At 41.2% G+C, this 144,179-nt stretch overlaps 2 protein-coding genes across 3 annotated transcripts; one reads left to right on the top strand and one right to left on the bottom strand.

The window, feature by feature from the left end:
• The first annotated feature begins 23,934 nt into the window (after nucleotides 1-23,934).
• chrm2a (cholinergic receptor, muscarinic 2a) lies at nucleotides 23,935-97,222 on the top strand. 2 transcript variants are annotated; one of them, XM_069164951.1, is made up of 3 exons: nucleotides 23,935-24,042; nucleotides 52,934-53,084; nucleotides 88,881-97,222. In XM_069164951.1, the coding sequence occupies exon 3, from the start codon at nucleotides 88,922-88,924 to the stop codon at nucleotides 90,413-90,415; it is 1,494 nt and encodes a 497-aa protein (XP_069021052.1). In that variant the 5' UTR covers nucleotides 23,935-24,042; nucleotides 52,934-53,084; nucleotides 88,881-88,921; the 3' UTR covers nucleotides 90,416-97,222. The 2 variants fall into 2 exon arrangements, with proteins under 2 accessions (XP_069021052.1, XP_069021053.1); XM_069164952.1 differs by lacking the exon at nucleotides 23,935-24,042 and adding an exon at nucleotides 25,406-25,760.
• Nucleotides 97,223-97,296: 74 nt separating this feature from the next.
• ptn (pleiotrophin) lies at nucleotides 97,297-138,549 on the bottom strand. Its single transcript, XM_069164953.1, has 5 exons — nucleotides 138,425-138,549; nucleotides 110,805-110,899; nucleotides 109,417-109,590; nucleotides 106,156-106,317; nucleotides 97,297-98,149 (listed from the first exon to the last, which is right to left on the bottom strand). Exons 2-5 carry the CDS (start codon nucleotides 110,896-110,898, stop codon nucleotides 98,094-98,096), a joined length of 486 nt encoding a protein of 161 aa, XP_069021054.1. The 5' UTR covers nucleotide 110,899; nucleotides 138,425-138,549; the 3' UTR covers nucleotides 97,297-98,093.
• Between the last annotated feature and the right edge of the window lie 5,630 nt (nucleotides 138,550-144,179).

The following is a 144,179-nucleotide window of genomic DNA, read 5'->3' as shown; positions in this document are numbered from 1 at the left end:
CTTCCTCCCATCATCCAAAAACATGCACCTCAGGTCAGGTTACCTGGCGCCGCGCTAGTGGCAGCCTATTGCAGCAGCTCCCCCCTGCTGTAGCAAAGAAATTTCCCCTCGGGGATTAATAAAGTGAAATAAAAAATTTTAAAAAAATATGAGACTTCTTTTTCAGCTGGACTTCTCCCTGTTTTAAAGCACAACATAGTACCTATTTCACCCAGCTCACATTTGCACTGTGCTCCAGTATCGGCCACACTGAGGCATTACCTGTATAATTTGATCTTTGAGCCTGTAAGCCCTATTGAGCGGACATAGGTAAGTAAGTAACCGTGGGGGCAAGACCTCACAGATCAATGGAAGCTGCTTCTGATTCTTGTGGCTTCATAATTTGCCAACCAAGTGATCAAGAGAAGTGATCCAAAAAATTATCCCATTTTCAAGTCCAGCTGAGCGAAATTCAATATCGATTCTCTGCACAGGGCGGTCCGGTATATGGACCCGTGTACATGGGAGTCCTTACATTCCTGACATGTCCACTTCACGGTGACATCATCCTTTTAACTGGAGCTCTACAAGATTCTGCTTGTACTGTATGTATTGATGTAGAAAGGAACGTTATAGATTGGCCCTTCGCCTCAACTCAGTTTATTTGAACAATAAATCTATGAATATATTTTTTATCTCTCTGTCTCACACCTTCATATACAATTATGAGCAACACATTAATGGCCCCTTGTAGAAACTGCACAGGGGCCGCAGTTTCTCGGCACTCTCTAACACACTAATCAACGAAATCTCTGAGCAAGTTCCTTCATTGCTTTCTAGTTTCGTCTTATGAATATCAGTTTACTGAGACACCTTTACTCTGGACACTGCAGCTACACACAGAGTTGTTAAAAGTAAGTTCATACACAGACTTAAATAGACACCCAAAGTGATGGCTACATTTTAGCTGACAGGACACATTAATCATCTGGAACTGGGCAGAGTGGGTGAAATGGAAAGCAACGAAAGTAGAAAGATGCTGAATAAAAACTGAGCATGGACAGATTATGAGAGACTGATCCTTTGACCAGACATGTTGAAGCCCCCAAGCAATCCTACATATGAGGAAGACACCCACACGCATGTCCCTTACATGTGTGATCATCATGTTTCTCTTTTTGAATCTGGAGTCTCTTTGTGGTCTTTTTGCATCTTTTTGAGTTTGTTTTGCAACTCTCTTGACATTTTTCTTGTTTTCATGGTCATTTTGGACTTTTTGCGTTCCTGTGGGGGTGTTTCACTTCTTCATTGACATTTTCTGTCTCTTTGTGGTCATTTTGCATTTCTTTGCTGTTATATCTTAATATTTATTTGAAACCAGGATGTTGACAATTGTTCAGACTTATTATCGTATTTAAATAACTACATATTGAAATGTCTCAAAACCTGAATTCATTTTTGAGTTTTTGCCCCGATAACAACTGAACTTTGTAACAGAAGATGTACAGAGATTGAATTTTGATTACCAGCATAATATCTGAGATGTCCTGAGTTGTTGGCACATAAAGAAGAAAGCAGTCAAGTGTAATCACTTAAACATGTAGTTCATTCAGAACAACAAATTCGTTTTCAGTATCACCTTTTACAGGACACAAATCCATAATTTTATTGTGTCTTGTGCTCTTTTGTTTTCATTTTTCTTGAATAATAGGACAATATTTTCAAGTACTGAGCAGAAAGTACACACCATTAATCATCAACTCAAACCTCCAGCCTTAATCACTGCTTCTGCTATTTGCCCGTGATTGGTTGTGATAACAGCTGTTGCAACGGGACAGTATGCATGAGTGGATTCCCATCAGCCCTCTCTGTACATCCACGCTGCTGGAGAGGAACAACAACCCTTCTCCCCCCAATTTGTTTGTTTTGTTGAGAAAACATATACTCAAGTTTGACTGACAGTTACCGTTTCTAAAATAATCTACAGTACAATGAAGCTTTTAGTGCTAAACCGGCTACAATAAAGTGATGTAAAATATAGCCAAACTTATGTTAAACGTGAAGGCGAGCAACTTGTATAGCGTTTAATTTAATAACAGATACTCATTTAGTCTTTTATGAAAATTCATTTGGATGAGTTGAGGCGGTGTTCCACTGCAGGCCTCCAAGGAAAAAGCTGGTGGGTGGAAGTTTGAATCATAAACATTGACTAGGTTCAATCCACGCACCCCCCTGCCCCGCTCTCCACTCCCTGAGCTGTGTGAGAATAAATGTGAGTTGAAGCACTTAAATCAACTCCTCTACTTTATTCTCCGCTGCAGAAGCCAGTGAGGTTCAACTGTTGGGGATTCAATCATTGCTGCTTGATATGCACATGTGCTTTCCCTCCATTTTTCTTCTTATTCTTTTATTGTCCTTCACGCTTGGTGGCTGCAGCACAATGAGGCCATCATGGTAAATGTTGAAATGCATTAATGCGATATTATACAGCGTTATGACAGACGCTGACCCGCAGGGAAACTTCAGCCTGATATGAATATTGCCCATTGCGGGATGTCTGCGAGTAATTGAATCATGCCTTACATTGTGTACTCTGCTTTTCTATTGTGCCGTGTGAAAATTTGTTTAATGGTTTGGAACAGTGTTAATGCATTCAGAGTGCCAGGCAGGACATGGCGGGTGACCCATGTGATGTGATGTTGAAAGAGGTGGGGGTTTAAAAAAATGTGATGGTCCCAGGCTAATTTGCGAGCGTGCCCATACAGTATACATTAAAAATATAACAGCAGCTAGAAATATGTATCTCATATTGTCATTTATGACATAATAGCCACACGCAGTACATGCAGTGGTGGAGGAAATATACCGATTCTTCAGTTCAGTAAAAAGCAATAATACAACAGTTTAAAAACACTGCATTGCAAGTAGAAGCCCTGCATGAATAATCCGACTCAAATAACTATTAGCAGCAAAATGTGATTTGAGAATTAAAGTATAAGAACTGGTTTGGTCCCTCTGAACAATATATAGTTGTATATGACATCATTAGATTCCTAATAATAAACCATCAGTGTGTCAGCGGGCATGCTTTTGTTGTAGCTGCTCGTTTGAACTACTTTATTCCAGTTTTACATACAGGGACAGCAGATAAATCTGAGGAGAGGAAAGAAGAAAAAACAAAGTTCTGATCCATAAATCTGTTTTCCGTTTTTTTGACTTTTCCTCCCATCTTTGATTTTTGGTGAGATATTGGATTATTTGAACATCTATTTAAAATTGAAACCATGTGAGAAGTTTAGAGGGTTTATTAACAGTTTGGTGGAGCTGTTAACAACTCAGACATCTGAAATGTGATCTCGACAACTCAATGTTTTTTTGTATGACATCAGAAGCCAAACAAGGCTGGAAACCACTGATCTAATCTTTAATAAATGTGGTTTAATGTTTGTTATTTTATCCATTGTGGAAAATATTGATTTGAAAAGGAACTGAAAGCTGTCAGATAAATATAGTCGAGTAGAAAGTACAATATTTCCCTCTGAAATGTGGTGGACGGGAAGAATAAAGTAGCATCAAGTGGAAATACTCAAGTAAAGTAAAGTACCTGAGTAAATGTACTTAGTTACCTTCCACCACTGCATAAATGATTCATATAGACTCGATACACTTGGACGTGATCTTGAATCACAACTGACAAGTGAGAATATCTCTGGAATTCTCATTTGGAGATTCAAACATGGTTTCAACCATGTGACTTACAGGAAAACAAAACCATTTAAAAAATCACATTGTTTGGATTAGGAAAAAAACATGGTTATGGCTTTGAAAAAAAACAAAAAAAACAAAAACGTTATCACCCCCTGGATTGAAACCTCATCTTCCCACATGGAGATCTGAGATTAATGCTACCAATCCGCCTCTCCTGGTTCCTAACACTGCAAACATATCCTTTGTACTTGGTCTCAAGACCCCTGTTGCTGCACCATCGTCACATGATCCCTCGACACGTGACATTTACGTACGTGTAACTTTTCACACCTTCAAAATGTATAATAGACACAGTGGTCAACGACATCAAAAACGTGTAACTCTTACGCCTACACAGCTCCAAGCGTAGCTGTCTCATGTTTAGCTTTAGTGGACGGGCGTGTCAATTTCATGCTTTGCCATGACACTGGGTTGAGCTCACACAGAAGCTGGTTTAGTATTTAAAGTATATGTTATCCAAAAACTTTGGACCTGAGCTGTCTGTTCAGTCCATGAACACATATGAGGCTTGGTTTCTGTGATGTGTTCTGCTTTGATATTTCATTCTTTATTCAACAATAAAGAAACTACCTTAAATTAGATTAATGAAGCACAACCACAACTACTTGATCGGGTAATGCTAAACAAATAGATGCAAGTGAATAACAAAATAACTGTTTGTTCAGCAGCTACTGGAAACCCTTTTTTCTTCCATAACTTCAAATTGTACAACAGAATTTTTAATTTTCCTGCCAGTCTACAAGCCATTCATTACAAGAATGACATATTTTATGAGAATGGACTTGGGTGGTTGCCGTGATTTTTGCATAAGAAACTAATCTCCAGAACTGATGCTTTAGAAGTCTGGAAAGTAAGGACCAAAGGATTTTTAATCAGGCAGAAAACATGCTGCCGTTTAGCTTTTATACAACCCAGCAGAGCAGTGGATGTAAAAACTCAGAATCTTGCTCGTAATTACTCCCCACATTCTTATCACCACAAACTACAAGAGAGAATAAGGGAGGAGAAGAACAGAGGCAGAAAGCTCAATTCTCATCCCCATCAGTCACTAGCCCTACAATCAAGTGTGGCTCCAACAACCTGGGACCGATCATTCAGAAATATTGACAGACTGTGGATTTGTAACTTGTTAAGCATCGAGTGCTAAAAATGTACCGCTGTCACTTGCTGCATTGACTGTGATCGTGTAGACCCACCGGAGGTGAACAAATCATGCAATGTTTTTATTTACATCTGCAATCCTTCAAATCCTTTTTGGCAGAGTTGCCAAAAACTGTACTCTCGTAAGACTACTAGAAATATGTCAAAGGGAAACATAGGGCGTGCCAACATATTACACTGTCCTTAAACCTTGATATAATTCTGGTACAGATCGGACCAAAACATTCTCATCTTACCAAACATAGGGCTACAATATTCACATCATTTACCTGTCAGATAAATATAGTAAAGCACAGCAAGTCTTGAAACTGTAGAGCACAAGAGTGTGATTTTAACCCAATAAGAACATAAGGCCAACAGTCTGTATTTTTTTTTTGCAGATAATGTCGAACATTAAAGCCCTCTGTCAGGCTGATTCTGTGATAATGGACCAAATGGCAACCTATTGTGACATCACCTGTTGGTTTGTGATCTGCAATTTTGAACCCCCCAGTCTGGCAAGGTGGCTGTCGTCATCTTGGGTTTTTGAATCCAGAAATTACCATATTTGGACACAATAGGGAGGAGCAAGGGTTGGATCTGACTGAAAAGGAGCTATACAGACTGTGTGTGTGTGTATGTTGGATGTAATTAACATGAACACAACAGGCACGTTTGCTGCTCTGTCAGTTCACTGTCAACACAGTTCTCTGATGTCCTGACCTCAGATCAGCGATCACAACCGCAGCTCGCTGCACTCTGGTCTGTTAAGATTCGCTGGCAGCGCTGTTTGAACGCCAAACTCCAACAGTGGAAAAAGAAAACAACGAGGGCACGAACACTCTGCTCGTCTAATGCTCCCACTGAACAGAGGCGTGAGGGGGCATGGCTGTATCAGGATAAGACTGTGAGAAGAACAACCTCTTCATATAATGTGCATGAATGTGCTTTTTCAATAAATAAAAGTTGTGCAATGATTGCCTAGACTACTGTAACTCCCTCCTGGCAGGTCTACCTGTTAGTGCCATTCGTCCTCCGCAGCTCGACTGGTCTTTAACCTCCCTAAATTCACTCCCGCTACTCCTCTCCTCTGCTCCCTTCACTGGTTACCAGTAGCTGCCCACATCCATTTCAAAACATTGGTACTTGCGTACCGCGCTGCGAACAGATCAGGTCCAGTCTACATCCAGGACATGGTCCAACCTTACACCCCAGCCCGCTCCCTCCTCTCTGCTTCTACCAATCGGCTTGTCGCTCCCTCACTGCGAGCTAAACACTCTACAAAATCACGACTGTTTGCTGTCCTGGCTCCTAAATGGTGGAATGAGCTCCCCAACGACACCAGGACAGCGGAAACTCTGTACATCTTCCGCCGCAAACTAAAAACACACTGCTTCAGACTTTACCTTGAATAGTAGCACTTAAAATGGCACTTACTGATAGCACTTTGAAGTTTGGCTATCTTGAAGAAAATTGTACTTTCTTGATTGTTGTTGTTATGAATTTGTGCCCTCATGGTTGAAATGTACTTATTGTAAGTCGCTTTGGATAAAAGTGTCAGCTAAATGAAATGTAATTTAATGTAATGTAATGATTGTACTCAAACTTCCTGGTCCGTCATTGTGTCTCTTTTTTCGTGAGTTTCTCTGCAAATGATTTTGGAGCTTGCAGCTAAATTTTGCCCACAATTGCTTGGAGTTGAAATGTTTACCTTCCTTACTGTCCTTATTTCCCTCCCATCACAGATCAGTCTCACATGACCTGCTATCCCATAATACTTTGAGAGGTGATTCACCTGCATCCCAAAGAAGATGGCCAAAGGCGAAACCTTGCATCATGCTGGTGTGTGTTCAGCGGCTTGTCTCCCCCAACGTGACCTAAAGCTGTTTCAAGGTATGTTTGCTGGAGTTGAGATGCTTGTAATCACTATCCGCAGCGGTTTGGTTTTCACGCTTGTTGCTTTTCTGCTGATCTGGAGTATGATTGTTTATCATCAGGTCAGGGATTCCCAGCCAACTTTTAAGTCGGATGGTCTTTGAAAGTGAAAATAAAGCTGTGAAATTCAAGGCCGTTTGCTTCAGCTTTTTCAATAACAGCATACAAGCATTTACATGCTTTTATAGTACCAATGACCAGGTCAAAGCGCTTTACTTTTGTCAGTCACCAATGATGCCATCATGTCAACATCATCCCATTTTTGTTTCTCATCGAGCACAGACTGTGCATCAAATCAAAACCGGTCTTCAAACAAAAATGTCCCTGCATGACACAAACCACCTGCATTGCTCCCATTAGTGTTTAAGCCACTGAAGGTAAAGTTGTATTCTACTTCGTTTAAGATCATAAATCAGTTGTAGGAGCAGAAATTGCTCTGACGGGTGTATTTTATGTTTAAATGAGACTACAGTACATTTTTTTAATTGCTGTGTAGGTTTCTGCTCTGGGAAGCAAGGTGTGTCTAAGTATAGAGACGCATGATTGCAGATGGGACCACAGCACTGCCAAAGGCTCTGCTGAGAAAATAATAACAATCTCTGTGGATCAGAAATTATTTTTTTTTTTCCTTTCTTACTTGTTAAATGAGACCTGAGAGGTATGATGAGTGGGTGTGCAGAAGAAAGTGAAAATTCCACACACTGAAACTTATTAGATAAGAGAATTAACTTCAAACTGACTGCTTCTCTTTGGTTGTTCTGGCTTGGAAGGAAAAAAAATAACAGAAGAAAAAAGCACCAAAGAAAGAAAGAAAGCATGAAAAGTAGACAAATGGTTTTTGGAAGCTTGTTGCTGGAAATTAGTAGTTATTGAATTAATATGGAACAAGATGAGTTTTCACACTCAACCACCTTCACTGGTTGGACAAAAGGTGTTAAATGATCCGCCTTTGCAATTTATTTGCAGGAATTTAGACGGTTTTGATAATAGCACATGTTTTCAGAACTACAACATGGGAGATAAAACGCAAATAAAACGCAATGACCAGCAATGCTTATTGTGTCTGCAGAGACATTCATCAGGCGTATTGGTTATTGAACAACAGAAGGGTTTTCCTTTTTAAGGCGATCGATTTGGAGCAGGACATATCCACAACTGCAGGCTAAAATAAGGCAGTTTATTTAGCAGGTTGCATGAATCAAATCAAAATAATAAATTAACCCACTGTGTGAAATAACATGAAGCTCAGTAAACAGCCTGGAGGATCTGTGCATTAACATGCCGTTTTATAAGCACAAACACTAAATAAATCAGTGAATGTTTTATAATTGTCTTAAATTAAAGGGGAGCAGTTGCATATTTCACTTAATAATACATCCTCATTTCCTCTCACAAAAGAGGCTATTTTTGAAATTGGCGGTTAAGTTGGCATTCGATCAAGTGTTGAGAGACTGACCGGCTCATTTAAAATTGGATGATCTACAGTAAACAAACATGGGCACACACACACACACTACACACATATCGAGAGCGACACAGCATGCAAACACACCCAGCATGCAAACAGACACAACAATGACCCCGTTACCCTTTTTTGGACTCGGTTACAATGCTGTGTGCCAGGACGCAAGGTCAAAAATACAAACAAGTTATAGTTGAAAACAGTTCCACAGCACCGGGGAGCAAAGAAAAGCCTCATATGATGATGATGATTGAAAGTATATTTATTATTAAACCAAATAATTTGAATCGAATGGGCCTTATTCTTCCTGTTTTACCACTCTGACAGCAAATGAGTTTTGAGCTCCTTGACTCCAAAACACACACACACACACACGGGCTGGGGAACCTTAATAAAGTTTCCTGTCAGGAGTTCCTTAAACTTGTATACATTCTCATATTTGATCTGTAGTTTATAGTTAAACTAGATGAAGTTCTGTGATGCTTCACTTGGTGCAGATGGTTTGCAAATATGAGCCAAATCATTGAGAATAAATCTGTCAGATTCATTATAAAAATGGGTGTGGGTGTTTGGAGTCATAAGAGACATGAAAATTAGTAAATTGTTTTATTATTCGTTTGGGATAAAGCTGCACTAATCATTAAAAAAAAAAAAAAAAATCAACATATGGGGTTGCTTATTTCAGTTTCACTGGCAGGAAAATTCAAAAATTATGTTTTATAATTTGAGGTTATGGAAGGAAAAAGGGTTTCCAGTAGCTGCTGAACAAACAGTTATTTTGTTATTCACTTGCATCTATTTGTTTAGCATTACCCGATCAAGTAGTTGTGCTTCATTAATCTAACTTCAGGTAGTTTCTTTATTGCTGAATAAAGAATGAAACATCAACGCAGAGCACATCACAGAAACCAAGCCTCAAATGTGTTCATGTACTGAACAGAGACTCAAACCCACAACACTGGAAGTCAGAGGTCCAAACAAAAAGGCAAACTTTTCTCACAGTAAATTAGATACCGCTTTAAAAAGCCAGACAAGCAAACAAAAACACAGCGAATGGGCTGAAAAATACACAAAGATGAACAGCCAGGTAGAGAAAGTAAATGCTGCAAGACTTTGGGCACCAAGAACAAAAGACAACAGAACCATCTGGCAAACAAGTAGTGGTGGCAAACTGGAGGCATAGATATACACTCTGAGGGGTTAATTAGCTGACGGGAACAAGTGGATTGATTGAAGAAATTTTGCAGCAAAAAGAGAAAAAATAAGTTGAATAGTGAGACAAAGACTGAATAAGTGCACCTTGCGAACGGTGCACATGCTTTAATGAATAATGCAGACCAACATGAGAGAAGACGTGTGTCCCAGGGATAATATTGACCAGTTCACGGGAGCGTCTCAGCACACTTTCAGAAACGTCCACTCCTTTGTGGTGCCAATAAAACTGTGACTTGATCGACCTGCGTTATCTGTCTCGGGTATTGACCGGCTTGACTATTCTCTGTGAGCAGTTTGCGGAGTAGGCACAAAGTCGGTGTGTCTTATTATCTCCCTCTCTGGTCCCAGAGCAAACAAAACTCTTGTATAAGTTTATAGCCGTTTTAAACATTGATATATGGGAGGCCTCTACTGTCCACTTTAAGAGTCACTACACATGCTCATTAAGAGCCAATGCTCACGGTTTTATGATAGAAAAGGCTGCTACTGTTTCCTGGGTTTTACTGCACTATAACTCAATATAAACCACCTTGATTATTGGTTAGCATGAAGAGAAGAGGAGGGAGAAAGCTGCAAACAAGAAGAGAGAAAAGCGAGATGAAAAAGGGCAGAAAAATAAAGTAAAAAGAAGAGATGATGGAAAGCAGAACAAGAGTGTGTGCTGGAAATGTGTCAAGAGACAACAGGCGCTACCAATTAGCTCGCTACGAGAGTTATGACTTCCTCTTGAGCTCTCACACTGGCCTCAACCTTTTGGCCGCTCATCTATAACTTAGAAACCATTAAGTGCCTCTCGCCAAAGTAAGCCTCTCATTATAATTGCTTTAAATATTTATAACTCTTAACAATCAACAGGAACTTTCTCAAAACAGTGAGTTGGACGTGCAGCTGCCTTTTTTTTTTTGTCTTTCAACAACACCGCTCTCCGCAGACATCTCGTCCCCAAAAGTGGGTTAGTAATCTTTAAATCTTAATCCACTCAATGTCAGCCGCTGTGGGCCTGAAAGGGAGATGTTAAACTGTTTCACAGAAAGCAGCAGATGTGGTCAGCTCTAATTCCTTTCCCTTATTAAGCAACCTTAAAAGGACTTTTCCACAGAGGACATTCAGACAAAGTGTAAATAATAACATTTATAATTTCTGAATTTCATTTAGCTGAATCTGTTTTGGGGGTTCATTTATTGTGCATGCTGCCTTACTGCCACACTATCACTTCTTACCTTGTTTAGTCACGCTAGTTCACGACGCATCAGGGACGTACATCTTCCAGTTTGACCGTCAGCTAGGTGGTGCACCAATTTGGTCCAGATAGAAATACAACAACTACTTCATGAATTGCCATGTTTGGTCATGAGCGGATGAGCTCCATTATTATTATTATTATTATTATTAATTTTTTCTTTTTTTTTTTCAGGGTGATTTTCCTCTCACGCCAACGTGAGTTTTTAAGTGAAACATGTGGACGGATATTGAAGACCCCTGGAGACTTGGATGATCCTCTGACCTCTCATCTCATCATCAGATCAAAACCTTCACTGATGCAGCTAAACCACAACAAAACACATCAACCAAACAGGGAACAGAAATGTCTCAACCATAACTTGTGCCAGAGAAATAATCCCAGTGCTTTTGGTCATCTTCTGACGTTTCTCATTAGCGCCACCAGCAGGTTAACATTTCCACCTCAGAAGGAAATGTCTCAATAAATGTTGGATTGATTTCCATGAAATCTGAACCAGCTGCTGCAGCTCCACTGGATGATCCCCTGAACTTTTCATCTGGCACCATCATCAGGTCAGTTCTTCAATCAGTCCAATACTCGGGTTTATCTAACAGTTTGGTGTTCTATTCAATGACAATTATACACAAAGAGAATCTTTACAGACAAAAGCTTTGGTATAATTATGGCAATATTGCCTGCAAGGAAGAGTACATATTAATTACTTTTTTTCTTTAGGATCTTTTATTCATAACAGCTTGACTGTATGACGTCTATTTTTTTTAAGCTGATTAACTCCCTTAAGAGCTTTGCGAAGGCAGCAGGTATGTTTTCCATCTGCGGTGATTAATTTATTGAGGTGCATTGCCAGAGTGTGATTACTCACACCAGATCCACTGTTTATACCTGATTTGGTCTTCAGCAACCAGCACCAGGCTGTAATAGACCTACACAAAAGCATTTAATAATTTCTTGGTTTTCTTCCTTATTGATCAATGCTAATTGTCAAAGTTTTTTGAGATGATGACTTCCTGAGGACCTCTTCATATGACAGAGAGGCACTCACTACTCTTGTTGTCATTATTTTCTTTCAGATACAAGTAACAGTGAAGCATATTAATTTAAATTGCAATAAAGATTCATTATTGAAGATGTGGTTTAGTCCTGCAGGTTTAGTTGGTAGATTTTAACGTGTTTGGATTCAAGACATCATCTTGCTCATTTTAAACATGCTTAAAGAAATTAGACCACAATTTAAGGTACTTATTGAAATTATAATTAACAAATTAAATGCCTACACTCCTCGTGGAAATTGGGTAAAGTCTTTAATATTTTGTATAAATATGAATTTACATATTCAAATCATTACTTCTTCAGAGTTACAGCAGTTTTAGCAGCTTCCAGTCATTAACAGAGCCATCCAACTGCTACATCCATCCTGTTTGCCAAAGTTTTTTCTTTTTTTTTCTTCTTCCCAGTTACAGTCAGTGTTTTGGCTGTTTGCCAGTCAGCACTCCACTCTGCTGCCTCTCCTCTTCCTTTCCAAGGAAATTCTGTTGAGCTGTAAAAAGAGCTTCGATGGACTCCCACAGCGCACCTTCCACATCTCGGAGAGATTGTAATGATGGGCACAACTGTTTTTGTTTTCCCCCCACACACCCAAGGCTAACTAATTCACAGGCATACAAAAATAAGTTCCACTCTCTGTGGCCTAATGATGAATTAGAAATCATCCACATGAATAAAACCCTTTTGTGGGAGGAATTAAACAATTTACTAAATCACCCCGTTTCTCAATTTAAAATTAAAAAAAAAAAATATATTGAAGTACTGTTTGTTTAAGGCATTGCACACACAGTCACTACCCCAGTGTTGTCTCCTACTGTAAAGGATCTGTATTGACTTCTGCAATACAAGATACTCTTCCTCCTGATCCTGTGTGACTTTGAGCTCTCCTCATTACCAATACTACAGTGTAAACACAGTTAGTAATCCAGGATGGAGAAGATTGGACTGCTGACCCTCTCCGACTGTTAAATCCTTCTGGCAGTAATAATCAAATCCAATAGAATTAATATCTACCCATAAATATAGAAAACAGAGCTTGACCACCTCCCTGAATCCTAATTAATTGCACTGCATAATTTCCCTTTAGATTTGGTCGCGATACTTAATGTTACCGCTCAGATTTACAGTGTAATTAGTGCAAAATAAAAGGCACCCTCATCTCTCATTCTTCCTCTGGTGGTTTCTTATTACACTCATCACAGCGAGTGTTTTCCACTCGACGCCATGCAGGCACCAGTACTTCTCAGCAGCCATTCTTCACTCACGCTGCCTCTGTCCATACTGCTAAACTTCACTGTGGCCATAAAACCCATCGGTGTTCTGGACGCTTTAAGCTCCGCATGATGAGGACAGGAATTTGCAAGTACGAATGTAATGCCAGGGCTAATATTACCGCAGGGATCTGGAGGTTTTTCAATTCACTTCACTGGCGCAACTATGATGACAATATTAGCAGTAGATATTTGTTTTCAGCACTGATTCCTTTGTCAATTGTCTGTGATGAATCATAAAATGACAACATGAAGAAAAAGGCTCATCACTTTTCCCTGACCTCGGCAGTGTGTATGATTTTAAAAAGGATTAAAAGGATTTTTTTTATTTGTCTTCACATTTTGGTGACTTATGTATGAAAGAGCAGTAACATACGGTACAACTCAGAGCAAAAATCAAAGACCATTGTACATGCATATTTTTTTACTGCTTTATGTCAAATTTCATAATATGATATAAAATAAGCTATGTGCATATTTAGTAGGTATTTTCAGACATTTCTAGAGACATTGTGAGAAAATTATAATTAATTACTGAAAGACATTTGAATTAATAACATGAAACAACAAGCTGATTTGTTTTCACTTTTTTCTAGCTATAAAGGCACCTTCCAAAACAATGCTGGCAAAATGCCTGTTTGTCCAACCCAGCAATCAAAACATCAAAAGATATCCTTTATACAAGAGAAAAGTTGCAAATCTTTATAAAATAGATTTTAGAAGCTGAAACTAGTTCAAACAGAGTTATCCATCGTCTTATTTTTGACAGTAAATTTGATGACAATAAATTCAGTGCCTCCTAACCTCGAGGTCAGAAACCCCCAGGAAGCTCCAACATAAAATAAGGAACAAAAGTAAAGAAAATTGTTAGACAAAAGGTATGTTTCTTTGAAGCAGAAAACGTTTTTAGTTGGACTTAGGAAGCCATGTCCACATCAAGGCAAAACCTGGAGCCTCGTTTATCAAACTGTGCAGAAAACGCTCTAAATTGGTGAGATCACACTGGAAAATGTATCACAAGAAGGTGTGTGCCAACAGAAACAATTAATCCTCAACATCCTATATGTGCAGATGCATGAACAGTGTCATTTACATAAGCACACACCCAGAATAAACCATATAGGGTAACCTATTTCCCTTTTAAAATCCTCTGGTGGCACACTTCTTGCCGCCAACAAGGAACAAGGAAATAAGGTAGAGGAAAAAAACTGTACTGAGAACGAAGTGCAGGTTCTGATTAAAGAAGTAGAGCTAAATAAAACAGTTTTATTTGGCACATACATATTCATGCCTTCTCACTCACAAGATAATATTGATAAATCACATTTTATGCATGGAAAACCATTCCAGCACAGTTTGCACACAGAACCGTGTTCAAACGGATTAATGGGATAAATGGTAAATGAGAGTGTTACCACTGTGTCCATACTACTAATCTTGAAACAGCAAATATGACGACTGACATATAATGAAAAAGGAAAGTTAATTATAATAATGCCAGGCTTCAATTGTTTTCTCGACAGTACAATATCTACTGTGTCAACATAATATCCACACGCAAGCAAACGGAATCACATTTCTACTTTTTTATGGTACAGATGGTGGCCTTTGGTAAATCTCCTAAAATTCTAAAAGTCACTTAAAGGATGAGTTTACTTTCTCATCTAAACCAAACAATCTTTTCTCAACCGTATACAAAGTGATTTGGATGCCTAAACCACAGCTCAAGGATAAGTCGGGTGGAGAATTCCTCTCAGTGACATCAAAGTGCTACACTTTGTACAGCTACTAACCAATGAGACCAACTTCCTGTTCCTCTCTTTACACTGAAAACAACAGATGATGCCAGGGAACATCCAGGCAGAGTTACATTCCCTTAAAAAAATAATCTAAATGTGAAAATGTGACATATTAACCTTATTTCTTGTGGTCTGAATGGCAGAAAAAAAATACATTCAGAAACCCTTGGATGTATTGTTTTCTTGGCTAATTATTTCACCATTGCACATCATTTGCCAACACATCTGGATGATTTGCATGAGTTAATCTCTGCCGGCTGCTTTCTTCAAAAAACAGACTGATCATCACAGATCCACCGTTACCACAGAGTTCATGGTCAGTTTTGAAATAAATACATGCCTCCCTTTTTCCACTGAGTTTCTCCTCTGTTCACCAGCAATAATTTCCAATTTCCTTTGCACTGTCTTGCTCCACTTGGCATAATCAATTTCAATTTCTTATTATTTAGAGACAAAGGGAGCCACGCTTGGCTGAGAATCTTTGATCTAGCACCAGTTTACTCCACAGTCCTTCATAATTTGTACCACTAAAGCAGACCACATTCTCATCGTCCTCCAACCGCCCTCACTCCCCACTTCATTCTGTAAACATCAGTGGATGGAGCTCAGCTCATCGTGGGTCAGGTTTGATTACAAGAATGAGAAGACTTCTGCCAAGTAAAATCTCCTTTTTGTGCAAACGGCCACATACACTGGCCATTTCACAGTATACTGTGCATTGTGCGGGCCCAATTTCCAGCTTGTTGTTGTCCACACAATATAATCGTCCAGTGTTTGGATGCAAATGAAGAATAAATAAATCCCATATATAAGCATTTGCATTTTTATGACTCATCTTGCTGTCATTTCGCGCGAAATCACTCTGAAATGCTTATGACCAACTGAACTTAGATAGTTCAGATTCATTTTTTTTTTTCAGAAAAGGAGAACATTTATTTTATTAAGTTATTAATTCAGTGACAGAAACTTCCAGCTGCTGCTTGCACACATTGACACCAAATTCTTATGGATAAAGTTTTGGAGATATTTTCCATTCTGATGGATTTTTAGAGTTTGTCACACAGCGTTTGTTTTTGCTCTAATCATCTCTAACTGATAATTAGACAAGGGTCTTACATCACACTGCTTTTTCTGCAAATTACACTTCACTGGGGGTAGCTGTTGTAATTTCCCGTTGTCTCCATATGAAATAGCACAGCCTTATCTAAGCAAAGACAATTTAAAAGTTAAAGAGAGAGGAGGGGAACGGGAAGAACAAAGCTCAAGAAAGAAGAAACAGAGATTTAACTTTTAAATATTCCCTGTTGGCTCACAAAGGAAGAGTTTCCATTATTGGCACAACACTTGCCAGAATCAGAGATTTAAAACAAGTAATCTGAGTTTGTGTCTCTCAGAACAGAGTAGCAAAAGGCCAAATTGCCTCTACGCGGTTCATTTTTATATCAAAGAAACTGTCTCGGTGAGTCATTGCAGCCTGAGCTTTTGCTGTAGGTGAGGTATTTAGAGACCATAATGACCTCTGCTCAAAACAAAAAGCGGCGCTAAATTCCCCTTCAATACATTCACAGGTGGAAGCACCATTAAAAACGACTTGAGTATCTTCAACAGGACAGGACCTGGAGAGGAGCCAAAACAAAAGCCTGTGTAGCCTAGACAAGTGCTGTTTTCTCCTCTTCCCTTTATTGTAATAGCAAGGTGAAGGCTGGACAAACTCCAAGTGAAGGTTGACCGACCACAGCTCAGTCATATGATGCAGTCCTTTTGAGCTCACAAAGGTTACAAATAAAAGCAACGTATTCTTTGAGGATCAATGCCCACAACCGTTGCTAAAATTATTTTTCCCGCCAAAACATGCTTCCAGTGGCGGTAATTTGTCTTTTCAAGGATGTATACCAAGTTGTAGCACTAATTCCAGCATTAAAATGCGAATTCACACATTTTTAGGGCCCGAGCACCGATGGTGCGAACCCCTATTGTTCCTGAAGGAATTCTTCTTTTTCTTACACGTTCTTATTCTTACGAAAAGTGATTTGCCTTTTTGGAGGCTTTATCATATTCAAAAACTCATGAAAGTGGATACACATATGTCTCCCGGCGAAAGATTTCGTATTCGAGTGGAATCGCGAGTGGGCGTGGCCAAATGGCTCAAGAGCGCCCCCTAAAGAGATGCCCCGGTGGCCACATTTACCTAAATTCACGAAATCCAGCAGACACGTGTATCACACCTAGTTTTATTTATCTCTCTGCTTCTACCCCACGACGCTCGACAACACCATAGAAGTACTTTAACAGGAAAACATGATATCTCAGTGTTTTCCAAAACAACGCAACAATTTAAAAAGTTTTCCACTGTTAGGTCTGGCACGTGTTCAGAAAAAGAAATGATCTGGATATGGAAATATTGTGGTTTGGATTATGGTAAAGGAACAATTTTAGTCATGGTTTAAAAAACATGACATGAAGAGGCTGTTCTTCTCACAGTCTTATCCTGATACAGCCATGACCCCTCATGCCTCTGTTCAGTGGGAGCATTAGACGAGCAGCGTGTTCGTGGCCTCGCTGTTTTCTTTTTTCCCCGGTTGGAGTTTGGCGTTCAAACAGCGCTGCCAGCGAATCTTAACAGACCACAGTGCAGCGAGCTGCAGTTGTGATCGCTGATCTGAGGTCAGGACATCAGAGAACTGTGTTGACAGTGAACTGACAGAGCAGCAAACGTGCCTGTTGTGTTCATGTTAATTACACTAAATAGACACACACACACACACACTGTGTAATGCTTCAAAACTACTACTCTTGCTTTCTGTACATGATAGTGTGCATCATTCATGTAGCCTGATGAAGAGGGACTGACATGTAAAAATATCAACAATACATCTTCAGAGAGACAATGTAATATGAGCAGTTTTCATTTTTAACTACTTTCTGAAGACTTGTTGGAAAAACTTGTGTGGAATACGTGTCAGAGGTGGAACATTCAAAACCTAAACCACCGAATTCACATATGGGCGAGCACTCACATTTGACTTTTTATTACATCATTAGCAACAGTCCAGTACACACGCAGACATTTCAAGCCTTTTACTTCGTGTGTCTTTTACTTTGACAGGTAAAGCCCTTGAGGGTTTCAAGAGAATAAAGTTTTTATGAAACTTAGGCAATGAGTAGAGCTCCCTTCTACTGTTTGTTTTACGAGTCAAACCAAAAGCATCTGTTTGGCTTGTCACCATAACAGTAAATTGGTGGAAATTGACCTTTTTAATATCGAATACCTAAATGTTGCTAGACCAGTGTTAATTCATCCTTTCAGCTTCGGAGGGTTCTGTGGTGCAACATGCAGTAAAAATGACCAGCAAAAACACTGAGATTTGAGCTCATTTACTGGCGGCGAGTTTGGTTCTCGAGGCGTGACACAGAGATCCAAATGCTGCTGGTCTGCACAATTTTGACACTTCTTTTTTGCACATCTGCACTCCGCTAAAGCATTCATCACCATCCCAATTATCCCACTTATCTAAATAACAAAACAAAAATGTTTCAGGCAAATGCACATTGCCCATCTGAAGCTTGAGCACAATAAGAGGTTGTGGGGTTTATTCTTGAGTGTCACCATTAATGACATATTCATGTATGCTACACCCCTTGCAGAGGTTTTGATGCTTTGTCCACCAATCCACTAATGCCATCACTTCACTTAATTACCCTCAATTAAGACACTATAAAAGAATTGCAAAGAATTGCTAATGAACTAATTTTGGAGACGTGGAAACATTCAAAAGGAGATCCTGGATTGAGGGCAATTAACCCCAGGCATTTTAGATAAGCCACTTTACTCCCTTAGCCCCTCTCTTTATACACAGAGAAAATATGAGCTCAAAGTGAAAATTCATCTGCAAATATGAGACAACTAAATCAATATTTGGAGATTAATATCTGCTCCCCTGCCCATGAACCATGACCTTGTCGATTCCGAATGATCATGCTACGTGTTGTTACATGAGACCAGCTCTGTATTCTCTTAATGTGACACAGGCTGCTGTGGGTTACGTTTGGGGTGAAGGTTGAACTGGAGAATATTGGATCCTGAATCAAACAAACAATTCTCAGACAGACTGCTCAGTTCAATTCACAGCAGAGGTATCATAAGGGCAATCCAACAAAAAAAAAGTCACAGATCATACCAAAATGTCCAAAAATCTGGATTCTGGATGTGTCCCGGGTGGTGGATAACACGTGAAGTGGTAGATTTGCAATGGTACTGCCACATACAAAGACTTGTTGCTCAGCCAAAAAACATAGCAGAGAGCAGCAGGCGGGTCACCAGACTCCTGCGAAACAAACTTCAAAACGTTGATGAATTCAGAAAAGTCTCTTCACTTGTGTCGTGCCAAACTGTAAACAGACTGCAAGGAATATTAGCATACAGCGAGAAATTACAGAAACTGAGTTGAAACATTTACCTTTTGAAAATAAACCCCGGTCTCATGAAAAACGAGGACATAGTCTCTCCATGCTGGTTCAGGAGAGCAATTAATCAGCCCGCACATCAAATTGTTGTGACAGCGGTTTGGCCTGTGTTGCAGGTAAATCGCATTCCCCGTCCTCTCTATTGATTTGTGTATTATATTTCTTCTTCTATACTGCCTCCTTTTCTTTCCTGCTTCTCTCTTTGGTTCTGGTGGTCCCGAGAGGATTTTGTAACCAGCTTGTCAATGACTTGCCAAACCTGATTTAGACAAAATGGTGCTACTCCAGCTCATTTATCTGATATCAACAACGCATCCTATATTTTGCGTCACTCCTCCCTCATCACCTGATGTAACATAATTGTTCCCTTAGGCTCTTTGTATGCCAGAACAGTGACGTGCAGGAGATGCTATAGTGAGGTGAGGTCAGGTCTAGCAGACGTCACAAGATGCAGAATATTCTAGTGAGTGAGGAAGATCACCTTCAGGTTTCAGTTTGGACACATGAATTTGTCTTTCATTTGAAATTAAGTTGTGTTACCTTAAGCAAATTATGCAGTATTACTTTTCCCTAAAGATTATTGGGTTAAACTGTGGGGTGGAAATTTTAATATATATTTTAAAATGCAATTCTACAAATGTAAAATTTGAGGCTGTTTAAAATCTAAATTTCAAGTTAAAATTTGTCAAACTTTCCAGGATGAACTTTCTCCTTCTTGTCACTTATATTTAGTGAGTGATCAAAGGATCAACCTCCCTAGCCTACATCTGCTCAGTCTTCCCCAGCTTGGAGAGTTTCAACAGACTTTGCAAAGGGATCTCTGTTCGAGAGTTGCCCAAAGACATCAGGAGGATTACTTCACCCTTCTGTTTTAATAAAGTGGCACTTCAGCTTTTTCAACGGCAAGTCAAAAGTCTCTTGGCAGCTGCTCACATTAATAGATGGCCCAATGATAAATAAACATTCTCAAGCACTCCCACTGATTGACAGTAGAGAGTTTAAGTAAACTTGAAGTGGTTAAACACTTAAAAACGGCATTAACATCACCGTTCTCCAAGTAAAACTCTCATTAAGGTTGGAAAAGAAACCACTGTGTCACAGTGATACGCATCAATGGAAACACCTTTCTGGGAAAGTCTGGGATCTGTTGCACATTTATTTCCATCACTTGGAGGCTATTTACTGATTTACCATTTTATGTTATTTTGTTTAATTTAAAATTCACCTGATTGATATGGCCATTCAAGATACAGCATTAATTACTTATATAATATGCATACAACTTGGTAAATTTACACTACAGGAAGTATTTTACTTTTTACCACAGTAACATTTACTTGCCCACAATAAGTTGTGCCTTTTAAAAATGAAATAATGCTTGACAAACAAACTAAATCAAAAATGTTCACATCAAAGTTACATTTTCAGTCATGTCTGGCCTCTTTTAGATGTATTTAGAATAATTAAATGAGATGTACCATTGCATTCAACCAAAAATCTTTTTTTTAAAGAAAAAAAAAAAAGCTTTTTAAGATTTCAACAGAACACATCTATATTATTGAAATGGTCCTAAATAAAAAGTGTGTTTTGATATCTCTGAACAATCAAGTTGTAAATCTGTTTCCTAGGAAAAAGCACAATTGTCATTCCTTCTCAATACAGTGGAGACCATTGAGGGCTTTTAAATAAATCCTGTTCCTGCAAGACAAAGATGAAATTCAAATGTATGTGTTCACGTTGATGTTTTTGTAATGCATTTTTTAAGCTGCAATGTTTAGCTTTCACAATCGCCTCATCATGGCTGTATGATTGACTGGATTGGTCCTAAATGTGTGATACCACATGTCAGTCAGGAGCAGGACATACAAACACTTTGCAGCAATAAATGACACGCTGAGACGAAGGCGGTAACTAAATCCACAACAGATTCCAGCTGAGCAGGTGAAGCGGAAGCACAGCCTTGATATTTTCTGCTGCCTTAAAAGTAAAGTACATTAGGACGGGATTTTACATTTGCACTTTGATGTATTTGCCATTTACAGGATGGTGCATTAGATGACTCTTTGTTCGCTGTGTCTCTCTTGATTCGTCAACAGGCAGTCCATTAAAACTGTGATTTTCTATAACTAATTGCGCCGCACTCAAGTCGGCCTTTGAGGCTGGCCTGTTCATCAGCATAACACAGGTGCATATGCAGCACATGATCCATCCGTGGCCATTTAGGATCCTGTTTACAGCACAACCCCACACACACATTCAAGAGCAGCATGTGTGCATATACTGTGAGTCATGTGGTTCAGATGTATTGTGAATATGAATAACTATAGCATGTGGTGGGTGTTTTGACTGTCACCCAATGTGTTTTTTTGGGGGTTCTGGCCATCAGATAGGATTTGGTAATGAGAACAGACAAGTCTTATTGTGTCGCTAATAACACATCATCCTCCCTGGAACATGCACGAGCCATTAATGCGTTATTTTCTCAAAGTTAAAATATGTAAAACTGTGTCTGACATTTGTCACCAGATGAGAACAGCTGTATCTTATTTTTTTGTCTTTTTTTTTTTTAATCACAAGTCTTATTGTGTCGCTAATAACACATCATCCTCCCTGGAACATGCACGAGCCATTAATGTGTTATTTTCTCAAAGTTAAAATATGTCAAACTGTGTCTGACATTTGTCACCAGATGAGAACAGCTGTATCTTATTTTTTTTTTTATTTTTTTTTAATCACACAGCCTTCCCTTCTTTAGATGCAACCTCTCTGCATTTCAGCATACCAATTTCTCAGTTGCAACAGTTGCACTGTTAAATAATTCAAGTACAGTATGTTTCCGAAACCTAAACCATTGACACATTTTAATTGACAGCTAAGGTTCAGGATGGCTCCATTCAAACTGTGCCTGATGGCTGCTTCACTAAATATGAAAACACATAAAACTCTTAACGCCGGTGGGATCAATTCTGGAGTGATAGCATGAAGTCAGAGAAAGGAGAGGCAATCAGCGAGCTGATTGGTTTAGGTGAATAAAACTGAATTTAGCTTTGCCTCCTGGTGGATGACCTGTTAAGAGACACACACACACACACACACACACACACACACACACACACACACACACAAACAGAGTCTTTTGAGACTACTTCCCCAGTAGATGTCAGTAAAACATCCCCATCCCATGTTTATTTTTCTTGACATTCAGCCAAGAATATCAGGTTGAAAAAAGCAAATACTAAAAAATTTCAAATCACACTAAGCCTTTCATACTGGCAGACCAGCGAATTCAATGATGTACTGAATCAGACAGGAATTAAGCTTTCAAACAAGTGTTAAACAGTTAAATCTTGATAAGTGCCAGCCGGTTATGTTAAAAGCAATGATTCAGCTGTAGGAGCTGTCTTCAGAGGGGAGAGCAGCTCAGGCCATACCGGTGTACAAAACCTGACAAACAGCAGGTCTTCTTAGCCACGTTTTGAGATGATCAACAGGCTTCCTGCATGGACCGAGTTCAGGGCCAGAAAACAGGCAGAATCAGAGTCACATGCACTTTATGATGCACATTCAAGGGATTTGTCTTGGTGCATGCACAAAAAAGACCAGAGCAGTACACAACTTATTTACATGTATTCAGGAGAACTTTTAATATGAAACTATGGGAAGGGTTTAAATAATAAATTAAATAAACAAAGTAAAGCTGAGAGAGTAAATGTGTGCAGAATATGTGAATGTGTAACTGAGCATGAGGATGAAACATGTATATATTGTTTACAGTATAAACAGAGTCACGTAAACATTGTGCAAGGTGCAGTGTATCATGGTAGGAATGCGAGAACTCACAGGATGCGATACATTCTTCTGTCTACTTTTTATTGTTTCAATTTGGATTTAGTTACAAGAGATGTGTTAAAACTGACTGTGATATTGTTTTGCGTCTTGCTCAACCACAGAATAGCATTCATGTTTAAGTCACCGAGTTCCGTTTGTCGTCTCTATTTGCAGTGTGCTTTGGATGAAAAGAGGCTTTTTGCAAAAGGTAAAATCAGCGAATGTCGTGAACACGCTCTGGCTTTTTTTTTTCTCATCTCCAAATATGCGCTCTCCTCGGTGCTGAAACCAGAGAGTCTGCGTAAACCTCCAGCGATTTCAGTCATTTTTTTCTGAATGGAAACTGTCATATCACACGAAGTCCGCGAGGCAAAGCCCAGTTTCTACCAAGAAGTCAAAGAAAATTAATAGAAATGAGGATGAGTCCAGTCCAGGAAATAAATATTGTATGAAAAAGTGCAGTGCCGTGAAACAAGTACTAATAAGCTAAATGGGCTGATTTTCCTCTGAAAATCTGTGGGATGTGTCCGATTCTGCCTGTCATGAGCTTTAATTGGTGTTTTGGCGAATAAAATAGCTTTGGATGATTTCTGTGTTTTATATCACGTGTTGCTGCACTAAACTCACGCTGGTTTCTACGGATCGAAAAAGCAAATAACGACTGTCATGATCGTCAAATAAACGCCAGCCTACTTCTTATAGCTCTCTCCCCTTTCTCTCTCTCTCTCTCTCGCTCACACACACACACACACCCGCCCCCTCTTCACTTTCTCCAGTGCAGCCGAGGCGCTTTTCGTCTCCAAAGCCTGTCTCCAGAAGCATGTCCTCAGACATGCAGTCACGGTGCGATGAAGCGGACCAAAAGACGCCACCAGCATGACAGCATGAAAAAAGGTAAGCTCATAACTGAACATTTTCCTTTCTTATAAACAATTCTCCGCGTTTGCTCTGATAAACCAAAAAGAGTCGATATTTCTGAAGATGGTTTACCACAAGCTCTCAGACCAGACGATAGAGCGCTTGTTTCTGCGGTTAGAGAGGTCTGTTCAGCTGTCTTGCTCAAGGACACTCCGACAGGAGGAAGTATTTTTGGCCCGGGGTTGAATCTCAGACTTTTTTCAGGACTCTCTCCAACTCCCCTATCGAAATCTGTAATCAGGATCCTCCAGTGCGTAAAAATCCAAACTCGATGATCACAGTGCTATTCTGATTGGGTTTTCTTTAAGATATCAGACACTTGAAAGTTATTTTGGTCAGCCAAGGTGACAAAAAGTCAACAACTTTGAGTTAAATCCTATAAATTAAAAAAGAGAAAATATCTCAATCACTGTAAAAAAACAAAAAAAAACAACTTGTAGTCAGTGGAAATAGGCTATCGAATAGAAAACAAGCCTGCCAGTGTCTGCTGCTGGCAGAGCTTTGCATGAGGAACGCAAAGAAAACGAAATATGTTGTGCCAGATCCACAGCTGCCTGTGCCATATGACGCATCTTAGAGAAATCAATGACAGCATAACTTTATTGGTTGTCCTGGTATATTTTTGTGAACACCAGTCTCCGTGTCATGTATCGTTTAATGTATAATGTTTTGTTTTTTTTTGCCAAACGATTACAACCACACTGTGCCTTGGTTACACGATTCACGTCAAATACCCCATTAAATAAGCACGTTATACTCTGCCTTTCCTCGACATTACGAACATTTTTCGCTTTTAAATGGCTTACACAAACTGTGGTTTGGTTATTTTTCCAAATAAATGCCCAGCAGTTTACCAGAAACGCGTGCAAGCCTATGCGCTTTGGATAAAAAGCGTCCAACGCATCATTGCTTTGAAAAAAACATCTGGTTTTATTTCTCCATGTCTAACATAGACCCAAAAGAATCGCTACAGACTCAACTCTCCTCTTTTGATATGTCACCTGTGCTGTCAGCCTAGTGTATAGTCGTGGATGTGGTGGCAGAGATGCAGATCCGTGAGTCTATTTCCCCAGAAGCAGTTTCCTCTCGTCTCATCAATTCGATCAGCCATTCTTGATTTCTTGATTTCGCCACCGTAGGATGCAAAAATACGTGTTTATGATCCCTGTGTTTTTTTAGTCAGTAAAGCAACCAACACATTACAAAGCAATGCTTTCATATAAGCCTATGCATTTAGATCTACAACTCCTTTAAAGAATGCGATTAAGAGATGATTCGCGTCGCAGTCACACCAGACGTGCGTAAAAGCGCACAGCAACAGAATAGACTTCAGGCGGCAGGTTTGTGTCGGATCTTATGACTGCTGGTGTTATAGCTGAGATTCTTTACGCACAGACTGAATCCCCCAAATCATGCTTTGAATGACGTACAGTGAGCTGCTTGCCAATAAATACATTGGAGGACTCAGAACTTGATGTTCAAAACTGATTTGATCGAACAACGTTTGTTAATCCCACATTTTCAGGTTACATGGCGTATTGTATATCCATTTTTTTTAAATCAGGAGGACAATTACAGTTACTGCAGTTTTGTCTGTCTACGAGCCGAGAAAAAAAAACCCGCAGATGTTTCCTCCTATCATTTGGCTGGATGAATCAGTGCAGTGGGACGAGGTCTACTTGAGATGGCTGGAGGTAGGTTCTAGTTTTGGATCATTTGACTTCACTTTTTTCTTAATCATAAAGTTGGAATCAGCGTAAGGGTTTTTAGATGAAAATAAAACCAAAATCAATTTCTCACTTTTTACAGTATTGAAGGAAGGAAATCAGAAAACTCCGCGTTTCACACCCTACTCCTAAACCTAACTAAAAACACGACTCTGCGATTCTGAGTTATTTCTGCACTGGAGAAGAAGCGAAGTCTGTACAGTGTTCTCGTGGATTTGAGCGCTTTATAGTGAGACAGAATATATTTTGTTTGTCATTTTTATTCCCTTAATATTTTTATCACGAGCTGTCCGATACAGTTCACCTGTACCATTAACATCTGGTTGCTCTGAGTTGTGCGTATGGATGAGTGCTGTGTATTGATTAAGCCGCTGACAGTAATTGGTTTTGTTTGAAGAGATGGCAGGTAAACAAATAGGACTGACATTGCCTCGGTATCTCTTTCTGCCGTGGATTGTATGTGTGTAGGTCGATGCTGGTTTTGTTCTTGGAGCCTACATTCATTATGGATTCGTGTGGGTTTTCATTTGGGGTCTTGCCAAAGAGAAAAATGGGGATTTGCATTTTGCTACTGTCTGGAATCCATGAGAAAGTTTCCCCACTTCAGTTTTGCACTATTATTTCTTTGAAATGCCACAGCAGGAGAACAAGTGAACACCCACAAGTCCAGGTTTCTCTGTGAAGAACAATGTTTATCCATCTGGCAAAAATCTTGATCCAAATTAGGTTTAAAAAAAAAAAAAAAAAAAAAAAAAAAAAAAAACGGTATCAAATGAGTTGTTGTTATTTAAAATTTCAACTTGAGAAAAAAAAAATCATTTGGTGCTTTTTTTTTTTTTTTTGGTGTACTTGATTATGACTGGGTGCCATCTGCAACACTTGAACCAAATATTACAGGGATGACGATTTTTGACACAATTGTTTTTCCAGGTTTCATAAATCACTCAACACAACCTCAAATAGCTCTTTAAATAGCTACAATGATAAAGTGTGAGAAGAAAATGTCCGATGGTAATCACATTTTATTGTGTTCTGCAGTGAAAATAAATATTTTGACGTTGCTTGCTCTACAGATTTAATTGTTATTCATTTGTCCTTGTTTTGTCTTTTGTCACAACTCCAGATATTTTTTAATCTTAGCATTATTTCCTTTGTGGCACATTTGTGCACACTCAAATAACTTTTCAGATATGTTAAGCTCTTAAATAATGTTGAACTAAATTACCAAATTTTCATTGTGACCTGCTGTTCCATCATCTTGCCTGTGTGTTGCGTCACTGCTGTTTTCTCCATTTGAAATTGGAAGAAGTTTCTTGGACTTGTTGCTCCATTTCCACTTATCATTCTGTCCGACACCCTGATGTTGATGGATGAGTTTTGCATGCGGCGTGACTGAAGAGTTATTTGATGGGGTTTTTCAATTTCTGTCAGCACACTGAGGTTTACTGAGGTCAGACATATGGCTTTTTTCCCCTTTTTTTTTTTTAAAACGTCCTTCTTTATCTCTGTTGACATCACATTGAAGCTGCGGAGATGATAGACTGCGTTTAATCTGTCAGTCAGTGTGTTTGGCTGTGATATAAATTATGATAGGCATTGATTTATAGATCGGCCTGCGGTTATGCATGAATATTGTCTATAAGCATGTTGGTCAACGCAGAAGAGAGTACAGTGACAAATGCAGGAAACATGTTCATTTGAATATCTGTCACTGAATTATAATAACGTGGAATTTCTCCGATTTAAGAACCAACCACAGATTTTTGTGGTAGAAAGTGTTGCTTATTGCCCCCTATGGACAAAATAAAACATTGGCAGGCATGACTCGCTTTCTGTTTCCTTTCATGTTGAAATCACGAGGACATAAACCAACACACACACACACACAAGGCAGAATGAACTACTCTTTCTTGAGCACACTCACATGGAGGATGGAGAGAAGAGAGATTGACGGAGGAGGCTCATGCTGCTACCTATATGAATGCACGTCGGACACATTGTTAAATCTGTATTTTTGGCTGTGGTGGAAACCGTGTTTGAGAAGAGGTTGCTTTTGTAAAAAGTTAAATTTCGCCAGTGGGGTGTCTCGTTCCATGGACATAAGCTTCCCTATTGTGGAGTGGCTGCACAGTGCACATTAGTGAATCTGTGTATCTGGCACACACAGAAAGGAATGTCTAATTATCACGCTTTCAGCCGCAGTAGGCTCCTCTATTTGCACTGAGCGCCTGCTTTAATCGCTTTCTTTTTCCATCATTACACACTTATTTATTTTATTTTTACGCAATTAAAATGTTATTTTTGCCACGTGTGGATGAGCTGGGAAGTCCATGCATCAGCGGCTGGATGTTGAAGGAAGGTTTAATTGAGCAGAAGCAGGAAGAATGGCTCCACTTATGTGTGGAAATTTTGTGGTAGAGATAAAAACAGATTCTATGAGGGGTTTTTATATAACGGTGAACATGGTGAATACAAGTACATACATGCAGGGATGGAGTGAAAATACTGGCAGGGTGAGGTTTGACTCATACATATGTCTGAATGTGGTTTCATAAACCTAAATATGCATGTCGTGAAATCTATCCACATTCATAAAGCATTCAGATGCTGTATCTTCTGCTAGTAGGACAAATGGCCAGCGTACCCTTTAGCTGTGCTTCTTATCAGATGCTGAGTGATTGCAGAGCTTTACAATATGAAGTGCCACTAACCCACCGCACGAAGTGTCATTGATTGGAAAGGATGGGAGGAGGGAGATTCCTCCTTAAGGTCATTATCTGGCAGACAGAGAGAGTTAGACGAAACAAACCAGATAATTGCATTTGTAACAAAAGACTTGGAATCAATGGACTAAGAACTACTTACAGCGTTGGGTTCACATATTTCATCAACATACAAATGGTTTCGGTGACACTTTAATTGCTCGTAAAGGCTATTCTGTGAAATCAGTTCAGCAGCTTCCTGACATATGGAGTCTGTGAGGACTCATATTTCATCTGAATCAGGGTACATCTGACAAACTGGAATACTGACTGACACGCAGCACACAGTTAGAGAAAGTAGACATGTGAAAGATATGAAAGACAGTCTGATGTTTGCAGACATTACAGCAGTGACGAGCTGGGATTTACCACCAGTCTGTGGATCAAAAACTCAGGTGATACAGAGTGAGGAAGACATATTTTCTTTTTGTTCCTGGAAGGGGCAGCAGTAGGTGGGATAATACTGTCACTCGTGGTTCAGCACGACTGCATTAACATATATATTTTGGCCACATGGGGGCAGCAGAAATAAGGTACTGACCTATTTTAATCTTTTAAATTGATATAAGAACTTGTTATACACCCTTCACATATATCGTTTTCACAATTTGGCTCATTAGCTGTTAAATGGTCCACTATGAATGCTAGCCACCTGCTGCCTTTGTACTGGACAATAGCATGCAGTACATTTTTAGTTTTTTTTGTTGTTGTTGTTCGTTTTTAGTGAAAATAGCCTGCTGTTGCTTAAAATAATGCTCACAAGAACACTGAGATTTAATCAAAACAGAAAACCAAAACGATGCTAAAATGCTGTAGCTATAGAGATATATATGGATATATAACGTCATCACTTCATCATTTTATCTTTATAGACATTCGTGTGACATTTTGCCAAACTTAGCACATAAATTCCTGAGTTATGGTCACAAAGTTAACACACGTATGTGACAGTGACCTAACACCTCTTTTGGCCTTAAGTCCTAATTTAAAAACCCTCATATAAACGGTTTAGATTTCTAGAGTAGGACTGGGATAGTTTGGTTAAGACATTTTCAGGTAATGATTGAGACTTCTGTTAGTCCACAGATGATAGTTAATAGTCCACCTTCATGCAAATATACAGGACTCTTGGAAGTTATATCTGATCAGATTGAATTGACGCTGCACTCCATATTTAGCCCCAGGATGCATTATTGTCACATTTATTGTGATTTATTGGAGTAAGATATGTTCTTACACTTGTAGTTTATGTTTCAACATGAATACAGACAACTTTCACTTCGAAACATTCTGGATATCTGCAATAAAAAAAAGCAAACTGTAGACCTGGCAGTGACTCACAGCTGCATTCATGTCTCAAAAATTAGGAAATAACTCCTCAGGTGGGCTATGTATCAGCATGGTGATACTGAATTGCAATCAGAAAAAGGGAAATTACATTTTTTTTTTTTTCATATTTTAGAGGCGCTGAATATAGAAAAATCCTCAAAAACACTGACATTTAACCCATATTTTCAAAACACTGTCAAAACAAGTGTTTTGAAAATCATTAAATGTTGCGGAGAACAGCATTTTATTTCAAATCAAAATGGATTCAAATTCGCCCAGAAATTTGTGCAACTTTACAAAATCACTGTCCTTTGACATCAGTGTTGTTTGTCTGCATTTCAGCATAACAAAACCGTACATGTCAAAGTCTGAGCAGCAGTTGTAATACGACATAAAACAATCTCAGGAGATTCCTCTGAATGTGCTGCACTTCCGAAAGCCTCAGGTGCTCCTCAGTCTTGCCGCTCATCCAGCAATTATGTCGGGCAGCTCTTCTCTGCTCTTAATTACTTTCAGCCTCAGTACCAGATAATTCCAGCCGGCTACTTCAGTCTCCGGCTCAGCCGTTATCATTCGCACCGTAAAACATTCAGATATAGTCTGCTCTCATCTGACCTTGCCACGGAGGGCTTATTGTAATTTTCTGTGGTCTGAATTCCTCTATGAGGGGACATTGTAAGATATACGAGACAGAAAAAGGTAGAATTAAACTTCCCTTCTGACCTACACATTAACACACACTTAGGGTGTATTCAGGAGAGGCTGACATTTCAAAGAGAGGTCAGTGATGTGGACAAATAGTGAAAGAAAGTAAGAATGATTTTACTGGAGATGGAGATTACTTTTTTTTGCGCTGCAACTTGAGCAGCAGGGGAAAGAGACCCGACTGCCGTCACAAGTTCTTGTAAATGGCGCCAACATGACAGGCAACCTTAATATTTCACTGTGCTGCTGCAGATGCTGCTTGTGTGGGTGTTTTTTTTGAAGTAGCCCTGTGTGACTTTTTCCTTCTTGTTGGCCAGAGCACTAACAAGCAATTAGCCAACAGGAAGAGCGTCTGGTATTTCAGGGGACGAGAGCCAAGCTTACAAAGTCTGAGACGACTCTGTTTATTTTTGACAGAAGGTTTTTTGGTTGTTTGGGGAAGCAAAAAGTCGCCGCAGATACTAAAGAGGCTTAAAATCATTTAGACAGACAAACAAAGCAGAGGAAAACATTGGAGTAGTTTTAAATAGCAGGCAGAGACACCAGACACAGATGCACATAACCTTCAAGATCCCATTGAGAGTTTTGCAGATTTACCAAAAAATTACACTACAGTACACGTGATACACTTAAAGGTGAATGCTCAACTGCTTTTAATGCAAGTCAATGAGCTCCCGGCAGTTGATTTCTATTTGAATGGGCAATAAAAGTAAAACTGGCTTCCTGGAGGTATTGCTGTCCTAATTACTGGCCTGCCTGAGGCTGATAAACAGGGATGATCTCCAAATGGAGGCGCCGTGTTCTTCATGTCAATAATGAATCACTGTGCTCTTGTCACTGGTATCCCCCTGCTCTGCATGGATACAGTTCATTCGGTCCAGTCTGAGGTACCTCAATGACTACTGGATGGATTACCATGAAAGTTTGTCAGTATTGACGTTCCCGAGAGGATGATAATGAATAAACAAAGATGGTGGACATAGTATAGTGAAGAATTTCTCAGTCATTTCTCAATGTGCTTGTGAGGAAAACAACTCCTCTCAATACTCGTGAAACACATTAAAACTCACTAAAGTGTTAGAGTTTTCCACATAGTCAACTGTTGAGAGTAAAGAGAAGCTGCAGCACTGACAGCGTACTTGAAGAACGAGCTTCTGATGTGTCGCCGTTATAAAGCGATCGTGGAGTTTTTTTAATAGTTTAGATAAAGTGAAAAATGAGGATAGAAACAGTTTATTATCCTCCTCTTGAAAGGGACTTGAGAATTGTATTGGCTTGCATATTTCCTCCTTTATCCAATGAGATCAAGAGGTGTTCCTAAACATTTTTATCCTGTGACTTCCCTTGTCTGAGTTGTGTCCAGTGTAGTGCGATGGTTTAAGGAGACACTTTACTGGGAAAAGGATCGAGAACACTTCAAATGCCCTTGTGGGTCAGCCTGTGTCTGTAAAAACTGAACATGAGTTGAAAACAAGAATTTCTCAACAAGTCGTATGAGGAACGAAGCTGAAAAATGACCAGTTGGCAGACACTTTAATGGAGCTGGCCATGATGTATGCTCTCTTAAATTTCAGGGCGGAGAAGAGGAACATTCTATTAAAATTGTTGGGATATATTCTATAATCTATTGGGGATCTTCCTCTATTTAGATTCTGTGACCTGTTTTTATTCTTGGCATTTATTGTACTGTATTTTTTCCCATAATAAATTATGAGTGTGTGCTAGTATTCTGTCTGTATTTAACCATTATACCAGATAAATATGAGCATTGTCGTGTTGTGTTATGTAATGCCTTGCTGGCATTAGAAATAAGCCCAAAAGCACATAAATACATTCAAAATACAGCAACACAGCTGCTAGCATGGCTGTAAGCCTTCATCTTGATCACTGATAGAATCATTTTCCATCTACAATCCTAAATATAAATCATATATTTAGTTTTTTTTATGTATTTTTTCACAGGTTTTTCCAAAGCTACACATCTTTAAATGAAATCTATATCACATTATAAGTGATCGGATTACTCAGCATTATCATCTACTTCGCATTAGCTAAAGTCTGACGTTATAATTGTTGCTGCAAAGAAAATATGATTTGTAATATCCTTTTAACAACAACAACAACAACAAAACACACGTTAAAAGGTTTTTCTGAAGTTTGGATTCAGCCTCATTGCTGGCTTAATTATCATCGACTTTGCAAACTTAAAACACTCAAAATTCTGGCTTTGAATTGCATTAATTAATCAGGCTATAAAACGCAATAAGCAACCTTCTCCTCGTATGTAAGAGAGGATTGCTTATTGCATTTGGTTCCAACAATCTCAATCATTACCCTTTGTTAGTGAAATGTGTCCCCGGGCTTTCCATTGAATTTGGAAAAAAACAACACAAGTCCATTAACTTGAAACCGTCAGTTCATTTCACAGTGAAAGGTAACTCTCCGTGGGAGAATCAACAGGATACTCAGCTCCTCTCTGCTTTAATGAAAGGATCTGATTACTAAGGTGTGAAAAAGAGGAAAGTCAGAGTTTTAGTCGTTTTGACAAAGTCACATTTTTAGAAATTGATGAAGGGGTTCAAATGTTCAGATAAAAAGGTGCTAATAACTGAAAAAAAAAAAAAAATCATCGGAAACTGAATGAAACTAATATTCTCTTCAAAATACCCGGCGAGAAAAAAAAACCTGTGTGTGAAATCAAACGCTGAGATGGATGACAAAAGCTGGATACTGTGTACACACTCAACAGATAAACACAGGTCCGGACCCTGGATACTGTGGATCAATTCTAAAAAGGTAAACCTTTCTCTCTCGACATCTGGAGAGACCGTGGAGGACTCTCGAGCCGACACAGAGAGATGGAGGGAGAGCGACGGCTGCTGTGTATCCCTTCCTGGGTCAATATTATTAAGTCCAGAGACAATCATGGTCTCTTATTGTTATTTCATTCTGTGTCCGCTCGTGTTTCATTCCTGTGCTTTTTTTTTTTTTTGCGAGTGAAGACCTGTTTATCGCTTCAGGTACAACCTCCTTCATCCTGTGTTTCTCTTAATGCCCTGAGGCATTGTAAACTGTAGTTTCCTTTTATGTGGTCAGCCGGTTCAATTTATCGACTCTGTCTACGCTGTCGTTTTAAAAGTAAATATGCGATGAAACCCAGATAATGGTAACAAATACCACTGTCTCGGTTTGAAGGTATTTTGGGGGATGTCTGCCTTTTTTCCCCCTAAAAAAAACCCCCACAACTGTCCTGTTTTTGAGGTGCCTTCGGGGACAGAGGAGGAAATCACTGGAGTCTGCAGACATGTCGTATTATTCCAAGGTGCACAGGAAGTAGGGTTGCGAGATTCTTCCACAGGATAAACATGACTGGGTTATTTAAGGGAACGGAAACACAGCCCGAGATGTACACTTTATAAGTGCAGCGTGTCATCTGAGACATGGAAGTCTCTCTCTTTCCCCTCAGGCTATACTATGAGAAGACGGTGGACGTTGTACTTTATCCAAAGCTTTGTACAGATTCATAGTTTAGTTTGACATTCTCAAAGACGATCCCTGAAGGTCTGTGTAACTCGTTCCAGGTGAATGATTTGACATTTGGAAGAAATGCCAGAGAGAAAGAAAGTGGGCACTACTTGGGTTGTCCGAGCTTGTGCGTGCATGTGTGTGTTGGGCTTGTTGTTTGCATTCTACACCGGACGTATGGTCCAGCTCAGTACATTTCCCAAACACCTTTCTTTCTTTCTTTTTTTTTAAACCTCTCTGTTCGGCTGGCTCGCTGTGTCAGAGCGAGAAGCCCATCTGAAATGCTGTTATTTGACTTGACAGGAACAGCGCTGCTGACAGAGTCCAGAGACTGGCTGTGTCAGTGGAACACAAACAGACTGTGGGATAGATTCACTGTGTGAGGCACCCGCTGCCCCTATGTTCACACTCTCTGATGGCCCTTTTGACAGCCCTCTCACAAAAAAAAAAAAAAAAAAAAAAAAAAAGCAGCCATAGCAGATGAGTCTGATCATATGAAACAACTTCGAGACAAACACAACTTGCAAGTGATTAACCTTTTAGGCTGCACTAATTGTTCTGTTCCCACATATATGACAAAGAGCAGTGTAATAATATGTAAGCCTATATGTGATCTAATTAATTATAGATTTATTTTAAGAGGGACCACCAGAGCACTGATCAGAAAGACTGAATGACACGATAGTGAGTTGTGGAAAAAGTGTATCAATGTTGTATTTCATGACAAAAGTTGATGCTTTTTGAATGGGAGTCTATTGGAGCCAGAGGTTTTTGTAGCCTGCCCCTAATGGCCTTCAGTGGTATTGCACTTTAAGGCACTTCCACATAAAAATGGTCTAAAAAGTGAAGCCAGTCATGTTCTATACTATTTCATAACATTTCAATTTATCCTGTGAACTGTTATAAAGGACAGTGGCATTTATTAGCTTGTAGGATGTAGCAGTAAGGTGGGAAATAACCAGGGTTGGAGATGTTTGATGGCAAATGCCAGTGAGTGAGTGGTGGTCTGTTCCTGCGTCACATTAATCAATATTCTTTAAAGACCCCATGCTGGTTAAGTCCTCTTCTGAGTTATCAAATCAAATCTCAGAATGCTTTTCTCAATATTCATATTCACATACAGGATCTGTAGTTTTTGTTAAATGATGTAACTGCCATTTCACCGAGCTCACGCGGCGAGAATTGCTATGGAGGTACAGCTGTCTTTACTTTATTTGTCAATCAGGAGAAGAGTGCGAGAGACAAGGTCATCCCACTTCTCTCTAATTTTACACAGTTTTCTAGTCCAATCAATATGGCCCAACATGGCTGAATCAAAGAGGTCTCATTCCCCAGTCGCCTGATAATTGGAAGCTGTTAGCATGGAGGACGGGACAGGAGTATCAATTGGCTCAGCTTCTTGCTTTTTGTGGAATAAAAACTGAGGCTTGATTGCTTTGCGCTAAAAGCTCAAGCGTTGGATGTTTTAAGTGAAAATGGCACTTCCCCATTTTCCACTTGAGTTCGTTGCATATTTCACAACCCTTGAATTTTTATTAGGGAACAAACCTGCCAGAAAATCATAGAAACTAAAGCCTTCAGTGCTTTGGAGAACTACAATGAATCACCAAACTATTTTGTCAAAAAACAAAAATGTTGAAAACTCTTTTAAAGGAGGAACATTCATTTAATTGAATTTTTCATTCGGACAAAGATACTATTAGTCCTTTGAGCATCATGCACAATATAATTCAGCAGTAAGAAGCACTGAGAAGATTTTCAAATAATGTAGTTGTAAAATAGCTGCACAAACTCCTCAAAGAAATTGTAGTGAAATAAAAACTCATATTTGGCAGTCTACTGTTAAAAACACTTAGATTGATTTAAATTAAAATGGCCTGTGTGTACCTGAAGTAGAGTCCCTCCCCCCTTCAATCACCATTTAAAAACCTTATTTGATCAAAAATGTTGCCAGTTTCAAGACAACTCTTCAAAACTTTAAGCCTCGATGCTCAGAGGTACCTCACAAACAATATTTTTTTTTTTAAATTAATTCCCTTTAAGGCAGCCTTTCACTCCTTGACTCAACTTAACTTGTTTGTGCCGTGAGCTTACACAGGCCTCATCTGATTTTGTATTTAAAGACTAATTAATTGCTTAGTTCTCGGATCCTAATGAAACTCGTACTGTAATTAGTGCTTTATGAGAGGCAGGTGCAGTGGAAAGGTCAACAAGTTTGCAAAAAGCACAGATGGTAATAACATCCATTTTACACAAACACGCTCCTGCAGATGCCTAATTGGAATTATTAGGGTATCGTCACTTTTAAATTAGATCCAGGTAATATCCAATAAAACGTAAATAAAAAGGTCGAATAAGGAAACAAAATCATTTTTTTAGAATTAAAAAGCCCCCAATTTTGGAAAAACACAGACTGTTCTGTTGGTATTTCACTGCAAGCGCGTTTAATGTGACCAAGACGTCAGAGTCAAATCTCAAAGATCTGTTTTGTTCTCTTTGGCGGCCCCTTTGGCGATTATTGGTAATTGGAGCTGTGTTTGGATTTCTGGAAAGTGAAGTTCAAAAGTTTGCCTCGTGTGACATCAGTCAGCTAGCAGTTGAAGAGCGAGTTTTATGGTGCGTTCATGAGCAACTGGGAAGTGGGAAAGTTTCAACCTCTGAGTAGTGAACTACACCTGAAAGCCTGTTGAAATGGGAAGATCCCACTTGGAAACTGAGAGGTTTTTGAGAGCAGCTTTGATGTCACTTGAAATTGCAACGTTTGTGGTGAAAAGGACAAAATACACTTTCTCCGATGTCAAGGTGAAATAGTCCCGTCTTGCTAGTTTGCTAGCTGTGTTAACAAACACAGAGGGGACAAATGATATGAACCTCCTGATCTCCATTTTGGATTTCTGTATTCAGACAGCAGAAACAGAGCAGTTTTCAAGGGTCTGCCATGTTGCCTGTTTATGAACGCTCTCAATAAGAAGTGCGAGGTTCCCAAATAGGAACTTTCTCAAATCTCATCTCCCTTCACACAAAAAATAAAACGGACCGGGTAGGCGGAGGTTCACTGACTTTTTGTGTTATATTTCTATCATTATATATTATTAGCTGTTGCTTATTGTGTTTTAAGTGTATGTAAAGAGCTTCGTGACTTTATTTTTGAAAAGCGCGAGAGAAATACAGTTATCATTATTATTACCCTTTCTGATGTCGCCACAGCCACGCAGCTTGTTCACCTCATAATGCTGCAAATATAAGGGCTTTCATGAGCTAGGTCAGAGCCTTCACCATTATATCACCTTTTTCAGCGACAGAGATGATTACTTGAAGAGTTTGAATACCGCCAAGGACTCTTGGTACAGGTCGTCCTCTCCTTCTTGTTGTCCCCACATGTCCTTTCATCTCCAATTGTTAGCTTTTGCATCAAAAGATGGACATGCCATAAATTAAAGGCTGACAAAAAGACAGTAGAGCGAGAAACTACAATTATCATTGTCTTTATAATGGATGAGTAATGCGACTTTGACGTTCTGTCTCAGCAAAGTGCTTCAACAGCAATGATTCGATTTTCTTTGCATCTCAAGCTTTATGTCTTCACACAAACCTTGTATGGAAATACATTTACTTTTGTAGATAACCCAACACTGATCTTTAAATTACTCTGAGACTCTGTGAGAGTGTGAGTTGGGCATAATTATTCCCTCCTGTTCAGAAGTGGCTGGATGTGAAGCGCTGATTTGGAGCCCGGCTGAATATTCTCGTCCTTGAGGTCAACTTTGTCTCTCGCTCTCACTTTAACGTCCTTATGATATACACACATTAAAATGACTCAACTCCTGAGCACACCCTTGCTGTGGTCATAGATGTTAATCTGCTATCCAGGTCTACCTCCGGGTCTAATTTAAAATGTTTTCTCCCTCTCAGAGAGGGCGTTTATTCCCCGGAGAGGAGCGCCATCCTACAAGTTTAATGTTGATAATGATTCCTGCAGCCCAAAAGATTCATTATGACAACCATCTTGTCAGATATAACATTCCTGGAATTAATCCAAAAGGAACTAAATCCCCATTTCTCCTCTTGGAGTTAATTGCAAATCATGGTGTCACTTTTCATGGTGCTGCAATAGTCCCCTGAGTGCAGCTCGTCCAATTATCTGTTGGCTGGTGATTTATTTGGTCACTTCTTTTCTCCTTCCGTTGCCCTCGCTAGCATCCTTCATTCACACTCCCTCGTTCCCTCTCCCTACTCCATCACTCTCCTTATCCTATATCCTCACCCGCTCTCATCTTCCCATCTCCTCTACGCTCGCCGCGTTCGGTCTCCATCTCCGGAGCAGTAATGGTCTGGTTCACCATGCCAAGACTCAATAATGAAGCTGCCGCCCCAGAAAAGCCATGTGAATGTTGACTCTGGGATCAGACTCTGCTCCGAGACACACAGCGGTGACGAATGGATGTGCCAGCGGGAGCCAACCGAGCCCAATAAACAGCACCGTATAGATCCGAGGCTTTGACGGAGAACTGGGAGCCGAGATGATTTTGCAGACAGATTATGGATATGCAGAAAATGGAAATTCAAATGTACTCATCGGGGAATGCTTGAGTGAGCTGCTAACATGTGCTTGTGGTAAATGTCTGACCAGAGGAGGGGAGTCTGAGTGCAGCAGTACAGTGTGTTCATAAACGGCAAAGTAGAATAGTGGCTCCCTGAAGTATTGGCTCATCCATCTGGTTGTCAACAGCATTGACAAGCTGTCTGCCTGCTCCTGCTCCGCTACTCTGACCTGCCTCGACCTCCACGGACCGGTCTGACAGACAGAGATGTGCTCTGTTCACGGAGAGGTGTGTGCATCTGTCTGTCTGCCGTTGTGCTTAGCTGCATTTACATCTGAGGATTGGTGTGGCGCTGACCCGGGCTGACGTACATGCAGGCAGACGAGAGGAGTTTCCTCTGTCTGCCGTTCCCACGTTTCTCCTGTCAGTCTCCGCCTGTCTGTGATGAAGAGACGTCACGCATGACTGCTCTGCAGCTCCAAAAGATACTGTCTGCTTGCGATGCCCACTCATGTTCTCGTGGCTTCGTGTGTAATCCGTTTAAGTACCTCCAAACTATATTAGGCCTGTTAGAAAGGTTTCTCCTAAGGCAATGTAAAACTCCACCATGATGTTTGTATGTACAAATAAACATGCCTTGGCTGCCTATACATACATGTTCTGTAAGATTGTCCATGTCTGATTTTGAATGTAGATGCTTTCTTGTCTTACGTGTAACTTTAAAACAATTGTACTTAATTAGGTATCTACTGATAGTTTGCTGATTTGTGGTCAGTTTTAAACATCACAAATCAAGTGTCCTACTGCATTTATATGCGATAATACAACTGGAGAAGTCTTCTGCACATCCTGCTTAATATAGGATACATACAAAATTTGATAAAAATGAGATGAAACATCTGCGGCCTATTTCCCCAAAACACTTGTGAGCTTTGCTTACATGCCAATGCATAAAAGATAGTCCCATACGAAGCGTGATAAATGAAAGGCCTTGTTTACAAGTCTGGCATTTGTTTGTTGGAATTAAGAGGCGAGAAAATGATCTTATTTTGCGAACCGTAGCTTACAAATTGGGTGAAACGTGCCCCGAGGTGAGAACGTATGCTTTGATGATAAGTGCATTCACCTTATACCTGGGATGGAGTGCATCTGCTCTGCATTAAGGCACCGATAACAAATTTACATGCAGGAAATGTAAAAGGCGAGAATTTAAAAACCCCAAGCACGCACAGCTCTGAATTCAGCGGATGCAATCAGGATCCATCTTGGAAAAGGAGGAGCTGATTTCGCTCCGCTTCTTGAAACTAGTGCGGCCTTTGGTTGTCGCAGTTGGAGGGCGATGTAACATGAAACCCCAGATACGAGGTGCCGCTCGCTCTCCCACAGCACCCACAGCTAGGAAAGCTGCATCCGTCATGCAAAGATCATCCCCACCCTGCCCCTTTGAAGTAATGGCTTGGATCTGCTAAGGCAACATGGCTTCATCCACACAATTTTCTCCACACAGAGAGACACGAAAAGGTTCTGCAGCTGCGGACCTACTTATTGAAAAATGCATCAAACTCCCCTCTGCATGAGGGATGTGAAATGTTATGAGACCAGGTGTAACACGGCCAAGTCAATCAATTTCCAATTAGGCCACGCGCCTCAGTCTTCCATAATTATTTTTAGCATGTAAGTGGCTTTTTAATCTATTCAAACAGGAGGTGTGCTTAACCCATGAACCCTCTCTGAAAAATGTCAACCAGAGCAGGAGGAATTAATTACAAGTGCTAAAGTGTCTTATGGATAATGTTGATTTTTCAAGTGAGAAAATACACTTAATTTATGTGAATTTAATTGTGTTCGAATCAGGATGGCAGCTCCACTGACGCCCAACTCATTTACAGTTCAAAAACTCCAGAGATTTATAGTGTCCTTTCACTTGCCTACGTGAATAATTTATTACTCAATCTCTCAAGAAAAAAACCAACCACTTCTTCCTGGTGTAATACTCTGTTATGTAGAGCTGTAAAACCAAAATACTGTGTTAATATTTTGGACATTTTTGTCTGTTTTGTTGCCATTTTTTTTTTGATATTGGGATTATTTTGTCGGAGTGGAAATCGCAGAAAGAAAAAAAAAAAGCTACAGATACAGATTCAGCTCTACATGGAGATAAGGAGGCCTGGTTTTCCGCCTGAAAGTGGTTAGTTTTCTCAGTGCGGACGATGTGATTGAACACGCCTCACAGCTGCTTCTGCCACAGTCCTGCCAATTCCCCCTCGATGTGGCGACTGATTAAGCTGTCCCGACTGGATTTCCATTGGCCCTGTGCCCACTCTGGAGCCAAAATACACTACCTGGCCTGTCAGCTAGTGAAGTTATGACATCATGAAGCCCCTCATAAGGCACCTACATTGTTTTGAAATGAAGGCACATCAATTTCATGGGCTCCACTGCCCAGCGGATGATTTGTGAGTGCTATTATCTCCTGAAATCACTCTGGAAAATGGCTCCAGTGTGAAGGCAGGAATTGGTGACGGAGGGGGGGGGGGGGTTTCATGGAAATGGTTCAACCAGTAAGAGGAAGTTCAAGGTTAGACTATGTAGAAAAAAATACAACAGAAGAAAAAAATATTTTCTATACAGAAGATGTGTTTATTATCATCATTTCAAAATTTCCTTTAGAAACATGAAAGCACTTCATAAACATTATATCCAGCAAACACACTTATGGCTGAAAAGAAGAAGACTAAAATAGAAAGGGAGGAAGAGTGACCAATAACCTAGTTACAAAATCAGCATGCAGGCGCTTCATCTTTTTTTTCTCGTAGCGGCGGTGCAAACAGGTCCGACTGCCATCCAGCTGACGGGGGAAGTTTTCATTTCCAAGCTTGACTAATTCATTATAAAGCCATTTGAGTGCCAGAACTCTGTTGTTATAACCTGAATATGAGAAATATAAACTGCTGACTATTTGAAATAATAATTTCAAACCTTGGAGGTAAAATGCAGAATGTATCCTGTTGGGAATTCACCACATATTTAGCACAAGTGGTTCAATTTGTCTGAAGCTTCCACCAACCTGGAGACGAAATAAGCAGATTGCCGATAAGACATGCTCATTAATCAGGTCACTGCAGCAATCGAAGCAGCATGCCATCTATTTTCCTTTCAAGAGTTTACTCACCTGTTTTTTAGAAAGTCAAAGTCGAGAGAGAACAAAAATCTGTTTGGAGGAAAGCATCGCGGCCCGCTTTCAGGAAACCAGCTGCCGGAGCACAATGCGTGGTCAAATGGTAAAGTTATCAGTGGAGTGCAGAAGTGAAAGAGCCCCTTCACCACTCTGCTTTCCACACCTGCACTGAAGGATTTCACATCACTGCCAAAGCCCTGTATGACAGCGCAGCACCGTTCTGCCGGGCTGAGATAAAACAGAACACACACAAAAAAATATAGTTAAATAATCAATTCCAAAGAAATGCTTGGGTATTAATCTGGAGCAGACCGCAGGATGGTACCTCCCAGGGGGATTGCAAGATGATTTGCAGAGGGATTTAGGAAATGATTCACAGCCTGTGAAAAAGGTACACACACACACCAATATTTTCTGAAATACAAATATTTCATCATGTTTGAGTTCATTGTTAAATTTGTACAATGGACATGCTCAGCCTTGAGTCTTTGTTCATAATTATAAAGTAAAATCGTCTGCAAAGTGAGACTGGCCTCTCCCTCAGTCACACTTACTGAGTGGACACACTTTTGTTCAGGCTTCACGGTAAAAGAAAAACAAAATCAGACTCATTTTGAAGCTGAACGGCAGACGACAGTATTTTGTCATTTCAGAAGAAGATCATGTCAGATTAAAATGATATCTTCCCATTAAGCAGAAGGAGGGGAAGTGTGGATGCTGTGTACACACTGTACGTCTGCAAAGGCTTTTATTAAACCCTGATGTGTGCTTAATTTGGGATAAGACTCCTTTCTAGGGGGTTGAATTAAAATGGATAAATGGTTCAAAACAATTTTGCTTCACTTTCGGCCAAAATCTGTCTCAGAAATGACATTCATCTTTTACTAGAATGCTTTCAGAATTAAATAGTGTGGTAAAACATAAGTGCTGCTTGCATTACGTTTAGAGGCAACGTGCTACATTTATGACCTGTACCCATCTTTATTAGGAAGAGCTTGGGGTGGATGACGGACCAATACTGCCACTTGTGTCTCACACATCAAACAAAATCACACAAAATATCAGTAATTTAAGCCAATGGCTTTAATATGATGGCGGTATCTTGACGCCCTGGGAACGAGAACGGACTGGGCAGGCGGCTCCTGAAGTGTTGATAATCTTCCCGTTAGCATCTGTGGGAGGGATGCATTTGTTTTAAGCTATGCGTCACATGAGTGGGTGGATGGTTCGCTCCATGTTACAGTCAGGATACAGCGTTGGGGATGCAATGTTTAGCAGAAAACTAAATATTGGAATTTGCAAGATTTTTTGCTCGTCACCGTCACCAACCGTCCAATCACAGTGAAGGAGAGGCGGGACAAACGGCACCCACACTGGTCGCTGACTGGTCCGCCCTTTAGATGGCTAAGCAAACGCTAATACGAGCAGCGTGTCCAGACTGTATTCACAGGAAAGGAAACTGGAGCCAAGTGTAGCGCAGCCAGGCGAGACTTTTAGCACTAACCGGTATCCATGATGTAAACGCTGAGGCAGCATTGTGTAAATGCTTTTCCAGAAAGCCTGTGTTTGAGAGGTAGCGGTAAATTGGATATGACTAGACTTCAGTGCCCTTTGCACTTCATTGCATACGCAGTAGTATCTCTCAAAATAATCAATATCAGAATACTGGGTGCAGATTTTTTAAAGACTTGAAAAATGTCTGCAGTTTGTGCAAATATCTGAGGTTTAAAGGTTTGCTTTGAAAAGCTGCTGAAGTCACATCCAGTTCTTTAAAAGTGTTACTCGTAATCCAGTAATTGGATTATGGTGATCAAAAGGAGAATCAATGGATCTTCCAGCTGTAAAACCAGTTCCTGCAAAGTAACACCAATATGTGGAGGAAGGATGTCAAATATACGAGAGAAATGACAAATTAAATGCTTTTCTTCTCCATGAGCCGCTGAAGTCATTTTGAGAGACAACTTCCACCGACCACGTCTGCTCAACCCACGTTTCTGTTCTCTTCATTGTCGTGACATTTCCTGCTGCTTGACTTCTCGTAAAAAGGAATACATCATTTAAATAACTCTCCTCCAAAAATCATCCATTGTGAATTTAATAACAATCCTTATTGTGCTACTTCACCTCTAATTTTTTATAACACGAGTCTCTCACACAGCTGCCATGTGATCCTTTCTATCTCTTAACTGAGGTTCTTTTAAATTCAGCTTCGGACGTGTGTGATTATAAAACCCATTGGCGACGTATGAAAAGTTGCGGTCAGTCGCCTTCGAGATTATTGTTAAATCAAAGCAGAGTCGAATTTGTGAGGGATTTTGTGGCGCTCCTGATTGTCTGTAATGTGAATCATTTATATGATCCTCTTCACATTGTGTTCATTCAAACCTTATCTGCCTTGTATTAGGATCACCCTTTGCTCTGTTTTCTCTGAAGCCTTGCCCTGAACTTTTAGCCCAAATCTTTTCCAATCCTTTTGTAAAAAGTCTAAGCCCGGCCAACAAAGTGAATTCCACCGAGGATGAAGTGTGTTAAAAGCACATTTTTCAATAGCAAGGATTTAAGAAGCTGATAGAACGGATTTCTATAAATATGCAAGTGGTGGTTTTATCAAAAAGGCAAAGATGAAATTGGACTGCTTATCAGTTATGCGAGTTGAAAGTAAAATAAACAGATGAAATTTGAACATATTTCTGGTTCAGTCTTAAGCTCAGACTCTCTGGAATAATCTTTTTTTTTTTTTTTAAGCTATTCATCAGACTACGTACACAAAGCAATCTGAAGCCGATTTTTCCATCTGCAGATGTCTGATCTCATCTCAGGGTTTTGCTCACAGCCTGCAGGTATAACAAACAAATTCATTTTATTTACTATATTTGATCTTCATTTGCACTCAGTGATAGCTCCACACAGCAAACACCTATTAGTTAAACGGAATATAAAAAAATAAAAATAAAAAAAGAGGCACAACGACTGCAGCAACAAAAAAAAAACAACAACTCAAGAGTCTTATTGTGATGTTGTTGGCGGCAACATCAAAGACTCTCCTCAGCGATGCTGCTGTTCGGGTAAACGTCTGGTTGCAGCCTGGTGAAAAGCATCAGCAGCTCCAAGTGCAGTGAAGCCTCAAACCCATTAACACAATATCATTATACTGTGCTATTATCTGTACAGAGATCATGACGAGTAATTTAAAGGAATTAATAAACGTGGCAATGATAAACAGCTCAATTTTAAATAGGATATGATGTTTAAGATGTTAAAATACCATTATGTAAATGTGGTGACACAGTTTGTCTTCCCTTTGAGTCACCTTCCCAGTTAGATGGAGTTTCTGAGTGGAGCCGAGGCGACATGTTTGTCCAGTGATGCACCAGCCAGTGTTTTGATGTCGCCGAATGTGATGGCAGCAGTTTAGGCTTTTTGAAAACAAACCTCAATTCACGTCGGGTCTTGGTGAAGAGCAGCATGAGCGACGCAGAGGACACAATCGCAGCTGTAGAAAATAGAGGATGTGAATTTATGTAGGACAAACGGCAATAAGCCACCCACAAGATACGGTCAGCAAGAGCTGCAGGATTTACTGAACTGTCTGGAAAAGAAAAAGCAAAAAACTCCAAGAAACGGGGAAGTTGGAGTAGAAAACAACAATGAAAACAAGGCTGCTTGCTAAATGTCAGTTTCACCCCATGAAGCTCTAAAGAATCAACAAGTGAAGATAAAGGATGGATGGATATAAACTTGGGTGCCGCCCCTTTCTCGAACCATGTCTTTTACACATCTTTTGAAATGTTTTTTGACACATATTTTAGCCAACAACTGTACAAAGGAATCCATTCACAACGACCCCCAATGTCCCGATGCTCCCAATGGCCAATCAACATGTAACGTTCAAATTTCTTTAAATTAAATTAGTTTCAGTTAGTTTGCTGTATTATTATTATTATTATTATTATTATTATGATGCCCCAGTTTCCCTCTTTGGGAAAGACATGACTGGAACACGGCAAACCTTTATCTCTCCGAGCATCAGCCGTCACACGATTAGCTGCTTTTACAGGCAAATCCCAGCACAGGTCAGACTAAACCATTTGGAGCTTTTTGTCTGGGGGGAGAGGAGTTTTAGAGAGCCTTCACTGTAGTTTTCTTTTATTTATTATCCCCTCTACTGGTTTATTCAGCCGATTTTTATTCAGTCATAACAGCAAATATTTAGAAATAAAAACCTGGGTCGTTAGTCCCACTTTTCCCCTCACGACAACACCCCTGGATAGATCATGTTTCTTTCCTTAGTGGTACAAATCTTTAAAAGTTATTTTGCCATGTAACACTATATATCGTTGAATATTTTCTTGATTGCACAGAAGTCCGAAAAGTTGAAAATCACTCAAATAGCTAAAGTGAAACTCTTCTATTTAAGTGTGTATACATTTATTTCTTTGGTCTCTCCATAAGCCAGTATTTTTATTTTTATGGAATGATTGAGACACCATATAGACCTGGCACTAGACTGGACCATTCACTCTCCTCATTCGCTGTAAAGAGGCCGTGTACGGTTTGAACCGTAAACAATATAAACCTGTCATACTTTTCACTGCGCTTTCAGATTAATGCCCTAGATTTTATATCTGCTGAAGGACTTAACTCAATGGGTGCCTAAAAAACTAAACAACTAGTTTTTTCGAAGCATTATTTCAACATTTTTCAAGGCCCTACTTCTCAGAGTCTTCTCTTTTGTCTCATCTTTCACTGGAAGACAAGTGGCTGTTTGGCAGGTGGTGTTGTAGAGGTGTTGTCATCTAATTGCAGGGTTGCTGGTTCAAACCCCAGCTCTTCCTGTCTTGTCCACAAATTACAAAGCTTTGTCCCTTAAAGTCCAGTCTAGCGCCAGGTTGGTCCCCTTTTGGCCTTCAGAACTGCCTTAATTCTTTGTGGCACAGATTCAACAAGGAGCTGCAGATTTGTGGGCAGCACTTTCGTGATCTGAATCTCCCGTTCCACCGCGTCCCGAAGGTGCTCTATTGGATTTATAGATGGTGACTGTGAAAGCCATTTGAGTGCAGTGAACTTCATTGTCGTGTTCAAGAAACCAGCCTGAGATGATATGAGCTTTGTCACATGGTGCGTTATCCTGCTGAGAGTCGGCTGTGGCTTTTAAATGGTGCTCAACTGAGAACATCCCCCACACAGGTACACTTCCACCACCAGCAGCAGCAGCCTGAACGTTTGATACAAGGCGGGATGGATTCATGCTTTCATGTTGTTTACGCCAACGTCTGACCCGACCATGTGAGTGTCACGGCAGAAATCGAGACACAGAATAGGCAACGTTTTTTTTTCCAATTTCGTCTGTCCAATTCTGTTGAACCCGATCCTTTGTATCCTCAGCTCCCTGCTCTTATAACTGACAGGAACGGCACCTGGTGTGGTCTGCAGCTGCTGCGGCTTCTTCAACGCGTGGCGCGCTCAGAGATGCACATTTGAGTACCTTGGTAGTAACAAGGTTGGTATTTGAGTTGCCATTCTGTCAGCTTGAACACGTTTGGCCGGTTTTCTCTGACCTCTCCCATCAACGAGGCATTTTCACTTTAAGAATTGCCATTGAATTCATATTCTTCCAATTTTTCCCCCGGATCATTCTCTTTATACCCAGCGAGGGTTGTACTTGAAAATCCCAGTCGATCAACTGTTTCTGAAATACTCAATCCAGCCCGTCTGGCACCAACAATCATGCCAAGTCACTTAAATCACCTTTCTCCCCTGTTCTGATTTTCATCAGATCCTCCTGACCACGTGTCTAAAAGCATTAAGTTTCTGCCACGTGATTGGCTGATTAAATATTTGCTTTAACAAGCAGCTGAAAAGTGCACCTGTAGTAGCCAGTGCGTTTACATAAAATCCATTTACCAAGTATAGCTCCCTCATTTCGTTTGCTTCAGGCAATTTATTTTAAATGGATCTTAGTGGTTGCTCCACTTTTCTCCTGAGACATTAGAATATCTTTAACTAAAGATAATTGTGACTTACACAGTGTCATTCTGGGGTTGTATAGAGTTTAAATACTCAAGTACAAATGCCTCAGAATTATACTTGAGTAAATACTATAGATTGCAGATTTAACAGGATGATTGGCACAGAGGACTTGTCACTGAATCAAGACTGACATTGTGATGGCAAAAAAAACTCTCGTGCAATTGATCAAAATTACCGAAATGTCCTTCGGTGGTTTTGCTAATTAGCGCTGTAAGCTCTGAGTGGGTCTATGTTGGGATGTACTTAAAATGGAAAGAGGAAGTCAGACGATAAACTCGAGAGTTTGCTCAGCTATTTGCACTCCTATCGCCGCCTCCTGCCCCGAGGTTAGACAGATCCACTAATCTCTCTCTTTGTTTGGTTTGGGGTTTTGCGTTCAGCGCCCAGAGCTCTGGGTGTCTGTGTAGTCACTTGCTCTGCTGTCTCTCAAGCTTCAACATTTGCCTGCCTACACACACACACAGGTGCAAAAAACATCCACCCACTGAAAAGAAGAGTGATGTCTCCATCAGTCATTATACAGATTTAATATATGCTGGCGCTTGTCCACGCATGTTTTACTGACTTGTTATTTGGATTTCTTGATCAATCAGGAGGAAAACATTTACCAGCAGAGCATGCCTATAGATCCATCATGTATATTGAGGGCATACGATTTTTCTAAAGAGATGCAGAGGCGCTGGAAGATTGATGCATGGGCCTGTAAATAGGCTGACAGCCAGCCTTTCAGACAGTTACATAATCAAGACTTTTTATCCAGACACATGCCCCACTGCTGGGATGATGGCTGAGTGCAGATAATGAAGAGCCGGTGTAGATGTCACCCGAGATCTATGACTAGGTTGAGACTTGGAGAAGCAGCCCTTCCCTCCTCCCCATCATAATGCTGATGTTACAATAAAGCAGCAGCCCACACTCGATGGAGGACCCCGGTGGTTGCAGTATTGGGACACCGAGTACTAGGAAATTGCATTACAGACGTTCCCTTTAGAGTATTTAAAAATGGAAACACTGGGAGGCTGGTTTTATGGCCTGCGCTCTCCGAGGTCTCTCCGAGATCTCTCCGAGGCACTTCCGACAGTTCATAGCACTGTTAACATGTTTTCGTCGTAATGCAGTTGAAGCTGCACTCTTCGGGGGATCCAGTGGAGATGCAGAAGTCATCAAACATAAAACAGCAATTTCATATGAGGGGTATTCTGAGGTGAAGTTGTGATAAGTGAAAATCCAATATGAATGGTTTCCTCTCTGAGGATGTCAAATCCAGCTGAGTAAGCACTTTCCTGCATTTTCCATAACCGGCATGCCACATCCCTCTTCTGTGTACAGCTCTGTACTTAATGGACTTTTATTATATTTCTATGCATAGCTGACCCACAGTGAGCATTAATAAAGAAATAACAAGACCATGAAGAAATCGGCTGAAGCTGCAGTTTCCTGTTCCAGTGTGACAGACAGTTCAGCATGTTTAAATATTGTTTGTAGTTGTTTGAAATGACAAAACGTTATTTGTATTATTGCAAAAAAGAATTAGTTACTGATTAGGTGATTATTCTCCAAATAGTTTAATTGGTAGATCAATAAATCACAAATTCCCTAAAGACAAAGGGGATTTTTTTTTTTGTTTGTTTGTTTGTTTTGTTTTGTTTTATTTGGCCAAAAATCTAAAACCCAAACATATTCAGTTTCCTCTCACGTACAGTAAAACAAAGATAATCAGAAGACAATTTCAACTACCGAATGACTGGAAGAAAATATTTTTTAGTTAACTTGGCTTTAAAAATGATTTGATTGGTCCATCATCAAAATAATTGCTGCCTGATTTTCTCCTGATTCAACCACAGCATTAAAAGACTTATCTCTTCGGCTTGAGTTTGTAAAGCATAAACAAATATGACAAAACAGGATAGAAGCATAATTGAAAACAAAATGACAAACTAGACTGAGTAATACAGTCTTATCCAACTAATATTAACTAGGAAATTAAAATAATTAGCTTGCTTTTAATAATCCAACTGGAAATCCTCATCATCTCCAGAAATGCATAGATATATGTCCTCGAAATTTTAGGCTTTGGGTGATCTTGAAACTTCAAATAAAAAAGGCATTCTGTGGATTGTTTGTCCATTAGGAGAGGAATGGAGTAATGTTTTTGTGAGTTGGGTCCCAGTGAGGTTTGTTTGTCCCCCCAAAAATGCACAAACTGTATCAACTGCAAAGACATGTTGCAATGCACCGGCAAAGACAAAAGGAGAAGAAAACATTGGTTTATTAAAAATATCAAATAGAAAATGAAAAACTCCATTCAGTGCTGATTGAGGAAAAGAAAAAAAAAAAAATGCATTCAGCAAATGTGCAGGACTCGGAGTCAGGCCACATGCAGATCTTCTTGCCAGTGTATTTTACACCAGTAGCTGTTTCACTGTTTTGGTTAAACAAATCTGGGAGATGACCTTCAAGATCAGACGGTGTACCAACAGGTATCCACTGTGTTTTTAGTCGTCTAGTCAGGTGATTAAGGCGCCAGCCCAGCCGGCTTTAAGGCACGTCCTTTCAAATCTATAAAGACGTAAATCAGATTAACTTAGGAACATTAGTTCAGTTTAGGGATCACACTCACATAAAAATGTCAGGTTTGTGATATTTCAGCAGTTAATACGATCTGAAAATGTCAGAGGCGATAATCCCGACTTCCTGAGCTGGAAGCTGGTTCAGTAACGAGCTGACAAAGTTTCAAAATCTTTCCAGCGCTCAGATACGTCAGGATTTTATGGTCCACAGTGTCCAGGCATGTTCTTTATCAAACGTTTAGCTCTCCTCAGTGATGATTGGTCATTTTATTAAATCGGCGTTCCTGAAGTAATTCTTAGGAGATTAAGGTGATGGAGTTTGGATAACGCCAGCCGCCCAGGTCAGCGCTGTTTCTTTCTAACCGTGATGGACTTTTTTTTTTTTTTTTTTTAACGTCACTCATACAACAAGTCCGCTGCTCGGAGCGGAGAAGAAACGTATCTTCAGGTCGTGCCATCCTAAAGCCAATCAACCTGAAGTATATCTCCGTATATGCTGTGTATGTTAAGCCTCACAGAGCAGAATTCTGGGATTTGCTCGCCGGGGAATTAACTGCCTGTTGGGCGAAGAAGATTGCAATCCCCGTCCGAAGCTCCCTATTAGATACTTTAAACCCTTATCATCATCATCATGACAATTTTCATGAATAATTTTCACCGTATTATAATGCGACAATCGCGAGGAGCAGTCAAATCATCGTCTACATGATTAGAGAACATTGAAGTACACTTACGTTTGTGCAACGTCTGATCAGACTAACAGCTTTTCCTATTAGCATAATAAATGAATTAGAGCACCAGAGACAAAGTTCATTAGGCAGATTCTTCCCCACGGGGAAATCATTTGGACAATGTGTTGTCTAACTACAGGAGACGACAGCGATGCATCACGCAGCCTCGGCGGATTTCATCCTCCCGCTTCACCCACTGAAGCCCTGCTGGTGTTTGCATTCTGCAGGAAACGACCTTTGTCACTTCAGTGCAGATGTTTTGTTAAAACAAAACAAAAAAACAACAACTCATGACCTGTGATTTCTCCTCCTTCTTGTGCTCTGTGATTGGTCATGACGGTGAACGACGTGCTTCAGACCGTAGCGGCCGGCGTGTCCATGCAGCGACGTGCCCTAAACACAAGTGGTTATCATGACACCACATCTCTTCACTGGCGCCGACTGGCTTAGTGTACTAAACAGTGTGGCCTCGGGGCTTAAGGTTTATCCCATTATCAGCTGCTCCCATCTCCCCCACTGCTCCCTCAGGTCAGGTTGTTTAACCGCTTCGGCTCAAAAACGGGTTATATTAAATATTGTTTCGTTCTTGCTCTTCCTGTGCTGAGGACACGTGCAGCGGCTTGTTAGGAGTCGTTTTTAATAATGAGGTTTGGTTAAATAGATTGCTGAACTGCTTCGGTTGCCCGACAAGGTCTTCTGGGTGAGCTTTGCATTTAAACATGAGGTATGCCTGTTAGTGCCGAGGCACTCTGGGATAATGGTCTCGGAGGACTGTGGCCCCTCTACAGGGAGCACACGTACAGTAAACCTGGGCCGCAGTCATTTACATCAGAGGCAGTCGGAGCCACCATCATTTTCTTTGGTTGTCATGCGGGACGGTTACATTATGTATGACGGGGATTATAGGTCCGCAGGTACTGAGCACTGTATAATTTACAGAATGAGGACTGAAACATTTTCTACCCTTGAAACAGCATGACTGACTCTGGATCAAGGATGACCAGTGCAGAAGTTGAAGGAAATACATAAGTTTCATGACAGTTTAAAGTACAATCAGCGGAAAGGCAGGAAATGAAGTGTCTGCAAAAGGTTGAGGTGGCAAATCAGAGGTAGAAATTGGAGTTCATGCCCTCTCATCTTTTTCTTTTATTCAACTTCAGTGGGTGAAGTTCAGGAAAATTCATGGGTAGGTTGTAAGCTGAACTTATTTGATACAAATCAAACCAAAAACTTTAAAGAAATCGTTTGACCTTTTCGGGAAATCAGCTCGTTTGTTTTCTTTCTGAGAGCGAGGTGACAAAATGAGCAATATGTCTCAGCATGAAATATTAAGCTACAGCCAAGAGTCAGTTCATGTAAAACCAAAACCTACCAACACAATACACTTAAGTTTTTTTGTACAGATAAACATTAGTGACATTGTGTTGATTGTGCCAGTAGCTGGATTTTGATACTTTTGGACACAGCCAATCCAGCTGTTTTATGGTAAACTCAGCTGACCCTCTCTTGGATTTAACTTCATATTTAATAGACAATTTTTGTCTATTACCAGATGGACTGGTATCAATCTTCTCATCCAAATCTTGGCAAGAAAGTGCTTTCTTAGCACAGCTTTCATAGAAATACAACTAAAAGTATTGCTGTTAAGGATCGAACATAACCAGAGTTTTGCAGAATCATGAAATATCTGCATTCTGTCATGGGACGACATGAAAGTAACACTTTAGCACTTGTATGCATTCCTCATCCCGTTTTGTCTTTGTCTACAGTAACCATGGCGATCAACCATGAAGCTGGAGCCAGACACACCCATCGCTTCCCTCTGTCAAAAAAAAGCCTCTCTGGTGCTACACTGAACGAACACCCTCTGAATATGTCAACCAAGTGCGAGGAAGCCCAAGGGACTGCTTAACACTCACTGTAAGTACACACACACACACACACATACAGTGGTGATGGTGTGTACTCCTGACACTCAGACTGTCAAACCCCAGAAGAGACAAACTGATCTTCAGCCGTGATTTCTGAATGAGTCATTTCCAAATTGTGCCCCGTCTGTTCAAATATTGTAAGTGAGGCATCTGCAGCCCCGCTACCCCTCCCCCGTCCCCCCCTCTGCACTTGTGGATGCTTTTAAAATTTTATTTGAAAGGATTTGTGTTGTTTTTTTTTTATATCCTGTATGCTCTTTTTTCTTGCTGTGGGTTAATGCTCACGATTAATTTCAACTGAAATGTACATACACTGACATTTACATGAATAAATTCACCAGGCACTGATTACTAAATGTATTCACCCTCCATCTTCAAGTATTTAAAAGGTAGTATTTTGAATGTGTTTCAGACTGCCACATTAAATCTGATATTTTTGCTACCTACATTTTTGCACGCTAAAAATGTTGCGGACGACTTACGAGACCTCGGCCTGCATCAGCAGATACAAATGAGCTCTCGACCATGAAGTAACAGGAGAAATGTGAATCCTCACACTGAGACCTCGAACACTCGGTGCTCAGTCAGGAGGCTTCAGAGCACAAGGTGGGCAGGGTTAACGGTACCACAAAAATTTGGATAATCTCAGGTAAGTAGCCAGTCATGGTCGTACATACTGAACTGTAAATACAGCACATCGTATAAACAGTTTTGACCTGAAATCATTTGAAACTCTACAGCGCTGCAATTACAGTGAAGTCCTTTTTTGAAGTGGAAATGAGGCTCGCTTTCCGATCTGAATCAGTTTTCAGTACTTTTTATATTTTTAAAGCCCTAATAATCCTTATTTATCAACCTTTATGATCTACGGAGCATTCGAGCATCTTTCCGTTCACCGTTTTGGGGCCTGTAACTGTACTGTTTGGGTTCAGTCTCAGTGCACCTGTCAACTTCACTTCCAACAGCAGCAGCAGGCGGCGTACCAACACTGAACAGCTGACAGACACATTTAGCGACGAGCTGGAGAATATAGTGGAGAGTTTAGCGGCTGAAGGGAAAGACATTTCCCTCAGGCGTTAGTGGAGACCAAGACAGAGGACGGTAACGTGACCCCCAACTGAACGTTGAAGTCTTTCAGTGTCCGCTGGATGTGTAAATAGTTAACTGCGCAGCTATTGTGTTCGCAACTTGTTCCCCTGAACAAATCTATTAAATGTAGCTTTAAAATAAGTGATCTTTACCACTTCAATGCAAATCCACTTTGATTGGATGAAGTTCTCTTTTTCTGGTTTGTACAGCTTTGGTCAGTTTACAAGTTTAATAGCTCATAAAGCACCAATCTGCAGCAACACTATCTCATCATGATCATTTTGTGAGCTTTGCATTCCTCTCCCTGTACGCCTCCGAGTTGACAACTGGTGTTTTCTATCAGAGGACGGCGCGTCGATGCCAAAAGCCGTTGCTTCAGCGCACTATAAATGAATAGTGCATGATTTTGTAGCAAATCCTCTGTCAGCCTCCTTTATTGAAATCATTTGCACATATGATTAGACAGGAATATGTTTCCAAGGCTGTGCATCATGTTCAGAGGTTTCAAAAGCCGTCAGATCAGATGTCACTCGGTCGTGCCAGACGATCTCTGCAGACAAAATGGACACCATGTACAGCGATGTGCGAGCACTTGATATCAACAGCCTCACTTCTCACTCGAGGACTCTGCGTGCGTGCGTGTGTGTGTCTGTGTGGACATTATCAGCAGATGTGGCATCTGCATGTACGCACAGACACTCACACCACTGTTTGATGCTGTTCCACTAACACTGTCAAGAGCTCTCCCTCTTCATCATCGCGAGGCTGTCCAGAACCATATCTCAAATGGAATTATAGCTCTTTGAACTCAGATTTTGTGGAGCTGTGCGTGCACTTGTCTTGTCTGTGGCTCTCATTTGCTTGGAGAGTTTGTGTTCCTTTGTGCGTGTTCTTGTGTTTTAGTGGATCCATATCTATCCGTTTTTACTCCTTTTCTGTGTGGATGTTTGCTCGCAACAAAACACCCAAAGGACCGTCAGGTCAGTTCGTTGTCAGGCGAGCCAAATTCCCTGGCACAGATTAACAGAAGAGGCCAGAGCCAGCCTTTGAGGGCAAGAGTAGTGGGAGCAGTCACACCAATTAGGAACCAGCAACCCGACCACACAGCCCCACGCTAACCCTGGCTGGCTCAAGATAACAGACACTCTAGCTCAGACAGATAGGCATGCATATGGAGGGGGAGGGGATGCTCGCCACATACCCACTCATAACTTGGTAGCTAATACATATGCAACGCGGCGCCAAACACCATCCATTAGCTGCAAACACAGGCTCGAGCGTGCCGCTAGAAGTGTCAAATATGCATGAGGGAGTGGAGGTCTGTGTCTCATAATTCCCGAGGCAATTAATACAATCGTTTCCAGGGCCAAGCACCTACAATGCAAAACCTCAAACCTGTCTGCAGGCTTGTTGAATTTTTTAGGTGGACTAAATTACAGATACGTTGGCCAGAGGCTGGCTGTTATGGATTGGAGCCGTCTTGAAGCCGACGGCAGGTCATACATTGAGAATAGTCCGCGGTGATGTATGAAGCAGCGGGGCCGACACGTTCACAGTGGAGAACACTGTTTAAAACACAAAAATGCACGCAAAGCACAAAATCCTCTTCAGCCAATTGTGTTGAAGTTGTAATTGAGCTGTGATTTGGCGTTTGATTTATTTAACTGAATTGAGCATAAATTACAGGTTGTTTGATTATGACAGAAATTTAATCCTAAAAGTGTGGTGCTGTTTTCAGAGTCGTGAGCCATGTAGCATTTACGCCACACAAACATGGTATTTACAGACTTTACTGTCACTGAGAATGCTATTTTTTTGTTTTCATTGCGTTGTCGTCTCCAGTATGTTGTAAAGCATTTAATTCTCTCGCTTTTTTTTGGTTCTGCAGATGTTTTTAGCCTCTAGTCAGATATTGATTGAAATGTTCAGCCTTGTGTGAGGAGAAGAGAGGCAGGGAGGTGGGACGGACTGGTATTGAGAGCCGTTCGGTAGGTGGGGAAGAAGTATTGATTGCACTTAAAGTGACAAGATTGAGGAGCCCCACTTTGACACATTATCCCTATTGCCGCCAACAGACGAAGTGCAGGCCGGAGGAGCGGCGCCAATTTTTTTTCTGTGATCATGAATGGCCTGAGACCCCGCGAATCAGAAGTCCAGGCTGTGGCTGCTTGAAAATAAGTCAACAATTTTTCATAGCGCTGTGGTAATATAAGGACTGACAGCTTATTTGATTTAAGAGGACAAGTAAACACTATGGAAATAAATAGGCTTCTTACACATTCTGACAAGGCGAAAAGTTCTCAGCTCCGGCAATAACACCCAGCCTGTGACGCGCACCGACAGGCAGTATATTTTAGGCGGCAGGTATTGCAGCCAGCCGGTTCGGGCTTCTACGGGATTTCGTTGTGCATAATTCACTGGTGAGGCATGAAGCTGATATAGCCTCTCCCCATCTTATGATCATCCATCAGGTAAAATTGCTTTCTTCTAACATTAGGCTGTCAGCGAGAAATAATAAATGTAGGCATGCAGAGCAACACATGATTACAGGGTAATAATGCCCCGGGGTCACGGGAACGTGACCTCATTCAGAGCGCCTCGGAGGGAGCAAGTGAAAGACTAGTTGAATTAGATGAGGAGTCGCTGGGGGAACAGCTCATCTTCATCTAACGTGACTGCTGTCAGGTAGTGCACTGCTGTGATGTCAGTTTTATAATCATGGCCAAAAATGTTGTTTTCAATCACATGAAACCTACAGTGACAATTATGTTCTGGAAGAAACGCTCGCGAAAAAATGGTTAAAGAAAAAGTTGAAGATATGCAGGCACATGACTGGAATTTTTTTTTTTCTGTTGGGATCTTTGTCCACTGCTCAAAAACATCTCTTGCCAATAGTGGAGGGCTATTTCGAGCCCCACATTTGCTCTGATTGATATTGTGTAAATCCATCACTATAATCTTCCAGGAAATTGCACAGGCGTTTCCAGAGGTTTAATCGAGATATGGGTTGCACTCTCAGACTGAGTAGGAGTGAGAACAAGGAGGAAAAGAAATTAAGGAGAGAGGCGAAAGACAGATGGAGGAAAGACCTGCACGGGCCGAGATGCACAAAAGTAATAAATGGCTGGACAGATTATGGAGCGTTTGAGGAGGAGGAAAACACAAAAAAAAATAATAAGTAAACAAGATACAGTAATTGAATGGAGGGAAGAAGAGGGAAATGTTTGACACGCTTCAGTGGTCGCGGTTTTTTCCATCCCCTTGTTCCCCTTCCCCGGTGTCGTCTCTGGTTCCATGTGCTGCATAGCCAATTACCCATGAAAATAAGACAGGGAAAGCTAGTGTCACATGATTAACACACACACTTAACAAGCACCGATTTAGTCGCAGGAATGTGGATGCACATGAAAAGACGAAATGTTAAATATTTACTGCAGTAAAGATATTCTCAATGGACTGTAACGCTACATCTGTATCAGGTATTGTATTATAGCATTCAAACGAAGCATGATTTTGCCCTCACCTAATAGTGTGAAGTGAAAGAATACAAGAGCAACAATAAAGTGGGGGACTGGTTTGTTGGATGGTATTTTCTTTCCTTTACTCAATGTGCAGAGTGTTATAACAGGAGGTTGTGCACAAGCAAACACAGCATGGCGTACCATCACCGAGTATTTGCGGATGCGGTTGTGGGAGGCTTTGACTAAATTGTGATGTAGAATGTTTTGTTCTTCACAGGGAAGGACTCAAAAGCATTTTTCAATGTTTGAAGCTTCGGGGATGCAGTTACATTGCCGTCACAGCAAAGCGAGGATACATTGAGTTTCTTATATAGACTCTTGCTGTGTTCTGAATGGCGTACTTGTATACTAACCATACACTGTATATTAAAATGGGCTGTAGCTTCCGGGTCTGAAAAATGACGCAGATGCAGAAGTGTCTTAAACTGCGATGCCACCGAGTGCCTCCAGAAGTGGCTCCAAAAAGCCTCCGGCTCCATAGACTCCTGCTCAACTTTCTCATAAAATTCTCAGTCAATAAAATTTCTCCACGAGTTATCGCAGTGTGGCTACATGCAGAAAGGGGCGGGGCCACCGCCATAAATACTTTTCAAATGAAGGCTTCTGAGGAAGCTGCAGCTGTTCCTGAACACAACAAAAGGATTTATTTTTCACTAATGCTGCTGGACAAAAGAATCAGTGTGTCTATCGAGTGTTAAACATAGGGTACGAAAACACATTGATTTCTGGGTGAAATAATTAAAGCTGCAGATATTTTGGCAGGTGATGTGTTCACATGCTGAGGTTATTTCCTGTCAGTGTGTTTCCAACATGTTCATGTTTACAATAACACTACTCTGTCAAAACCCTGCGCTACACGGGTAAGAGTCCTAACATGCAAGATCACCATTTGTTAGTGTGCTAAGGGAAGTGTGTTATTTGCAACACAGCAACTGAATCGCCCTGATAATATTTCCAACATCTATATGGTAAATTATAAAAAAAATGTATGTCAGGTTTTCAGCCGTTTTGGTTTCCAGTCGAGTGAAAAAAAGACAAATGAGAAAAAAAAAAAAAAGCTGCAGTGCAACTGTTGCTCTTTGCATTCAAAAGGTCCTTCACCCTGAAGACTGTGGAGCTCAGCTTGTGTCCACCGTTGCCAGTGAAAGTGAAACCAAGTGGCTGAGAGGCACGTTCCTGCTTGACAAGTCCAATGTGACAGCAGACTCTGCTCACCCTTGGGTAGTTTAGTGTGTGCGCGCTTGTGAACAAGTAACAATGATGTGCATTTTTTTTTCTCAGAACAACTTTGTTCTCTTTAAAATTCCACCTTTGATACGTTTTATTTGTTACTTACATTTTTCTTTTCAACCCCCTCTCAGCTCCTAATCAAATCGCAGGAGGCACTGGGGAATTTATGTGCATACATACATCTTTAATATTATGAATAGTATGAATTTCTCTGACACGGCAATATATTTTAATCATCTGAGGATTTTAGTGATTGAAATGAGGAGGTTTTCCAGCTGGGGTGGGAGTAGCGACGCTCGGCTAAATGTGCGCAGTGGCTAAACAGTGTGTAGGTTGGTGTCGTTGTCTGCTGCGAGCGCTTGCATGGTTGTTTGTTTTGTGTGTTACTACCTGTGTGTAATGAGCCTCTGACCCTGTGTGGATCACTTCCCTTCTTGGTTTTAATTAGGTTGTAAATGTCAACATATGAGCCATTCTCTTCCGCTGCGTGAAGCATGTGTGCAGTGTTTGTTGTTTGCCTCGCTGGATGAAAAAGGACCACCGTTCATCTCTGGTCACATGTTGACTCGGACAATTAGAGAACCCGAGTGACTCCAAGGCACGGCCGAGAATAGCTACTCGAGGAGTCTTTCTACTTCCTGACCTCCATTCCTCCCCGACGTGCATCACAACAGAAGCTGGAGATACGTGTCCTGGCAACCACCAATTAAGGCCACATATCCTTCACTTAAGGGCTATTGCTTAATCAAAGCTCTGAGAATAATGAGCTAAAGTAAACAGTAATTATTGCAACCAGGTCATTGATTACAGTTCTGTTTCTGACTTGGCCCCATGGGAATTTCTAGGGAAAGGGAAGATCTCCAAATATCTGCTTGATTGTAACATGCGACCTTTTGGCTTGTAATAAAAGCCATTTATCACGCCGTATTTGCCTCAGGTTTTATTCACAGTGCTTTCAGCCGAACACGTGTTCCTAAATCCTGCCGTGTTCAGCCGTGGAGATTGTTGAAGCCTCCTCCCCATCAAACACGCATTTCACACGCAACCATTTATACAGCACGTGATGATTGATCCATTCAGCTGACTCGTATCGGCACTGTGAATTATTCATGTCATATAGATTTGTCCTCCACATGAGGAAGAGGGGAAAGACATGACTGTGCAAGCCGCAGTCACATTAGGAAGAGATCGGACTTGAGAATGGGACGCAGCTTAACAGAAATCCAGGAGCAAGAGGTCAGTCGCACAGACAGAGATTTTGTTAATGATGTTCAGCTGGTGAAAACCAACTCGAAACCTCCTGGTTTACGCAAATGGGCCTCGGGTCTAAGCTCTGTTCATGAGTGCGATGTTGGACAGATCGAGCTGTATTCTCTGGCACACACACAGGCTGTAAACTGTAGCTAACTAGCAAGGCACCCACTAACTGTGTGTGGGCAAGGAGTGTGTCAGTGTATGCATTTTTTTTTACCTTCTTTAAAGTTACCCTCCAGACATGTTTTAAGATGTATATAGAATACTCTGCTTTAAAATTTCTCAGTGGAAGAATCTGTGAATTTGCAAATATATTTCATTTGTAAAGTTTAACTATTGGATGAAGATGTCTCTTACTTCACTGTAAAGTCCATTCTTGGTGTTCGCGCACTGAAAGTTTGCAGTTTTCACATCGTATTTGTGTGCGTTGAAGTCGACTAAGATTTGCTTTCAGGTGGTTTGTGATGTCACAAATCATGCTCTGAGGCCTGTCCCTTCAAAATCTGATTTTCAGTGACCTCAGAAACGTTCCCTCTTCAACAGATCGAAAACAGCTTTCTAGTTTAAAACTCTGCAACATTCAACTGTAGTAACAAGTGGAAAAACACATCTTTGAGTTGATCAACAACATCGCTTTCTGCACTAACTGTGACTGGAAACTACTGTATGATTAAGATGAAGGAAAGGTCATGTAGCAAACAAACTGTGGTAAGTGTTTGGGCAACTGAAACACTTGGCTGAAGTTTAAGAAAGGTCAAGGTTTTTGATGATAGAAATTGAATTTCTTTTTTTTAATCTCCGTGACCATTCTCATCTCCCTCGACTACATACAGGTCGCTACTTCCAACTTGACTTTACCATTGGACTAAATGGTGATGTGAAGTCACATTAGGATGTAGTTCTTAGAGATATCACCTCAAGATTGGGCAAACATTTTTCTCTAATGATTCCTAACTTGCATGAATCTAAATCACTTCATTCATAACACTGAATTGACTCTTCCTCCAAGATCCTGTTTAAATTTTTTTTTTTTTTTTTTTTTAAAAAGCTTCCGCTGCATACTTTTAACAAGCATTAAGTGGCAGATGTGTTCATTTCAGTTTTGAAATGTCACATGGGAATTTTTGGAAGACACTGGTTCTATCTCCAATATGATCCTGGCCAAGGGGCTGCTAACAGAGGACATTAGCAGATCAATTTACACAGTGCTCTGGTTGGGTAATGACTAAAGGTATTATGTTTGTACACCATTCATCTGCGGGGGGGGGGGGGGGGGGGGGGGGGGTTGGGTTGGAGCCATCATAACGAGTGGCTGGTCATCTGAACATGAGCAGTGGGACACAATGAAGCTGCCCTCTGACATCATTACCGTTCATTGTGGCTATTATCATTAAAACGGATGCTCTCGTAAAAACACACATTACCTGTCAGTGCACATGCACTGCACTTATCTTAAACAATCTTTTATTACTAGCCTTTTTCCTATTTTCACCGAATCAGTAACGAGGAGAGTCTGAGGCATTGGAATTTCCATACATGTCACATCCAGCCCATGTGTATGGGCATCATGAAAAATGCAATTTTCTGCGTGACTTCCTTCTCTTCAAGATGTCAGCTGTGTGAAAGAGAGAACGTGTGCCACCTATAATTGCATCGACGCTGACATTTCTCACGATTTTGTTCCCGAACCTCGGCGTAAAACTTTTTTCAGTCTTCACTCACAGCCTGGACAATAAACAATAAACAATAAAGAACTCGTATCAAAATCGTAAAAATAAAAAAAGAGTGAAGAAAACCTGTTTTTATACCATGGAAATAATGACACCAAAAAGGTTCATAAAAACAACAGAGGAGCCAAGTAGTGTGCCAACATAAGAATGTTTCAATTATGGTTGTGATTGCCAAAATATCAAGCTCGTTTATCCCTCATTTCAACACAAGTCTGTGATTAATTACAAAGCAAGAAAGTTCGGTTGAATTCTGTTTGGGGACAGGAAAACTAATTTTCACTCTGTTCATGTTATCGTCTGCTCTGTCTCAATAACCCAATGTAATTAGATAAGTTTGTCCTTTTAAAGCTTTTAGGTCACGATAATGTAGGTGAATTGGTTAAGAATTATGAAACTTGCTCAGTTCATTACAGGTTATCTGAAATGTTATGCTTTTATATGCAAATTTGGTGTGATCTAATTGAATATGAGCTAATTCGCATATATTTCCAGAACAGAAATCTGAACATTGGATAAACAAACACAAGATGTTAAAATTAAAACTATTTTCTAACGGTTTTTTTCTTGACACTGAGCCAGAAATCTCCACTTCAGCAGCACTTACTCCCACCAAACCTTCCAGTTTAATTCCTATCTATATTCTGAAGGTTTTCGCCAAAGGTAATGTTCACAGATCATTCATAGCCTGATGTATACATGTTTACTTTTTGGAATCTCTGTTGTCCATCGAGAATCAGCTTTTCATTTTAAAAGTTCCACACTTTTCATGGGAATTACTCAAACAGAAAGAATTAAAAGAATTTGAGGGGAAAACTCCCTTTAAAAAGTGCAACTGCGACACTAACTTTGAGTTTTCTGTTTGTGTGAAACGTCCCACTGTGACCACAAAATAATAGCAAGGAGGACCAGAGTTCAACAAAGAGCAGACCCAGAACATCCTCGTTCTCTGACAGTAGAGTACATAATAGGGATTTGTTGCAGGGTCACATCTGCCTCCCTGCTATTTCGTATCCAGGTACTCATCCATCTGGAAAATTCAAGTCCTCCAAAGGGTTTTCACGATCAGCCACAGGAGTTAAAGCACTCCGAGGCCGAATCAAGCACTCGCATCAGTGACAGAGTTTTCTTCAATTTTTGCTCTACATAGCCGAACCTTTGGCTGCCCGTGTTAGATCAATGTTTTGACATGAATATAGACCCGTGGAGAGTTTCAGCCAGCCACACGGTGTCCAAGATGTTCAATTTATGACAGCCCTCACTCCTGTGAGGGTTTCGATTCAGCACATCAATAGCACTTAGTAATTTCTAAACAGAATGAGTGAGCGGCCGGTGGGGAGGCTAGAAGAAAAGAAAATGAACCGAGAAGCTCTCGCTCCCTGTCCCACCACATTTTCTGTGACAGGATTATTCTTGGCACAGTGACACGCAGTAAATGTCACTCTTCTTCTCGTCTCTGCTCTCTGGTGAGAGGGCAGCCTCTCAGAGCACTTCTGCAACACATTTGTGAAAATAAAACTGTAACGAAGGATCCGACGCACAGAACTTAACACGGCGCTTCTCTGGATGTTTCCGTGCGTGGTCTCTCCACATTCTCCAGTGGCGTGATGTCGGCGCACAGCAACGCGAGGCCTTCAATCTGCAGCCAGAGAGCCTCAGCAGGACAACGAGCCCATTTTGGGCAAGAGAGAAAAGGGTACACGTCTCAGTCCTGAATGTGAGGTGTCAGCATTTGATTAATGCCTGACATCACTGTGCATATCGACTCGGGCAGGCTGATAAACGGAGAAATTGCTGATGGATGGCCACCTTCCTCCAAGATCAGCCTCATTTCTCTCCTTGGGATGTAGGCAATACAGAAACTAGCGCTTTTTTTGGGTGTTTTTTTTTACATTTAAAGACTTTTTGTGTATCACATTGGAGATCTTATTATCTTTTAGTCTTTCAGGTGGCCCTGACTTTGCACACTCTTTCATGAAACAGTTTGAGTAGTGCACGCGTGCAGCTTTTGAGATACAGATTGAATTTCTTGACACAAAATACTATAACACACGATAGCTCATCTAAGTGGAAACCAAGTTTTCAGTAAAGCCTCAAAAAATGTGCAATGGGGGCTTTTACTTGTGCAAAAATAGGTGTAGTGTGCATTGAGATGAACACGTCATTAAAGCACAGCTGTCGATTGCATCATATTCAGATGACCTAAAAAAAATACATTAGCTGGATGATGATTACGACGGCTCGAGCAAAGGGACTTAAAATAAGGGTTCAAAAAGAGTCAAAGCATCCAGAAAACAGATGCATCATAAATTACTTCTCTCATCTTAAATTCACAGACTTTGCGATCACTCTGCACCTGGGAGAAATTTTCAGGTTTCATTAAGAGAAATCTGATTCAGCTGTTAAAAAAATGAACAACAACTAAACATCTTCGTGGGGTCATTACCAAGAGCACACTCTGCATATTATAGTCAGTGCAAATTTTTCTCAAGAGGGCCAACTGTCACTTTCATTTACCCTGAGGGCATGGCTGTTAGGAAGATTTACCCCATCTTGCAGGTACCTGCAGTTGAGTTGAGGAGATTCCCAGCGGAGTGGAGTAAATGAAATGTCAGCATCTATGTGACGTGTGATGAAAATGAATGGGGTCCCACACGACGGGAGAGACAGAGAGGGGGAGGGAGGTTAAAGTACAGTCTAGTTGACTGTCATGTTTAGTCAGACAGGACTTCAGTCATCCACATTAAATCCTCACTCTCTACTCGCCAGTCAGAGGCCAGCGGTTAAAGAGTTAGTTCACCAAACATACATTCCAGCTCACCGTTTCTATCATGCAGCAATTGTGATATTAAATGACATTTTTTATGTTTCTCCTTGCGTCAAAAAGCAAACGTCTCTTTCCAGAACTATTCCCTTTTTACATTAGGTAACACGTTCAACTAGAGGTGTTTGTTAAAGCTTCTGTAATAATTTTAATACCAACAATGGATACAATGACTGAGGATCAATGTAAAGCTGCTCACAGTGACAAACCTACAAAAAAAAAACATTACTCTGCTTGCCAAAGGACAAATTTAGCAAACAGCTCATGATCAAAGTGGAAAATTTAGCAGATGAAAAGACCATTAGAAGGTGGAGGAGACTAAAATAGAGCAAAAAAAACTTGTGATCATTAGAAATTTCGCAGATGGACACACATTGGCAACTAAAAGTGAAAATACACACTTCTTTGCCAGGTTGAAATGTATGCTCGTCTAAATATGAACTAATGTGGGCGAACTGGCCCTTTAAATGAGAAAACAAGCAACGTGATGTTCATACCATATTCAAAGAAAATTCCAAGAAGGATAAAACAAATGTTAAGTACCGTTTCAGGTTTCTTAAGAACACAAGACTCAGGGTGGGGAAGGGGATTGGGGGCATACTGTGAATGGCTCACTGGATTTCACCTTTTCTAATCTCCGTCATACACCTTCCTCATCTCCTCACTGTAAATTATGAGCCACATTCACCACGGTTGATTTGGCAGCCCTGGTAATCGTATTAAGTAATCCCACTCCTGGATGGTAGCAACAAGACATTGTTCAATAACTTTTTCTAAGATGCTTAGGCTGGCAACGCGCCAGACATAACTATTCATCTGTTCTAACATTCTCCTTTTTCTGCAGTAGAACATCAGTTCACCTTGATCTGGTCAGAGAGTGTTGTCAGCTTGAGTCACAATTTGCAGCCGTTTTATGCGCCCGAGCAGGACAGTTAAAAGGACATACAAAAGGACACATTTTTTTTATCCTTTTAAAATGTATTTGTATCGTGCGAGACATTTCTTGGTTTAAGTAGTCCTGGAACTCCGTCAACCATAAATGTCTTCATTATATGCAGGGCCATGGAGGTGAATATGGGAAGGGTATCCCTCCGGACTTCGCTGATCTGATTGGTTTCAGAAATTGAGGCAGAAAAATGATTGTCCAGATATGGCGCAAGAATTCGACAAACTCTGACTGTGTGATGAAGATTGCAGCAGGAGCAAAAAGCAGGAATAAATGCAAAGTTCGAGAGATCAGATCTCGGTCCCCTCACTTGCTTACACGGAATAGAGTCAAGATTTTCTTGGGTTCAGTCATTGCGAAATATGCAACATTTTCCCACAATGGCTCTGTGGTCTGCAACTTTACAACTAGTGCAATGATGCTGGCTGTCTCAGCTCAGTACACCTCTGAAAAGGAAAGGCTGAGCTAAATTGGGTGCAACAAAATGGCAAATTTACCATTTCATTCCAGTGTAACTCCTGCACATGAGTGTAAGGATGCGGCAGTACCGAGTAATGATTGTGCGGTGCTGTTGCGTCGGGAGCTCTTGGTGATGTCCCTCATGATTTCCTTGCTGAGGGAGTTTGTGTTATTTTTTTTATTTTTTTTCCCCCGATGCAGTCGGTACTGAAGGAGCAAAGACATGCTGATTTAATTGGATGTGGTCAACATTTCCTACTTTGGTCATTTCTCAAATGCCCCCTTCCCCCTCTCTTTGACTCCAGCAGAATGGAAAAATCACTGTTTCGCCAGCCATTACCACCGGAGTCCAATTCATCTCAGCCAAACTGATAGCCAGCAGAGAGGAAAATCTTCTATCAGATCAATATTCCAACATAGTTCTGTCAAATATACTGTTCAGACACTTCATTTACCCCTGCATGATTTTGTGCCATCTGTATCAATAGTAATTATTATGCGCCTCAGTATTTGATATGGTATTTAAACCACTAAATGGTCCAACATGTGGTCACAAGGTGACGCTGAGATTTCAGATGGAAGACCGAGGTGTTGCTTTCTCTATTTACTTCTGAAGATTTCACTTCAGCTACATTTACAACACAAATATTAGTTGCATTCTTGTCAACAGGGCAATATTTAAGCTTTACGAAAATTAATTTGCCTACTGGACCTTTGTCGTCACGGTAACACATCACAAATTCTTAAGGTTCGGGCACCAAAACTATTTAGTTGGGTTAAAATAAGTACGTTTGTTTTGCAAGTTACGTTACGTAACTCGTCCATCCAACCAGACCCGATCTCGTCACCTGACTTTCTCCATTGCTGTCATCATAACTACAGCCACTAGAGGTCACAGTAACTGTAAATATGGGTCGCATTAGTCCGCATGCGCAGACGATCCGAACAGCCGTGTTTTAGAGGAGGACAGCCTGTTTTAATGTCTTTTTGTCACTTATTTTGTAAAGTGCAAATTCGCAACAGGTTATTTCAAGGCACTTAACACAGTAAAGCCCTTACAACAGATCTTTACAACATTATACAGGAGGAACCCAACAATTCCCACGTAAGCTAGGAAGAAGAAAAAAAAACACCTCCCCTTTAAAAAAGGGAGAAAACCTCCAACGGTGGGAAGGAAAAATTCCCTTTAAACAGGAAGAAACCTCCAACAGAACCGGCCATCTGCCTCAATAGGTTGGGGTGAGCGGAGAGCAGAGAGAGAAAAGGAAAGCATAGAGATCCAAGACAATGAACTGTTGATCGGACCAGTAATCGCAGGAGTTTTTTGTTTTTTTTTCGTCTCGTGCTATAAAAAGGAAATTTAATATACAACCAAGGCGTTCTGGGTACCTTAATAACAACCGACTTTCAGTATACATCTTCAAAATGCATTGAGTGCCAAGTGAACATTCAGATTTGCAGCCCACACTGATCTGAATTCCATCATCAGATTCCAGCCAGTTCTGCTTTAAAAACAAAAAGTATTTTCAACCATTTTTTTAATTTTCCCTTAACTTTATCAGCAGAATGATCAAATACCACGCTGTGCCTATTTGTCTCGATTCTTAACAACTAACAAAATATGCATTTGTGAACTGCTGGCAATTACATCAGTGAAATGTGTAGCGAGGACAAAAAAAAAAAAAAAAAATCATCCTTGGAAGACAGAAGCTGGCAGAGGAAAATGGCTTTGAGGAGCCCTCTGTTAAGAGTGTGCAGTGACCCATTCCTGAAGTCTGGCTTCTCAATACAGCCTCCCCAATCTTTCACACACAATGCTGCTGCTTTTTATTACTGAAGGGGTCATTGATAATGGTCCTTTCATGACTGTATCCGAGAGCTTCCCAGTTGTTCATTTCAATATACACACACACACACACGGAAGGGGGATGTGATGTGCAGAATACAGCGTGTGCACATGCACTAGCTCTTAGTTGAAATTTAACATGCGAGTTTGCTCGAGACCTTCTTCATTCTCTAACAGCATCTCCTTATATACACACACACAAAAGGATGACAGCCTCCAGCCTTCAATGCAGCTGCTAATCTGGGGCCATAAATCAAATTGGCAAAAGCCACTCCCACTCAGCCACCGCATAAAAGGCAGCACAACCGAGAGTAGCATATTGATGCCAGCCCCTGGAGTCGAGCTGCAGCCGTCCAGCTGGACTGACGCCTGGCAGTGCTTCTGCTCGCTTCCTGCCATGGCAGGCGCACAGCACTTAGCTGTGGTTTATCAAATCCACCGTGCCATGAAAGCATGACAGCGTGAGGCCAGCAGATTAAAACCACTCAGCGCTCCCATCGTTGCAAGAAGAAACGCACAACACCCTGTAACAATAGATTTGACAAAAGTCACAGCTCTGGGTCACTGCCAGAAAGAGTTATCGTCTCCGTTCCATTCGCCTCCGCTGAAAAACCACAGAGGTCTCATGGAAATATGTTGAGTTTGGTCCCATTTGTTTGATCTTGCACTCGTCCATTTGAAACAATAGTACAAAAAGCGGGACACATCCAGACAGCTCTATGCTCTCATGTAAGTTGCATCATTTAACTACAGCGATATCCTCAAGATTGACCTCGCAGGATCACTCCAAACCAGAGAAAAGCAGCAGAGACGAAGTCGTTATGCAACAGAACAGAACAACCCTCTCAGTGAATAGCCTGCAACCCTTTTAGCTCCTGCGTGGTGGCGAACTCCTACAAGTCCTGCCGGCTCATATGGGAGTAAACGGATCAATAGGCTCACCTGAGAGATGGACGCTCACCTCCTCCGAGCAGCGGTGATCAAGCAGATTCAACAAATCCCCTCCCTTTCAGCCGCAGACTAATGACACTAATGGACAGCAATGCTCTGAGACCCTTTGTTACACTGATTAAGCCAACAACCTCAAATATAATGTCCTCATCTGATTAAGACAGAGACACAGCGGAGCAGGAGAGGGACGGAATAGAAAGCGGGAGGCAGCAGACTGGTCGAGATGGGTTTTTGTTGAATTCAAAAAGGCTAAATTGCCCGAGAACTGGATGTCTACTCATTTTGATGTATGCCAATATAATCTGCAAGGTCAAAATTAAGCCATTTAAATGTGCACCGTTTACACTGGTAGTCTGTAACTGGAAGCAGCTCTTAGCTGTGGCCAGATCCCTAGAGGGTCTGACATCTAAATGGAGGATGTGCAGATAGGAAGTAGTCAAATGCAGAATATATAGAATAATTAGGTAAAAAGATAGATATTACGCTTTGCTGTAGGCACTAAATCAAGAAGCAGCATACAGTGAGGTGTGTTTAATTCTGAATTCTGTTAAGAACATTGAGGTTATTCTGTTCCTTCATGTGAAAGAGCTGCAGTGCTGCAGTCAAGCAGCAATCAGCAGTGACGTCACCCGTTGATTGTCGAGTTCAGATTTTGGCCGTCACCATCTTGCTAGTTCGGAGCGGTTTGGAGTCAGAAGTGACCATATTTTCTAATTAAATGACGGGATTATTTTCAGATGGACGGTCAGAAAATTAATAAGTAGTATCAACTTTTAGCCAACAACACAGGGATAACTCGTGGAAAAATTGTATCGACTTAGAATTTAATAGGACCAGTTGAATGGGAGTCTATGAAGCCAGAGGCCAACCTCTAGTGGCATTGCAGCTTCAGACACTTCAACATCAGGCTTATTTTTCTGACCTGCATAAATCAGAGTTTTAAAAACATTTGATTCCGTTTTTATTGTCCGACATTTTATTTATACGTACAGCTGTCACAGAAATGTGACATTTATTTGTTTTATTTTGGCGGGGTCCACAGTGGAATGACTGTTTCCTGTGGTGTTTAACAGCCAATCAGAGAAGACAGAGAGCTGATTGACTTTATAGTTTTTTGCAAGACAAGAAAAACAGCAGTGAAGCAACAGAACTGGGTTGCTTCACTTTTTTTTTTTTTCCCCCACCCCCAAAGAGGTGTCATGCCTTCAGCCTCTTTCAAATCCAAAAGACAAAATAGCTGGGAAATTTATCATGTGACCCCGGCCGACCTAAATTCAATCACTCCCTCTGAGATGGAACCTGCAGTGATGGATACAACCCCCCCGGCTCGCTGCGAGACAAGAGTGCCACTTTGGGAGTGTTTTTTTTTGGGGGGGGGGAGTGTATGAGTGTATGTGTGTGTGTGTGTGCGCAGACTTCACTTCATTTAGCACTGCACCACAGGGGCGCCAGGGGAAATCACACGGAGACATGGAGGGAGAATAAACAAACAAATCAAAAGCATTAAACCAAGAAAACTCAACATAGGAGGCTTTTTTAGGGACCGTTAAATCTACATTATCCACCTCAAATTAAATGTCTTCTTTGGTAGATTCCTTTCATTATGTGTGTGTGTGTGTGTGGTGAGGGTATATAATAAGCACTGGGTAAAAAAAAATTGAATAACCAAACTAGCTAAAGATATCAACCCCAATCTTAGTTCATCTCTTCACAACCTCCCCTCAAATTTATGGCAAATTGAGAAAATGGGTTGTTGTCATTTCCCCCAAAATACAATTTCCCAGCTACTTTCCAAATGCCCATGACATTTATATTATCGAAAGGGAATTATAATAATAATAAAAGAGAAGAAAAAAAAAAAGGCCTCAAACATTCCCACTCTGTCCCTCTTCTGTGTGCAGACACCTCTCAGTTGGTGTGAAAGTGTTTTGCTGCTTGCAGACCACATATATAACCACACCTGCCATCTAACACCTGAAGGCACTCAGTCATTAGCTGATCCACTCACATGATACAAGCTACCAGGGAAAAATATATAACATTTACTGGTAAAATATATCCGAAGAGTAAACTCACATAATTACGGATTTGCTGATGAACAAATACAATATTGCACAATTCAAAATTTATACAAATATGAAAATATAACACAAGCAGAGCCATTAAATTCCTGTTGAAATGAAGCTGGGATTGTCAGATTTAAAATACTTTGATTAAAATCACCTCCTTGTACCAGTAATTATGTTCAAAAGTGGAAAAAAATTTTAAAGCCGTTTTTAGCGTTTTCATTTAAAGGAGCAATTTAGGTAGTAAAATGCTCATTCACTTTTGTTTAGAGAATTAGATGAGAAGGCCGATACCACTCAAATAGGAGCTACTGAGGTTCGCGCCTGCAATGCATCAAGAGCCACCGTGCCAAACTTACACATTTATGTTTGCAAATTAAAAGTTTCAATTGGTCTGCTTGTTTCATCAACATTATAATTATTTTCTTTGATATAATGTTCAGTCCAGTTTGTAATCATTGATGTTTTGCAGCAGATTTAAGAATTACAAGCTGAGCTCTTTCTTTTTGTTATGATCCGCCCTTAAAAGGAGCCCGACAGCTCAGGTTGTTTTTTGTTGCATCAGTTTTGGCCAATTTTTTTTTATCTCTCTCTCACCGTCCCACAACTTTTCGGCGGTGAAACATCACATCACCCCTTTGAAGTTTCATTTTAGGCTGAGTTAGAAGAGTGGATCTGAGTTAATTAGCAGATAACATGAATATAAAATGACTGGCCACTACAGATCTGTTACTTTTTTTGGCCTACATTATTTTTTTATGCAAAATTAGGAAGAGCAAAAGCTGACCAAACAGATCCTATTTTTAGACTATGTGAACACTAAATGGAGCTGAGATCGTGTCTGTGGTTATTTATGTTAGCAAAATATCACGAAGCTGAGTTTAGGGCTTCATCTGAGGATGATATAAGGCCAGTACTTTCGAGCAGTGGAATATAAATTTGTAGGTCTCTCATCAAAGGTCATGGAGTTATTTATAAAGGATGTCTTTTTCCTTATAATTATTCATGACTAAGAGTTGTTTCTGACATTAAATCTGACCTCATTTGGTGTTTAAATGTGCCATTTTGAAATGTTCATCTCTAAATCATTGCAAATGTGATTCAGCGCTCAGTTTAACTGACTGAAAATATAAATATTTGATCAAGTCTGTTGGACTACTGCTGTCTGCAGATAAAACAGTCCTATCTGTAGGTTTATGGTAAAATATCTGAATAAAAATATAAACATATAAAAACAAAAAAACAAAAATCAGTATCTTCATTTTATTTATCACTAAATCTTACTTGGATAAAGAGATGTGTTTTATACTTCGGGTCTTTTTTTGTTTAAAATAAACTCTTAATTAGGTACACCCGGTGCATTTTTAGGTTTTCTCTTCAAATTGGATCCCGTTAAGGACTGAGTGCCTGCAGCAATGGTGGGTGGGCGGGCGGGGTCAGAGCTGTGGTGGGCGGGGTCAGAGGAGATAAAAGGTGCACACAGGCTCACAATTGCCTCAGTGCTGTGTGAAAGTGTTTGGAGGGGGAAGAGCAGTTTTTGTGGCTGTTGGGCAGACTGGGTTGAAAATACATGACACAGGTTTTTTTTTTTTTTTTTTTTTTTTTTCTTTCTCATTTTAGCTTGGTAGCCCGTTAAAGCCTCCATGATCCTACAATATTGTCCCAGCAGTGAACTCCATCTATCACAAGCACCCCTAAAGCATGTGCTTTAGGTTGACCTGTGCTTGAGCACTGCCTCACTTGACAATCTGAGAGCACAGAAGATGCAATATTCTAGGTTGACATTTCAATTGAATGGATAGAAAATTGCCATAGAAATGGTGAAGGTTATTCTAAAAATAAGCAAGAAAAGGACTCTATGCCTTGTGGGTGTGTGTGAAAAAGATAATTCTGATTATTTATTCAACGAGCCCAGTTTCACCGAAAAGCTAGCGTTCAGTCAAAACTGTCTTTGTGCGAGAAACGTCATGCCATTACACCATTAAATTTGATCACATGAAACATGAAGATTTATAAAGTGAATAAAAAGAGATTTCATGCAAATGTGGGGTTAAAAAATGTTTTAAATCCATTGCTGTGAAAGCTCCAACAGGGTGAAAATAACTTGGGAGTATTTTCGTCCAATTTAACCCAACGTAATCCCCACTTTCCCAGAATTGCATCATTTATTTTGCCACAGACAATTTTGTTTCCCTTTTTAAGCCAAACAAAGAAATTATTGCCAATATCACTTGAATGAAACCGCCTGCAACATCGACCCAATTACACCGCCATTGCGCTCATTGTTTATTGGCAGTCTATATGTAGATCGTGCAATTTATTGACACAACGTATGGGTGAATGTGCAGCAAATGAAAAAAGAAAGCAGGTTAAATAAGTGAGTCACACTCGAACCAGAGATATTTTTATTTCCATCAGCATGGGGTAAATGTAAACAAGCACAGGAAACGCTATTTCTCATTGTGGCTGTGTGGATTGTCGCACATGTTCCCTTTTTTAAAAATTTTAATTTAATTTATTTTTTATTTTATTTTATGACCACTTCCTCTCACCTTTTCAGTCTGACTGACATCATAATTCAATTGAATTATTAATAACAAGCCGAGACAGATTTGAATCTATTCTCCAGAGACGGGGATATTCTCACCCTTTCACGCCGGTCAATTATGCTTTCTGTGTGACTGGTAGTCATCTGAATCGAATTAAAACAAAGGGGATCAAAAATGCGCCTCTTCCCTGTAAATTACAGGTCGTGACAAAGTTTGAGCAGGAATGTGGGATGAATTAATCAGAGTTTATCATTGTTGCTGTCACACTTGCGTGGGCACTCCAGCACTCAGACGCTGCAGCTTGAAGAGGATCCCTCTGGGTGTTCGAGGTCATATTTTAACCCATTACGCTGATAATGGGGAAAGCTTTAGACCATTTGTAAAAAGAATCACTTGGAACAAAAACACCTTAGCATTTATTATTGACGCAGAGGTTTCTGCTGATTTTTTTTTTTTTTTCTGATATAAATTTTCCATGCAGCATCCCTCTTGCTGCGCACCTCAATTTCATAATTGAAAAGTTTTCCATCAGGGTCATGAAGAATATTTTTGGCTTGTTCAGACAGGAACGGCTTTTAAAAAAGAGCTGGTGGTAATACATTTATAATTGACATGGTTCAATCAGAATCACTGCATAATTAGACTGACATGAAATTAAAGCAGCTGCCGTACATGCGATGATTGTTCTTGGTGTGCGTCGTGGATGAGCTGCGAGCCACTGTAGGCTTGCATAGCAGAGTGTCCTTGCTCATCCCTGGTAAAGCCCCATTTACCTCGTCTGTCCACGGACTAGCTGTTATCGGTCTTTCTCCGTATGACTTGATAATTAGGCTTCTTCCAGATGAACTGTCTCACCTAGGAAGTGGATAAAAGCAGGCAGGGGTCATTGACAAAAAGCGACCATCAATATTGTACGAGACCTCACAGAAACCATTCAGATCCTGTCGGAGTCCACTCGAACGTAATAAAATGCTACCAGACTATCACTAATCACCCTGTGCGTGGTCTCCAACAATTGCTTTAAAAATGTTGGTCTGTGTGACGGGGTAACCGGTTTAAGATGTTATAGACAATGTGATGATTATAACATTTGAGGTTTAACCTCCATGATACTCAATGAAATGTATTTTTCCAATCCAGATCCAAACCATATTTGAAGGTGATTTTAAAATGATTCCATTCAGATTTCTATCGATGGACGCTCAGATTAGATTTCTTGTTACTTGCTTCGCAACACAAAGTGACTGTCATTTTCAGGGTGAGCAGAATATATGCTACCGCTAGCACAGCGCTATCAGAAATTGCAGATTTTGGCACTTTGGATGACAACCACACTGTGGAGGACCTGAAATAAAACGGTCTGCTGCCACTTCCATGTTGGAAAGGCGCATCACATCGTTACCACAGCATCCCACGCAGATTGGTTGGTGATGTCTGGACACACCAAATCTGTCAGCTGTGAGATCAGCAAGTTTTAGTTTGATCATTTTCAACATAAACAATGTCATTACTTTTGAATCGGGGATAAAGCTAATTCATACATCCATCCTTTCCAGTCAGTAAAGACAAACTGCAATGCTTAAAGCTGTGAGAAACCTGCACCCGTCTTGAGTGCGAGATGTTATTGTTGCCTAAAGTTTCATGACATTGAAGTTTTGTCTGGATCAGTTTGAAATCTAATCGACACGTATTGTGCAGCGACAGCCGGTGATCGATTTCTGCACAAGCCCGCCTCATCTAGGACGAGCTCTATTGTTACCTGCTGGCTGATTACAGCGGTGTTTATTTCCCTGCTTGTTGGCACATAATCCCTTTTAATATATCCTCACTGGCTTCATTAACTCGCACATTTTCAATCAAGATAAGGGGGAATTACACAGAGGGAACAAAACAATACAAACAAAGCGCTGCAAACAAAGCCCCTGTTCTTGCAATGTATACCCATCAGTGTGTAAACTTCAAATATACCAATTGTGTTTTTATGCTATGGGTCAGCATTAACAGCAGTGCAAACTCCAGTCTACACTGGAATTAAAGCAGAGACATGCTAATTGTACTTTAAAAGATAAAGCAGGATCTAGTATTAATTATCAGTGCTGTCTGTGGGCGTGTGCGAATGCCTAAATTCTGCAGTTTGCATGGAAAAAAAGCAACGGAGGCGTGTGGTGAAAGTGTTGATATCACTGCAACAGTGGAAACCCAATAGAAGCAGTTCAGCTAAATCTGGCAGACAGTTGCCCCCCCCCCCCCAGTGTGGCTGAATTCACAGTGTCTGTAGTGCCGATGATGTCACCTCCGCCACAGGCTGAATAATGTGTAAACACTCGGCTCATCGGAAGGACAGGTGCCCCACCGACGCACCAGGTGAAGCTGGTCGGGCTTAACGACTTATCTTTGCTGACTTCAGGTGAAAAGTTGCAGACTGTGGCTGTAATACCCTCTAATTGAGTGTTGCTTCTTCACACCATTGAGATGAGTCTTGGTGCAGCTACAAGTTGGGTTGTCAGTGTGCATTAGCAGTATTTTATGCCCAGTAATGTGCCATAATCACGTTGGCAGAGCTGACAAAAAAGAAATGAATGCAATGAGAGCTGGAAGGCTCAGACATTCTCATTGACTGACACAGTAACTTGGCCCGTTGACATAATTTGGATGAACATGGGCACGATTACTGTGGTAACTGTGTCCCAAGGTCTTACATCTCAAACGGTGGGCTTTCTGCTTGTTTTACCACGCTCTGACGGAGACGATTTACACATCATTTGATGCTCCAGAGATTTGATTACCTGATTTCATTTGAACCAAACGCTTTTTGTTTTTAATGTTAAGTTGAATTTGATTCCATTTCAACCAGTTCACTGAACTTGTAAGTCGTCTGAGTGAGCAAAGTGAAGATCTATACCTGTAAAAACGACAGCCATCACTACACATGCTGAAATTAGAGGACTAATAGCAGACCAGTGCAAATAAAGGAGGACCGAAGCAGGTTCCTTGAGGTACTCCAGTCCTAACACAACTCTTGTGCAATAAGGTTCTCAAGATATACTTCTACCAGCTAAACAACAAATGGTCCACAATAATGGCAATTCAATCAAATATTATTTCTATAGTGCCAAATCACAGCACAGGTTATTTCAAGGCACTTAACACGGTAAAGTCCTTACAACAGAACTTTACAGCAATATACAGAGAAACCCAACACTTACACAAAACTCCCTTTTAACAGGAAGACACCTCCAACAGAACCAAGCTCAGAGGTGGGTGGCCATCTGCCTTAAAATCTGTTACACATTTTGTTTTTTAGGTTTCTAGTTGTCACTTTAAGCCAGCTGCCAATCGTCAATATCAAGATTTTACTTCTGATCATCACACTGATATACCGTACAGTACATACACATACTGAGATGTTGCTTTAATAGTAAAATGCAATTGACAAAACTTGCTTGTAAAAAGAAGAAAAATGCAGAATACAAAGATAAAGTCATTGCTGTTTTAGCAGAGGGTTCACTGAATGATGCATTTTTCTAGTTTTAGTGCTTGTCTTTTAAATTTGATATATAATGGAAATATAACGTCAATGAAGGACATTCATATCAGTGAAAATGGGTCAAAGATTGGCATTTTCAATGGATTTTGGCTGCAGGGAACATGACATCAAGATGGACTAATTAACAGAATTAGAAATGATGGCATGTTTCCCTGGGCTGATTTCCTTTTTAATGCAATAATGTCAACAAAATAGCCTTCACTGGTGTCAGGTCTGCTAATGACTGTTTAGTGGAAAGTATTTGATTGGCTCCAGGCACAATGTTTTGATGAGATGTTGGGTGCACTGTTGTTGCTCCAGCAGATGTGAAACACCAATTAGGCACATTTTAATGGTGGAAAGAATGGTCTTTGAGCACTGAAGTCCAGTGGCACGCTTTCCCTGAAATATAAAGCCGTCAGTCAGAGCACAAGGGAATAAGACGGTGAAAGTAAGGGGAGGAGAGAATAAAAAGGAATAATTACATAGCTGACACCTCTTGCCCTTAAACATCCTTTGCACAGCTTTTTTCTATTTCTCTTTTCTAGTCATTTCACAACAGTGGCTTTGTTTGGCTGTGTATCACCGCCTTAAGTTTTTGTTTTTGTTGTTTTTTTTCCCATTATTTTTGGGTCATTGATGGACATAAGTGATGTATTTGGTGAGCCTTTCAAAATGATGGTAGTTTTTGTTATTCCTCCTGCGATACTGCCAGGAGCACTTGTCAGTGTGATCAATCCCGTGTCGAGAACTACTAGAAAGACAGATGCCTCAGATAAATCAAATATGATGCAGGAGCATGCCTCTCGTCTCTAAGAATGCGTCGTGGATCCTCCCTCGGCAAAATCATAATGCTGCTGACAGCACGCCAGCAGCCTTTTCCTGTGAGGTCTGTTTTCAGAAACTTAAACCGGGTTATCGTTATTTGTCTCTTTAAACTTCACAAACATCATTCAACTAAGCAGCCAGTGTTATGAGTGGTCACTCCAGGTCGTTCAGCCTCTTAAAGCAATGCAAATAAGAGTAGGATGTATGGTGAAACTGGAGTATTTTGATGACAATGGCTGTGAAATATGCTTTAGAGGGTTATACTCTTCAGGAGTTTGTGCAAATCATCTATAAACTGTCAAACATTGTGGGTCCCCTCTGGAGAGGGCGGTGAGGTGAAAATAAAAGATGGAAAATCGCCAGTCAGGTGTGGCATCACTCCTAATCTCTTTTCATCAGCAGATAAATGAGAGGCAGTGACATGTTAATCAAATCGGGGAAAGCCACATAAGTGGATCCTGTCAAAACTGCCTGTCTCTGTAACAACGCGGCTTGACAGGTTTCCAACGCGTTGAATTTTGGTCATGGCGCATCTGTTACTCGGATCAAGGTTGACTTTCCGTGGATTAGCATCTGTCAGCTTTATTTTCAGCAGCATCACGAGGCTTCGGAGCACAGATTACTGCCAAGGATACTGATGGCCACTTGTGACCGGCTCTGGCACGTTGCATTCCTGTCTTATCTGACATAGCTGAAGCCACCTCTTTACAAGCGGCAGACAGATCCCTCTGCAAGGGAACAACCAGAGAGCCTTCATACATCAGTAGTTCTTGGACCGCAAGTCCCACAACGCTCCACTGAAATAGTCAGTTTGTTACAGTCTCCTGGCTTTGGGTTTAGGTGCTGCATTCAAAGAACACGGGAAACTAGAGAGTCAAGATGAGAACATAAAGGTATTTCACTCCCGTCAAAGCTTCACATTATTCACTGAATGCTGCTCCAGATTAATGTACATTTATAATGTAAATAATTTTCTAGCTTACTTGACGTGGAAAACAAGAGCATGTACTGTAAATAGAACAACCTGTCCAAGGGCAGCATGGCTCTTTTTTTTATCATTAAACTATGAATCACAGGAGAAAAACGCAGTCGGGGGGGGGGGGCAGTGAAATACAGAAACAATGAAGTGGAACGAATCCAACAGGCACACGCTTTATCTCGTTCCCTTCGCCTTCTCCGCCTTTTTTTCCATTTTTGCTATCTTTCTCTATCTTAATGAGCAGCACAGCTTTCTATCGAGGGATGGTGCCAGTGTGATACATCACAGGCAGGACACGTACAGGGGAACGAGGACAGGACAGTAGCAGGGTGACGGTGACGCTGGCACAGCGATTAAGAGCGCTTAGACAGGCACGCTGATTCAGAGTGTGAGCAAAAGAGCACCATCATGCTCAGGGAAAATGGCTTCCAGAGCATGGAAGCCTGGAGATGAAAATGTTAGGATGAGTTGTTGAAGAGCTTTTGTGTATCTGTGTTTTTAAGCAGAAAGAAAGCCATGACTAATTAGGAAGAGTCAATTCCAAGACTGAATCCATTTGAGTCAAGGTTAAAAGACAAATGAGTGAAAGTCAAGACAAATACCAAAACAAACTGGGGCCTAAATAGTCCTTTTTTTTTTTTTTAAATGCAAAAAATAATTAAGTTTTAAGACCTACCTGCAATCAATACATGAAAGGTTTTAGGTACATACTTTGACCTCCAGTGACGATACCAAAGGAAACACTTGATTATAATGCTGCTATGTCTCCACTTGTGGATCCAATTTGTTGAAACTAAGATGAATAAGCCAGAAGCAACAGACTGCTACATCGGTATTTGAAAGAAATTGAAAATCGTGCATATATATAGACTATAAATGTGTTTCTGCATGTGAAATTATTTATTTCTAATCTCTTCAAAATATATTTTCCATGTTTAACGAGGATTCAAATGCAAAGGCGACTTCTCTTAAGACCCAAAGTCAGACTGTAATGACTGTCAGGGGTTCACTGGGAGAGGACGCGAATATACAACACGAAAGACAAGAGGTCAGACAAAAAGCAAGCTTTACAGCAGCTAATGGTTTTACACCCAAACACTAAAAGCAGAAAATAACAGGCAGATGTGAAACTGAGGTGACTTGACAATCTGGCAAAGGCGTCGTGGCTGGTGAGTTGTATTCTGACTGATTTAGTGAATGATTGCAGCTGAAACTGATTGGGAAACTCTGAGCAGGTGAGGTGGACGTAGTGGGCAGGAGTACCACGCAAGGAAAGAGGGATACAAAGTGGGAAACTCGGGGTGCAACAAAGAGAAAGAAAACTATAAAAATTACACTCCAGTACTGCTGTGTGTGTAAGATCACATGACTTTTCTTCACTGGCCCTTAACTGCTGAATTGTAACTGCAGTATGTGCTTGACACCGTTTGGAGTAGTTAAACCTTCCGAGAGTGTCGCACTGAGAGTGACATTAACAGGCTCATGTTCCTCCTGCTAAGCACACTTTAGTCCGGGAGTTATAATTGCTCATTGGACCGCGTTAAAATGTCCGGTCACAAAGTCAGACTACTCGGAACCAGTGATCAGACCCACTCGCTGTACAAAATCTGAGAGCTCACATGCATAACAGTCTCATTATTCAGAGGCAGCATTGCATAACATTAATGCGAGGTGACCTTTCCATTTGTCTGCAGCAGACGCTGCTGCATGTTGTATTTTTATTCCTCTTTGTCGTGCTGTCTCAAACTCTTCAACAAATCAAAAGTGGTGTATGTATATTTTTGTAACACTTATCCATCCCCTTCTTTAAAAATTACCATACTCGGAAATGTGACACTAGACTCATGTTCGGTGGTGGCAACTGAGAGCAGGGATTAATTGAACAAAGCTTGTGAGAAGAAGCCCCAGTGCAGCGCGAGTTTTACCTGCGTGAGACGATTACTGAGCCGCCACATAAATGCAGAGACTCGGTGTCGAATGCATCCATGTCTGTTCTATGTGAAATCAGTAATGAGCCAGAAACTACCAGGAGAGACCAGCAGGCCAGCTCATTACCATGCATGGTATGAAAAAGCAGAGACGGCAGGGGGGGTGGGAGCCCCAGGAGCAATATAGGAAAGGCAACCGGCTATATTGTCATTCTCAGGGGGGAGAGGGGGTACATAACTCGGGAGATGCTCTCGGGTAACGGCAACAATAAGGCAAGAGAGGATATTGCCACATGTAATGCTGTTCTTGATTGCGTTCCTGGCCAAGTGAAGCTCCGCAGCGGCTCCATTTCCATGGAGCTCCGAATGCAGCAGGTTTGTCAAGAGATGAGCCGTGGAGAATGTATTGTGCAAGAACAATCGTCGACGATCTATTTCTGCCCACGACACACAGATTAGATAATCAAAAGTGGGCATGTTTTTTATGGGAGAAGAAATGGAAATGTCAATACACTTACTCAGGATTTCTGCATGGACAGTGGGGAGAGACTAATGTGCGGCAAGATCCGTGTACATTATTCTTTGAGTTATTATATTTTCCACGGCGTTCGCCCTCGCACACATAAAGCCTGCTGTTGTGAGTTGGCAGCGTTTCACCAGAGATGACTCACCTGCCATATGTTGGCTAATATGTCTGTCTGTTGATTATAGCTTGTTTCAGGGCTGCTGCAAATGTCCTTGGTGCCCAGTAAAAAAATGTTTGTCATGTATGAGCTAACAGACACCTGGGACTATTTCCACGAGGAGAGAGCAAAAGAGGTGTAATGTCTTACAAGCTGTGATGTGTTTCCTGCCATGATTTTTTTTTTTTTTCAGGAAAAGATGATAATAATGACGGTATTTTTAGATCAAGGTTGCAGCTAATGGCACATATGCATGCCGGTATTGGAAACGCATCTGATGTTACTGAAACTATAATAAGTCCCTAAAAATCCCTATTGAGAGCCAGACTAATGAAATTGTACTAGGAGTTTTAGCAGCTCATACTACTGCTCTACTTCTGACAAGCAATTAGAAATATGGAAATCTGCTAATTAAAGACAAATCAACTGAGGATTGAGAGATGCAGGATTTTTCTTTTCCAGTCCTGGGTAAATTATTTGTATGAAACAAAATCTTTTCATGAGAAGCGAGCTAGCAGGTGTTTGAGTAGCTAGCGTGATGCCGTTTGTCAAGTCGTAGCTGCTGTAGGGTGCCTCTATGACATGAGAGAATTGACTCGTCCCCCTTACCTTTCCAGCTTGCTTGAGGACATTGTTCAGTCATTACTGGCTCAGTTCCAGAGGGTTGTTTTTTTTGCATCCCAGAAGGCTTGTGATATTTTCCAGACAAGGCCGACTTCTGAACTGTCAGCTACGGTTAGAAGTCTATAAGATACTCGGCAGAAGGCTAAAACATGCTTCGAAATGTGTTTATCTAACTGATATTTGGGTCGAATGTGGCAGGTTACAGCGACTCGTTGGCTGGGCTTCCTACCGGAACAGCAGAGGTCGTATCTGACGCTGTCATTTTTCACAGATGGTGTGGAGGATGCCACGGCAAAGTAGCTGGAATATCAATAGACTCATCTCGTGAACATCCTCTGAAGAGGTGGTGTGTGTGTGTGGGGGGGGTGTAGCTGGACAGAGGGCACCTTTTTAAAATGACATTCCTGCAATGCTGAAGATAATTTGTGGTGAATCAGTACGAATATCATTTCTCTTAAGTGGCATCTAAAGGTCACGGTGAAAGAAAGACGTGAGCTTTTAGCTGTCAAGACTCGAGTTGATTCATCAACGGACATAAAGAGGGAGTGACGCAGTTGCTTGATTTTTTTTTTTTTTTAATTTGGTTGACCGACTATAAGACCCGGACACAAGATGGAAAAAGTGTGGCCAAGATCACGCACCCCCCTCGCTGTATTCTTATTAACAACAAACAAGGGCATGTAAATGTCTCCTGTGTACATTTTGATATTATTCCTTGCACCGTGACAATAGGCACCCTTCAGGTCCTTTTGGGAACCTCTTAGTCGTCGACTGTTTACAGATTATCACAGCTTGTTTATCCGCCTGCTTGAATACCATTTCCTGCATGTTAACTCTCCATTAACGCCTCGTTTCGTGTCCACTTAACACGAGGGCTGCCCGAGAGGTTTGGGTTTGAGAGGCTTTGTCACACCTGCAAAGGAGAGGTTTGCCCTGCACTTGTATCCACTCATGCAGAATGCTATTGTCTGACATTTAATGAGAAGCCACTGTCAATTTTTTTTTTTTTTTCTTTCATGAGGATTTAATTCTCCATTAGTGAATCCTAATCTCATCATGTTGGTGAGGCTTGTGCGCCACTGTGATCCTGGGAATTGTTTGGCAGGAAAAAAAGCTCCTGTTTGATTCTCCCATGGGTCCCATTAGGACCAAGATTAGGAGTGGTTCCAAGGTCCTTTTGTCAGCTTTAAATGGGAAAAATTATCCTACATGGAAACCAGGAAACCCCTTGCATATGTCACATGCTCTCGAAATGATACCTCAGTTGGAGTGAGACTTCATAGTTGCTGAGGATGAGAGGCACCAACAACTGAGATCGTCTGTCTTGGTGAGCGAGAATATGGGCCGTCGTCATGAGCCCTCTGGTTCTGTAGTTTTGGCGTCAGATCCAAGGGTTCTCTGTGGGCTTTGGGCTCCACCTTGGCTTTCAGTTTCTGGGAATTGGTTGCCATTATCATGGACAGAATTGCAGTCAAGGAGTCAAGGTTTTGCTGATGATGTCTTTGTGTGACCTGCAGCACAAACAGTTGTGCAGCAGAGATGAAAGCAACTCTGATCGGTCTTGGTATTTCCACGTCTGAGGGCTCGGTACTCTGCAGGATAGCGGTGGTTTGCCTCCTTTGGTCTGTGAGTAACTTGAAGTCAAGGTGTCTCCTTTGCAACAAATTTGGATCCCACTCTTATACGGTGACTGGACAGGTGTACAAAGGCAAGAAAGGAAGCTGGTTTTGAATGTTTTACTCACTCTTTCAATCCTATCAGAAGAGACTGTCTGAAAATAGTTAACCCCATATTTAACTGATGCATCTTGCCTTTATCCAGTGTTTACCTTTGGGCCTTTTGGAACCAGGATCGACAGTCGGCCGAGCGCTACCCATAAGGTAGCGTGTGAGATTGACAACTGGATGCTGGGATCGTGCTGGACTCTGTTGGTTCAGAGGAAGATGGGCTCAGTTTCCCCGGTGACCTCTTTTCAGCTCTTAGTCATGGTTCTGACATCTTGTTCAAGACTGAACGAATGAAATTGTGGATGGAAGCAGCCAAGAATTGCTTCCCTCAGAGGGAGCCTTGACTCTCCCTTTTAAGTTGGACCAATGTTTTTTTTGAAGTTGAAAGAAACCAGTTGTTCTGACCTGGATAGCTCCAGGATATTGCTGGTGGAGGTATCCCCCCTGGGTTTCCCTCCATGTCGACATCCCAGAGAATATTCTACAGAATTTGAGAGGGATCACGCATCATTTCTGGGCAGGGAACACCCCGGCATTACCCAGGTAGAGCTCATGATCGTGGCCGGTGGAAGACATGTGGCCTACTTTTGTTTATCCGAATTCCCAATAAATGACTGTAAGTGGATGGATAAATGACTGTGATCGCTCACAGTATAAATGTTTACACGGAATCTCTCCTGGGCGTCTGTCAAGTTATATAACTCAGTCTGATACCCCCGAGACAGTGGGAAGAGCTCGAGGAAATGAATGCAAATTTGTAATTAAACTCCAGCTCAAGATTCGGATTGTTTAGTAGCCATCTTTCTTCAGGACACTGATAGGGTGTGTCTGTTCGATGGTTATCAGGACACTTTTCATTTCCTGCTGAACATTTTTTCCATTTCTGTGTCTTTGTCAGAATCCTTGTCTGAATAAAAGCCCTACTGGGGAGCAGTTTACACACGCTTGGGATAAAATGAGCCAATATTGACCAAAGCAGGAACTTAACCTCACAGTGGAGTCCAAAAAGAAACGAGATTGTCTCGGTGAGGAAAAGACTTTCATTTTGTTTACCTAACACAAATGATATGAGCCACTGTTAACCTGCCCACATCATCATATTGGATTAAAACTGGTGTAACAATACCACTTCATTTGTTAGAAAGCTGACAATAGAGAAGCTCTGATCTTAAGATGAGCAAGTGAAGAAGAGATTTCATTATTTATTTACTAAATAATAATATACTAAAAGGTGCACTTAATGAACCCACACCCCCCTGTGGACCGGCTTTACTGCTGCAATGATAGGTTTTGGATTCCAGTCATGCTCCTGTGCAAACACCAAGTAAACAAAGGCCTAATCCTGCATGCTCCCATGGAGAGGGTCAGCAAAGAAAAGTCGTGTAATCATCGTAAGCCGGGGGCAGGTGCCCTGGGCTTTGCCTGGTATCAGTGCTTGGAGATGGGGACTGGGGATCTGGACACTAGAGAGGCAGTCAAATGTGTCCGTTGGAGATGAAGGCTCCACAGCTGCCACATCTGGGAACAATATTTCCGATGTTTATGCATGAAGCCACATCAACAGAAAGCCAACACTTGTCATCTTTCCCCGACAAAACTGCTGACCTGTGTAAGTGATTATTCAGCAGTTACTGTAATTGAATTAAAAATGCAGCAGTTTGACTTTTACTTCCGTAATGTTATTATGGTTTACTCTGAGGTCAACTGACCAGCTGGCAGTCCACCACAAAAAACAAAGTGAGGACAGAAGTTGTGGGGGGAAAAAATGGTGAGGTTGGTCCTCTCTGATTCCCAAAGGTCATAAGTAATTTTCAGCTCCAGTGAGCCCGCTCCAGGAATACCCAAGTCTGAACACAGAATAATACTAAAGCTCATTTATTCATGTCCTCCCATGGCAGCAACAGACTTGCCACACTTTTTTTCCCCTACTAAACAAAAAGGGCAACTTTAGGAATTACTGAATCCTCTGACAAACATTTTAAATCATTGAGTTAAACAGCAAAAGATTCAGAATGGTAAAGACAAACATCTAATCTATTTAATATATGTCAAATGTTGAGAGTCTGTTAATCAATTAAGAAGTGTGATGAATATTCAGATTGTTTTTTTTTCCTGATTTATCTCCTCTCTCGGGATAATAACGGAGGTGTCACTCACGCTCTGATTGGGCTCTGTCAGATGCACTACCACTGACTGCAGTACTACTGACACTTGCTGGAAAGCTCCATGATTGATAGTTTTGCTAAGAGTGCTACTGCTGCTCCCCCCAGGCGATGGCAATTGCACTCCTGCTCAGCAGGCTGCAGTGCCAGTGTTTCCACCAGTCAACACTAAAGCAAAGACGTTATTCTTCAGTTCAGTACAACTTCCTGAGTATTTCTTGCGGTCTCTTTACGAGATGAGATGAAGCTGTTTAAGCAGCAGAATGAAACGCGACAACCTGATGGTAGAAATAAAGCACATCACTGTTTTGTTTTTTTTCCTTGAAAGCAGCTGTATCTGCTGTAGGATAGTCATGTGTGAATGGAAGCTTCAAAAACCAAGTCCGGGTTCCCCTGAGACCTTTTTTTTTTTTTTTTTTAAACTATGGCTGTCCGCATTGAGTGTAAAAAGATTTGTGCATCTTTTGTAGACTCCAGCCGGGGCGCAGCTTCTGCTGAGTCGTGGCAGAGATGTCAGATGTGGGACGAGGCTTATGGCAGCCAGAGGTGGACAAAGAGCAACTGAGGGAGTTGACTGCGTCCACTGTGCAATGACCATCAATACTGATCCACTTTATTTCTCTAATCCACTTGGCTCAAGCGAGCAACAAGTGGGTCCCAGTTGTATGGTTAGTGTTTTTGAATGTAAATTGGTGGACTTAAATATTTTATGGGGATTAGGCCAGCTTAGCTCCATGCCTAATGCAATGATTAGGGATTTCTGGCACAGCCGATAAGTGAATGTTCACTAGTGACTCAGCGACTGGGCTCAATGGTTAAAGACCTGGTGTCAAAATGGCAAAGTCTTGGAGAAGATGGCTTTCCAGCGGCAAAAGTGTCATCTATAACGCTTAATTAAATTTGCTTTATATGGTTATAGATCAGATTGTTCGTTAGTCAAACCCAAATCAAAAGAGGAACTTAAACAAATTATGATGAAGACTGTCTAAATATAATCTAAAAAATAAAATGTAGAGGAGTATTGCTGTAGAGAAACATCAGGAAGGAAAATGTTCATGTTTTTAGACAAATGAGTCCGACTAGCTTTGAAGTTTGTCTACTCTTTTAAATTTCAGCATTAATCCCTCTCACTGACCGGATAATTTGATTTTCTATCTTGTGTAATTAAGCTCCAGGTGTTGTCTGGTGGTGGTGAATAAAAAGTGCCTTGATTTGTATTCACTGCAGTGTCAAGAGACCTATTGGATGGCACATTGATCTCACTTTTAAGTAACAACAGAACTTTCAAAAAGCTTTGATCCACAGGTCTGAATAACGTTTGAGTAGTTATTGGGTTGTTTTTTTTCAAAAAAGTTGAAGCGGTACTTCAGCCTGATGATATTTATGTCAAACTGAGAAGCAATAGGTTGCCAAATGTGCCATAAAATGACCAATGGCCCCCAAAATGGTTCAAAGAGTTGTGACCGCGCTCGAGACGTGGAGCAGACCAACCAAATCACCCCTCAAAGCAAAGGACGAAATAACATGCAGAACTCGGCTGTACTTTTCAAAATCAAAGCAAGGTCTGCAACATGAATGTTTAAGGTTAAAAGTGAGAACTAGTGGGTCACTTGGGGATCAAAAGAATGTTATAGTATATGAAGAGAATTTTCAAAGTGCAAGTTGGACATGGACCTTTGAAGATAAAATGTCAGTTTCAATTTTGTCAATAATTCCTTTTTAAAGTCTTTATAAAACTCCTGGTAAAACAGACTGTGCGGTGTATAATTACCCCCCCCCCCCTCCACACACACACGCTTTTTAAGAATGTATGCACCGCCGTTGCAGAATTTTTAAAAGGAGTACTGATTATTAAAACACCCATCAACTGCAAATATTAGGGGTTGGAAACGCATGCAGACGACAGAATAAATGAAAAGACAGTAATTCAAGTCCCAAGCTAGTCATTAGGCATTATGTGGTCGAAAATGTATCCATCAAAAGTGGATAGGCAGACAAAAGCCTGGAATATAGTGCAGCTTTGAGCATGAAAAAAATAAATGCCACGTTGACAACAGTGGGGATGTACATGGTTTGAAATGACAACAAAGCTTTTTTTTTTTTTCATAAATCACAGATTTCTACCTGGAAAAATTGGTTGCTACGACCTGTTTTTAATTTTTTTATTCTTGAACTCCAACTTTTGTAGGTTTCAATAATAGTCTTTGGAAACACTTAATGAACTAATTTGTTTAGCATGTAAACCACCTTCGTTTTAGTCTCATTTTTCAATAAACTATTCCTGTGCATTAAGATTGTAGCAGATGTCTAATGGGGAGATGCTATTTATGCACTGACTACAAAACATATATGTGCCAGATATCTGTTTCTAACTTCCAGGTGAAGTGGTGTACAGCCAAAATTGTCACTGTTATTTGATGAATCGCTTTTAGACGTGCTAAAAGCTGGTTTACAACGGAAAAGGTCACGCTGCTCGCTTATTTATTTTTTTAAATCTATCTCCGGATCATTATTTCTCTCCGCTCACACCATTAAATGTTAAAAGATGGCATTGAATATTTCACTGAATGTCACTGAAACTAACTATGCTGTGCCGCTGACATCAACACAGTCATTTGATATTTCCATTTTTTTTTTTTCCCCCTGGGTTTTTGGCTCATTTACATTTTTGTTCAGTCTTGAAGGGAAAGGATTGGGAAGGCTTTGAGATGGGACAATAAGCGACACATTCCCAAACTTAAGAGCATAATAATGTTTTATCCACAACCCTATTGTACACGCCATTCAACAGTGTTCAGATGAATAAAAAGGTGAAGCTTTTGCACCTTTATTACAAATCTTCTCTTCTGTTTCTGTTCTCTTGTAGGTTCCATCTGAGTAGGAGGTGGCAACAAAAGACCAAATGCCATGGATGTATTCAATTTCACGTATGGGAATGCCTCTGAAGGCAATGAGACAGACGTCGTGGCAGAGAGCGAAAGCCCCTACAAGACTGTGGAGGTGGTGTTCATTGTGTTGGTGGCTGGTTCCCTCAGTTTGGTTACAGTTATTGGAAATATCCTGGTCATGCTTTCCATCAAAGTTAACAGGAACCTACAGACTATCAACAACTATTTTTTATTCAGCCTTGCATGTGCTGACCTAATTATCGGACTGTGCTCTATGAACTTGTACACAGTCTATATAGTAATAGGCTACTGGCCTCTGGGGCCGGTGGTGTGCGACTTGTGGTTAGCCTTGGACTATGTTGTCAGCAACGCGTCTGTCATGAACCTCCTCATCATAAGCTTTGACAGATACTTCTGTGTCACCAAGCCCCTCAGCTACCCTGTCAGACGAACCACCAAAATGGCAGGGATGATGATTGCCGCTGCCTGGGTGCTGTCTTTCATCCTCTGGGCGCCCGCCATTCTCTTCTGGCAGTTCATAGTCGGCGGGCGCACTGTGCCTGAGAAGGAGTGCTACATCCAGTTCTTCTCCAATGCCGCCGTGACTTTCGGCACAGCCATCGCCGCCTTTTACCTGCCCGTCATCATCATGATCCAGCTGTACTGGCAGATTTCCAGAGCGAGCAAGAGCCGCGTGAAGAAGGACAACCGCAAGCCATCAGGGGCCAACCCAGAACCTCAGTCGCCTGTCCAGAGGAGGAACAACACACCAAAACCCAACAATAACAACGTACCAGGGGAGGACGCGGGGCACTCCCAGAACCAGAACGCTGAGGACGATGGAAAGCTACAGAACGGCAAAGGGCCTTCCTCCCCCACTGCTGAGGGAGAAACTGAAGGTGACGATGTGGCGAGGGAGAACTGCACTCCTGGAGAGGAGAAGGAGAGCTCCAATGACTCGACATCCGGCAGCGTGGCTGCCTCCAACCAGAAAGACGAGGAACCAATACCGTCCACAGCCAACTCCAGCGCAGAGACGAGCCAGCCAATCCCACGTCAGCGAGCCAAAGCCGGGGGCTCCAAGCTGACCTGCATCAAGATCAAGACGAAATCCCCCAAAGGCGACTGCTACACACCATCCAATGCCACCGTGGAGATTGTCCCGACCTCCGAGCGTCAGAACCACGTGGCACGCAAGATTGTGAAGATGACGAAGCAACCTCCAAACAAGAAGAAGAAGGTGGCGCCGTCACGAGAGAAAAAAGTCACCCGCACCATAATGGCCATCCTGGTAGCTTTTGTAGCCACCTGGACTCCTTATAATGTGATGGTGCTTATTAACACCTTTTGCTCCAGCTGCATCCCCAACACCGTATGGACTATTGGTTACTGGCTGTGCTACATCAACAGCACCATCAATCCAGCCTGCTATGCCCTCTGCAATGTCACATTTAAGAAGACATTCAAGCATCTTCTGTTGTGCCAATATAAAAATAGTAGGTCGGCCAGATAAATACGGGCCACCTGGAAGGAACCATTGAAGTATGAGTTGCCTGTGTATTTGTGCGTGTGGGTATGTGTGTATCATCCATGTATATTTGCGTGTGTGTGTGAGAGAGAGTATGAAAGAGGTTCGTAACCATGGTCAAGACTGCGAGAGTACGTTTTGAAATCACTTTCCATCATTTTATCGTTAGTTTTCCAATTTTTCTCTCCATAACCGGTTGTAGCACTTTACACAAATTCAACCGAAGCCAGTTACATTGAAATGTGCTGTGCAGACGAAGCGTAGACAAGGAAGGTCGTACAAAATTCAGTTACATTGAGCGCTGCGTGCGCCGAAAAAACCCAATGAGGGTGTGTGTAAAGCAGGAAACACCGAGCAGATAAAAAAAATTAACATAGATAAAGAGCAGAGGAAGATCTTCGCTGTACGAAAAATATGAGACAACTTCAAAAATGGGAAAATAGGGCTGACTGATTTTACAAACCACAGAAGTTTGAAGTTCAGTGAAGATACCTGTAGATAACTGTACATATCGGTGTATATTCTATTTGTGTGCGCACATGTAGGTGTGCGCTGACTCTGCTTTACTGTGCACACCCACTTGTGCCCCTCTGCCTGCCTTCTTCTCTCTGTCTGTGATCATCATCATCATCATCACGGAACTTCCAACCAGCAACATGTAGAATCAATTTTATGTAGATTGCCTCTGACACGGTCATATCAGGGCTTGAAACTCTCCCATCTAACAACAAGCCCCAGAGGGAATGAGTTGCCATCAATGCATAATAGAAAAATATATTAAAGTTGCACTTGTCAACTTTGCGTGCTGGCAGGAACAACTCGGGTATTTTTTAAATATCTGTCTCCAAATTTCTGCCTCCGTGCCAAAACCTTGGGGGTGTTTGTGCTCGCAGCATGGAAATATCACGTGTTAAAGAAAAAACTCACACTGTAAGTAAAATATTTTTTTGACCAGCTATTTAGTTACCCAAAAGATAAAAATGTACTCGACTACAAAACTTAAGTTGGACCAATTGGATAAATCCATGATTCTACTAATTGAATGGAACTGCTTGGTATTTTGGGAAATATGCTCTTCAGAGTTAGAGGAGGTTGATACCATCATGTGTCAGCTGGGGGAGGGAGAGGGGGCATCGTGAATCAATTTCACCAGCTTCTCTGATCAACACGCTTTATCTGGTTTCTGTTTTTGTATACAATAAAACACACGATAATTTGTATCTTGAGGTGTTATGTATGGGACTATTTCTTTGACTTGGTCTGAGGAAGTCAGTGCACCCAGCCACTGAGTAGTCCCTCGCATAGACCCTGCAAAACGTGGAATTACACCCACCAGTCTAGTAAGGACCGCGTGTCAAAACGCATGTATTTTTGTGGCGGAAAACAACACGTAAACACCAAAAAACTCACCAAAACACACGTGGTCTTGGATCCTGCAACTTAATCCACAGCTTTTGTACTTGGTCTCCTGACCCCTCTTAGCTGATGTTTATCACCTGTCGACCTGTCTCAGTCGACGTGCATGTTCTTCTCACGCTGCCCTCTACTGGACCTGCGGGTGTATTGCACTATTTGCCGTGATACTGAGCTGCAAAACGACAGCTGCAGTTCTCACATTTTGGATTTTGTATGGATTAATATTGTATTGTTGCTGAACACAGCCTGTCATGTATCGTCATAGTGAACAACCAAATAGCTGTAACTGTAAAAACAACAAACAGTCCCTACAAAAGCTATGATTGAACAGAAAAAAAAAAGAGAGAGATTGTTCAGTTGCACTCCTTGAGTTGCCTTCCACACATCACTTCAGCTTTTCCTGCCGACAGGATGTCAAATGTTTATTTTATTGCAACTATTAAGATATTTATGTTTGCTGTTAAGTTATTCACCACTCCGAAGAACCCTTTTACTCACAGTGAAACAGGTGGTTGGAGCTCAGAGCTGTCCTTTATTACTGTGTGTGTGTGTGTGTGTATCTGACGTCATTTGATCCTGCTGATTAGCGGATTGATGTTTCAACCTGTACTGTGCTGGAGATGATCATGAAGACTTGTGTGTGTGTGGTGACGTGTGTTTGTGCACTCCAAGAGTGGAGTTTACTTCTGGTCACATCCTTGTGATTTCAAAAAGGGCTATTTCTGCGTCTTTAAATCATTTTTGTGATCCATCCTCATTTTCTTAAAATTTATTTCACAATTAACATTTTCGTTAATTGTCAGAAAATCATCATCCTGAAATTCAAATTGATAAGTAGTGGGGTTTATTTTTAATAATGGAGAAATGGGAAAACATCAATTTCCTGTTAGACATGTTCTGTGTTCATGCATGTCATCCATCATTTCAGCCTATTGGACAATTCTGCTACAGTAATGTATGCTCACCAGTTGGCGTGATGAATATGCAGGAGCGGTTGCCACAGAGGCTGGTAGGGGGGCTTTGCAGAGAATTAGACCCGCACCGAACAGCTCCTCAAGGCTGTCTCGCTTTAAAGAGAGATCTGGGACAGATCCCGTAATGAAAACTCACCATGGGGCTGATCAGATTACGGGACGATGTGGAACACCTACATTTGAGATTAAAGACTGCCCATTACACGCTCAGCTTGTGCTTTGCACGCAACACGTCCATGCCCCACTTAGTGCTCCACTCAGTCCTGATCCTGTTATAGTCTCCGACTCTTATAAGGTCATGAATGTAATGTAAATATCATGTGTACATTCATTAGCGTGTTCTATTGTTCGTGTGTACTTTTCCTTTCTCCTGCTCCAATTATCGCCTTCCTTCCTGTTGCGTGAAGCCGTGCACTTGATATATGTGCAGAGCTACAACAGTGCAGAATAAACATCCTCTCCCATTTTACACCGGTGGTGGAAGAAGCATTCGGACTCTTCATCAGTAAGAGTTGAAGGAAAAATACTCTGCAAGTCTTGCGTTCAGAATTTCCCTTAAAGGGGCATTCCACTGATTGTAAAAGGTCCAAGTAAATTTACTGGTCAGTCAGAACTGCAGTGTCTATCAATTCTTCCTCTGTGGTTTCCATCTGATCTGATAAAATTACTCCAGTGATGTCACTCAGGTGACCAGGCTTCAGCTTGGAAGTGCACACCTGAAACGATTAGTTAAATAATTAACCCATCGATTGATATACATTTCATTGGCCAAGACTTTTAGAATTAATTAATTAGTAGAAAATCATGGATAGATCAATTGGTAATTAAAGTTGTTAGTTGCAACTGTATAAAAGTGCTGTACTAAATCACTGTAGTACACCTTTCAGTGATCAATAGATGTACTTATACATAAAGTTTAGTCTTTTACATACTTTATTGATGGGACAGTAATATACTCTTTAGATGCACAAAATGCAATATGTTCCTCTGAAATGTGGCTCCATATGGGATTTAGTATCAATCTCTACATAAGTGATAGAATTATTAAGTAGCCTAAAATAGAAAAAAAAAAAAAAAAAAACGAGTAAAAGTACCTCCAAAGTTTAGTTAAGTACATAGTGGCTTTTGTACAGCAGTTTCAGCAGGACAGCGAGGCATCCATCCCAGTTCACCATCCAACCATCCGTCACGGTGATAAGTGGAGCCACGTCTGTCCGACATCTGTCACACATCTCAGCAGTGACTAAAGAGCCTTCCAGAATATCTGATTAATCTCAGTTTAAACTGTCATTTGAGCGATGCCAGCAGGGAAGTAAGTGGCTCGCGCTGTGGTCCGGGGGTCTCGGTCTGAGCAGCTGCTCGGGTGTTTGATGGAAGGTGACGGCAGTTTATCACCTGCTGGTGAGCTAAAAGGGTGAGATGCACCCCCCCCCCCAAAAAAAAAAAGATAAAAAAAATAGTGCTCACTGTGTTCATTCCCTGCACTTTGGACGTCAGTTTTCGTAAACTGTGTCACACACCCCAAGTCTCGTTGCCAAGCTGTTGAGCAAAAAAGGCCTTCTTGTATCGGGCCCCGTCTCTGGACAATGTGGTGACAGCGAGAGGAGCGTCGTTGGGTGTCGGTGAAAGAGTACAGTGAGGGAGAGAGAGAGCCAGCTGACGGCCCCAAGGTGCAGCCTGCACGTATGAAACAGATAAGCGTGCCTTTGTAGTCATGGTACGAGCGGGGTTGAGAAAGGAGGGGACAGAGTGTGGGTCTGTCGGGGACAAAATCCAAAGCGCAGAGGATCCCGCTTGCATGTGCACCATGTTTGGAGAAGTCACAGCGATTCTGGGCAGGTCAGCCAAAGGTTTTTGCTGCAGGAATTTCAGTGTCCCAGACGAAACCTGCCGCCTGGTGTAAACACAGCGTGATGCCAAACTGTTTACCGTCCCTTCTGCACTTTTATTGTTCAAACAGAAATCGGTCGTTTCTCGCTTTGCAGCGAACGCGGTCATAACCTTAACATTTCACGAGTCCACTCGAATGCATGTATGCACACCCATAATGTGACGTTCATCTGTCCAACGTGGCTAAAACAAACATTAGTCTCCATTTGTAATCAACAGATCATAATGTGCCGTCAGAGCTAGCGGGGCTCCTGTTCATACGGCTTGTGTCAAAGGGCTACACTCCTTTTACGGAGTACATACGGACTACATGTGACATGTAACGTTGGTCAGAGACGACTTCAAATTCAAGGTTTCTCTGGCTTCACTCTGGCGACTGTCGCCGAGAGGAATCTCAACACTCTTGTGCAGCGGCGCAGACGTGAAAAAGCAGCAGCTCGTCCACGCTGCGAGACGGAAAAGTTTAAATATATATATCGCCGGATTGTACAGAGCAATTTGAAGTGCCTTACCCGGAGTGACATCAACAAATTGCTCTCTTATCCTTAAAAATCTCTGTTGTGTGTCTGAGTGTCCGTGCTGAAAGTTGCAGCTTGTGCTACGGTGTGGTGCGCGTTACAGAGTGTGTTATTCAAGCCTGCGTTATTTTTCCTTTTCCCGGCTCTGAGCTCCCATTACTGTAATTTCCATCCTAACAGCGGTCGCCTGATTGCAGAGGCAATGAAAGTTTGGACCGAACAATCTCAAACGATCATCTCCACGCCTTTTGAAATAATTGATCAAAAACTGTACCAGTGTACAGGCGCCGCGGCGACACATTTCAACACTATCTTGCAGGCACAGTGGGCTGTTTGGGTTGATTTTTTTTTTTTCCATCCTACGTGTGTGTGTGTGTGTGTATTCTCATTTGTCATATCGGAAATGTTGTGCTTTCCTCTGGAAACCCTGCGTGTCTGTGATTATGTCGAGATCAGTGCTGTCATTTAGTTGTGTGTGTGTGTGTGTGTGTGTGTGTGTGTGCATGCAGCTTGCTGTGTGGTGATTAATTTTTATGAAATGGCATTCTCAGCATGAAGACATCAGATTGGACAAAACATCATGCCGCACATCAGGGAAGATGCACACGGTGTGATTGTCTCAGTCATCACTCCTTCCTCTTTAAAGTCGTACAATAGTAACAAGGTTCCAAAGACTCAAGTTAGACACGCCACTGGAATATATGTAGATACATGACATCATACATTTTTTATCACATTTTGTAAATCTGCTTCTCTCATCATTGTACAAATGTAGTATTACAAACTGAAATTATAAAAAATGATCAGTGTACAGCAAGAGTTTCCTTTCCTGCTTTGAAAATGTCATATCAAATCTACATAGAAATGAATATTAAGGATTATGAAAAGTGTTTCAAAGAGAATATGATTTTAAAGGTGGACGCTATCAATATATGTGCATTTCTGGAGTTCATGATTTGTCAAGAACTGGATTGCTGCTTTGCAAAATGAGCAACTGGATCCAAACTTTTCCACATTGGCGCAGCGTTCAATGCGGATCTGAAGAGCGACTTTTTGCAGCCAGAAAAGAGAACGAGAGAGAGAGAGAGAGAGAGAGGAGAAAAATTAAAAAAAAGAAGAGCAAAGCTTGGAAAGCCAGGAAGAGAACAAGAGCTTAAACGAGTTTCAGTGTGGCCCAGAAGCCCCGAGGAAAGGGGCTTCATTTTGATTTCACCTGTAAATTTATGAGGCTTCACACTCACCTTGGGAAGGAGCCGCTCCGCCCTGCTATCTCACCGGACACACTTTATAACTTTTGCAATTTCAAAATCCTGGGGAGAAGTTTTTTTTGTTGTTGTTGTTGTGAAGCAGCCGACGTGTTGAGCTGTGTGACCCGACCTGAACCTCAAGGGGTCAAAAAAAACAAAAAAAAAACACACACCGGGATTTCAAATAAAAATCAGCAAATGGGAAAAAAAAAAAAAAATACAAAAAAAAAATTAAAAATAAAAGAGAAATCAGTAGCCTGCTGCAAGTGTTAAATGTACATTCAGGTGTTACTTTTTTTATTTGCTTATGTATGTAGATGTTCATTGTGTATTCACTCACTGTGGCTTGTGGCTTCTCGCAGTAGGAAAAATGAATTTAACAGTCTATTGTTTGCATTGTATATATCTAGATGATAATACATTATATGTAATTCAAATGCGGTACATTTGAAATGTACATACACATGTTTAATAGCTACTATCTGAATGTTCTCCCTCCCCCCGTCCCCCAACAATCCCCCATTTACTCTCCTCCCCTTCCCCCACTATGATACTTCCTGTACAGTAACAATGGTATTGATTTATCCGTTTCGATGCATTCTTGATTGATTATTTGTTCTGGACAATGAATCTGAGTGTTATTATCACTGGCCACCTATGACACTGTAAGACGAACTGCATTAAGTGGTTACATTGTGCCATATTCTCTCCGAATGAAGTTCAAATAAAAATGAGATGTGTTTGAAATTTTGTTGTTGTTTTTTTTTTTTTTTTTTTTTTGATTGACAGGAAGCTAAAGGTGAACGACAAAACACTTTGGGTATCTTTTCTAAGTTTTATTTTTTATATATATTTTTTTTTTTTTTCATTTTTGGAAATGTACCAGGAAACAAAGGGAATGTTAACTCCAGTTGAGGACTACAATGTCAGGAGAGACAGAGAGGAACAATCAGTGGGTATAAATTGAGGTACAACAGAGCAGCAGGTGGAGAACAAACTAAACACTGGACACGTGTACAGTTGCTGTTTCATGCAACTTTGTGGACAGAGCTAGCTTGTGTTTCTTCTGACTTGAAATTTGCCAGAGTTTTTAATTGGAAGGAAAGAGTTGCAATTAACTTCAGCCACTCAAAAAATTGCAAATGTGACTTTTTTTTTGTTTTTTTTTTTGCACAAATTAATTAAGTGAAGATGTTTACAGCTTCACTTTTAGCAAACTGCTTCATTAAGTCAGAGCATGGACCAAAGATTTCTCCAAATTAGGGTTAGGCTATGCAACTGTAAAACAAGTCCTAGGCAATTTGTTCTTAAGAAAATAATCCTAGAAATAACATAATTAGGTGAGAACACTAGTAAACAAATCTTCTCATTATTTGTCCCTACCTCTGAGGATTATATCTCCTATCGGAAACATACAAGTTGTTTCTTATCGGGCGCTAGAAAGAAGAAAAAGTAAAACACGTTGTCACTAAAAGTCATATTTCCACTGGTATTGTCAAAGCTATAGAGGCTCCTACTGTCAACCTACAGGACATATATAGAGGAACCATGTTGAAATGGGGCCAGTGGACGTCTTTCCACCGTCGTCTTCCTCTCCTCGCTGGCTCAAACATCCTCATCAGTCCATTTGGGTGCGCTCTCGCTTCTTGCCTTCCTTCTTTTGCTTCTTTGCATCTGCAAAAGAAAAGACACAAAAAAAGGTAAACCTCGCAGTCTTCACTTCAACGACTTTCCCTGCCAGAGGTGACGTCTTTGAAAATAAAATAATCCCATTTGTCTCCGTGAAGAGAGGCTCCGCTTCAGATCGTGAGGAGTTTTAATCAGTTTGTTTTCTGCGAGCAGGTTTAGTGCGGTGACACTGCTTGCTGTTCCTCCTGCTTTCTCCTGGGGATTGATTTGGTGGACTGGTGCATGCACCATGAAAAAACACTTTATCAACCTCCTGCAACAGTGGATTCCTACCTGGCAGTCATGACAGAAGCCACAGTGCATGGCTTCCCTTTCTGCTTCATGGCCTCTCCGCTCTAGTGAACAGAAAGAGGGCACAACCTGCAGCGGTTTTGGCCAGCGAGCTTCTGGCTCGCTGTTTGTGGGACTGTCAATCTGCTGAGTTGTTTGTGTTTCTGTGTGTGTGTTAGCCAAATTGTCTTGTGTCTTATCTTCTGAAATCTCTGTTATTGTTTTTTTTTATGCGTGTGCAGATGTTACGGGTCTTAAGAGTCCAAATATGCAAAATAAGATGAATCCCTGCCAACAGGCATTTTTACAGAAGTCATGTTGACACACCACAGCAAGAAAAGGTGTAAATAAAAAAGGGAATTCAACTTTGCGGTTTTATTTTTTGGCTCCTCATACTGACCCGGACAAGCTCTTCTGTGGCAGAGAAGGCTTCAGCGTTGATTGGGCACTACTCGTGAAGTGTACCCAATCGGATAACGTTGGGGTCGGAACATTGCTCAACACCACAGAGGTGCGACTGCGGACAAGACCAGAGCCAAAGCAGCGCAATTTTAAATGAGTTAATATTATCGGCGAAAAATGCTAAGTATCGGCCCCGACTTTAAAGACATAACGATGTTACTTCTGAACAAAGCCAGCATACCCGTTTTCCTTTTTCAAGTCTTGGCTGTAGCTTTGTATTTAGTACACGGACGGAGCAGTGGCATTAATACTTACTTCACTCGCAGCAAGAAAGTGCTTCCTCAAAATGTAGAAAATGCAACTAAAAATGTTAGAAATGAATAAACGGGCTGTCACAATGTCACGGCTTACTTGGACACTTGAATAGAACAACACCATTGTTAATGTTATTAACAACACCTGAGCTTTTCCTGCAATGACGAGTTGAAATGGCTGGTGTGAAAAAGGCTTGTTCTGAATAACAGGATGTATGCTGCACTCGTCTTCATCGCCCTTTTCAAAAACATGTGCTTGTATTTCTTGGTACTACTAATCTCTAACTGCATGTACTGTTCTTGCGCAAGCTTTTCAGCTCATGACATGCCTGGATAATCCACACTCTTTTGTTTAGACCTTGTACGTGAGCCGAGGCAAGTTCCTTCTGCACTTACTACCAAATTTAGATCCTCCTACGTCGCCTTTTATTTTTATTTTCAGGTCCACAGCTAAACCTATTGTATACAAATGGCAGATGTGTCAAATGTGAACTAAAAGTCAAGTCAAAGTCAAACTAGTGAAATAAAATGAGCAGATTTGATTGACATGTCTGAAAATCCAGTAAAAAAAAAAAGACAGTGATAGAAAAAAGGGATCTTACTGCAGTTTAAGTGATAATATATGAATAGTTAATCCATTCATAAAAACTTTAATTCAGGGTTTATCTTGAAAGGACACCTGCATAACTCACAAATCCTCTCGTAAGATGCCGGTGAGCAGTACTGAACTGCGACAAGGTATGCTTAGTCAATGAGATTTCAATCGAGTTTCAACCTTTTAACATTCTCCATGTACACCACGAGGAAATCTTGGAAATCTGTTCCTGTCACCTCAGCTGCAAACGTCCACAGGCATAACAATTTGGACTTGCAAAGCGGTCTCACCCATGCAAACATGGAACCTGCTCTTCCGTCCCATTTGTTTGCTTGTTTTCATTTGTTTTTCTCCCTTTTTTTTGTTGTTGTTGTTTTCCTCCCCCAGTTGTTTTGTGTCTGCATATTCTGCTCCTGGAGAGGCAGATAGAGGAACGAGATTCACTCTCACTCTGTTCTGTCTGCACTGTATACGAGATGCAGGCTTTCTTATTGTGCTGGAGTACTTTATGCTGCACCTGCATGGCACTGCTGCTCTTTGCCTGTGACACCGGCTCATAATCAAACCGTTGCCGCCTTCTCCAGCTCAAATCTACGCTGAACGGAAACAGCCAAGCCCACGATCTGACTATTAGACATTTGTTAAATGGTAAAAAGCACATTCAAGCAATTATTATATTAAAATTGTTCTCATCCTTTAAACTTAAATTTTACAAATAAAGTAAATAATGTAATCCACCGATTTTACTTGGCAACTTTCGTAACTTTGCGGAGTAATCTTGTGCATGCAAACCAAACAGTAAAGTAGTTAGAATTAGCGCCACCTATATTTCTTGGAACATGAAAGTGCTCAGTATCACAAGGATGAATTATTAGCTCATATGATACATTTAATTAAGGCATTAACGCCCCAAAATTGCTCTTAGAAAATGTATCATTTTTAAGAAAACGTCAAATTTGCAGGCAACGGCTGTACAATTACTGTAGTTACTGAATATGTCTTCATATTATTAAGTTTTATATAAAATCTTACCCTTCATTCAGACTTTTTTTTTTGCTCTTTTGCTGCACTCCATCTCGATCTTTAGACAGCTCAAGCAAAGTTTCGTCAATTGGAATTATAACTTAATTTGCACTAAATAATTTGTTTAAATGGATAGGAAAGTTTTGAATTTTTTTCTGAACTTTGTCTTAACATCCAAATGAGAGACTAGTCTCAATGTGATGGTGGTATCTGTGTTTCTCAACAAGGTCACCAAGTTATTTGACGAAAAGGGGGAAAAAAAACTGCAGAAAATGAAGTTATTATAACTTTATCTGTCACACAGTTCAACCAGCCTCAAACTTCAAACCTTCCTTTCCTTCTACTCCACAGCTGTGGTCTTTGGGCAGATTATTGAGTGTAGAAGAAACACCATGTGTGGCTGTGAATGCAGATCTTGGATTTAGAACTCAGGACACCACCTGTCTATCCAGGAGGAAGGACAGAAACCAAATTGCACCCGAACAAATTCAGGTGCCAGATTTATCCAAACAAAGGCTTTTGTTTAACCTGACATCTACTTTGGCATCCAAACACTTCCTTGTGCGCCTCTCTCTCTCTCGTTCTGCTGGAAGAGAAGGTAGGGACCTTGAGGTTTATACAGGCATTCATAATGTTTCAATTCTGTCACTTTGTTGTCTCTTTCGCGACGCAGAGTTTGTGTTTCACCCGGACAAGACGGCGAAAAACACGCAACTCTGGATCTCGGATCGCTCCCGAGGCGCCTCTTAGCATTGTCTCCTCCTGAATCTGCAAAATGACAGATGCTGCCTCCATTACAGCAACATGCAGCAGTCAGGCAAAACCCATCTCTCAAACCTAAGGTGGCTGTTCAGAATTGCAGATTTGGCTGGGCAGATCTGGTGCTCCCAGCCGGGGGTTAGATGGCCTCTCCTGCCTCCATCTCAGTCACTCGCAAGCCAAACATTTCTTTTTTTTTTTTTTTTTCATAAGCCCTCTGATCCTGCTGCTGTGGACTGTATCTCTGCCATCTCCTGACACACGGAGGAAAAGCATACACAATTCCCCTTCCAATACACACCTCTCTGTGCACGGCACCCCCTCTTTCTTTTTCCCCTCTGCTTCCCAGGACTTATCTTCCAACTGGCAGACATGGGAAATCACACCTCGCTCAGATAGCAGGTCTCTCTCTTCCCAACCGCCTCCCTTCATCTTGGCCACCGTCATCCTTGCTCTGCTTCTCTTCTGCCCCTGTCTCCCACACCTCTTCTGCTTGTCACACTTCATCTGCTCATGTGACCTTCATTAGAACTGATGCACGCAGGAATGCAGCGCTGCACACATGTCCGCTAACCTCGTATTTGACTTATGGATTTTTATTTTTTTTCAATGCATATGACATGCGGCAGTAATTCATCAATTTGGCAAAAAGTTATTTATATTTGCAAAGTAATACTTCAGATACCAGGAGAATTCCTATTGAATTAAAGGAAAGGTTCCATGCCTGGCAGCGCTGACCAGCATATGTGAATGTAGAACATAGAGATGAGTATCGATTGTAAGTTTGGAAGTCATAAAAAACTGAAAAAGAAGTTTGAGACTATTGTCCTTTCTTGTTTCCCTTGTTTGTTTTTTCACTGGTACCTGGTATTAATGTGTCAGTACTGCAATAAGGTGGCGATACAGCACCTAAAAGCTATTTGCCAACTTCCATGTGAGTGGCACTGAGATGAAATGCTACGCAGCTAACAGCTGAGACGTGCAAAGACGACGACAGCCGTCAAAAAGTTCTGCGTAGAACTCCTGCAGAATATACAAATGAGGTGTCGTGTTATCTCCACCAGGTACAGCTAGCATATCATGAGTTTACATCGACTATGCACAGTCATTTGGGAGTGACGCGCCGAGCAGACGGTCCGTCCACACGTCAACAATCAATGGCTGGCTTTGTTGGTTAAGGTTAAGGTTAGGTTTGTTGGTAAGTTTGATGTTCGAGGTGCAGAGCAAACGGTCTTCCTCGTCTCAAAGACAGAAACTAAAGACTTCCCATCAGCTTTGTCCCAGCCAAGGGGTTTTTAAGTGTGATGGCATTTGTTGAAGCACCAGTGAGTCTCACTTTCTGCGCGTATTGCGGCAGGAGAAGGTTTCAAATAGTTCAATAGTTCCCACCGAATACTGAGCAGTATTTTTGCTTGCGATGCCCATCCCTGGTAAAAAAACAACAAAAAAACAAAAACAAATGGATGGATGGATTGATGCATTGACATTACTCAAGTCTTTCAAAGTTAACCACAAAAAACTTTGTTATATATAAATACTATTATTAAGTACTAGACTGATTGAATGGGATTTTGCTCAAATGTCATTTTTCTTTGCTGGACAGTTTCACGTGACAGAAAATATTATTTGTCTCACAATTTAAAATGTCATCCTTGATGCTCTGTATTTCTAACCCCTCCCCTTCTATAAATCGAAATACATTCCTTTATATCCTGTATCCTGTAAGATATAGATGCTGCACAGCTTCGAAGCGCCACAGATGGCAAATACAGCGCAGATCCTCCAGAAACTTCCTGTCACACTGCATTAATGAGGCGCTGCCGAGTGAAAAATGTAACTGAAGTCAAATAGAGTTTGTCATAAAATCTTAGGACAAACAGTCGAGCAGACAGATGCGATGCAGTTCACAGCACTGCAGACACACACACCCACACCTACGAAGAGACTGCCTAAGTGCGCACATCGTCTTATCTCTGAAATTTGTGGCTTCATCTGATGACTGTGGTTGTTTGATGAAGCGGCAGTAATGTTAAGTAAACTCCACGTGCTAAACCCTGTGTGCAGACGAGTCATCTGCCGAGCGTGATAAGGGTGCAGTTTATGGCCACTGGCAACCATTCTGCATTCATTATAATCCTGTTTGAACAATGGGAGATTCACAGAGGGTCAATTACATCCTTGTTTACAAAAATCAACAAAAGGCATCGAGTCACTTGGAATGAATCAAGTGATTTCTTATCACCAGTTTTACACCAAGCAGACTAATATAGTTGAATATAATGTATCCACGTGGTTATTTACTCTTCTCCCATTAGGTCACATCTTGTTTCTACTCAAGTTTTCTGATAACTGACATTTTTCCAGAGAATGTGGGAAGTAGAAGAGGAAAAACAAAAAAAAACAGTCCCCCTGGATTGAATGTTTTTGACATGACTGACGCAAGCTTGTAATTATAGTTGAATAGTGAGTTAACCTATTCACCCCTTCCTTAATGCTGTCACTCAATGTTTCATCTCAGCGCTTAAGTAGGAGGATTTCCATCATGTTGCTGGTGGATTGAATATGAATGTGAATCACAGCTGGCATTGCCTGAGATTAAATCATTTGCAAGGGTTTGTTGGATTTAGCAAAGATGCAATCAGACCGAGATAAACCAGGGGAGGAAGATAAGCATCCCACTGAACTTTCACAGTGATTATCACAAAGAGGACAGAAGAAGTTCATTCTGTTATATTCCTCGATGCACATACTGATACTAATTCGTCCTAATTAAGATGAAACTCACATTGGTTTGCCTGCGATTTTGACCCGAGTGTACATTTTGCGCCGTTTTCGAAAGTTCTGTTTTTAACAAAGCTTGTCAGCAGGAAGCTCAGCAGAAGAAACAGAGACGCCCAAGTGGTAAACATCCCTTCAGCTATAATTAATTAAGCTAACCGAGTGATCTAACATCCCCTGTAACTGTTTACAGCGATCTGACAGTGATGATTTACAAGAAGAATCATTCCAGGACTTTCTTTCAGCTCGTTTCTGCACGCGTTTGGCTTTTGATCCGAACCGACATGTGATTTCTCCGGAGAGTAAAAACCGTCTCCAGCTTTCCAACTAGCCCCAAAAAAGGCTCGCGTATCACAGCCCCGATTCAGAGATGATGCGTTTCAGCGAATCTGTCTTACCGTACAAAGTCCATGAACAAGGCTCGTAAAAGACAATGAAACTGCACGTTTCATTGAATATGGGCATATTTCATGCTCTTGGTTTCGTCAGTAGTTTTTAGTTTGATGTGTTTATCGGTGTTTAAAGAGCAACAGGCTTTTGAACAAAACAAATACTGAAGGAAACAAGATGCTGTGCTGAACTTTAGTAAAACGCTGTAATGTCACAGACTGAAACCGGCTAACTTCAAATAAAGTGAAAGAAGTCAAAATTTTTAATATAATAGATAGAATAAATAGTTGAATTACTTGTTAAAAATATGGAAAACTGTTGAAAGAGTTGAACTTGTTTGCTAACAATAAATTAACAGTTGATACTGAGCTAAGAGTGGCAAACAGTTGCATTTTTTTTAAGCTAAACATCGATAGAAAAATGACATTTTTAGGTAGTAAGGACAAAATAAATTAATTTTAGCTCCACATACAAAGGTAAACAATTGAAACTATGAGCTAAAAGTATGGTCAACAGTGGAAATTATTTGCTAAAAGTATCATTAAACAAATGAAATTGTTAACTACTTAGGATTAACAAATAAAATGTCCGCGAAACATAAAGGAAAAACAATTAAAACTGTTAGCTAAAAGTATAAATAAATAGTTGAAATTGGTTGTTAAATGCATGAATAGCTGGTAAATGGAGAAGTCAGTAGAAGACGTGGATGACTTGTTAAAATAGTTAAATAATTATGGACAAACGGTTCAACTAATTAAGTAACCATAAGCTGAAAGTAGTCCAGAAATGGAAAGAATAACTAAAAGTGATTTATAAACACGTTAAATAAAAACTGTGGACGTAATTGATGGGTGTTAAAATCGACAGTTAAAATATAAAGCTTAAACTAATGAATTAATAGCTCAGACCAATCTGACCTAAACAGTTCAACTGGATGAAAACAACGTTCATCATGTAAATTTGTATATCTGAAGTATTAAATACCATCCAGTTTAAAATAAGTTCACAGGAACCCATTTGAACATGAAAGGTGGCGTTGATAAAGGGGTTCTCGAGTCCACCTGACAGGCCCGTGGGTGTACGTCAGATGAAAAAAGGTTGGGAGCCACTGAAGCAGCAGGTGGTGTCAGTATTTACAAGAGCTGCCATTTCCTATTTCTACATTAAGAGTTGTTTAAAGGAAAAAGGTAGCGAATAATGTAAATAGCTTACAATATAGAAAATGTAATTTTCTCAACTAACTTGAGCCCTTGGGTCTAAAATGTCCTGCATGTTTAGTTTGTTGCTGTTTCTGTGCAGTAGAACATCACGTCCTGTTCTTTGTGAGCGGAGACCCACGTTCCACACTTTCGAAGACGCATCGGCAGGACTTCAGCGCATAACCGCGGTCGGCGACGAGCTCCACGCCGTCCACCGAGGCCAACATGTTATCTCCCGATGACTCATTCCTCTCGGCTTACCTTGCAGCTTGGTCTTGGGGATTTTCCCACAAGGCTTGGTGGCTGTGACCGTGGTAGCGCAAGTGGCGTCCATGAGCGCTCGCTTCAGCACTCCCGTTCTGTTCTTCTTGCCCGTCGCCAGGTCGCACTCCCCCCAAGCCTGGAAGTCGTACTTGCATTCCCCTAAAGAAACAAGATACTTAATTAGATGCTTTTGTTTCGTGAAAGCCCTTCAGAGAGGGAATATTATAGAAGCTAAAAGGACACAATTACAATTGACTGCTTTTTAATGACAATATATGTAAGAATCTGCAATCAGTGAGTGGAACAAACCCACTGAGCATCAGGAGCTGTGAGTCATATACTTTGAATGGCCGTTTGATGAACAGTTGGCTATTACCTCCTCCTGTCAATAGAAAGCGTCCCAACATCCATACAGCGACTTCACGGGATGCCTTTCTTAGCTACACAATAAAAGATGCATATGCTGCAGCTAAGAGGAGCAGATGGTGCATCACGCTTTTGATCTTATGTATCCTATATGATGAAACCCGCTAACAGATGGATGCAATCGAAAAGCAGGCTGGCTGCCTTTCATCATTGATGGATACGATCTCGACAGCCGAATAGTGAAAGCACTTTCAGCAGGACCATTTCGCACGTGTGTGCTTTCATTTGATATTACATTTAACCCACCTTTAAACTCAACCAGGATGCAAGATTGCGGCGTAAAATGGCAGCGGCGGCTGGTGCATGCAAGAGAGATGGTCTTTTGAAGAGCGTGTGTATGTGGTGTTTGTTTGTGTACCGCGTTGTCCATGTCTCTCGTATCGCCCTCCATTATTTTGTTGCCCATGAAGCCGGGCTCCCTCGAGACCGTGACACTCATTCGTCAGCTTCCTCTCACATGAAAGCATCAGACCCCTTGTCACAGCTTCTGAGATCCCAGGGTGCTCATCAGAGGGAGGGGAGAGGTGGGTAGATGGGGCCGATGAGAGGAGGGTGTGGAGGGCAGGGGAGGGTGAGTGATGGGGCCATTGTAGCGAGAATCCTACAGGGACTTCCTGAGCAACCAACTTCAAAAAAAAAAAAAAACTGTGCCTCCATACCTAGAATTTGTCACAGAGAGAGAGTTGCCCTGCGGGCTCCTGGGAATTTTTGTTCAGGCAGCCCATGTCCTCTTTAAGGTGTCACATGGACAGTGAAATAATGCCATAAAAGGGTGAACACACCCACTCATGAATACCGATGCATCCATTCCAAGTCCTAGACATCTAAATGAGATTTCTTAATTGCTGGAGAAGATCTGAATCACAACATTATAATATTATTATTATTATTATTATTCTAAGGCCTTCATTTCAAAGTTTAAAAAAAACATCTGGCTGCTGGTCTGTCATCATGTGGAATTATTTTCTGAGGCTGAAGCAGGGAGTTTATATCGGTGCATCGTGTTAAATGTTTGTATTAATTGATGGATAGATGTAGTTTGTGAAGGACATTATCATGGTAAACCCAAATATTCTGTTTCTATTCTGGATTCCACTTATTTACAGCATATTATACAATTTAAATTGTATGATTATTATTATCACCATCAACATTTCATAAAGCAAATCATTTTTTAAAAACCTTGGATACTCAAAGATATTTATTTTGATATTCTGCACCATTCCTACATTAGTCTATTATATCCAATTAAAACAATAAGAAAATTATGAATCAAAATGAAAAGAGAAAAAAAGTCATAATTAATCTATTAATTTATTAGTCATTATGAATTTAATGTATTTGTATTGTCAAACGACATCATAATATGTAGCATACATGCATCCGGTCACAGCTGTGGTGCATGTTGTTCATGTTTGGGGAGCAAAGTATCATAGTTATGTTGCCAGACTGGTATTTGCCATAATGTCCATCTCGTTTAAAAGCAGATATTTTGACATGCAGTCCTGCTGAATTTTTGTTTTTGACAGATGATGCCTCGGTTCCATCAAGTGTCTCCTTTCAGCTTTCACCCCTTTTAGAATCATTTATCTGTTTGAGCTTTGTGTCTGTGGATTCAGCCACTGCAGCACATTGTACCACCTTTTTTCAGGTTTATTATATTCAGATCCATTAGCAGCCGTGTTTGTTAGGTGCTTCTCTTCTTTTTCTTTTCTTTTGGGGGGGTTACTCTGCTGGAAACTCTGACTCCACAGCATTTTGCACACGTTTCCTGTTTTAACATTCGTACGTACGGAGAACAAAGTGGCCCATGTGCTGCAAACTCAAAACCACCGTTAACCTAGTTTTCACGAGTTTGTTTTGAGGATCTTTTGGGGTTTAAGCGTTTTAATCACACGTAACAGTTTTGGCTAAATGGGTTGTGAAATCTTTCATGCTCAGGACCTCAGAGCTGCACTTAGTGCGAATGAAGACACATGCTGCTGTTCTTCAATGCAGTATGCTACCTACCAAAACTTAGTCTACCAGCCTGAGCAGTTTTCTAAAGAATGGCTAACAGACATCTCACTCAGCAGCACCATACAGTGTCTAAATGCAGCTCTAGCTGCCAGGGTTAAATTGTGAATTAATTACCAAAAATATTCAAATTTAAAAAGGCATTGCTCTCAGGTTGCAAAGATCTCTGGCCTCTACTACTCAGACTTTTCTTTTCTGTTCTTTTCATTCCTGAAGTAACTTTCCACAATTCAAAGGCCACAGGCGTGTAATGTATTGCCACTCCTCCAAAAGTTTTGCTGCTACAATCTATGTCGTCGGTTAGCAGGGCCATTATTTCCTGCAGTGTGTTCATCATTGGTGACAGGCTCATTGCAGAGCAGCAGGCTCCTGCCTGACAGGCCTTACCGTGGGAACAAAAGTCCCCTGGGCTTTTCACCGGGAGACATTTTCTGCTGTAAAAGCTGCACAGTCTCGAGCCCGAAAAGATGATTATTCCTGCGTTTTCCAAAACAATGCATCATATTCGCAGCAGAGATTTCTATTATATCTCTCATTAGCTAGATTACTCATTCCTGTTTGGGAAAATGGGACAATGGTTTGTGTGGAGGACGGGGCCACAATCGATCATGAGGACGTGTGGAGTGAGACGGATAGGAGCCATGCCTTCGTACAGAAGGAGGAGACTTACATGGGTCTTTTAGTAGATGTAAATTATTTAAACACTATCAAAAAGTAGACCTTTAAAATCCCACGAGGAAATATCTGGTAAATACCAGTTCAAGTAGCTGCTTATTTATATTTCTTTTTCTACAAAGTCCGAACATTTCTCCTCACCTCCAAACTTCTTCTTCCAGTTGCAGGGGATCTTGCAGCGTTGAGTCTTGATGGTCTGCTTGCAGTCGGTGCCGGTTCGTGTTCCCTCCCTGGTGCCGAGTCCACAGTCGCCTTCGTTGGCTACGCACACGCTCCACTGCCACTCCCCGCAGTCCGACTTGCGCTCCTTCTTTCCTGTAGGAATGAGCCGCACGTATCAAACACAAGTGTTGTTACCCCGCTGACAATGTCATGGCAGAAGGAGTTGAAGGGGCAAATCAAAGTTTAATAATAGTTCCAGGGGAGTATCGCTGCATATGTGAAAAAAGTTGAACGAAGCCTTTTAAGGATTCAGATGAAGGTGCGCAATGTCGGAGTGATGCTGATTGGGGGAAAGAAGTGAACGTGCCTCATCCCTGCTGAGACGAGCAGCTAGAGGCTATATTAGCTTCTACTCGTATAATACATCTGACTGAACTGACAGGGACTCTGTTACATTGAAGGTTATGTAGGCAGCAGGTTTTCACAAGAATAGAAAAAGCTGATAATACTAGTTCTTCTGCACTGATTTTGATACTTAAAAAACAAGCAAAGTTGGTCGAGCCAGAGCTGTTTATAAGTGACAAGTCTTCAGACAGTATGGAAGTTTATTAAATCTCTGAATGCCGACCATTAAAATGACATTCCCCTTTTATTTTTAATCATGTGGTTTTACACAGCCGATGTCAAGAGCTAAAACTCAAATACCTAAAGCAAGTGGCCAAGCAGCACCTAACTGATGCTGTTATTTTTGGTGTATCTCGAATACTTGGTCAAAACTTGACATTTCAAGAACGAGTCAGTTGTTTCAGGAGTTAAGTTTTAAGCCTCACAGGAGTCTTATATACGTCGGGTCTGAAGTTCTCATTGTTGAGTCTCACATCTGCAGCCCTGGTTATATTTAAAACTGTGTTAGAAGATGTTTGTTTATATTCTAAATTGAAATTGCTATTTGCAGAGTCTAAAAAAGTATTTACCCCCTCTTGGACTTTTTCACATTATTTCAAGGCAGTTGTAATGGGCTTAGGCGCTCGCACTAATTTCCAATGCAAATGTGCTTTTTGCCTTGAATTTAAATTAGGTTAAATGTTGTTTTCTTCACCCAAGTGGGATTTATCTAACTTATTTCCCTTTTTGCAAACTATTGCTATTTGTTTCTGGTAAATTCTCAAAGGAGACCAATTACTTCAAACTCTAAGTTAAAAAAGAAAAATGCATCTATTTTTTTATTTATTTTTTTAAGTTGTGTTGTTCAGAGGGACACAGCACTGTGGTAACACTATGTATTCTACATCCCTTGATGTGAGGTTAACTGGCAGAAATTGCATCTTCATCACCGAACAAGTGTACAGATGGTTTGCGTGAATCACCTTGTTTCTCTCCTTTGCCTCCTTCAGCTGCCATCACAGTTAGCACCAGGAGTGCCATTACTGCCACCCGTGTCCACTGCTTCTGTCCATTCATTCTGAAAGTGAGAAGAGACAACTGTTCAGGCAGAATCCGACTGTCATTACACAGTTCAACTGTTAGCAGTCAGTGCTATTCAGCGCTGTTCAGCGTAAATCCAACACTTGTTCTGGGGAGCCTTCCTTAGATTGTCTCGTCCACGTGGACGCAAACTAATGACGTCTTACATTTGAAAACTCTTTAAAAATGCTCTTGAACGTGACACATTCAGCTTGAGGAAGAGGAGAAGAAGAAGAAAAAAAAAAAGCAAATGTTGTCCAAAAGTCTCATGAGACCAGGGAAAGAGCCTGGGGAACTTCCATTTCTTATCTTGCGTCATTCCCAATGTCACATTTTGATCGTCTGCCATTACACTGAAAGTCATAGATGTGTTTGCTGTCAGTCTCAGTGAAGTCTTGTCACGGGTAAAAAGTCACCACAAGTTTGATATGATGTCTCAAAACTCTTGCTTCCTTCAGTCTGAAACTAGAAACATCGATGCTCACCGAGATTCATCAAGATTTGACCTTGTTATTAAAGGTGCTTCATTGGAGCCTTTGACCACTAGCAGAAGACTTCCAGCAAGTAAACGGATGTAAACAATGCAGGTATAAAATCAGCATGAATATTTTTTACAAGAAAAAAACATACATTTGAAATGTTCATAAGATAAACATTAATCATTTTGTTGTAGCAAAAGTGAATGTAAACAGAAATTGTGTCCATTTACAGATCCAGTCTTAACATACATGTTGGTTTTTATCATTACCTTAAATAAAAATGATTCCAATCAGGGAGGATGTTTTATTTAAAACAGGAGGAAAATTGGACCCGAGAAGCCCTAATTTAGCATAAGAATAAGAAGTAGAAATGATTGAAGAAATGTTATGCATCTTAATATTTCTTTCCTTTATAAAATAGTAGAAACACAGTTGATGCGGAGATCTCCCTTCACTCTTCTTTGCTTTTTGAGCTGCCATTAGGTGCAAAACAGGCCAGAGATTTGTAGTTTGAGAGGCCTCGAGTCCAAACGGGCTTACTGAACTGCACAATATTTGCTGAAGAAAAGATTACACCTGCAGCGAGAAAAGGGCAAGACAGCTCCGTTGTGTATTTGTGTGTGTATATATATATAAGGTTAAACAAATCAAACCGAGATATTATGCATCACAATTTCCTTCCTTATTTGACGCTCCTGCTGGTTCTGGATCAGCAGAAAGCCATTACTGTCACTGTCACCAGGCTAATGCAATGAGATGAAATTAATGCGCAAAAAATTCCACTGTGCTCTCCGCTGCCTCCCTCCCCAAGTGAGATCCTCCAGCAGACAGCGCTCTCTGAGAGGGAGACAGCATGAGACCGAGCCGAGTGTCTGACGCCAACAACACTCCTCTGGGCTCAACTTCCCATAGAACAGTTGAGCCTGGCAGGGAAATAATATACCTTTGTAATTTTTTTTTTTTTTTAATCATGAGCTGGTTTCCAGCCCCTCCTCCATCACATTGTATAATAAACCTGTATTCCCAACTTTTCATTTCACTCACTTAAGATTTCATATAAGTTAAGTCTGAGTGACAGTGAAAGCCTCTGAAATTTAAAAGGTATTCAAATCTTCTATGTAATTATTGGATGTTACTGAAGTGAGTTTTATCTCTGCGTTAATGTCTTCCAACACTTCTTAGAAAGTCGTAATGAGCCTTACAGCAACGCCTGTAGTTTGCCTGCCAGGAGAAGACGTCTGAATCCTTCACATGATGGATTTTATACTTTTCTGACTGAGGCAGCTCACAGACAAACCCGGTTTTGATTAAATACTTCAGACTCCATCGCCCATATTTTTTGTTTTTAATGTTGTCTCTCAAGAGATTCCAAATTATTCATCTCTTCCACAACCCAAAGAAGGAAGAAGAAAAAAAATAAATCATTGAATCCCAACAGTAAGAAGTGCACACACGAGTTTCATAGAGAAAAACCCAACGAGAGCTCCCTGATAAAGATAATTTTTCCACGAAAAATGCATTGTTGCCTTTGAAAAGATAAGAAAGCCTTTCCTTCAGTTAGTCACACACAGTGATGGGCTCTTGGTGCAGTTCTGGCATAATATGGAACGGGGCTGATGACTTTGACTGAGCTCTCCATACAAAAGGTTAAAGCAAAAAAAAGTCGTGGAATTAAGCTGACTTAACCATTTCCTCTTTAGCCAAAGAATCCTGAAAGAGGACAGGTTTCTCCTCCTCCAGAAGTCAATAAATTATATGAAAGTCCCCATCTAGCTCTTCTTTCCGGAGCACGACAGCACCTATAATGGATGACTGAGTGGGTCGGAGCATTTGACTATTAGTGAGTCGGTATGTGCGCTGCTTGCGTAACCCTTCGCGAAGAAGCGCCAACTTAAAGGACATCCATGTGTGCTTTTTCCATTAATCCTCTCCTCTCCTTCACTTTCTTTAAACACAATCAGAAACACCTACAGCTCCACACTTTGTGACCGTAAGAAGAAGAAGAGCTTTTATAACACAAAGGTTTCTTCCTTATAAGTCTCGGCTCCTGGCAACCTGAACACGAATCAGCCTCTCATCATGACTCAGACCCCCGTAATTTGGCTAAAGCAGTGGGGGTTTTAGTATAAACTCAGTTCACCGCCATCCCTCGACTCATCCTTCATTATAGCCGACAAAGACTTTGTGTTTTGTTTTGCTGGAGATGTATTTTGTCCAGATTATTTAAAGGAGATACTGATGAATATCGAAAAATTCATATGTTTCAATGTTCTGCTTAAGTTGATATGCAGGTAGAAGAAGAAAAAGAGTCATTCATCACTACCTAACCTGCCCCCAGATTCCAGGCTGGATACCTAAGGCAGGATATTGCCAATTCCAGAAGGTCTAGTGAAGTGAATCTTCTTCAAATAAAAGAAAGTCATTTTATGCCCCGGAGATTGTGGGAAGAGAAAATGTTTTAGAAAAGTTGCTGAAGAGTCCTTGAATTTTTTTAACAGGTTCTAAAAGAGGCATTGTTTATGGTCAGAAAAAGATAAGAGGTTATACATCTGGTCTCTTGTACGTGTTGGTTAGGATGAGCCTTCCTCCAGGAAGCTGCCATAATTAAAAATACAGATAATGTGACTCCCTGGGATGGACTGGTCACAGTCGATTGCAAAACAAATCCCTAATACTGAGGGGAAATGTACTGAATGTCCTGCACATGCAAAAAGCCAGAGCCACAATCTGTGTTCATCGGCCACCAGAAATTGGACCAGGACGGACATCAGTTTTGTGCCGTTCACATGTGGGCAACTGACTAAGTTCAGCCAGAGAAACACGCAAACACATTCAGGTTATGTGCACCCACTGTGAAAGTGGGATAATATATATATATATATTTTTTTTACTTGTGCACTGAGTTACAAACACAACATGACATTTTGTTTTCGGGATGTCAGGACTGCAGAGTCACTGCCCGTCTTCCTCCACAGGCTGAAAACCAATCTCTTCAAACTACTGTCCATCTTGACACTTACTACAATTTCAGATGATACCAAGCACTTGTTCTCCTTCTCCTTCTTTGGAGTCAGCGTTGGTCAGTCAGTAGCTTTTCGAAAATTGATGCCCAAAGTCAGTTTACACTCACAGTGCGAAATGTTTTTCAGCTGTAAATGTCTGCTTGCAGCTGGCAAAGAAATCATTTTCGGATTTCACATTATTGCTTAATGTATATCCACTGGTTTAAGAGACAGGAGATTCTAACTGAACAGCAAACTTTAGTTTAAATGTCTAGTTAATATGTATTAAACTCAGGGACAAATACAATCTCATTTAGAAAACCACTTGCAATTAAAGTCTGAATCCCCCCACCCACCCACCCACCACCACCACCTGAGCTCAGACAAGGACAGGAGAACTGAATGTTTGCAAACCTCACACTAATGGAGTTACTTTAGCTGGAACATCAGAAACGTCCAGCGGTCGGTGTGGCTCATAAGCGAGTGAGAATTAGTCCCATCAAACCCTCCCATTTGGCCCATTGATCCAGACACAGCTGTGGGTTCCCGGGGATGGAGGAGGAGGAGGAGGAGGAAAGCCAATACTGGCCACCAATCGATGGACCTTCAGTGACTCCCCGTGTGCTTCTGCAAATATGCACAAGACACTCCAGCACTCCAGAGGTTCGAAGCACTCTCCGTCTCTCCCCCTCGCTCGCAATCCCCGCCGAGTACATAAAGGAGAATCTATTTATACGATGAGATCCTTCGGCTCGCGTTTCATATGAAGGAAGGAGGTGAGAGAGAGTCAACAATGTAGGAATAAAGGAGAGAACAGTTTAATGAATCAATTGGCCCGAGAAAAGGGGACCCGCTGGGGTCATTAGCTGTACTGGCCGAGCGAGAACGTTTTCTACCATTATCCTTCTGTGAAGAATGGATTTTGGTTTCTCCGATTAAAACCATTAACCTCTCACAATCCAGTTAATAATCACAGAACTCACACTATGCAGTCTATACACATAAGGGCAGAACGTAATTAGGCAACACCTCCTCTGTGATGTGATAATGAGGAACACAAATATTATGATTCGACACATGTATGCATTTAAAATACCACTTAGCTGCAGATGAATTAAACATGTTTTTATTTTTAAATAACTCTTTTCCCCTTGAGCTAGCAAATCAAAGGATGTCATTTCCGAAAGCAAGTCTCTAACAGCTCTCTCTGACTGCATCATGCAATAATTACAGTTGAGTCTATATGAGGTAATATTTTCTTATCCTATAAGATCTTTAGTCCAAACGTGCTTTTCACTTGAGTCAAATGGAGCATTAAGATATATTAAAACCCTAAACATTATTTAAAATAGACAAAATACAAATCTAGTTCTAGAAAAAAACTTAAAATCTAAAACTATTTTTTTTTTTAAATAAAAATGAGTCAAATGACAATGTAATGATGTCAAAGGTGTTGCATGGGTCACTTGTACTGGGGAAATCCTAGCATGGACCCCTGAGTGGCTTTTCGTTGGGTGCAGTCAATGTCCAAATCATGAACGCATTACTGACAGCAGATAAAGTCAATGAGAAATGAACAGGGCAAAGCTGAGCACATATACTGTATGTGATCTTACAGATGACAAGATATTCGATTTTAATTATACATCATTAACCACTTTTAGCCATAGAAATATAAATGGTGATTCATCTGCTATTCTGCTGCCCTTAAGTGGCTAAAATAATCAGCTACTGTTGGTCTAGAAAATCATTTTCCTTTACGATTATATTTAAGGAGATATTTGGACCAACATTAGTGGAACAGCAGGTAAATCTATGAAATGGTTTCACATTCAGGCAGGCTTACAAAATGTAAGTACTGTTTTAATTTATACAGGTTGCAACAGAGAGCACAGCTTAACAGCAGGTCATACAGGAGCAAGCAGTCAGTCTCCAGCTATTTCATCTGCTAAGTAAGAAGAGGGATGGCAGGCAAACGTGTTGCATGACATAAGGCTGATTGCCCAGAAAACACCAAACAACAGATCAGCAGAGACAAAAAAAAAAGACAACGTACACATGTGCACTTTGCACAAGAGAAGGTTGTAGATGGCAAATAGAAAACATGCTGCAATAAGCATGTTTCGTCTTGTGAACTAAGCTTTTTTTTTTGCCCTCCTTCGCCCTCTAGCCTTTCCGTGCTCTCGTAGACAACTTTCAGTTCTGGAGGTACATTTCACATGAACATGCTATCGTAAGGAAAAGGTAGCTTAAGTCTGGCACCCATAGTTCTCTTCCAAGTGATAAATACTGGCTTCACGAAGAAAAAGTGACTCAAGCCGATGTTGGGTCATCAAAAGGAAAGCGGAGAAGACAGCCGACCATCTTTACTTTCCTTCTCTCTGCTACTGCATGCAGGTACTAAACATCCTACTCACATTTGTGCACATGCCCAGTAGGGAAACACACACACAGCAGACAGCCGGCCAAACGGGGTCACTCTCACTTGTCTAAAGTCTTACTGACGATGTTGGATAAAGGTCAGCTGGGCGAATCTTCATAAGAACGCCCAGCTGCCTCTGAGGGTTCACGGAGGTTCGCAGTCAAGTGGCACGTCCTCCGTCGGCAGACCCGGGAGCACAACATCACGCGTGACTGTTCTTTCGTCCATTTCTGTTATCGCCACACCACCTTGACCGCAGACTGTCTGGGTCACGGAGAGTTTTAGGCATTTATTGGAGTCTAAGTTCACGTTAAACTGTTATTTTTTTTAAATGTAATTTTCTCGAAGAAATTCCTTCCACATTGCATCACTCTGCTCACTATGTAATATTCTCCCACTACTCGCACACAAATGGAGCAGAACGCACGAGTCTTCTCATGAATGCACACGTCCTCCGTACAGGTTGAATTTATCAAGTCGAAAAGAGCCACATAACAAATATTGGAAGCCATGATGTTTTTTGCGTGTGTCACTTAGAAAAAATAGGAGCGAATCCCGCAGAAAGAAGCAAAGAAATTTCAGATAAAAACACAAAAATATTCTTCCACGAGGTCCAGTCCATATTTAAACTGGTGTTAAGCTGCTCTTAACTGCATGCTTGTCCTTGTTTGTCCCTGCAAGTGGTTTCAATACCTCAACTAGTTCTAGTCTGGACAATATTTGTTGTTGTTGCTGCTTTTTGTGTTGCTGTTCAAGTTTTCTCTGAAAAGTTCTCAGAAAAATCTGACTTGGGCTGACTTTTCTTCCCTTTCTTGCAAAATTGATGAGCCTTACCTGAGTATAAAACAAAAACACACACAATTGTTTATAAAAATGGAATATGAAACATTGCAAACAGATAGGGATGATGATTTCTGTTCCTACAAAGTAACTTCTGACATTTAGAAAAACAATAACAGACGAAAAACCCCATTGCATTGACCGATTTTTTTGTTGTTGTGTGGCTCACCGTTTGTTTATCTTCAGTAACAGACAGAGAATACAGCACTATGTCCTTGGGAAAAGTCAAACAGAGAAATCCACTTCTGAGTGGCTTTCCCATCTCGGTAGTTGTGATTCAGAAGAGGAGCGAATGCCTCATCTAGACACAGGGCATATTGAAAGGATTTATTTAGGAGTTTTTGCGGTTTGTGTGTTCCTTGAGCTGAGCTTTGGAGAGATTTCAGCACAGATGAAATGAGAAGTGTATTGACTAGAGGACAGAGGAAGGCATTTGAAAGAGGCAGACAAGCATGTAAAGTCGAGCATATGCCTCCAATGTGCAGCTATTAACGACGTCGGGTGACAGAACGAAAGTCAATAACAGTCAAGTTAAAGGTTACTGCAGGATTATGGATTACTATAAAGGTAAATCCTATACGTAAAGCGAAGAAAATGCAGGTGATTGCAATAACGCCTCCGGGTTTGATTATGAACTGCCATTGAAGAAAAGTGAACCGTTGTCTCATGGGGGCCGTAGGATGCTTTTAATTGAGGTACGCCGCCATTTCTCATTTGTTTAGGTGCAGATGATCAGAGGAAAATGCCACACATTTCTGACTTGTGTTTTGTAAAGGTCAGACAGTGGGGGAGAGCATGTGAGGAGAGGGTCCCTGCTATCTCTCAGAGCTGCCCTGGAGGAGCCCCCCAGGGAGCCTCGCACCTGGACAAAAACAGCATGTGTGGCTGCCTTTCAGTGTGTGTGTGTGTGTGTGTGTGTGTGTGGCCAAGTCCTGAAAACAGAGGTAAATTTGAACAGCAGTGCAGAATGATAGGCTTGTTTAATCATTCATAATGTCATAATTATGTCATAATAAGGATGACAAACAAAAGCTCTGAGAGCATCCGAGCTGAAACTGCTGTAATTGAAAATGAAAAAAAATATAAAAATGAAGAAATACAAAAAGAAAAATGAAAAGAAAAGAAGAAAAAAAGACACACTGGAACCCTGAAGAAAGGAGGCCAGGTCTCGGGGCATCTCCCAGTCCCAGGTACCCATCATGCACCAGTCAAAGTGAGGCACACATTGTTCTCAAAGCTGCATGGATCTGGTGTTCTTGTACAAGAACAAGCGCTGCACACTGCTCCCGCTAGCAGCAGCAACCAGGACAAGTACTTGTTCCTGTTCTTGTCCCAGGTTGTCCCAAAGCGTCCAGGGGGATCTTACCTGTCATGGGCAAACCAGTCTTTCATACCCGACTCTGCCAGACCTCTGAAAATACTTGGGAAGGTGACCTGACCTGATCAGTTCATGATCAATACTGACGACTCAAGATTCTCTGCAGTCGCTTAACTTAAAAAAACAACAACAATAAAAGGCGAAAAATACAAAAAGCGCAAGCTCTAGTGGCCACACCCCTTTCTTAGCTCATTGCTCAGGTTACGTAACCACGGTTACATAACGGCCAACATAAAATGAGTTTCCGATCATATACGACGCCTCCGAACACCCACTCATTTGCTTATCCTCCCACTCATCTCTGTGCCATCTCTTTCTGTATTATTAGCATTATGGCAGCGTTATTAACCCCACACCATAACTGGCAAGACAAACTCCAGCAGTTATCAATCATCCTCCTTTTGTGGGGTTATCAAACTGCAATACCACTAATTCAACTTTCTAATAGTTTAGCCTATGTTTTCACAAAGGCTGCACAAAGAGTGCCATGGGGGCCACGCAAGTGGATTCAACTTTCAATACGGGCTTCTTTTCAGTGGAGACAAGTTGGACAAATACCAAGAAAGCCAACGTGTTTTTAGAAGTGCCTCAGAGGGTAAACATTTCAAACAAATGTCAGACAACGTGAAAATTGTGGGCGCTGTGCTTGAGCGCGCAAAGGTTTTGAGGCATTGCCACTGTTAACAAAAGTTATTTCTGTCTTTAGTTGCCCTCTCATATTGCAGTGTACTGTGCAATGATCTGGCGGCCCTTCTGAAAATAATTCCCTAATTAATGAGATATTAGGCCACAAAGTAAGGTACGTTTGGAGGGGGAGGGGAGGGGTGAGAAGGATGAAAAATGGGCAGGCTGAGCGCTTCAAAACATCAGTTCACAACCCAATGGATCGGTCGCACGCTGGCCCAAAAAAAGCAATATTCCCCACAGATAATAATTAGGAAAAGAGCAGCTGTAAAACACTGAAGATGTTTTTCAGATCCAAATTTGATCCATTCAGATCATTGATGTTTAGAGGAGCTGCATAACTCCTTTATCGTGTGTGTGGGTGTCAACTGGAAGTCATTAAATAACCGATAACGTTGGCAAGCGTTTTTCTTTTTTGCTGTTTTTCCCTTCACATGCCTTGACATGACTACAAACTCTCAAAGACTTTTTCATCAAACAAACTGCTGATATAAGGTTATACTATAACTGCAACAGTATTCATAAATGTACATTTTTATATAAATATTCTTCATGTTACAAGGCTAAACACAGATGTTTAGCCTTTTATGTCTATAAAGTGTGAATATTTTGAGTCAACAGGTTTTCATCATTTTATATCGCACTGATATGGATGTGCTGTATCGCCCTATTTTTTATCGTGTCCATTAATATTCTTCTCAGTGAAGAAAGCTACAGTATAGCAGCACCCATGTACAGCCTGGCGGCAGCAGGGGACGTCTTATCACCGCTGCTTGTCCTTTTCGCTTTTCTCTCCGTTCGGGTGCCTTTTGAATTGCTAGAAATAGCCGGGGCTTGTTCCCTTCAGATGCTGTCTGTCTGGCTGCTGGACCTGTGCGGTCTGATGCCCCCCCCCCCCCCCCCCCCACCTTCCCCTCCCCTCCGGTAGTCGCTGACAGCCCAGGAACAAGAGCTCCGTCCCGCTCTGTCCCTCAAGCCCACGCTGTTAGCATCAACAGTCACCCCCTCCCTCTGTCCAACTCTCGGTCGCTTTCTTCTGCCTACTCCCCAAAGGCCCCAATTTAGAGGTGTCTGTCTAATTGAGTAGACAACATTTATCTTTATGTGAAAGAGTGTGTGTGTGTGTTCCTCTCAGGAACCCGCTGAAAGCACCTTAAGTCACTTGTTCATTAAAGTATGCTGGATGAGAAAGCCTTTGCAGGCAGCGTGGGCAGTTTTGTCCGCCTTTTGATTAAGCCGTCTTCCCTCCTTTTCCTCCACCACCACTTCCCCCTCCCTCCTCTTCTCTCTTCTTCTATCTCTTCCGTTCTCCGCTTCATATTCAGTGTACTTAGCTGTTTGTTATACAGAGAATTTGTGTTTCTGTCCACTTGAGCAGCGCCGTGCATATCTCGGTGTATTTAATTTTTTTGCTTGTAAACAGGCCGTGGAGCGTATTAAAGAGCCCCATAATCACAGGCTTCTTGAAAGTGAGAATGCACTTTATCTGCTCGGGATTATTGTACATAATGCGGTAGCAGATATGGCTGTCAGTCATGACTCACTTGTAAGTAGTACAGTAAAATAGCGAAATATATATAAACATATATATATATATAGAGAGAGAACATTTTCATTAACTACAATCCCACAGGTTTGTTCCGTAGGTTTATTTCAACTGTGTGTTTTAGGTTCTGTGTTTTTTTGCCGTATGTGACGGGCACATACATGAGTGCCAGTCTGTGAGCCCCAAATGCATTTAATTAATTAAGTAAATTAAAAGATGTTAATTAAATCGATCTTTTTTTTATTATTATTAAGCATTCATCCCCAGGAGGCTTATACTGTTTACAGCAGGCAAAAAAAAAATCTGTAGTTCAGCTGCCGAAACCGAAGGCATCTTGTGCACCAATATGAAAGGTGAACTGCTTTGAAAAAATGGCAGTATGTGATGGGATAAGAATGGGTTGGCACCCCAGGCATCTCTTATTGGGCTAATATATAATCATTTATGTACTTATTTTCAGAAGGACCACTGATCAGGCGGAAATTTTGTTAATGACCAAATCACCACAATGACTTGCGAAAGAAATATACTGACTTTGCATTTCACGAGAGAAGCTGACACTTTTTGAATGGAATTCTGTTGGCGACAAAAGTTTTTTCGAGTCTGCCCCTAGTGGCCGTCCCTGGTATCGCGCTTTAAGCTTTGACTGCGTAAACGAAACACCTCACAGCGAATGGAGGCTATGTTTCAAAATGTGGCTGCAGGCACTGCTTTCCACATCCTAATGTATAACTTTACAAAACTTTCCAGAGGCTTTCACTCACAATCTAATTCAGGAACATCATCCCGATACAAAGCTGCCACATACAATAGTTGTTCATTAATTGCAGCCTCCTGCAGGTTTTCAGACTGTCTCCTTCTTTAATGTGTGAAAAAGAACTAAATTAAATTTAGGATTCAGAAATTAATGACTAACAGCTTGAAGATGAGACCAGCGTTCGAGTCTTAGTAATGTAAAAAAAAAAGTAACTCTCCTTGAAAAGTTGACTTCGAGAAGAAAAAGGTTTTTTTTTCCAAAGTTGACATTGAGATCAGAATAAAGGGCATGAATAAAGGTTTCTCAGAAACAGTGTCACATACAAAGGGTTCAGTCTTCTAAGAGCGCGACAGAGAACAGAGAAGTCTGACTCAAAATGCAAGGACTTGCAAATCAATACAATTTTAACTATCTGCGCGCTTGAACGTTTATATTCTTGAAAGTTGTTTAAAAAAAAAAAAAAAAATCCCCTTTTACAAGGAGAAATTTGGAGACACTTTTGGGCCCTCTTGGTAAAATTTTTTTTTGTTTTATCACAGAACAAAACAGAAGTGTCATCTGGTTGGGAGCCTCCTGGTGGCTGTGGGATGTCAAGAAGTGACATGTATCCCATGTGTCGGCCGGCTCGAATGACAGCAGGCTGAAAGCGTGAACTGAGTCCAGATACAGCAGAGGACTGTATACTGTTTACCACACAATACAGAGAGGAAGTATTGCTCATCTCTGGATTTAACCATGATTCCAGTCCCAGATAACCCACGTCCACCGCCTACACACACGCCAACATTTCCTCGCAGAGGTTTCCCACCCACCTCCCCCCAAACCGGCCGTCACACGTGCGAGGCTGAGAGGTAAGCATGTCTACGGCTGCTGATGGCGCGATAATGCCCGCAGTTACCTGTAATTCCACAGCAGCTGCTCACATGCAGCATCATGGTCACAGCAACAGCAGCAGGGAGGCACCAGGACCAGGACCAACACCAGGCCGAGTACTCGCAGAGTGCAGTAAGAGTGTGAATATCATTAGGCGCCACAAATTTATTTCGATGGGATTCCTTCACCTCTGAGATCTCTTTTCTTTTGTATTTTCTCCTGAAGTTTGAGTTTCTGCAGTGATTTTCTTCATCATTTTACATTCATCTATTTATCTCAAACAAATCAGAAACCAAAAACGTCTTCGCACTATGTGCATCAATCCGAGAACATCTACTGTACCAAACATCAGCTGTTGAGAGCGGTAAATCGGAGCTTTGATGAGTCGAGCAGCAGACGAAGAGCAAAATCAAATTCATTTATATAAAAAGAAATGTCACAGATTTTTACTTTGTGCTCACTTAGCAGGCGCACTGCGAGGAGTTCATTTCACCCGGGGAGTTTATGCACTCCCGTTGTTATGCGACATTACAGTGCGCGTGCTCGGGAGTGAAGCCGAGCTGTATGAATATGATTCGATGTCATGCAAAAATGACAGCAAAAATGACAAGTCAGAGATTAATATAAAATTCTGTAAGAGAACAATACCCTGCCTTCAACGACACCTTGACAAATTTAGTTAATGGCAATTCTGAATCTGCCATCAGGTATAAAATTATAAATATGCAAAATCTTCTTATAGTAAAGAAAAGATATCTTCAAATAACCTCTGAGATCACCGTCTTTTTCTCTTTGGCGGCATCTATGGAGATAAGTGGTAACTGCAGCTGTGTATTTGGACTTCGCTTCACCAGAGATCTAAACAGTCATTTCTTTTTCTTTGGATCCGCACTTCTTTTGAAGTTTTAGTACCTGTATTCATGAATTTTTTTTCTTTGCTTGTTTGGTCAACGTAACCAATTTCTCGCAATGCTGGCAGAGGTCGGAAAAAAACAGTACAGCGCTTCTTCAGCTCGTTCAGTTCGTAGTACTGCAAACACAAGGGTTTTCATCAGCGGGCCACTGGCTCAATCACCATAGTGCTCCCTCATTTGGGAATAACAATGACTTAACAGACTTTTACTTCAATTAAAATCTTTGCGATTGCTACTATAATGTGGATGTAATTTTAAAAAAATACCAATGTTTTCAATAGATATTTTAGTGCATGCCGTGACAGTCACAAGTCTGATGTTTCTGTCAACCTGATGTCTGTAAGTAAAGCAAAAGAGAAAGTTTTGTGCAGTGTGGTATCAACCGAGTCAGCCACCACTCTCCATTTAATAGAGTATATTGAGCTTCAAGGTCAGCAGCTGGAAATTTATGAGTGCCAAGTAGCTCCAGATATGTTCTGCTCTCTGCAGTCAAAACATGACATAACCTAATGTACATTATTTGGTGGGCTTTATTTTTTTGTTTTAATTCAAAACATATAACAGTATAGAGACTGTTTGAAGAGATTTATGCATCAGGTTTGTAGAAAATAACGTCGAGTGTATGTACTGTGACGCATGAGAAAATTATTTCCTTTTATCACTGCCCGTTCTGTTATTCGCAGCAAAGTCCAAAACAGAATTATCTACTTATACACGTTCATCAGGAGTATTACGGTGTGCTGTGTCCGAGTTTGAGAAGAAGCCAGTGAGGGGGAAACTGTCAAAAGACGAATGTTCCCTCTCTTTCCTCGTCTGGCATTCTGCCTGCGGATCTCATCCCTGCATCTGGAGAGACGCCGTCGTGACAACGGCGGCAACATTAGCTTGCAAGGCATGCTAAACTGTGCTGTCACCGAGATACGCACAAGATGAGAAGTTTTGACTGTCTGACATCTAAGCAAGACAATAACTGAGAAAGCGCGGGCGGATCGTGTTCATTCAGTTTAGCAAAACAAATCGTGGTGGACAGTTTTGACAGCTTTTCCCGCCAATCTGACGAGACGTAACGTTGTGTTTACAGTATTGGTGTCACACTGCCGGCATAGGCACTCGAATGTATACAGTATCTGCTATATCTATTTACCCATCACATTTAAACCAGTGCTCTCCTGAGCCCACATACTGTGACTCAGAGGTGCCTTTATACGCGTCTCTTCATACCTTCTTGAAATAGGTATTAAAGATCTATTTGGTCCCGGATGGTGAATAACAAAAGATACAGTACAGCTTCTTTGTTTTGCTCAAGCACCTCAGCCCTGTTGGCTCCCTTGTAGCCTGTGTGGCAGTGGAACAAAGCCTGACTGCAGATTACGAAAGCCTCACAAAGGCAAACAGTAGTAAATTTCCCTCCAGGCTGAGGCTCACCTCAGATCACAGGCAGCGGCAGCAGCGAGAAATAGTTACAGTTCAACATCTACAAGACGCATGTCACATGCCCTCAATCAGACAAGCCCCCACAAGCGATGCCTAAAAAAAAAAAAAAAAAAAGCCTATTGATTTTAAAATAACAATAATAGTCTGGGTCTGCAGCCCTTTGAGTTGCCGCATTACCTCAATATCCTTCCAATTTCAGGGATGACTGCAAGCGAGCAAGTTTGGGACTTTTAATCACTAAACCTGTGCGGTTTGGTGGGGAGGCAATAATCAGTGGTCATTTTCAACTGTGTTCCCCCGCCAAGGACACCCGTCAGTGACCCTTCAGTCTGCACCACATGTGCCCATCACACGCCGGAGGCAGGTGTGGATTTAGTGCCCGTGCCTCCAAAACCCCCTGTTCGATTCCCATCTCCAGTTTGAAATGTTTGCTTGATTAAAATTCACTGACATGCTGCTCCCAGGAGAGCAACCTGCAGAGAGATGGGAGCTGTAGGTGCAGCACTGAATAACGGCGTTTATCTGCTGCTTCGGTCGGGGATTTGTTCCCCCCGTGCAGTTTTTTTTTTTTTTCCCCCCTCTCAAATATCCCTGGCTGCCTGTCTGATACTGAAAGATGGATGGCCACAGTTAGGGTGAACTTGGAGAGGGGAGTGAAGTTGCGTCTCCTCCATGTCGGTGATAGCGCCGTACGTCTGTCCCTTTCTTGTAAATGTGATATTGCCTTTAAGAAATGTCTTCAAATTTGGCACAGATTTTCTCTCTGATTTAAAGGTAGAACTGATGAGAACTTGATGGCCAAAGGTCGAAGGTCAATGTGATCTCACAAAACCCATTTGTGGCCATAACTCAGGAATTCACACGCTAAATATGACAATTTCACACAAGTGTCGAGTTAGATATATATATATATATATATATATAAAAAAAAAAAAGGTTGGGTGATGACATTTTAGATCCAAAAAGGTCGAAGGTTAAATTCACTGACACTTTTCATGCCCATTACTCAACACCATAACTCAGGAGGAGCAGGAGGTGAAATTGTGACCATATTTCACAATCGATCAGATACCGAATTGGTGACACTCATCTTGAGTTGTATACAGGAGTGTTTCTCAACCTGCGCGTGTCAGATGTCTCGTTGATCCATCACACCTGATTCAAATGAACGGGGCGTCATCAAGCCCTGCAGAAGCATAATATCGACCCATTTATTTGAGTCAGGGACACATCAATCTATCTCCCCTGTGAAATTACATCGTGAATGTTGTTATTTTTTTTCCTATTAAAAAAAATTTACTCGGGGTTTAGAAGTGTTTTTTGGGGGGAGGGGAACAAGGAATAAATATTGTAATTTAAAATGTTTAAATCTGAAAGCTTGACAGGAAAAGTTTTTCCTACCTCTGTTTATATCACATTTAGAAACAGATTAATCTGCATCAGACATCAAGTTACTTTACAGTCGCACAATTTGCCACATTTGTTGTCTTGTGGAGTAAAATAATGCCATTTGTTCTGTCGGCAGGTTCACATCTGTAAAATGAGGTTGTAAAGTAGAACAGCTTCAACCTTACAGGCTCAAAAATGAATCACCGGTCACTTCTGCAGACTATTAAAAAGTGTTGCATATTCATGCTGTTCTCCTCATCACTTCCACATGTCCCTTTAGATCACTAGATCATTACTTCATTTCTTTTACAGCAGTAGGTAGGTGTTTGAATTAGGATTTTTAGGGCTAAATGATGGTTCTAATTTCTCAGTTCCACTTCGATTCTCCACATGAAGGGGACAAAAAGCAGTTAATTTCGGATGACTCAACCACGGAAAATAATCACACGTGTTCTGCAAAGTCTATTTTTCTTCTTAATGTGCAGCAAAAATTGGAAGCAGGAGACTTTGTTTTGTTGGTGATATTGGTTTTCTTTTGATTTAACTGTCAGTAGAGGGCTCTCATGATCTATCTGTAATGGCTCTGACCTCTGCAGTAACTGCATTTAATGACACCCACCATCACTGTCCTTTCATGGCAATACTGAGCAGGTCTTTTCTCTCCTGCTCACTCTGGTTTTCTACCTGAACCAGTGGTGGAGATGGGCTTATCATTTACCTCACCCGACTGTCAGACACTATATACTGCTGCAAGATGTCCCATTGATCTCCTCAGTGATCTTGGACTGAATTATATCGACAGTCCTCTCTCTTCCTTATCACCTACATGTAAAGGTGTTTAAAAGCCTTTATTTGTATTTTTTTTCCTCCACTGTGTAGCTGTCATACTGAGTGGATGACCTCATCAACTACACACTGGCCTCTACTGGGTGAAATTAGTTATTGCCTAAAGGAAATGCACAAAAAGATACGGATGGTTTTGAGTGAGATAGGATCATTTCAAAAGGTTTTTTGCAGGTGGAAGGTGCCAGCCATATTAGGGGCTCATTTTAAAAAAATATCATCAGGAGGCAGCAGGGCAGAAAGGAGAAAACGGAGTTTCTCCGTTCCTGCTTGTGAATCTCCGTGTCTTCTCATCTCCCCAAAACACTCTTTTGGCAGGCTTTGAATTACCTGCACTCATCCCTGCCTAAATTGTTCAGATATGTTAGAAGTTGATCAAACAGAAAGGCTTTCGGAGCGCACAGCCGACAGAGCTTCCCCTGTGGGCTTTTGGGGATCAGACATGAAAACAGGGAAAGAACAAAGGCTTGTCGGGACTGTTAAAGACGCCTGGACCACAGCGGCCTATCAAAATTCATTCAGTGAAACAGGCATGAAATACCCGCCAACCGCAGGAGCCTCTCAAACATGTCAAAACTCCACTTCTGCCTCTTAGAAAATATCATGTCAAAACAGGGAGATTCTTCCATACGAGACACGAAGCCTTTACTTCACTAGATCCTTGTTTTCCTCTGTCATAAACCAATAAATAGTCTGCACGTCATGTTTCTATCCACAAATAAATCACAAACAGTCATAATAGTCATTTTAGGTGATTTATGTATTTTTGTGTAAAAAGACTTTTGGCAGTTCTGACAAACTTGCTTTTCATCATTTTCAATCTGGACCATACTAAAACAAATTGACGCTACATTAATAGATATTTTATCAACCTGTAATATTGACTACATATAATACAAAATGAGTCAATCACAGTAACAAACACAGAAACGATCATGTGAACTTCCAAACACATCTTTAAGCACATTGTGTTTTTCAGAGAGAAATGTAAGGCCATGAAACAAAGACAATGAAATTGAACAACTAGTTAGTAAGCATAGCTGAGCATTTAAGGGAAGTTATTGGTTTCATCAGGTGCGTACGAACACAACTCCATCTGAATGTCATCTTCCCAGCACCACTTGGTAAACATAAAAGGTTATCAGGTAGCTAGTGAGCAAAAAAGAGTTGGTGGAGAACAAAAACAAAGCTGAAAGTAAAGTGAAATTTACATTTGCTGCCCAGGAAAAATCAAGTTTGTACTGTTCTAAATTAACCTTCTTGGAACACAATATTTCCATATTTGTGTTTATATAAGCTAGCGCCACTAAGAAGGCATTTGTTTTTCTTTTAATTTGTCTTTATTTTCCATTTTGGCACACATTATTGATGGATTACACCTTGGACAGGTCGCAGGCTAAAAGCAAACATTCTTTGTTTGTTTTTATTACAATACTACAAGAGCCATAATGAGAAGCAGAAGCATGACTGAAATGAGATGGAAGAGGCTACAACTCAATATGAGAGAGATATTCAAATATTTTGTGCATTCAGGATGATTAATTTGGTTCGGTAAAGAATAACTTGCTTATTGTGTTGGTCTATGCAAAATGTGAATAGAAGCAGTGATTTCCTGGAGAAACCTTCCACCACAGGGAAAGACTGCCATTTTTAACTTGTTTACTCCAGTTTGCAATGATAGTGTCACTCAGTTCCTACTCCGCCGTGCTCCTCTCTAGCCCTCAATGAATCAAACATTGCTTGCAACGCACTATATTCCAGGACCCAGTGACAGTCTTATTTCCAGCCATCGAAGAAGCAAGGGGAATGTTATTTACTGAGAACGGTGGACAGAGGGAGATTGGACATCCCTGATCTGTCAAGGACATGACTTTTGGCCGAAGCAAATCCTTCACATTTATTGCATTGTCTTAGGGGCCATTTGGCACGAGGAGATCAAATTGGGAGGCTAACGTGGAGCATTGCTTTCATCTAGCACCGTCTCTCACAAGTTTCCAGGAACAAGATAAAGTCCAATCGAGAACTTGTAGAATCCGGAAACATGATTCTTCATCGAGTCTGGCCTCGCTCTCAAAAGCAAACTACTGACCTGGACATATAATTAACATTATAAAACCAACCGGTGTAAGATGATGCACTGCCTGGGTCTTTTTTCATACAAAAAAAACCAAAAAAACAAGTCATCAGCTTTAAAACATCTCTGAATATCAGATGGATGAAAGCTGACTGAACACCTGTTTTCCTAAAGAGTACTCAAAAAAATCTTAACACCGAACTAAATAAAACATGCAAATAACTTCTGGTATGTGACATTCTTGGCTTGAATAGAAAATAAAAAGATAGTCATTTCCATGTCATTTGCATCCAGGCAGTCAGTGTGCATGTGTGTGTTTGAGAGCGTTTTAAGTGGAGAGCAGTCACCCAGGAGGGCACGTGCAGCACCGCAGAGACCCAGCACCTGAGGTGCTTCTGACGTCAGCCGGAGAGGCTGATGGGAATTCAATACACAGCATCCACACCTCCTAATTTATTCGACAATAAAATCGGCTAGAGCTTGTTTGTCTGCCATTCCATTGACGCGTCGGACCGATGAATGACACTAAAGTTCACCACAAATTCTTTCGCTAAAGAGCTTTCTGGGAATCTCTTTCGATTATTTTGTTGAGCTGCTAAACCAAGTACCGAATATCCTCCAAAAGAAAAACTGTACGGCCGGTTCATTCACGGTGTTAACTGCAGTAGTGCTGTTATAAAACAGGACATTGAACAATCCAATATTCCAATAAGCCACATGCAATAAAGAGAGCTGAAGCATCCATCATTCGCCGTAAAGGCAGACACTTTTTTTTATTATGTAATACACACAACAGTCCATTTTCCAACCAAACTCATTTAGTACTTTTGCTCATATATACAATGCAGTGTTTGCTAAAGTTCACCTCACAGATCCGTTCTATTCACCATCACCCTGCCTCTGCAGTAAGCTATTTCTATCCATCAGAAACGCAACCCACCAGATTTTCTCCGCGCCTGCTGCTGTCATTGTCTACATTCATCGGCACAAAACTACATTCGCTGCGGCTTTATGAACCAAACCATAAATGTGGCGACGCGATACGTGACACAATTTCCAAATAAATTAGGGAGCCCATTTGGGTGCGCGGGACAGATCCGACCGGTCCCATTTAAAATGAAAACACAACTCAGAGCTGCTGTGCAAATGCCCTCGTTGCAGACGGGCTGCTGTGCTCAGCTGTGGCATTGGTGTAGGGCTACGGGGTGGAGAGAGAGAGATGGGGGGGGGGGATTGTGGCTCTTGCCCACAGTCACAGCCCAGGGCATGAAACATAACCTTTGAACTTGCCACTGAGCATCAGAACAAGGCGGAGAAGACGTCGAGTCCTCAAGTGTGAACGCTTGCGGAGTGCGGCGGTGCTGCTGCCTGCGCTAACACCCTCTTTCACTTTAATGCGCGTCAAACAAAAGACAACGCCATCAAGGTAGTTTCACCCTGTGCGAAAACGGTGCCCAAAACATGCAGTCGATTCAGTTACCGAAAATATATGATAATTAACAAGCAAAGGAAAACCCTGAATGAATAAGTGAAGAAACTTAAGTTTATTTGCACACCATAAATTGTTGATGATAAGACAATTATGTTTAGAACTTATTTCTATGTAAATCCTCTTGTTCTCGTTTCACCCGTTTTCTCAAAGCTGCTGACGTCACAGTGATACGCAAAAGGTGCCCGTGTCGTGTGCACCTGATCTAACTGGAAAATTAGGTGAGGTAATAAAGAGTGACAAAATCTGCGTAAAGAGGTCAGGGTTGTTGTTTTTTTGGACGGATAAAACACAGGACTTTCTCGCACCCTAACCCTGCACTAATTAAAGCACCCGTGTCGTACGAGAGGGATAATCATGAAAAAATAAATAAAACATTCATCCACACTGCAGAGACCCCAGGCTGCACCTCCGGCAGCGAGGCGGTTCGCTTGGTGGTAGCTGGTGGGGGCTCGTGCCCTTGTCACGGTACTGAATTCTGGTTGGTCGGTCTGTAGCCTCCCCAAGTCAAGCATGAAAGATAGAAGGACTCCAGAGTAGAGAAACTGGCCATTTAAATTAAAGCAGCACTGATTTTCAGCACTGATTTTCTCTGTATCCCCTGATGATTATCTTTAAAGGTCACTCGGGTACATGACCGAACTTTTCAAAATTCAGATACCAACTTGCAGGAAAGAGTGCTATTATGCACTTGTTTGCCCGTTTTTTGGAAAGTGCACAGGTGCTCCGCTAGTATCCGATGGCATCTAATCTCTGTGCATATCTACCTGTTTTACATAAATTTATGCATGAAACATCTTACAACAAATGGACTTTCTTCCATTTCAACTGAGTGCATAATAGCAACATCAGTGTTTCAACATCTCTGTTCAAAGCCCGAGCTGCATGTCACCCCCTTTTATATCACATTAAAAGCTAAATGAACACGGCACAGGTGAATTCATTAGAAAAACACAAATGTCACCTTTGGTGTGAAGCAGCAGTGAAATACTTAAATGTATCACAGTTAAACTTAATCATAAAATCATGCCTTGCTCTCATGAATATTTTCACGTGAAGGTAAATAATACAAACTGACTTGCTTATTTGTTGGCTGATATTTGCGACATGACTTCGGGCAAAGATTCTCTCCGTTGCGTACAGGTTTATGTGCCAGCCGTGAGCCGCCGGGATCTCTCGGTGATACCCTACTGGGGAAGGGAAGGTGACACGAGTGGACGTCTCAAGGGCAGAAAGATTCCGCCAGACAATGCATCAGGCTGCAGAGGGTGTAAATCCGAAATGCGCCAAGGACCCAAATAATATGAATTTCATGTTGTGTTTTTGTCGTCGTCTTCTCCCAGGATGCCGCCTTGTAGTGTACTGTCATCATCGTGTACTGAACAGCATGTGAATTGTTGCTTTACTAGGCCCGCTAACATCTCTAAACTCCAGCGGAGACGGAGGGCAAGGTCACAGCCCTGGCCTGGTGTTTATGGTCAGATGGAATGTGAACTCCGGGTGAGGAAAAAAGGGGGGAAGTTATAATGAGCCATCCCCCTTCTGCCGGTTGTTTGTTTGGACAGAGCGGCTGTCTCACAGTACAAGCTGTGGATGGAATACTAATGGATATGACTAATGATTCTCTCTCGCCTCTCTCCATTTCTCCAGATTCCTTCCCACTCGACTCTTTTCTCTCAGTCCTCCTTCTCCATTGGCCTCCATGTGGCGAAAACTTTTAACTCTCGAGTAAACGATTCAAAATGCTCGGACAGCTGTGGCAAGCGCTTCATTTTAGGGTATTAAGGGCAAGTGACAACGCCCCCACTTTTACTGATCCTGGTTTCTAATCACTTGTTGGTGGGCGGACATAAAGCTATCCATGGTGGTTGTACCCTTAGAGTGGGCTTATCTAATCCTCTCCCCATCCATCATAGGTGTTTAACTTTCCAAATCATGCCTCCTCCAGAATGTGGTGCCCTGAGGGAGGAATAGGAAGACATCCCAGAGCTGCAGAAACTCTCCACTGGGCCTGATTAAAACCTGCTGAGATTTAACCAAGGATTAGACACCCCCTTTGGCATGGCTGTATGAGCGGTTTCATATTTGTTGGGGTATTAAGCGTTGAAATCGTGAGAAGCAGCCAAGTAACCACTGTTTGGCCTAATAAATAAATAAATAAATAAATAAAAAAGCAGCAAGAGGAAAACGATAAAAAAAAAAAGAAAATCCTGAACATACAATATAAAATCAGTTGGAGAGAATGATGTGAAAGCATTTGGATGTCTTCATGCACTTAAAATGTGGTTGACGGTCTTAGACATGGTGGACCCCTCCAGACTGGACTTTGCCCTGCCAGATTAAAAACACTGGTACCGATGCTGACTTGACCTGATGTTATAACCAAGATGTATTTATGTCAGACTGGTGATGTGCGAATATGTTATTATTTGCTCTTTCCTTCTGTACTGTATCCTTAAAGTTCTGAAGTTCTGTCTTGTTAAGTTGTAAAATCAAAATAAATATATTAAAAAAAAAAAAAAAATGTAGTTGAATTTCATAGGGAATGACGCAAGCCATTCTAATCAAACAATTACTCACCCCTGTGCAATATTACCATGAGCAATCCAATTAGCAGTCGGATAGGAATAGACACACAAAGTGGCAGACGGTGTTCCACAGTGACGCTCGCAATCAATTAAACTTTCCATTCAACATCAGTGGCCACATCACAACAGATCCCTGCATCCCTGTGATTAAGAGCAACCTGCTGCCGTGCATCTCTGAAAGCTCTTCTTCCTTTCTTCGAACCCTGCACGTTGTTTTAGGCCTTCGCAAGAAGCAACTTCTCTCCGTGCAGATGATTATAACATCACTACAAACTCTCCTGGCCGGGTCGAATCCACTCCCGGCTCCCAAGCAGCCGAAGAAGGGTTGTAAATAAAATGAGGCCGCATTGATTGCGCCAATAGATTACAGCATTTAGGTGGAGCTTTGGCAGTGTATTGGCTGCATGTTATTTAACAGCCCCCACAGGATTTACTTCTGAGCCATTTAGCAAGCTTCTGCATTGGGTAGAACTAGAGAGTCATTAATGTCCAAGTCTGAGTCGTTAATGTGGCTTACTTTTTTTGTATTTATTTTTTTTGTATATCTGCAGCACCTCTTATAATCAGGAGAAAGACTGACAAAAGAATGATTCAATGGTCATTATTAAAAGTGACCATTTCTATAACTCCCACTGAATTCACCTCAGTGCTAATCCCCAAACGCTTCCAATATGTTACTGTGTTTAGTTTTGTGGTAAATACAACCCCGAGTAGCATTGTTTATCCAACTATCCTCTTTACCAGACTGAGTTTCCAGTTTCCTCTCTGTGCTGATAGAGACAAGATCATCCCTCAGTTCATTAGACGCACACAAACACTACCCATTCCCCAGTGCGTCACGCTCTGAAGCCTGTACACACACAAACTAAGGGTAGGGGAGCACCCTCAGGACCTAAATTCCCAGTATGACATTTGCTAAAGATACACAACGATTGCATCTGTTCAGAGTCTCCATTTTGTACACTGATGGAACTGTTTAAGCTGTTTGTTTGATAACCAAATAGCACACAAGGAAAGACATACATTTCCAAGTTGTAGCTTCTTATTTACATATTAAACATACTTAAAGCTGCTCTTAAGGACATTTTTTATGACAAATGGGTCAAATGACTAAGTGTAATGGGAAAGGGGTCACCCGCACCCTGCAGTTTCCCTCATCTCCGTGGAGCTTTTATGCCTCTGCAAAGCTCATTGTTTCTATTTTACAGCCTCCCTGCTCTCACCAGTCTCATTCCAAACATCAACACAACTGTTTTCAACAAATAAGCTCTTAAAAAAAAAGCTTACACTAGCGCCACTTCATTTGAAATTCTGCTAAAAAAGCAATGTAAATGTCATCATAAAAAGCACGCAACACGTCGTGTGATGGACTACATAACAGAGTTTTAGATGCTTCTACAATAATCTGACATTGGGTGGCTGCAATTGTAGACAGGATGGTGGTTTGAAAAATGCAATTTGTAGTAAATGGATTGAAATTTGTGTGATGGCTAATGTGGTCGTTTATATTTTAATGTGCAACAGATCAACACTAAAACACAATCAAATGCATCCAATTATGTCTCCCATTACAGTCGCATGTTTACTTTCCCAGTAGGTACAGAACTTCCCATCCAGCCACGGGACCTTTGCCCTCGTTTCTTTCAGTCACTTACTGGGGAGAGTTTGTCCGAGTTTGTGTGTGGGTGGATGTGTGACCGAGTGGGACACTAATGAGCCGACTGATTACACTGGAAAGCCTCAGGTTATCATTAGCTCCCCGAGGATCAAACACCAGATCAAGCCAACAGCACGGCAGGCAGAAGCCGACCACAGCTAGATATATATTTTTCCGCTGGAAAAGTTGAAAATCTACAGAAGGGAGGCATCGGCGCCTCTTCGGCACCGCTGAAGCTAGATGGCGCAGAAACTTGGTCCTGATCAAAAAGCAGCTAAAAAGTATTCACAACAAGGGTTTCAATACTTCAGCACAAACACAAACCCCGACTAGTGTATTTGAATTCCTCCACAAAAGGCGCAAGGAGCCTTTTCAATGGGCATCCTCAGACAATTGAGACCAACATCACACAAGCAGAGAGGTATTGCAGACAGCTCTGATTGTCTCACCCTTCCCTGTGATGAGATAGACGGTCGCTTGACATCTCTGTGAGAACGTCTGCATTTCCGCACATGATTATTAACCTAACAGCCTCGGGAGCCGGTCCCTCTTGCAGTCACCGTTCATCGCCACAGCTGAATAAAACATCGGGTGAAGATTTAGTTGGGGAGGAAATGTGATAGTGTGAACCATTCTGTCTCTGGAAGGGCTGTAGGTGAAGGATAAATCCGGTTCATCAACTAGTTTCATAGTTTTGGCCATTAGTTTTAATGAAGTTATTGGATGCGAATACAATACATGAACCGGCAACTTTTCTAAAACGTGGTTGGATGATCAGAAAAATTGAAAACAGGATAATAATTACAGCAGCTTGCCTAAAAACACTTTATGTAGAGGTAAAACTGAAAATAGAGGCTTCATAGATGGTGGTAATAATCCTTCAGACACGGGAAGGAGGCAGGGCAGGTTTAACAAGACAGATGTCTGAGTTGCATTATGGGAATTGTATGAATAGTGGTTTTAGAGCATGACAATAATAATATGTTCTTGACCACCATTAGGAATTATAACTCACCCTCTGCTGCTTTGATTGCTTTTGACCATTTTCTTTCAAATGTGTTCCTCAACTCACCTTTTTAGGGAGTTCAACTGTGGGATATGTGGACCACCCCCCTTTAGTCCTACTGGTTGTACGATTGGTTTATTGCACTGTTGTATGTCTTTTAGTGCTTTCAATGCGTTTCCCAGATTTCAGTAATGAATTTACAGGGAGTGGTGGCCAAAACTATGAAAGTAAATGCAAGTTGCAGGACACCAGAATTATTATTCAAGTTGTCACAGTATAACCTTTTCCAGCTCTACTTGACTAAAACTTCTGCGCAACAATGTTCAGAAGTGGATGCTTGAATGATGGTTCCTTGACAGGCCTCTCTCCTGGCACCGGTCCCCTCCTCTCTTTTCTTCTATTCCTCTCTTTATCCCGTCCTCCCTTTCTGTGGAGGCCCTCTGGACCCCATCGAGGCTCATTTTGTTCATCCCACATGTGAGGGGTCAGTGCATACCCAACAAAAATAAAACCAGCCACTCAATGTGAGGATCTTTGTGCATGTCCTCACTCCCCCTCCCCTCGTTCTCTCTCACACTTACTTGTGCCCTATAGATGAGAATTGGCTCCATTCACTGGGCTTCCCTCCCCCCTGGAGCGGACTTCTCTGGGCCCTAACAGCGCAATTCTATGCCTTATTGCTCCGGCCCCTCCATGGAGAACAGACTCGTCAAAGCATTTGTGAGGACAGAAGGAAATGAACTGGCTTTGTCCTTAAATACATTGACATATAGGCGAGATCACGTGGTGAAGTCTGCGGGGCAAGCATTTAACAAGAGAAAAGGGCACAATGTGTAAAATGTCTTTTAAAGGCCTCCAAGTGGCCATCTTGGAAGAAAAATGCCAAGACTTATTTAGAAATGAAGCAGTTTTATGAGTTTCCCCCCGTGCTGGCTGTCCTCCAGCTTAATCCACATTGTCTTCTGACTTCCTACGGACCAAAGCAGGTTTCTCAAGCTCATCTCCACCTCATGTTTAATCTCCCCCTGCTCTTTCATTAGGACCACACCATGTGTTGATTCTAAAGAAATGAAGCGGACACCTCATTTCGAGCAAGAATGAGCCGGAGGAAGCCTTTGTCCAAAGTAGGAATGCCCATAAGACAGAGAGGAACACTGTTTGGTCTGACTCGGGTTGCTATACCAGGGCTGAAGAAAGCCATGGCAACGCAAGCAGAAGGTCTGCCGGATCACATAGCGCTGATACAATACGGCGGCTCGGGGTTTGTCATTCCAGTCAGGCCTGACCCAAATTACGACATCCTGGGAAAAAGTGGCCCACTTCAACCAGCACACACGCACAGACAGACTTAATTGGGCTTGCACATACTTAGCTGATAGCAATGTTAAACAAAACATGTGGACGTTTGAAGTCTAATCACTGAGGAAACGGCCCTGTTAATGATTTAACACCGCAGTCCATAGCCCATGGCTGGTAGATTATTGGGACTTTCCAATTGTTTACCCAATATGTCTACAAGCTACTTTTCCATCTGCTGTTATAATTCTCAGCATTTTTAAGCTTAATAGTCTTTTATATTTTCATGTTTATTATCTCCTATCAACAGCCTCAAGGCAAAATCTGCTTGAAATGGGAAGAATAACAAAGAAGCGATTAGGACCATGTCTACAGAGGTATTTTACTAAAAGGCAAAAAAAAAAAGAAAGAAAAATGCACAAATGCAAAACATTGTTTTGGTCACAAGTGAGACCTTAACTGAGTGTATTTTTCAACTTTACCCAAAGTTTTGTTACTGTGAGATTTAAAAGTAACGTGAACACAAGAGGGGTTGATATTGACAGTTCTGGAAATCATATAAATCTCCTTCCCAACCATACACACACCAAAGATCTTGCAGAGGTAATCATAAACAAGCACACACACATACCCATCAAACATCTCGCAGTTTCACCCTCAATGTGCCTACAGACTCAGCCAGCAAACACACACCACATAACCTTCACACCAAGTCTTTTTGCACAACTCTATTCAAAACTTTTTTTTGCCACTTGCCTGCCTACTCAAGTAACCACCTCATCACATCATATCCACCCCACAAAAACCATGTATCAGTCAGTGTGCACCCAGAAAAAAAAAAATTCCACTTACTTTATATTTGGAGGTCTGGTAGTTGTATATCAGAGCTTAAAGCAATAGTTTCTCTAGTCTCTTTTCATCTGCACCTCTGCCCTGCTGCCCTGCCACTGCAATACTATTTCTCTTTGTGGGCTGAGCATACGATAGCTGTGTAGACTTTTTTTTTTTTTTGGTCTGTGTTGCATGGGGTGAGGGGAGGGTGATGGGGTGGGTGTTGAATGCCGGGTTTCCTGACTCGTGATCAGGAGCTCATTACCCCCAAGGTCACTCCAGGGACGCCCTGCCTGGCACTCACTGGGACACCAGAGAGGAAGATGTGAGATGGAGGAGGAGAGTGAGAGAAAGAAAACAGGAGAGAGCAGTTAGGAGCCAAAGTGCTCGGGGAGATCAATGGGGACGAGAGGGGAGAGAGAGCTGAGAGAAAAGAGACCGACAGATACATATAAACAGAGAGAGAAGTGAGACAGTGAGCGACACTGATCCAAATGCCAACAGAGAGGCAGATATTCAGGAGGAGCGAGCAAACACAACAACTAAATGTGACTGAATGAGCCTCGGTTGAGCCCACAGAGTGAGCAAGCTGGGAACAGCAGTCCAGTCAAACCACATAGTTGCATAAAATATCATGTTGATCCATGGAAAAGGGAGTCCAAAGCAATCAATACAATATTGACAAACACCAGCTGGCCTCTGGATTTGTTTTTCAGCTTTCTATATGGGACAACACCGCAAAAAAAAAGCATATTTACTGTGTTTTGTGAATGAGTTCTGATGATGAGCTGAACGTGTTTGTCACTTCAATATTATTTTAAGTCTTTTATTTACTTAACTTTTGGAAGTCTGGCTTTACATGTGTTAGTTTTTGTATGCTGGGTTTGTGGTTCTCTAACTTTAAATGCTGACGTTAAATGGGTTAAATGTCCTGAGGTGACTCCTGAATAAGAAACATGTTGATCTTACAGAAAATTCAGATTAAATATGACCAAATCTGCAGATTTCATTAATATGACGAATTATTCTGGGTGCATTTAAAGTTTAAGTATTTTTGGCACACTGGGATTTTATGCTCATGGTGACAATGCTAACATGCTACTGTTTTCGCAGATAAAAGGTGTTTAAGATCTTTGTACGTGATGCATCCTTAAATGTACTACTTGGCACAAAACACACGCGCGGTTGAATCTGATGTTTTGCAGGTGCTTGGAAATAAACTAGTAATGCAGGTGCTAGATTGGAACAGTGGGAGGGACGGTCTGTCTCTGATTGGTTTTCATGTTGAGGTTAGTCTTAGCTGATCAGGATTAGGGATCAGTTTATTGACAATGAAACAACTAATCACAACAGTGAAGAGTTTAGGGAGTGTGTCCCTCCAGCTGATCCAATCTCGCACCAACGAACTTGTACTAGCATTGGCCACATTGGAATTTAGACCTGATGATACGTGAGGAACCACCAAAATGATTAAATAGCTGTTGAGAAGTTTCATTAAAAAAAAAAACTAATATCAACGATATTAAAAAGAAACCAGTGATCATTATTTCATCTGTTAGTTGAGACATTTCAGCATGAATCAGACTGGTAATATAATCAGCAGCGTACTAACTAACCTTTGCTGATGAGTAATTACATTTTTCAATCAGTAATTAGTGATTGATTATGTTTTTCAAGTAACTTGCCCAACGATGGTTCTCTGTTGTGTGACTAATCAGCTAATTGACTAATGAGCTAATCACCAAACCAAACACCACAGTCCTACTTGAACATAAATCTGAGTGACATTTTTATTACTAGACTTTTATGACTAGCCCTTACTGAGTTTTTCTTCTGTTTTTAAGGTTAGATCCATTGTAGCTCTCAGTTATGTCTCCATGTCCTTTTAGAGTGGGCGTGGGAGTAAGCTGTGGATCCTCTCGGTGTGTTTGGAGCGGCAGATGGCTGAGATGACCCTACAGAGCAGGCCCGGCTCGCTGCCACAGCTGGACAAGTCTGGATTGACAGATTACAGCACACACAATCAATAAAATGTACCATTAGTTCTGTCCACAAAGCCCTGTGTACAACATTGAAGTCAGGACACCTCTGTAAACTCTCTGAAGTCCACACAAAGAGGAATGGCCTTGTACATCATATTAGAAAGCTGTCTTTACAGTCTTGGGTTATTGATTGCCGTTCATTCTGTACTACCCTCGTGGCGCTGAAAAAGCAACTCTTCAGGTTCATAATTATTAGATCACGTATTGTATTTGACAGAGTGCTGTTGAGTTGCTGTAATGTAAATATAATGCACGATTACAGCTTTGATGGCGTATAATCAGAAGCACATTCAACAACAGTTAGACGGTGTGATGGACTCAAATAACTGAAATAAAATTCTCAGCTTGGTTCTGAACACTAAAGCCACAATCTTCTCATCAGAGCTGTTTTAAAGTCAAGTGTCAGTTGAAAGGAGTCTCTGCTCCTTTCCGACAAGTCTCAAGTCCTCGAGGGCACCGTAAAATCTTTAAAAGTAAATTGCAAATCTCTGAATGAATACCCTACCATTAAATCATTATTTGAACATTTTCCTTTCAAAGCTGGATTCCAAGTTGAGAAAACATTATTTCTACGAGGACAGTTAAATGGCTTCTTTTTTTTGTTGTTGAAATTATCGTTTCCATCTTCGGCTGACAGAGCTGACCCAGTTGTCAAAACAGTTTAGATGTTCAAATTCAATATTTCTGATCACTTTAAGGGGTTCTAGACTGTATTGGATCAAAGGCTGGAGTTCAACGTTCAGTCGTTACCTTGAAAACAGTGGTTCAGAAAGTCTCGTAGCAAGAGGCTGACAATCACAAGCATATGATCTTCCTCAGAAGATGGAGTTTATCACCGTTGGATTAACATGTTTTTTTTTTGTATATATATATATATATATACTTTTTTTCAATCCCTTTATCTACTAGAACACTTTGATGTTTTTGCTGTCGGGTCAAGTCTTGAGGGAGTCTCACAGCACTCAAGTCCAAGTCAAAAAACAGATTTTGCTGATGCAAGTATCACTCAAATCCAACTAGAATTACCACCTCACAGGTGTATATCTCCGCCAACCCGTCAAACTCCAGTTTATATCAACGTCTGTGGCCAAAAAAATCTGATCGTGATAAAACCCAAAGGTTGAAGCCCTGACAGCTGACAATGCTTCAAATATGGATGCTGATGGAAGGAAGCTAAAAATTTAAAAAAACGTAGGCGCTTCACACACATCTACAACCCGACAGCACGGGAGATCTTTACAAATGTTCCTCGCCCGTGGTCCTGTAGACCCACCTCTCCATTCTCCAACACACCTAATTCAAATCATCGGGTCGTTATCAGGCTCCTGCAGAGCTTGATGATGACCCGTTCATTTGAATCAGGTGTGTTGGAGCAAAAGAATCGTCACAATTCTCCCTCCTGTTTCTGATTTAGAGTGCTGAATAATGGCAAAAGTCTCACAGTGAAGCTGTTCTTTGACCTTTTAGATCTAAAATGTCATACCTTTTGTCATAATTAGTGTGTACATTTTTGAATTATGGCGGAATTATGTGTTTGCCCAGGTCACAGGTGTCATTTGACTCCCAAAATCTATTCAGTTGAACCTTGAGTCCAAGTGAACATTTGTGCCAAATTTTGAAGAAATTCCCTCGTGGCGTTCCTGAAATATCGTCTCAGAAAAATGGGATGGACGGACAAACGGATAACCTGAAAACGTAAAGCTTTCGGCGAAAGCGTTTACTGGCGCAGAGGCATAGAAATCTGCTTTTCACTCTGACATTGAGCAAATGCGACATAAAAAAGGATGAAAGAGCGGTAAAAAAGTGAGGTGTGAGACTTGACGCAACGAATTTCAAGAGGCTGCCGCTCAATCGCAGGTATTTCAACTTAGTTCAAAAGGACGACGAGTCGTGCTCCTTGAAAACCTTTATAGCAACTGAAAGCTTGTTTTGAAAGTCATCAAAGAGCTGTGAAGCTGAAGAAAAAAATAAATGCTGAAATTGACGAGTAATAGGCCAACAGCAAAGTAATAGATTAGTTAGCGAGAAGCCTTTAGGCTGTTTGGTGCATCAGCACCAGAAAAATGCTGTAGGTCCTCAGCGAAAGTCTGAATTAGGGCAGAAAACTAACAGGGGTATTGATTTGTGCACAAGAATTTTGGCATCAAAAAGCAAAATGTTTTCAGAAAATTTAGAGCTTCGGAGCAATCATCTTCCCAGTCTCTATTTTTCTAACCACCGAATGCATAACCGTTGGCTTTTTTGTAATAATTACCCGGCACTTTAGTCCATTGTTCTTTCATGAAGCCCAACCTGCAGTTCCACATGGGAAGCATCATGTTGCACTATTGGGGATTTCGGCATCAGCCCAAGTGATGGTCAGTAATTAGTATGACTCATACCCTTAACTGATAAAGCTATACTATTCCACTGCTGCCATCTCATATTCAATTCATTAATAATAAATTTCATCCATTTGCGCCCCCCCCCCCTCCACCTTTCAGCCCTCCCCTCAGTATGTGATCTGCTTTAGTGCCATCAACAAGGAGCAACTCCAATGACATCATTCCCCTCATTTGATTAAAATGAGATATGACAAACGATTAAAAAGTAATGAAAAAGATCCTCAATGGCTACATCCAGAAGTTGATTTACTGTGATGCCGAAAGCACAAAAGGAACTTCCCCAAATAGTTTACAAGGATCTAAAGGAGTTTGAGTGAAATACGATCTTTTTATTAAATCTAACAGCTCCCTCATTACTTCACTCAGTCTAAAGTGGCTGCTGTCATGTGAGCCTGAGCAGAGCTGGGAATGAAGTCGCTGTAAAGCCCCACTAACCCTGTTTGTTGAGTGTATGTCCACCGGCAGCCCAATAAGAGGACGCCAGTGACTGGGCCTGTCTGCGGCGAGAGTCTGATGAAACCAAATGAAATCCGCCTGTCGAAGTCGGCCACCGCATTTCTACTCTGTCTCTTTTTTTTTCTTTTTTTTTTTTTTTTTAAACCAAAGCCCCATCGGCTCTACTTCTTCATCCCATCATTCCCTGACACGAACACCGCACAGATGAGAGTGCCAGGAAATGGAAGAAAAGTCATTTTTCCACACTTTTTTTTTTTTTCAAGCATGTATTCAATTTGTGCAACATGTCTGAAAGGAAATGGAGATTGAATTTATGGATGTAAGAGAAGGAGAGAAAATAGCTGTGGCTGAGAACATCCTCTCAACTCACTCAAATCTTTCTTTAGATATAAGATAATCATACACAGCATATTGGTACCTCTCACAAAGACATACTCCAGAGTCAGGAGGGCAGATATGTACTTCGTCCAGTTATAATCCATACCTTTCTTTCATTTTGTGGAGGACAAAACCCAGGAACAGAATGTCTTGACAGCATGATTCACAGAGTGTACCCTGCTATGCTAAACACACACACACAGACCGAACATCTGCGGGGCCATGACCGCCATTTAAATCTGAATCCAGCCACATTCGGTATCCAGCTGTCTACAGTACACCTAATGAAACAAGTCAAGTTTATTTATACCGACCTCAATCACAACTTTTTCAGAGAGGGCTTTGCAATATATGCAGGACACAGCAGCCTCTGTCCATTCAAACAAGTGAACAATTTATAAATGATACATTATCAGGAAAAGTAGAGCGACAAGGACCTCAGGAGGAACGACAGAAGAGGGATATCTCCATACTACGTAGAATGTACTGAATAGGAAGAAATATAGCATCAAAACA

The sequence above is a fragment of the Embiotoca jacksoni genome, unplaced genomic scaffold (genome assembly GCF_022577435.1).
Source record: "Embiotoca jacksoni isolate LCO1_2020_lvr unplaced genomic scaffold, fEmbJac1.0.p SCAF_32, whole genome shotgun sequence".
Lineage (NCBI taxonomy): Eukaryota > Metazoa > Chordata > Actinopteri > Embiotocidae > Embiotoca > Embiotoca jacksoni.
The sequence above is the reverse complement of the archived record's forward strand: the minus strand, read 5'-3'. Positions and strand labels throughout refer to the sequence as shown.

Bases quoted from the DNA above. Each gene is read 5' to 3' on its own strand.
- chrm2a (XM_069164951.1), top strand. From the start codon at position 88,922: ATGGATGTATTCAATTTCACGTATGGGAATGCCTCTGAAGGCAATGAG.
- ptn (XM_069164953.1), bottom strand. From the start codon at position 110,898: ATGAATGGACAGAAGCAGTGGACACGGGTGGCAGTAATGGCACTCCTG. The intron at 109,591-110,804 runs GTGATTCACGCA...TCATTCCTACAG, and splicing joins AGGCAAAGGAGAGAAACAAG to GAAAGAAGGAGCGCAAGTCG. The intron at 106,318-109,416 runs GTGAGGAGAAAT...TTGTTTCTTTAG, and splicing joins CTGGAAGAAGAAGTTTGGAG to GGGAATGCAAGTACGACTTC.